The sequence below is a fragment of the Eschscholzia californica genome, unplaced genomic scaffold, assembly GCF_041429995.1.
Source record: "Eschscholzia californica isolate CP2 unplaced genomic scaffold, dmEscCali1.0.p SCAF_3, whole genome shotgun sequence".
NCBI classification, from domain to species: domain Eukaryota; kingdom Viridiplantae; phylum Streptophyta; class Magnoliopsida; order Ranunculales; family Papaveraceae; genus Eschscholzia; species Eschscholzia californica.
The window spans coordinates 8,522,238-8,628,963 of record NW_028238420.1 but is presented as its reverse complement, the minus strand read 5'-3'; the positions used below and the strand labels follow the sequence as shown (position 1 = coordinate 8,628,963).

The window sequence follows — 106,726 nt, the reverse complement described above, 5'->3', positions numbered from 1 at the left end:
AGGAACGAAGTAAAAAATTAGATCAAGTATCTCAAAATCTTCATCAGCTTCATAAAATGTCTCAAATGTTTCAAATGTACCCAAACCCTGCTTCAACTGTGGCCAGCTTGACCATTGGGCTAAGCAATGCCCATGGTCCGATACCCCTTTACAGAGACCACATTGCTCAGGTAGGAGGGTGGTCTGAACTTCCTTAACAACTAAAAATTATGAGAGAAAATTATTTTCTTGTGGTACTTACAACAAATTTGATTGGGTCTCGGAATGGATTGAAAAGGTTGAAGCACCCAAAGGAAAGGGTAGGATGGTATCGATCGAAGGTCCTTATGATCAGTTTTGTAAAGATTTTATGAAGAAGAATGTTATGTAATCTATAATCTTTGTAAGAATTTCAATATGAATGAGATTTTATTTGGTTTATCTTTGTTCAATTTGTTCTCATTCAGGAGTTGGCAGATGGGTAAGTGTTTCAAACAACGAAGGAGTCATATGGGAAAAGGGGGGCTCAAATGAGAAATTTGGTATAATAGAAAGGGGGTCAAAGGGGAAAACCACAAGTCTTAATCACCTCCCATTCGCCCCCTGGAGATTCTACAACACTATTTCTGAATTGATCATTTGTTTGCCCCACTACTTGTGAAATCTTTTCCGAACCCACACTAGCACCAACTCTTCCATCACGTGAAGTCACCACAGTACGACCACCAGAGGAGCACTCGCCCACCAAACTATCACTACCAAATCCATAGTCACCCATAACAGAACCGGCACCATCATCAACTCTTTTATGTTCAACCTCGTCATCAAAAAATCGGACGTGGTCTTCGTCTTGCTTCTCCTCTGATCAACATTTTTCTTTTGCCCTTCCTTTGTTCTTCCCTATCCCTCATCCCTCTTAAGACCCAGCGTTCCATCAACTTTAGACCACCTCACGACTTGAACCTCTTCGTTTATGCCATTCAAGATGTCATTTAAGATACAGAACTGGTGGGGGAACTTCTGGATGTTCAATCACAAGAAAAAAATGGAGACATCCCCCTCCCCTTCTAAAAGTTCTAGCCTCCAAAATACCTAGTTTAATGTTGCATCTTCTTAAACCATGGCAAGTCGTCGCTTACTTTGAATAATTGCCCACAAATGGAGCACAATAGTTCCCTCTGGCAGCTTAAACTCCTTGCATGTGGCGTCAACAAACTTCAAGTATGCCCATTCCTTCGTGAGAGGAATACGATTACATTTCCACCGATGTACTGTCTGTACTGGACATGATTGAAACCGGTGTCATCAGGAAAAGAACCACCATAGTGAAGTTGAACATCTATCAGATTTTTAGTGGGATAACGACGATGCTGGTCCTCGTCCATAAAAGAATATTGGGAAAACTCAAATCAAAAGAATGTTTGGTGAAGGAAGCAGAGTTAGAGAGAGTGCAAGAAATTGGCAAAAGTTGAAAATTAACTGATTTGTCATAACTTGGGTTAAAAGTTGAAGAGGGATTAAATGTCGTATCAAGAAACATCGAGCGTGGGGAAAAGGCGGCTTGATGACGTCTGCAATAATTAATGTGTACGGACAAGACGACTTTGATCAAAGTTGTTGTCTGGCACACCTAACAACACAGAAGGGTAGTTTTGGGAGAAAAAAAAGAATTTAACGGGTTTTTAACGTTAACGGAAAAAAAAAGGATCACCTGAGTATTTTCAATAAACTAAGAGGCTACGCGGGAAGCTGGTCATTCCATATACTAGCGGACAATTCAAGAAAGAATGTTGCTCAATATGTGAAACTTTAAGTCCCCAAAACTGAGTTAGCTTTGTTTGTGTCGTTTAAAATTTATGAACTCCCTATATACTAATTTCTTTATCCCCTTCACCACCACAAGTTTACACCACCACCATTGTCTTTCCTCTCTTCTCCTCTTTAACTCACTGTTACCCTATATCTCTCCCTCTCTCTCTCTCTTGTTGCCTCATTTCTCTATATATCTCTCATTATCTCTCTCTCTCTCTTTCTCTCTCTCTCTCCCTCTCTCTCTCTCTCTCTCTCAATGACTATATTTATGTCGTTCACACTTTAGATCTCTCACTCTCTTTCATTGTAGATCTCTCCTGTTATTTATCTCGGTATATACATTTCTTTATCTTTCTCGCACTCTCTCTCTCTCTCTCTCTCTCTCGGCTTGTGTGGAAATAACAGAGTTCGTAGCCACGATACGTTTTGTAGCCACGAAACGTTTTGTAGTCACGAAATGGTCATCGTCACAAAACGTTTTGTAGACACGAAATGTTTCATGGCCACGAAATCATCGAGGAAGATCTCACCAGAAATCCTCTTCGATGTCAAATTCCGACGAAATGAACAATTCCCTTTGTTGGAACAGTGTCTGTGCGAGAGAGAGAGAGAGAGAAAAAAAAACATGAGATTAATTGAGAAATAGTCAGAGATTAAGAGAAAAATAGTGAGAGATCGAGAGACATAGATAATGAGAGCAATAGAGAGATAAACAATGAGGAGTCGAGGGAGAGAGACTAAGACGGAAAGAATAAGACAATAAGAGAGAGATGGTGAGAGACAGTGAGAGAGAGAGAGATAGAGAGAGAGGGAAGATGAAGATTAAGGGGCAATGTTTCGATCAACCCAATTTTTAGACTAAAAGAAAAATATGTCCATGAGTCGATATTTATTTACTAAATTTTTATTTCTCGGAGAATTATTTTTATTCCCCAAAGCCGTGGCCTACATTTTGCAGGGCATTCCATCTTCTCGTTAGTCAACTAGTACCAAAATTTCCTACGCTGAGAAATTTCATAACATAAAATACATGGTAGGTTGTTAGAAACATGATCCGTCCTGCCCAGACAAAACAATGTACACACACCTTTTTGATGATTTTATTTATTTATTTCAAGAATCATGCCATATAGGTGTTAACTGATTTAGGTTAATTACAATTTAGATGCTGCTTCTGAATCTATTTATTTTCTCTTTTATTCTTTCTCATATATGGTGGAGATTTCAGTCTTACCAAACATAATTGTGATTGTAACACGTCACACTTGTGATTTTTTATTTGTATATACAATGATTGAGTCTTATAATAAAAAAGATGACACTAATACTTCTAAGTCAAACTTTAATTCAAGTGAAAGATTTAGTTCTCTAATTTTAAACATAAATGCTATTTTTTTTTTGTTAAGGAACATAAATGCTATTTCAACCACAATAAACTTAATAACCTTATAAATCTAACTCGTCTGACTTGTCCAAATCTAAATCGTCTTAATCAAATAAACCCAAAATCAACTTGAAGCTCCCATTCGGACGAGTTAGATATGGAGAATAGGACTAAAACAAAGATTTGAAGGCTAACTGAAGTCAATTTAAATTTGGAGTCAAATTTCTATCTGACTAATAAAAGGACAATCACTACCTAAAACTAACTTCACTTATGGTGCGTTTGGTTGCAGGATTCATGAATCCACGGATTCACGAGTCATTGGGATTCATGATTCCACGGATTCATGAATCCAAATGGTTTCTTTTGGTTTGTTTGGTAACCAATAAGAATTCTTGGTTCCTTCATTTAAAATCCTTTGGTTTGTTTGTCTATTATATTTGGATTCTTACAAAATAAGATTCTAATTAAAATAATATCCTTCAAATTCATGAATAATATCCCAAAAACAAAATCTCATCCAAATAGTCTCTAGGTAACTGAAATTTCATGAAACCTATTTTTTTCCGGTAACTGAAATTTCATGAAACCTATTTTTTTCACGAAAATTTCAAAAATAGTTATTTCTTTCTACAAAATAATTATTTTTTTCAAAATCATTATTCTTTCAAAATCATTGTTTTTTTTCAAAATTCGTTATTTTTTTCAAAAATCATTAATTTTTTTTTTAAAATAATTTTTTTTCAAAAATCATTATTTTTCAAAAAATAGTTATTCCTTCTACAAAATAATTATTTTTCAAAAATCATTATTCTTCGAAAATAATTATTTTTCAAAAATCATTATTCTTCGAAAATAATGATTTTTGAAAAAATAGTGATTTTAAAAAAAATAGTGATTTTTGAAAAAATATGATTTCAAAAAAATAAAAAATAATATTTGAAAAAATGATTTCTTTTAAAAAAATAATGATTTTTGAAACAAATAATGATTTTTTGAAAAAAATAATAATTTTTGAATAAAATAATTGTTTTGTAGAAGGGAAATAAATTTTTGTTGATTTTAAGTTTGAAATTTAGGTTTATTAATCCAAAATCGTAGGGTGAGATTTTGGTCCAATACAAATTTTGGAATTTGGAATCCTTAGAGCATCCATGGTTAGCACCAAATTAGTCACCAAAAAGGAATCTTCACCAAATTATTTGGTGTTTTCAAATTCTTGAACCCAAAGGCAAACACCAAAACTCCCACCAAATCACTATTCATCACACTAGATTTCATTTTTATCATTTTTAATTCTCATTTTTTTTTAAAATAAAATATGATGACAAATAATTTCTTAAAATAATAATTAAAATTATAAGATCTAAATTATAAATTAAGATCATTACGACATTTTATTGTTTTATGGGGACCAAACAAAAATATTTTATGGGACCAAATAAAAACATTCAAATAAATAAAGGGACTAAATAGAAAACAATAATTCAAAAAGGATGATTTATATATTAAAAATTATAGGGCCCACTTCATCACCAATCTGATGAAAGGTGAACAGTGGCCGGCTACTGTTCATGGCACGGGAGATCTTTGGTGATCTCCCGTGCCATTGGGTGCAATATGCCCTGGAGATCACCAAAATTTGGTGATCTCCAGGGCCATTGGGGATGCTCTTAGAGCATCCCCAATGGTTGGCACCAAAAAGGAATCTTCACCAAATTTTTTGGTGTTTTCAAATTGTTGAACCCAAAGACAAAACACTAAAAGTCCCACCAAATCACTATTGATCACACTTAATTTCATTTATACCATTTTAACACTAATTTCTTATAAAATAAATTTAACTAGTTGAAATTATAAGACTAAACCTACAAACTAAACGAATATGATATTTTACTAAAACTATAAACGGAAACTAATACAACATTTTATTAAAACTACGACATTTTAAGGTAGTTTTTCTTCGAAATTTTTGATGAAATGTTTAATTTCGGTTTTATTGTAATTTAATTAAGTAATTAAAATTTTTATCGGACCAAACACAAAATAAAAAACACTTTCAAGATTAAAATGAAATATAAAATGAGTTCAAAAAGTAAAGGAAAGAACAAAAAGGGACCAAAGAGGGATGAAAATACCCCTGCCCCACCTCTCACCATTTTGGTGAGAGGGAACAGTAAGTTACTGTTCACGGCACAGCAGATTATTAGCAATCTGCTGTGCCGTTGGGTGAGGATTTCTCAGGAGATCACCAGAATTTGGTGATCTCCTGAGCCATTGGGGATGCTCTTAGGATTCAAGAGTCCTAAGATTATTGGTAGCCAAACAGACCAAGGATTCATGATTCCTACCAAATCCCACTTTTGATAGGAATCCTATTTAGGAATCCTGCAACCAAACACACCATTAGTATATAAATTGCCAATGATGAGATGAAACTATATAATCTAATCTTCGTATTCATTCTTTAAAAAAAAAAAAAAGGGAATTATCAGTAAGTAGGTGAAACCCCTAGTATTGTTGTAAGATCCACATCTAGCTAATCAAGTCATTGTCAATCACTTTCGAGTTTCTAGTCCATTAAAAAGAATGTCAATTCAGGTTAGAATAGATATCACTTTCATATGTTAAACTGTCCCAAATAGAACATAAAAACCATTTCAATTTTCAGCTTACTTTAATACATGAGAAAAGTTCAATTGTTGCTCAGCAAAAAAAGATTCGAATCCTGGTATCTCAACTAAAGAGTTATACAAGATAAAAGTACTTACATTGTATTTTTATCTCATTCATCTAAATGCAAAAGAATTACCCTAGTATTGGAGGCTCCAAGCCGAGTGAAAATTTGAGCCTTCTCATTTTCCGACTTTCATGATGATACTAATTTGTTAAGTAGAGCCTGCCAAAAAGAATCTCCAGCATCAACTTTAAGACTAGACGGAGAGGTGAAATATGAACGCAAGGGCATGATAGAAATGCATGAGTTTTTCGACAATTACGTGCGAATATATCAGAAGCACTTACAGGAGTGGACGGATTTGATTTTAATCCCTGATGAAGCTGATGGGATGAGACCAGTAGCTTCACAGAACGAAATTCAATAGCCTGATTTTGTCCCCTTACGTCTACGAAAGAGATTAACTCTCGCTGAAGAAGGTGCTCAAAGGCCTGCAAGATGCACATAACATAGTTTTGAAAATTGGGCAGAAGGGTAAGTATGAAAGAAACAGCTAACTAGTACAGTACTCACCCTTAAGCAAACATTCCGGGCATAATAATCAGATGTCTTAAAAGAATCATGAATCTCTTTGTACTCTGCAACATTTTAGATTGTATTAATATCGGAAGACTGATAATGAAATAATCATGAAATAAGATTATGTCTACTACCTAAAAATGTTACCTTTCATGACAGAATTGAAGTTATATGTGGTCTGTTCTTTAGATTCCAGCCTCTTCATGCATACCAGAATATAAAGTTCTAAAACAGAACAATCTGCTCGAACAATTCCCAAATTCAATTAGAATTTGTACAATTGAAGAACAAAAGAACAGCTCTACTGCTAGTCTGCTACAAACTCTACAAGTAACACTAAGTGCATTCTCAGTTGGAAAACAAAGATACAAACATACTCCAACTAAACCACAAGGAAATTGCTGGATAGTGCCCAACAATGGAGGAACTAGTAACAGGCTCTCTTGAGCTAGTTTCGTTGTCTTAATCATGGGTTTTTTAATTAAGGGTGGAAGGTAATAACTTCAGGATTTCTAGCATCGAACGACGTTTCCATGGATAAAATTTAAACATTCAAGTAGAAATTGAACACTTCAGATTACATTTTTAGTGCAGTTTATTGTTTTCAGAAATTTCACGTTCACACTTTAGGCAGAAAGAAAAATGAGAACATGTTTGTTGTAGGAATAAGAGGAATAAAAGTGATGGGTAGAGGAGTCGGATGTGATGCAGAAAGAAAAATCAGTAGATACAGCAAAAGAATCTGTAGAGCAATCTCTGAAGAAACAAAGTTAGAAGGAAAAAAAGTACAGATTAGTTAAATCCAGTAATAAGAAATTAAGGATTGCAGATGTGGAGATATAACATCAGGGAATAGTTCAAGTTAAAAAAAACCTTGTAGACTTTCAAGCTTAGGCTGCCTCTGCATGCTCAGACTTGCAGTTTTGAAGTTCTCAAGAGAAAGGAATCCCGATTCCATATCCATATAACATATAGCTCGGAATCTGGCCACACAATCGCACTTTTAATAACAGGGAGGTAGAAACAGAAAACAAGTATCTATGGGCAAAAGAACAAGATTCTAAAACATTTAGATGCAGTAAAATGGATTAGTTTCTCTCGGACTTACATAAAACTCAATAAGTTATTGACACTGGAATCAGCATCAGCCAACGTAGCAAGAATCCCTTCGAACTTATGGTCTCCTAATATGTTCTATAGACGTTAAGGCCTTCACAAATTCCACAAAAAAGATCTATTCATTGACGTCAGTCAGTAAGAAGTTAAGGTTATTTTAGGCCATTCATAGAAAAGAAAAAGTACATTGTACAAAGAATCAGAAAAAAGGGCCTTACGGAATAAAATTAACTCAGAGAATTAATAAAGGGAAACAAACAGGGTTATAGAGAAAAACATTAAATAACATTTAGACAATCAAGAAACAACGTTGAAACAGACAATTGAGGTTCACAAGGGAAGAAGATGAGCTATTTCTAGCAAAAGTTGGAATACCTAGAAGCTTTGTATATCTCCATAAGAAGCATCCTGAGATTCCCGACTAAATATACGCCCGAATGAATGTGCTAAACCCTAAAAGTAATGCAAAGTGCACAAAATTTGAACATAATGTTGATCTTTTGGAACTATAAAGGAAAATATTACTGACCTAACAGCTACAAGTTGTACTTTACTATTTAGAATTTGCTCTTTTTAACACCTCAGTTCTTAAATTTCGAACATAACCGTCGTTTCTCTCTACTGTAGTGTTTTCCATTTTTGAAGATCTGAATGCCATTACCATGCAATTTTAGCCTATTTGAAGAAAATTATGTATAGATTTGACCTAGATACAACTCTAAATAGATAAAAATTTCCCGTGAATTTCAAAAAATTACATTTTGCGCAACCATTAAGAAAGTACGGAATGCATAAAGAATTTCAAAAGGATACATTAATCTTCTTATTGAACTCAGCTACATAATCACAAGGAAAACTTGAATCTTCTGGCAATGACAATATGTGCTCCAACAATCTACACAATCAGTTAACAGACATCAAATTAGAGCAAGTTTCTGAACTAACGTGAAAAACTCTGAAGTACCAATAGTAGGGTCAGAAGATCACATAAACCCTCACCTCTGTAAGTCACCTTTAGAGGGAGGAAGAAACAATAGCTTCCTATGTGAAAAACGAGATCTAACTCTCTTTTCTAAGAGCTGGTCAGCATCCTGCAAGAAATTTGTAATATATTACCTTAGGGAGAAATTGAAAGAAGTGATTCAATTTTACGATTTTTGATAGTTAAGAATTGTTTTCTAATTTTCTACTTGATGGTAGTTGCAAAGGAGGCATCTTCAGGTATGTGGGCTAAACTCCATTGGCAGATAACAGAGAATACAGATATGGTGTCTCACTCACTCTCCCATTATCTATGCTATCTTTATGGTTACTAAGATGTGTCGAATGGCAGACTATAATACCAATTATCAAGTTTGTTAACCTAATCAAGTAATCAACCAGCTTTCTTCACGATAAGCCAGTTCAAAGTCTTCAATTTTATTTTCCTAGTCAGCGAGATCTCTCCATCCAATAGTTGCACCTAGAATGAACCCAACACTGGGGAAGGAGAGAAGTTTGAACGTCTGCAGGAGCTCCATTGGCAGATAACAGAGAATACAGATATGGTGTCTCACTCACTCTCCCATTATCTATGCTATATTTATGGTTACTAAGATGTGTCAAATACCAATTATCAAGTTTGTTAACCTAATAGAGTAATCAACCAGCTTTCTTCACGATAAGCCAGTTCAAAGTCCTCAATATTATTTCCCTAGTCAGCGAGATCTCTCCATCCAATAGTTGCACCTAGAATGAACCCAACACTGGGGAAGGAGAGAAGTTTGAACGTCTGCAGTAGCTCGACCAATAAGCTTATCAGCAGCAGTAGCAACCTGTAGCTGGTAACCAATCATGGTTCGAACAAAATAAAGAAAGATAAAAGAAGTTTGAAGGTTTTACCAAGCGGCAACTGGCTCCAATGACCACAGCTTGTGACATAACAGATTGCATTGCATCTAGCAAGCAGTAGAGCAGTCGTTGCTTTCCCTGAAAGGAATCGGAAGGTGGGGAAGTAATGCCTTCATTAAAATATGTAATTGCATAACTATATTTTACTTTTGTGACGCAGCGGAAAACTAATAAAAGAGTCTTAGATCTTCGTCTAAAGACTATAGAACCGAAATTAGCAACTCCTAATAAAATAAAATACTAGAATAGCAGTAATCCTAAACTGATAACAATTCCAAAAATAGAAAAAAACTAGTAAAAGTTCGTTTTGAGGCCCTAAACGATGGAATTTGCCCCTCAAAGTGGGTCCGTTGTGGCGAAGCGACAACGAATGACCGGAACGCTATTTCGCACCATCCCTCAAAATTTCGTCCAATTCCGACACCCGTAGCTTCGGTTTTGGCCGTTTTAGTCTGTCACCTTTGAATTTAGCCGCTTCTATTTCATCCATGTATTTCTCGGCCAATTCCTCTACATCAGTCTCCTCCACTTGAAAAGAACTCGACCTCGAGTTATGGTTAGGATAAAGTGGTACATCTGGGTAGAAGGTATAGATATCAGCAACATTGAAGGTATTTGAAATTCCCATGTCTTCAGGAAGATCCACCACATAAGCATTGTCATTGATTTTCTTCAGAATCTTGAACGGACCATACTTTTTAGGTTTCAACTTATTATAGGTGCCTGCGGGAACACGTTCTTTTCGTAGGAAGATCATCACTTCCTCACCCACTTCATATACCTTCTTCCGACGATGTTTATCGGCAGCTGCTTTGTTCTTGGCATTAGTCTCCTCGAGACGAAGTCTCACTTCGTCGTGCATTGTTTGAATTTGTTCTGCCATGTTTTCTGCTGCTATACTAACTCCTATTCCTTTAGGTAACCTCGCTAGATCCACAGGGTGATTAGGAGCTTTCATGTAAACGACAGAAAATGGAGTTCTTCCAGTAGCACTATGCACTGTGTTGTTGTAGGCGAATTCTGCTTGAGGTAATGCATGATCCCATTGCTTGGGTTTATCTCCACAGATACATCGAATCATGTTACCTAAAGTTCGATTTGTCACCTCCGTCTGTCCATCTGTTTGGGGATGAGCTGTAGTACTTCTATTTAAAGAAGTGCCAAACATCTTCCACAAAGTGACCCAAAAATGGCTAAGAAACTTTGAATCCCGATCAGAAGTAATCGATTTAGGTACTCCATGTAGCTTGACTACTTCACGAAAAAATAATTTTGCTATATGGGTAGCATCCGAAGTCTTCCTACACGGAATAAAGTGAACCATCTTCGAAAACCTGTCAACAACCACAAAAACCGAGTCTACTCCCCTTTGTGTTCGAGGAAGTCCTAACACAAAGTCCATGGATAAGTCCTCCCAAATAGTTGCTGGAATGGGGAGGGGCATGTAAAGACCCGTATTTTGCGCCTGTCCCTTTGAAACTTGACAGACATAGCACTTTTGAACGTAATTCCCCACATCTCTCTTCAACTTTGGCCAAAAATATCGACTGGATAAACTAAGAACGGTTTTATCTCTTCCGAGATGTGCGTCTAATCCACTAGCGTGTAACTCGCGGATCAAACTTTCCCTTAAGGATGTTTTGGGAATACATAAGCTGCTGCCCTTAAATAAATAGCCCTCCGAAATAAGGTAATTTGACACTGGTTGACCCTCCTTACACTTTGCCCAAATTTCTTTGAAGTCGTCATCGTCTTCGTACAATTCCTTTAGTACTTCAAAACCCACAACTTCTTGTGTTAACGTTACCAACAGTGTGGCACGCCTACTAAGGGCGTCAGCGACTCTATTTGTTGCTCCAGATTTGTGCCTAATAACAAAGTTGAATTTTTGAATAAAAGTGGCCCACCTGATGTGCATCTTGTCTACTTGCTTCTGACTGTTGATGAACTTTAGGGCCTGATGGTCTGAGTACAAGACAAACTCGTTTTGGTACAGATATACCTCCCAACGTTGTAATGCTCGAACTACTGCATAAAACTCTTGATCATAAGTACTCCACTTTTGTCGGGCTTCATTCAATTTCTCACTAAAGAAGGCTACAGGTCGCTTTTCTTGTGATAAGACTGCTCCAATTCCCACCCCACTAGCATCACACTCAACTTCGAATGGTTTATCAAAGTTGGGTAAAGCTAAGACCGGTGCATTGCATAATTTCTGCTTAATAATGGAAAAGGCTTTGTCAGCTTCAATCCCCCATTCAAACTTTCCTTTCTTCATGCACTCAGTGATGGGTGCCATGATAGTGCTGAAATCCCGAATAAATCTTCGATAAAAAGTGGCTAAGCCATGAAAACTGCGAACTTCAGTGACTGTCCTAGGAGTCGGCCACTCCTGGATAGCTTGTACCTTCTCGTTGTCTACATGAATTCCTTCTGAACTTATTACAAAGCCCAGAAATATGAGACTAGGTGTGAGGAAGGTACACTTCTTCAGATTCAGGTGTAATTCATTCTCCTGCAGAACTATTAATACCTTTCGGAGGTGGACTAGGTGTTCCTCCTCAGTTTTACTGAAAATAAGGATATCATCGAAATAAACAACAACGAATTTTCCAGTAATACAAGGTTCTAGTACCTGGTTCATTACACGCATAAAGGTGCTGGGAGCATTGCTAAGGCCGAAGGGCATGACCAACCATTCATATAGCCCATCTTTACTTTTGAACGCCGTCTTCCATTCATCTCCTGGTCGGATTCTGATTTGATGATATCCACTCCTCAAATCAATTTTAGAAAAGATTTGGGATCCTTCTAATTTATCCAACATATCATCTAGTCGCGGGATTGGAAAACGGTACTTGACAGTTATTTTGTTGATAGCTCGACTGTCCACACACATTCTCCAACTTCCATCTTTTTTTGGAATCAACAAAGCGGGGACAGCACAAGGACTCATGCTTGGACGGATGAACCCTTTGCTGAGTAACTCTTCAATCTTCTCTTTTAAAATCTCATCTTTCTTCGGACTCATACGGTAATGGCGCATGTTAGGTAAGCTTGCTCCCGGGATGAAATCGATATGATGTTGAACGTTTCTAAGAGGTGCTAACTTTTCAGGTAAATCTTCAGCAATGATTTCCTGAAACTCTCCTAATATTTTCTTTGCCGGTTCTGGAATTTGGATTGGCGGTTTAGGGGCTCCTTCTTCTACTGCTGCTTTAACGACTATGGCATAAACTCCTTGCGCCTCCTTTACATCAGCAAAGACTTCGTCCTCTGACCTGCTCAAAGTAAGAAAAGTTTCTTTAGGTGGGGGGGTAGGTGAAATACTTTTAACCTTACTTCCATGGGGCACCATGAGAATTTTGTGTCCCTGCCAGTCGAATGTATAAGTGTTGGCTCGCCCTCTGAATGTACAATCGGTATCCCATTGCCATGGTCGTCCGAGGAGGATATGACTAGCATCCATATCTGTTACATCACATACGACTTCTTGTTTGTAGTACTTTCCGATAGAGATAGGAACTCGACACGATTTGACTATTTTCTTAACATGCCCGGGCTCTATCCAACCAATGTTATATGGTGAGGGGTTGTCCTCTACGGGTAACTGTAGATACTCAACAAGTTTTCTCGAAATAAAATTCTCGAAACTTGCGGAGTCAATAATTAACGAACACACCTTCCCTTTGATGGTACATTCAGATCGGAAGATCTTTCTCCGTTGACTACGATCTTCCTTCATTGGCGTGAGTAAATCAGGAGGAATCATGCAAGCTACCCGTTCACCTTCTTCTTCGGCATACTCATAACCATCGTATTCTTCACCATTCTCTCCGTCTTCTTCAGGTACCTTTTCTTCCCCATTCTCGTCTATGACATTCACTGTCCTCCTATTCCGTCCTTGAGGGCAATTGCTGGATGTGTGACCAATTTCTTGACAAGAGTAACACTTAGTACCACGGAATTTTGCATACGGATTTGGGTTGGTTCCTGTGTTCGTCGGGGGTCTCTGATTAGTATTACTGGGATTGGCCTTTGGTGCACTTCTTTGGATTTCAGTGTTTTCCCCGAGAGTTCCTTTGCCTCGTTCAGTATTTAGTCGGGGTTGTTCTTCTCTACGAAAACCAGAATTCCGACGATCTTTCTCCCAAGCTTCAGCCTTCAGTGCTAGGTTGTATGCATCCTGAATAGTCCAAACAGTAACTATTCCAATCTTTTCTCTCAGACTAAATTTTAGTCCGTTCAGAAAACGATCCACTAGAACATTATCTGATTCTGTCACGTTTTCCATGCTATTTCTCTGGGCCAATCTTGAAAATTCTTCGAAGTACTCACCCACCGAACGCAACCCTTGTCTACAATTCTGGTAGGTCCTAAACAAGTGTTGTTGATAATCAGGGGGTACGAATCTCTCTCTCAGGATTTTTTTCATGGACGGCCAGTTATGGACGGGAGCCATTCCTTGTCCCACTCTTTGACGTTGCAACTGATCCCACCAAACAGCAGCACTACCCTTGAGTCTACATGCAATAATCTTCACCATCTGCTCGCTAGGAACAGTAAAAGAAATATCGACTTGTCGTTCAACCTCATGTATCCAATCAAGGAACTCTTCGATCGGTAAATAGCCATTAAAGATTGGTATTTCTGCCTTGATTTTATATTCATCATAGTCTCTACGTGGGTATATGTGGTTTTGATAATTGTTGCCTTCGTCTCCTTGGTTATTAGCATATTGATGGATTGGTGGTGCTCTTCCTTCGTGTCTATTAACAGCATGGTTGTGGGCGAATCCCTCAACACGTTCCCTGTTAATAGGTTGCCTAGGGTGTGCATTGACATTAAGGTTGTTAATCATCTCCACCAATCGGTCTAGTCGATGATTCAAACCGTCAATGGCTACCCAAACAGCATCAATACCTCGTTCTTCGTCGAGGTTGGTGTTTCTTGCATCGTCTTCTGCCATTAAGCCAGGAGAAACCTCGCTCTTGATGCCAACTGACGCAGCGGAAAACTAATAAAAGAGTCTTAGATCTTCGTCTAAAGACTATAGAACCGAAATTGATAACAAAAATACTAAAATACTGAATTTTATTGATTGAATGAATGACTGAAACAACTTCTAAGCCCTCTTTATATAGACCTAGGGTTTCCTAATCTTGGTCAAACTCCAATAGCAACTCCTAATAAAATAAAATACTAGAATAGCAGTAATCCTAAACTGATAACAATTCCAAAAATAGAAAAAAACTAGTAAAAGTTCGTTTTGAGGCCCTAAACGATGGAATTTGCCCCTCAAAGTGGGTCCGTTGTGGCGAAGCGACAACGAATGACCGGAACGCTATTTCGCACCATCCCTCAAAATTTCGTCCAATTCCGACACCCGTAGCTTCGGTTTTGGCCGTTTTAGTCTGTCACCTTTGAATTTAGCCGCTTCTATTTCATCCATGTATTTCTCGGCCAATTCCTCTACATCATTTTGTCCACTAATGTCAAAATAGAGTTTAGTTTTCAGAAAAGAACTATGTTGTAGGTCAATCATTTGGAGTTCAACAACAGCAGGGAGAACTAGAAAGTAATTTGCATATATTCGGCTTACCTGAGTAAAGAGATGGAACTCGTCCAACACAAATATGACAGTCCGATGAGCTAATCCACACTCCCTAAAGAGACAAGAAATAATAAATGAGTAATAACCACAAAACGAAGTTGGTAACAATCTTGAAACTGAAAAGGACAAGTAAATGCACATTTATGCGATGTGCTTGAAAGACTATAATTTTCTACTGAACACCATAAGAGAAAAAACCTCAACTACCTCAACATCGCTATCATGAACTGAGAATTATCATCTGATGAGGCCTAGAAAAGCATAAATAATCCCAGAAGTTAAGAGTTTACATTCTTGTACTCAAAATGCAACATAATGACCAGAGGAAGTTTGTCCGTACCACTTTCGAGAATAACAATTGATGCTCCAAGCAAAGTTGTCTAGCTATTTCCTGTATTACAAATCACATGTTAAAAACTAAACACGTGGGGCAGGGACAATTTTACTGACCAAAGCTGAACATAAAACAGACAACTTCCTAAAACGTAATTTATATTCCATAGAACTTCACATTAGTAGGAATTGATTAATGAAAAGACCTTCAAAGGATGTGTCTAAAAGCGCAAGAATGCTTGAGGAGGTAATTCTCAACTCAAGCATCATTTCAGTAGTTTATAATGTTTAATCTATTTTCCATGTGCAATATCAAAGCCCTTGGACCTCTACCAGAAGATCATCTCAATGTACTAAAACTTGTGTTTAACCAATATTGAGTGTAGGAGGACTGAATCCCACTTTAGGGAAACAATCTCTCTTTCCTAAATCTGTGCAAATTTTTCTTTTGCCGGCAGCTTGGAATTAAACTATTTACTTTCTTAACTCGCATCGAGAGTTCGCTGCAGATAGGCAAGCAGACATTTAAATCAACATGGTCTAGTTCGTTAACTACTTTTTCGGCTGGAAAAGCAAAGTAACATAACAGCAATATCAGCCTCAAACATAATGTAGGAAGAGAAGGCTAAAAAAATGACCTTGAGCGCAAAATTGTCATCGCTGTGCAGTATCCCATTCAATCTGACCTGAAGTAAAGTATAATTCAATCACCAATTACGTTTTTTAATATTAGGTCAAAGTTTCAAAAAAAACAAAAACAAAAGAAAAAACAACTGATGTTGAGACTTATTTCTCAATATAAACTATTAAACGTCAATAACCCTTTGGGCTGAAAAACTCCTAAGAAACTTTACCACTGAAATGGTCTCAGGATGCTCATCCTGTAAATCTTTGAGAACGAGTTCCAACACCTGAAATCACAAAAACAAATTTTCTTATAACCCAATAGGAACGTCCAATCCTCATCTATATGACAGTTAATAAGAACTTCTCTGGGGTAGCAAAGGAATGTCGTTCATACTCAATATATGGTATAAAAAGGTGAGTTCACAATGATTATTTTTTTTGTGAATCTATAAAATGACAAGGTCTGTGTAAGAATAGTCCCACATGGGAGAAGGGCGACAATGTCTAGGTGCTCTCAACTCATTGTCAATTGGTTTTGAGTCGGACGACCACAAGCTTAACAGTCAGTTATGACATAATCAATCAAGAACATCATATATCAAATGGAAATGGTGATTTGAGACCGCTTTTAAACAGCGGAATAAACCCTTACAGCAATTTTCCCACAACCACGAGGTCCAAGAAGTAGGATCGAGTTATTGCAAGACTCCATGACTGAGTTGGAGAGTATAAATTTTAATTTTCTACAAAACCAAAATCTTAGATCAATCAGTTACCCAAGTAAATTTGGTTTAACAAGCAAATAAACAATGAATGAAGAAACACATGGTGTAGAGAAAGAGAGAGAGACATGTAATTACTGTCTGGAGTATTAGAGAAAGCGGAGAATACAAAATTAGGGTTACAAAGTCTGCTTCTGAGGAGAAATAGTGCTTTTTGTGCTGGCTTCTCTCCTTTCATCTTGGTATTATATGTGTATCAAACCCTAATTGGTACTCTTTAGTGCAAACTATTATGTAACCCTGGGATTCAGATGAGAAAAGAATTTATCATGAGACAAGCTTCTTGGGTGGGGGTAATGGCAATTAAAACGATTTCAGTTTCTTGAGAATTAGGGATTTCTTTGGAGGGATGGGAAAGGAAAGAGAAAAGTGTTTCCTATGAAGAAATGTGCGGGAACAAAATTAAGCGATCTTTATGGTCCTCCTGATTGCCGCCGGGCACAAAATGGAAGTTATAAAGACGCCTCCTGTAAGTGTTATTGGCGCCTTCTCACCCCTATGAGGCTATGACTTGGTAAATCTAGTTCAGAGTGTATTTGATTATAGGCGCCTTCAAATCGGTGGTCTCGGACTAAATTTTGTTAAACTTTCGCTGAATTTCAGCTCCAATGTCTTGAGGGTGAACTCGGACAGAAGTTTGTTACAAATTCTGGCCTAAGGTCTAGCGAATTCAACACTAATGTTTTAGAGTTTGAAATAGGAGTTGAATTTAGTGGACTTAGGCTGAAATTTGTAACGAAAATCGTCCCGAGTACACCGATTTAAGTTGTATTCAATAATTCTTGGCTCCGTTGGGGTTGGTGGACTTAAGTTGATTTTGTAACCAAAACCGCTCGAGTCCACCGAAGTTAAGTTGAAAAAAAGTAGGAGCGTCTGTTTTTAGCAGAAACACTTTTAACCACTTTCTGGAATATGGGGGCACCAATAACCGGGAGAAGATTAAAAAGGAGAAATCGGAGAATAATTGAATCATTTTATTGTTACAATGCAAAATGGTATGAGAGGGAGAAGATTAAAAAGAGAAATCAAGGGATAGAGAAATGAAGAAATAAGTTTCTCAATATATTGATTATTGAAGTGAGTACAAGTATATATAGGTTAAACTAGTATATGTAGAAATACATAAAGAATGTACATAAAGATAAACAAGAATCCCTGTAATATCAATCAGTTGTTGACTTCGTAGTTGGATTGGATGCTCTATCCATTTGCGTGTAATTGTGGTGTACCTTAATAGTTACTCATTTCAATTAATTCTCTATCGGAACTTCTCCTTCGAGTGTCCTCTCCCTTGCCTTCATTGCCTAACAGATTAAAATGAAAATGTTAATTACTATCGAACTTGAAAAATGAGCAACAGTTGAGCGAATAATTGAGGTTCAATGGCCTTCATGTTGAAAAAGGTAAAATAGAGTCCCGAGTGCTTACTGCCCGTTGACATCGAACTTCATGAGATAATAAGAGAAATATACGAATATTAAGGTCATCCGATGGGATACACTTACAACTACTTCGCACAACATTTGATAGTAAGAAGCTTGCCAATGTAAGTTTCATACATACGTTCAATTATCACCAGTGTCGCGTTCATATTAAATAGTATACGGACCTGTTTTTCCCAATTTGTGCAACTTGTTATTAGAGCAAGCAAAACAGTTTGTATAGTAGAACCAGTCAGTATTCCAATCCAGAGGCCCCTCCCTCCAAAATGTAGACGAAAACCCAACAAAGCAGCTATAGGAATTCCAGCAAGGTAGAATGCTCCAAGGTTCACATAGGCACCTATATGCTGCCATCCACATCCTCTAGCCACACCTAAAACGAGTACATCGAAAGGCAAAAGAAATCACTTTTTGTTTTTAAAGTTCTCAAATGTCGCTTCTGATCTAACGGTTTTTGTTGGTAATTCGGGGTATCGCTAGGCTGGTGTGCAAAAGGTAATGTGGGTCTTAATTATTAACTCCCTTACCCCGATAGAAAATGGCACTAACCTGAGAGAACACCTTGTAGGCTGTCCATGATGACTGAGACACAGATCAGTGGAACCATTTCCGTAACGTAATCTACAACTTCCTTCTCATTGCTGTAAGCATAACCCATGATCCGCCGAGAAACAAAAAGTATCGAGCTTACAGTTACTGTCTCAATAACTGAAATGACCATCACAACACAAACTGCTAAACGGGCAGCTTGTGGCTTACCAGCTCCTAATTCATTAGAAACTCGAGTACTGCATAACGAAAATGTATGTTGTTGAATCATATCCACCGTTAAATATCCAGACAGAACTTAACATTCACATGCATATTAAAAATGATTGAACTGAAGCTAGATTTACCAGCCTCTGACTTGAAAAGAATTGCGAGACGAAATAATTGGGTTAATCCTTGTTTCGGTATGTACGAGCTTCTATTTCAGCCATCAATTGGAAATTTGTGTATTACATATGGTGTTTGAAAATGATAAACTGATAATGAGGTTGAAAGCAAACCTTACAGCACCACCGACTCCGTATGGTATCGTGTAGAGCATTGCGATGGTTGTGAGGCTGTAATAAATAAGATAAATAATGTGATGGTATTTTGAAACGAAAAGATTTGAAGCATCTCCGGAAACTAAATAAAATGGTATACCATATGGAGAGCACTGATGTTTCAAGCTTTGGATTAGGTAAAATCCCAGATAGAAGGATAAGTAGTTCAAACGACCACCATTCAAGACTACAACCATGCAGAGGAAAGAAACTATTAGGGACCTAAAATTTAAAGGAAAAAGAAAAAACTTTTCCTGAGAACCGAAAAGAAAAATTTACCAAATCATTATAGCAGAAGGAAGTGCAAGGCGTAAGAATTTGGTAATTCCTTCAAATGCCTCTTTTGTTAGTGGAACACGAGTTCTTTCACATGAAGGTGAATACTTGACATATAACCCAAGAATGATCACATTTACCCAATAAGATATGCCTATGGCAAGCGCAGCTCCAATACTACCCAAATCGGTTTTGTAAACTAAAATCCAACAAGTCGGTAAAAACAGACATAAAGTGGCAGAGGAACTTAATAGCATGGGCATGATCAAACTCTGAGACTGGAGAAATCTCATTAGCGATTGGAGAGTTGCATAAGCGAATAATGCAGGGATCAACCACATTGTATATTTTCCAGCTTCACGAGAGATTTCAGGGTCTTGTCCTATCAAACTGAGTAGTTTCCCCATTGAAACCCATAACAAAGAGATAGGGACACAAACCATAGTAAGACAAACTATTGCACTGTAAGTATGAACTCCGAGTTTTCGATATTGTTTCGCTCCATAAGCTTGTCCACATAAAGTTTCCAGTCCACTTGCCATTCCTAACTGGTTTTAATGTAGAAAATTGAGTTAGAAATTAGTAACCAAATCAGAGTCACAGAATGAGTGTGGATATGAAATTGAATTAAAAAAAAGAGGAGATTGAGGATTTATTAGGAGGTTTACTTACCATGAGACTGAAACCAGTAACAGCAGTGAGAGAAGAAGCAATAGCAGTGCTAGAGAGAGAAAGTTCACCCAAGTGACCAACCATCATCATTGAGATGACTTGTTGTAGATATTGAGATAAATTGACTGCAAACATGGGACCAGCTATATAACCCACCTTCTTCACCTCCTCTCCAAATATCCCCCATGTCAATCTTCTATCTTCCTTCTTCAACAACAAACCTTCCTCCATATCTCCCTCTCTTCTAATTTCTCTCTCTACAAACTAAAAAGAATGGGTGTGGGGGGTGGGGGGAGACTACTACTAACGACTATTTAATTTGTGTCGCCGGCAAAGATCAAGCCGCCCCTAATGGGAATAAGTCTAGACAGATGGACCGTCTAGTTCAACCATGAGTTGAAGTGTTGAACCGTCTGTCCTATGTGGACTAAATGACCAAAAAACAAATCAATTAAAATATTCTTGGAGAGTTGCACTTCACTACTTTTTGAAACTTTAAAGAGAGAGAAAAACCTCCTTTAACGTTCTTGATCTATTAATTCATGATTTCTACGTGACCTAAAAAAACAGTAAGTCTGGATAGCCCTCCTTTTTGGACTCTCTAATTAAGGTGGCCAATACGTGGACAAATGCTTCTTTATTTATATGGACAACTATTTTTTGTCCCGGTATGAGTCAATTATGCTTGACTTAGTTGACTTTGATTTAATAAGGGGACAACTCCATAAAGTCTTAAATACTAACAGTTACTAACTTTTGGACCATTAACAAAACAATAGTTCAAAATTGAAAACCTAAGTTGTCTTCTTCTTCATCATCTTCTTCATCATCTTCATCATCGTCTTCTTCTTCTTCCTTCTTCTTAGTCTTATTCTTATTCTTGTACTGCTACTAAAAGTAAACTATAGTTCTACCACTTCCTTTTGTTTTTAAATCAAACCCTAGATGAACGAAGAAGATAAAACTCATCAATCTCCACTTCCCTTATTTTTTAGTAAACTATAGTTTCTATCACTTTTCTTTGTTTTTTAGTGAACTATAGTTTCTACTACTTCCCTTTGTTTATTATCAAACACTAGATGGGTTTTAATCAAACCCTAGATGGGTGTGAAAGAATACAATACGATTTCAAGGCAAAAAATCGAAGTGAAAAAGAAATTTCCAGAATTTCGTGGGAAATCCACGAAAATATGCAGAGATTTTCGTGGCAAGTTTCCTTCTGTCTTGCCAAATTTTCGTAGGAAATCTACGAAATTGGCATGTCAGATTTTTTTTTTTTTTTTACAAAAACTCAAAAATTAAGATCTCTCGTATTTTGTCGATTTTCCACGAAGCACGAGCAACTCTACTTGTTTGTAAAAAAAAATCTAGGGTTTTGAAATTTTTGATTTCTAGGTTTTAAAAGTTTAACGGGTTTAGGATTTTTAGATCTGATATTTCTGGTTAGGAATATCCTTCAACAATTCTCTTCCCTTTCTTTGATGTCATAATCTTCTCCAAAAAAATTCTCTCTCTAGAATTTTGGGTTGATGATGAAGATGAAGTAGTAGAAGAAGACCAATCTTACTTGGGTTTATGGGAAAAGAGGGAGGTGTTAAAATAATACATCTTATTCTAAGAGGACTTGAGTGAAAATACTAGAGAGTTGTCTCCTTAAAAACTGGTGTCCATATAAAAGAATTAATTATTTTGGTTGTCCACATAAGATAGTTGTCCATATAAGAAAAAGGATTGTCCACGTATTGGCCACCCTAATTAAACCGTCTCACGATTTGGACAAAAAGACGAAAGATGACACATATACGAACTTACTTTTGACTAAAAAGGCGGGAGAGAGAAAAGTAATGGGAGATTTGTTGTTTGGACCCCCTTTCTTATAATTGACTTGTTGTTTGGACTACCTTTTTCCAGTAGTGCACTTTGGACTCCCTTTTTGTTGAATATAACATTTTCAAAACTCATGAAAGTAGAAATACTATTTTACCCTCTAATTTACTTAACCCAACCTAAACAGTGAACCCAAGTTAAATAAATCCACGAGCTGCCCGTCATTGCTTGAAACTAAAAACATAGTGTAGAGAGAGAAATAGAAGTTGGAGAGAGAAAGTGAAAGAACTGTGTAGATTAGAGAGAAACAACAAAGGCCTGATGAATCAACTGTCATTGTGATCACTCATCAAGACGACGACGGTAGATGATGATGAAAATTTTCCTCCATTTGGGTCAACATTACTTTTTTTTTGTGTAATCTGATTTTGTAATACCTAGCGTTGAATATTTTACAAAAATTACAATCAAGTTTTGTTTTAAATTGTTACTCCCTCTATCCCATTTTGTTTGGGAGTTATTCCTTTTGAGGAAGTCCCAAAATGTTTGTCCACTTACTTGAAATAAGACTCATTTATTACTAGTTTTATTGATGTTTCCCGATCTACCCTTACTTTTAATACTAATAAAAAAATTTCTATTGGTTCTACACTAGTTCCAATGTAGTTTTCATTGTAATACTCTAAAGTAAATATGGGTAATATAGGAAAATACATTTAGTTAGGTAGCAATAAATGAAAATCCTTAATAAGTTGGATCTCCCAAAAGGTCAAACAAAATGAGACGGAGGGAGTACTGTTTTGAGTACTTGTGGTAATAGATTTAGTCCTACTTTCGATTTGCTACTACCTCTTCAAATTTTCTATCTTTAATTGGCTGATAGCTTTTCGTGTTCATTGAGAAGATGAAGAAGATCTAAATGGGTCATCTACTTCATCAGTTTGATTCCCTTTTCCAAATTCATCAGGAGGGATATTGTTGATAACTCCATCTTGGATAGTTTCAGATTTACTTCTAATATGATTGTCCCAAACACAACCAATATAAAGTTTCTTAAATTTATCTTGAATTGGTTTTTAATAGATAAATTTTCTAACCCTTTGATTAAAGCAATACCATTTAATTGAGAATCAATTGCTCTACAAATCTCCATGAAATTGCCCTAATTTTAGAGGCTTTAAATTTGGGCATTTTGAATTCAGAATTTATACTGAAGCCCCAAAGTCATTTATGTTGTGACAAATATGAAGAACTAATACTATTGTGCTTTGGATCATCCCTAGTTTCAAACCCCCACGAAATAACACCTCTCTCTCACGGAAGTTGAATAACACACTGATATGAAGCTCTTCCAATAAACAATTTAAACAAAAGAAATGATCAAGGAAGTCTTAAGTCCTCATTCACTTCGTTCTCTCTCTAGGGAAGATGAGATGAAGATAAACCCTAACAACAAAGTCCTAAATCTTGCCCCTTCAATTCGATTTCTCTCTTTGGCCAACTCCTTTGGTTTTCTTCTCTATGAATCTAGCTTCAGCCTTCATGTTTCTCAATAAATAAATAAAGGGTTAATTCCGTTTTGGCCCCCGATTTGTGACCAACTGGCCGTTTTAGCCCCCATAAGTGTCCGGCAGTTCGTTTTGGCCCCAAAAATTTCCTAATTGGCCCCAAATTTTTTCCAACCTCCCAATTCTACCCCCATGGCATTTCTGTAATTTATTTTTTTTCTTTTTCTTTGTCCACCTCATATAACAATTATTACATCACCTCTGTCCACCTCACCTCTGTCCACCTCACCCTTCTTCTCCGGCGAAAGGTGGCCGGCCGGAATAAAAATTCCGGCCGGCCACCTTTAAAAAAAAAAAAAAAAATTTCTCTTTCTTTCTCTCTCTTACTCTTCTTCTTCTCTCTCTCTTACTCTTCTTCTTTCTCTCTCTTTTCTTCTTCTTCTTCTTCTTCTTCTTCTTCTTCTTTCTCTCTCTCTTCCTCTTCTTTACTCTCTCCCTCTCTCTTTACAAGTCCGGCGAAGGGGGTCCTCCCCTTCGCCGGACTTGCAAAGAGAGAGGGAGAGAGTAAAGAAGAGGAAGAGAGAGAGAGAAAGAAGAAGAAGAAGAAGAAGAAGAAGAGTAAGAGAGAGAAAGAAGAAGAAGAGAGAGAAAGAGAAATTTTTTTTTTTTAAAGGTGGCCGGCCGGAATTTTTTTTCCGGCCGGCAACCTTTCGCCGGAGAAGAAGGGTGAGGTGGAGAGGAGGTGGTGAGATGGAGGAGAGATAAGGTGAAGTGGATGATAAAGAAAGGGGTGATGTGGCTTTTTTTTGTTTTTATCCTTTTTCAGAAATAATTCTGTTTTGGCCCCCGAGGATAATTTCGTCAAAAATTTGACCCTTGGGGCCAAAACGAACTGCCGGACACTTATGGGGGCTAAAACGGCCAGTTGGTCACAAATCGGGGGCCAAAACGGAATTAACCCATAAATAAACTAGGGAGTCCAAACTGCAATATTGAGTGAGTAAGGGTAAAGTAAGAATTTTTGTAAAGATAACTTTAGATACGGAATATTTCCGACTGATTCCGTCAAAAGGGAGTCCAAAGTGCAACACTGGAAGAAGGGAGTCCAAACAACAAGTCGATTATAGGAAAGGGGGTCCAAACAGCAAATCTCCCAAAAGTAATTTTTCTCGCTCCCACATGTGACTAAAACCGGCAGACTTTGACGCCATTAATGGAGTGTTTCTGGGATGATTTCATCTTTCAATCTCAACCCTTTAATTTTGTAAGGGTTGAGATTGAAACTCATAAATAACTTTTGTAGCCTTAATTTGTCAGCCCAAAACCACTCTTTCAGCTGCACTTCACCTTCCAACTTTGTTCATTCTCCATCAGGTGTTGATACTTTCTTTATAAAAACTTTGTTCACTTTCACTTCTCCAAATCATCAAAAAGAAGCTTTACTCATCTCCATATCGTCCCTTAACAAAAATATTGATTTAAGGTCCTAATTTCTTCATCAATAAATCCTCCATTATTGTTGCTTCAGACTTGGTCCAGGAGCTTGATCTCTAATTTGTCTACTTATCTTCATATCTGACTATAAGGTAACGTTAAATCCTCATTTTTTTCTATTTGTATGTTTATATCATGATATATATCTTTTAGGGTTCTTATATTGTACATTGTTTACTTGCTCGACTTCCCATTATCAGCTTTATATTTGAATTCGACGCCACCTCTCTTTATTTACATATGGAAGGAATATCTATAGACTATAATGTAGATTCCGAGAAGGATATTGATCATGAGAATTTTTAGTGAAGAAGATGATAGTTGAACCGAAGATGATTGTAGACCCGAGGATGATTGTGGACATGAAGAAAAATGTGTAGAGATTGATTGTTCCAAATATAGTAAACTAGAACTATTGAAATTACTAAAGATTGGAACAACACACGATAATCGTGATTTTGTGTTTGAACTTTTTAAGAAATATGCATTTTTGTCTGGATTCTCTGCAAAGAAAAGAACTAGTAAAAGAGATTGTAGTGGTCTGCTTTGATGGGTTACTGTTTCGTGTGGTAGAGAAGGAAAACCAAGAAGTAAATCTTCTAATCGCTTAAACCTGAAACCCTCATCCAAGACAGGTTGTTTTGTTAAGATTAGAATAACACTTGAAGAAAATGAGAAATGAAAAATAACGTCGTCTTTTCTTGACCATAACCACCTTCTCAGTCCTAGCAAGTCTAGATTTTATAAATGCAATAGAATCATCAAGTCATCCGTAAGAAGGGCTTTAGAATTGAATGATAGAGCAAGAATTCAGATATGTAAGAAGTTTGACACAATTTCTGAAGATGCACATTGTTATGACAACTTAAATGCGACAAAAAAAGACTGTCAAAATTACCTAGTAAAAACAATTATGCCTTAATGAAGGTGATGTATTTTGTGTCGATGGAAAGAGTAGAAAATCTTATAAAGAATTTGAATATGTGGTTGCATTTGACACGTGTACTTCTCTGACTAACAAATACAAAATGCCATTTGCTCCATTTGTTGGAGTAAATCATCATGGCCATATAATATTACTCGTGTGCGGTCTCATTTCAAATGAAGACACCGACACATTTGTTTGGTTGTTCCAGTCGTGACTCGCTTGCATGGATAATTGTCCTCCTCAAGGATTAATTACAGACCAATGTAAGGCAATGCAGAATGCCCTCTAAAAATTAGAGTTTTTTACTTTAAGTCCTTCATTTTTCTTCTTCCATAAATTCTAGGCAACACCTTTTTCTTCTTTATCACTAACAAAACTAACAAGAAAAATTATTAATCATGGCAAGACCTGATCGTGTTCATTGTATGGGCCAAAATACGTCACCGGGAGTGCCCCAAGGAATTAATGAATAATAGGCTTACTCGGTGACCAAGCCCATGAACTAATGGCTAATGGGCCCGGCCCATTTATCTTCGGGCACCCCAAAGCAACGCCAAAGTAAAGAAGCACTTCTAGCCCTAGAGGACGAGGTCTGCCCTCGCCTCCTCACAAGGCTGAAATATGTAAGCACTTCCAGCCCTGGAAGAAGAGATCTGCCCTCACCTCCTCACTAGGATGAAATATGTAAGCACTTCCAGCCCTGGAAGAAGAAATCTGCCCTCGCCTCCTCAACAGACCTAAATACGTAACATTTCCAGCCATGGAAGAAGATATCCACCCTCAAATCCTCAACGGACCTTCTTTCGTATATCCGTTGGAGAGACGTTACAGTCATTCATGATGACAATGTCCCTGATATATTCGTTAGGGGGTTACATAATCCATATTAATGGTGACAACCCATGCGTTATCACCATTAAAGATGACAACTCATCACTGGGTAACAGACGACCCAAGACACTATAAAAGGACGGAACCAAGAATGATGCAGAGGATCGAGTGATCGTCGAACATACCCATACTCCACTGATATCACTATCAAGCACTCTAATATCATTTGGTTATCACCTAAGACACCCCACTCCTTTCCCTCTCATACGGGATATCATCTGATTCCAAGCGAATACATCGACTACTAGTCATCTTGCTTCACACTAAAACACTCGACCATCGATCATCGAATACTCGTCACCACTTTCTCTCTCATACAGAGCAATCAATCAGGTGTCTACGACACTTCCACCACTACTATTGTCATATCCTCTCTCTGTGATCGACTAATCAAACATCCATTGAACAACACCCGACATCCAAATTCACTTGCAATCAGCTAACCACCTATTTTCCCTCTCACATCGATCATCCAAACCACTTGCAGTCAACGAACATCTGCTCAAGGAGGTCCAGTGATCCTTCTCTCCTAAACGACCACCTACTCAAGGAAGTCGGGTAATCATTCTCTCTCTCCTAACGATCACCTGCTCAAGGAAGACGAGTGATCCCAAGTTTCTTATTTCAGTCTTATCATCTTTTGATCTATAATCATAGACCTTTGATTCCCAATTGCATTTCATCCTTTGTGGTTCTTCATCAACTGATTCAAACATCCCTATGTTGTTCTCAATTATGGTATGTACTCTCCACAACGAACCTCTGGAAACACATTACTCCCACTAACCTTCTTGAAATCCTTAGATTCAAGATTCTCTTCATTCTTTCAGGAATCAAGCGTCTTTAATTTACTCGTTGAATTGAAGATTCCAACTCTTGCCTGCTTAATTTCCTTGATGAGGCATGCTTGTTTTACTAACTTCTAAAGTCGGCGATTGTGACGGTTTTTGACTTTCTTGTGTTAGTATGGAATCAAACTTAGACTGATGTATGATCTGGTTCATAGTCTCATGGTATGAATATTTGATCTTAATCTTCTTTGTTTAGTTTTGAGAAATTCCAATGTTTCCGTCCTTCTCAGTTTTCTCCTTTGAAAACTAATTTCTGTCCAATGGTATCGCTCCATTGACTTCAATTATGAAGTTCTAAAAACTTGATGAGACATGGATTCCATTATCAATTGGCTTCCAGCCAATTTTAGAGTTGGTTCCCGTCTCTGCGCAGGTTTATGCTCTTATCATTGTAACAGTAAGATTTCAATCTCCTGGGCTTGTTAGATAAGCTTTAACGACCTTCAAGGCTTATGAGCAACATGATACTCTCAACACTTAAGATATCGCTTTTGAGTGACTTTCAACTACGTGATAGTTCTCTGACGAATTTCTATTCGTTTTGGGCGGTAGGTACTTAGATCCCTTCTATTTTACCTTTTCCTTCCACTACTCTATAACAATATTGTTGCTCTTGGTCGAACAATTCGACTTTTCCTCCCACTTATCCTTCTAAATCAATTACACTTTTTAGAACTAATTTTAGGAGGATACCATCATGAGCAACAAACACTTTGTTTTCTGATTGGTTGTGTGAAGCCCAAATTTCTTCTAAAGAAATTGCGTCGGATTTGCTAATTTATACCTTGCAATCCTTGTACATGACCCTTTAGCTTTTAGACAGATTTCGGTTATGTGTGGGAAGTTATGTCTAGACTTAGTGTTTATCGGAGGACAATGTTTGATTCGTATCCTTCAATTGTATCCTTTTGGACGCTCCAATTTGGATAGATTGGAAATGATGATCAACCTCTGCTATTGACTCAAGACTTTCTTTCTTGTCAATGCGATTCTCCACTTCTTAAGTGTTCTTGATTATATTGGGCACTCTGTCTTCATCCCTTTATCATTGGGATGATCTCGTTTTATAAGTCACATGTTAATGCGTCTCTTTTACAGGTATAATCAAGTTTAAAATCTTTTGGTCTAAATAGTTAATTCAGAACTTTTATTACATCTCAATATAGAAATAAACTTCTTTATTGATTCTGCATAATACTTAGTACAGAGATGATGTTAAACTAGAAAAACAAAATTTTAGGCAAGTGCCTAAAGAAGACTCCGATCCATTTCAGCATCCTTAGCAGTCTAGGCTTCTGCTCGCTCTTGGATCTTGTCTCCGCTAGCCAAATACTCAGTTCCCAGTTGCTCCTGTACATTCACAATGATAGGGCATTAGGTATCTCATACCAATTGGGAATTTAACAGTTTTCGATAAATTAACTGCCAATACCTGAAGTGGAAACTATTGTTCTATTCTTCTTGTCCTCCTAGAACTTAGGGCAGTTTCTCTTCCAATGACTCTTACCATCGCAGTAGAAACATCTAGCATCGGAAGGGGAACCTTTGTCCTTGGATCTAGGAGTTTTGCCTTTTCCTTTGAACGTAGGGTTCTTCTGCCTTTTGTTCTCTTGAACCACAAGAATCTTATTATTTGGTTCCACCTTTGCTATAAATTGCTCGACTCCCTGAAGCATTGCATCAAGCTCCTTTAAGAGCTTAGTCCATCCATTTATGTCGTAGTTCATCCGGAACAGATTGAACCCTTTATGAATTGAACAAAGAATGATATCGTTAGCCGATTCTAGGCTAATCGGAAAACTTAGCTCTTCTAGTTTAGCAAAGAGTTCAATCATTTGCCGAACGGGCCTACTTGTTTTTCTACCTCGAGGCGCTGACTCAATAATATCTTGGTGGTTTCAAACCTCTCCTTTCTCGACTTCCTTCGGAGTGACTCCTCACGTTGTCGGCTAATGGTGCGGCTTTCCATGTTAGAGGGTTTCTTCCAAGAGTGGCCTCCATGGATGCTTGCATCGAAGAAGTTATCAGTTCCGGTTCTGCCCTCTTTCGATTATCCTTTTGATGCTCTACCTCTTCAGTAGTCAAGATAGCATCCAATTCTGAAATTGAATAGTCTGAGACATCCAACTCGTTTTCAAACCCGTTATCCAATATTTGAAGTATCTCTCGATTCCTTCTTTCATGGATAGAGTTGTTCAGCACCTCCCTTAGGTGTGATTCAATGTTGAACTCGTTATCTTGCGTCATCTTAAAACTACACGAAAGAATTGCAAAGTTTTAAACTCGTTAGCGTTTTTGAAAAAATTTAGTTTTTCCACATTATTCAGTATAAAACGATCCCAGTTCTTCAAAGTTAAGCGGACTAGGGCCCTGCCCTTAACCCCGTCGTCCTGGGTGAGCAAACTACGTACTTCACTGATCATACTCTTATGATTCTTGGTTGATAGATTGCATTAATGAATGCCTAATGAATGCCTAATCTATCCTTTTGCATTAATGAATGCCTAATCTATCCTTTTGCCTCGAGTATCCAAAACTCTTTTGCTGATATCGTTGAGAAAAACTATTTAGACGTGCAGACCTCTGCCATAGGTTTACCCGCATTATCCCAAGGTAGAGATGGCACCCTGTCGAGGAAGACCCACTGATGAGACATGGAAATGTCCCATCTGAGTCTCTTAATTTAGACGAGTTAGTCTCTCTAGAGCAGTTACTCTCACGAATTACTCTCTTTTATGTTCAGGTACCTTTTTACAGAGTTACGCGTGCAAAACGGATAAAGTCGGAAAGAATACAGACTAGGGGCATTTTGGTCATTTGTTGATTCTGACTTCTTGGTCAAGATTAGTGTTCGGATGGAAAGTAGAGCCCAAGACGAGCCCGTAGGCGAAAACGGAAGTCGAATCGGGGTTCGGACGAGCTATTTAGGTGAAGTCAAAGATTGGGGTCAAAATCATTAGACCAGGTCAACATAGAGTTCTCTGGTATACGTGGCAGGCAGACGCGAAGAAGATCTAGCGGCCCAAATCGCTAGCGGGACATATTCTGTCACGGTGGGACGGTTTACAGGATTTCTAACGTCTTCGATACCGTGCTCCTGAAGCAGTGTAATACCGTGAGCCCGAGTGCATCAAACGGATGGAGTTATTCTCATCATCGCGATCTGAGCTGTTGCACCATATTATACTACTTTGTGAAGCACTGAGTTGTCCTTCTTTTCCAAGCCACATATCAGTCAGTACGTATCTTCTCCTATCTCAAACCAAAACAGAATTAGAGAAGGAAACCGAGAGATTGAGGAAGATTTCTGGAGGGAATCAAAACAGGTTAGAGAGAGACCCGAGTAGAGAGGGAGGTGGATTGGAAAAGAAGGAGATCTTCTCGGCTGAGGGATTTCACGGTTTCAAGAGAGAGAACCAAGGGATTCAATCTAATTCAAATCAAAAGAGAAACAAAGGATTTTCGATTGGTCTTGGGTCTATAAAAACAGAAGAGAAACTGAGAAAAAGATGACGGATTTTAGAGAGAAGAACAGGAGAGAGAGAGACAGAAACCGAGAGCTTAATCAGTTTTAGTTTTTTTGAATTTTTGATTTTTCTTTGTTAATCTTAGCTTCTTAGTGAGAAAGAGAGAGAGATTACAGAGAAAGAGAGAAAGTTAGAGAGAGAAACAGAGAGATATTGTAGAGAGACAGAAACTCGGTTTTAAGAAATTAGTTTGATTTTTCTTGATTTTTGATTTCTCTTGTTATTTTCTACTTCTTAGTGAGAGAGAGGGAGATTACAGAGAAAGAGAGAGAGAGAGATTACAGAAAGAGTGAGAAAGAAACAGAAAGTTTAGAGAGAGAAAGAAGGTTGAAGAAGATGAGAAAATAAATTTCCCAGAGGGAAACCATTTCCGGGAAGACGAGAAAATCGTTTTCCCAGAGGGTGCGTTTGGCAGACTTCCAGGAAAAACAGACGGAAATCAACTCCTTAAGGCTCTGATTGGTGGGAAAATCGCAGAAAAGTTAAGTTTCTTTCTTTTTTTTCTTATACTAATTCAAATATTTATCGTTTTTAGCATGAGTAGCTAAATTTTTTATATCTAGGGTTTTAGATGAAGTCATAATAATTATTTTCTCGATAAATTTATTAAAGTTTTTATTATTTTAACGATAAAATCTTTCGGGTTTTTAGACCGTTCATGGACTAAAACCTGAGTTATATAAAGAACTCTCTAATTAGATAAAAATTAAATTGTCGTTAGAATTGTTAGGAAGACGGATTCGAAAACCCTAGGTTCCCTTTTTCTGAATACCGACTTAATTCTTTATTTATTTTTGAGTTCTATATTTTATTTTTATTTTACCTCAATCAAACCATTTTTAAATCTCAATAGTTTTAAGGTTAGATTTTAGTTTAACTTAGTCTCTGAGGAACGAACCGGTCTTACCGGAATTATTACTTGACGCCCGTATACTTGCGGGTGGAGACCTTTTAGGGTAACCTTTTAGGCCCATCACCCACCGTCACGAACAAGGGCTCAAAGGGTGTCTTAGTGTGGGTAGGCATTTTACTCAAAATTACTTTTAAGGACTTTTACGTCTAGTCTGGTATGCGTTATAGTGAACAATTTAGCAAAACTAACATCCACGACATAAAGCGTAAATAAATAAGTAAATGCGCGCGACAAAATAAATCAAGCAGACATGGATCCAAGTATGACCCCTTAACCTAGAAGATCTAATCTCCTTTATTGGTTTCTTCTTGTTTTGCCTTTTTGTTCGCCTATATCGCCATCTTTGAACCTCCATTAATTTCTCCCACTCGAATGAGGATCCCATCCTTGAGCTTCTTCAATGGACTTATAGACCCTAAACTCTAATTACAAGACTCAAACGTTACGCAGATCGTATAAACTTGAAGTTAAAATTTTTACAACTTGCAGCCATCCGTGCTTAAAACAAGAATGAAAGAAAACAACTTTCTATGGCCATACTAGTTCCCGCATTCACATCACATGCATCAAGGCTAACAATAATATATGCATAATAACCAGGGAGATACTTTTGTCGACATCTCTATGTCACATTACAGACCTTAAGTCTATATCCAAAGAATTCGACTAATGGCGCGTTCCAATTTTATCTTTTATGATTTCCAAAATAAAGTTTAAGAAAAAACTTTGTTTGGCTCGGATCAATTTCGGAAATATTGGTTTAACTCTTAATGATTTCCAAAATCAATTTTAAGAAAAACCCGTTTCGGGCCTTCGGGTGGCCCGAGACAATTTGGGTGGAACCGGGAGAAAAACTGGACTTTTGTCGAAAAACTCCCTCTCGGTTCAAGACCCATAAAATTCGTTCCGTGTACCTAAATCAACCTCGGAATGGCCTAGGACAATCCTTGGTCAAGGCCCAAGACCCTAAGGTCAAGGCCCAACAAGGTGGTCAGGGTCATAAGTGGCTTAGGTGGTACTTAGGTCCGGCCCACGACCGAGAGCATGGGTCGTGTCTAGCACGGCCTGGCCGAGACCAGACACGTCTCGGTATAGGGCAGACGCATCCTGGTCTCGCCCTGGGCATAGGACGCGTCCTGGCCCAGACGAGTCTGGCCTAAGGCCAGACCTTCCACGACGTCTCGGGTCAAGTCTGAGACGTCCCAAGCCATCCCAAACACATCCTAGATGCGTCTGGCCCTGGCTGAGATGTCCTAGGCCATCTCGGTCCTAAACCGATATGCCTAGGGCATTCAGGACGTGTCCTAGACGCGTCTGGTGGAATTTCATGCGTCTCGGACCCAGTCCGAGATGCTACTGGATTCCAGGGGTGCGTCCCAGACGCGCCTAAAACTTGGGCACGCACAATCAGGAAGCTTCCTGGTCGCGACCTGGTCGCGACCTGGTCGCTTCCTGGCCGCGTCCTAGACGCGTGCCCAACAACTTCCAAGTTTTAGAAACTTCTAAAACTTGAGGTTTCCAAGTTTTTTTTTCTTTTGCTATTCTCAATAGCTGTTGTTCAAACAATTTAGATACCTCTAAAACCTGATTATCAAACAATTTCTAAAATCAATGAAAATCAACACTTTTCAATACCGAAATCAATCAAAATCGAATCTTTTGAAACTTTTTCAATCATCAACTTTGAAAATCAATTATCTCATCAAAAAAAAAACTTTGAAAATCAATTTAAGAACTTTTAAATCATTCAAATTGAAGCCTAAAACACTTTTAGACATAACTATCTATCTAATCAATCATGGATTAGTCCGAAACTGAGCAAAAATTAGTTATTTGCAAGAGGCTCTGACACCACTGTTGGGTTATGGTGTCACCTAGTGTTACTAACGGAATCTTAGACATTAGTTCTGCTCCAATGCCTAACACTAGTATGTCCCAGGATCTCATGCATAAGCTAATAATTAACTAAGAGTTGGAGATTACCTTAATCGCTAAATTTTCCCTCGAACCTTTCCAATCGAATGTGAAGATCAAGAGCTCCAAGTGTTGCCCCTCTACTGAAGACACCCGAATGATCAATTTGATCTCCCACCTTGTTGCTAGATAGAACACCAATGGTGGTTTGATTAGAAGAACCCTTCTTCTTTAGGACTAGATAGATAGTTGGGAATAATCTCTCTTTCTTTCTCTACTTGATGTTGTAGAGAAGAAAGTTTCTTGAGAATTCTTCCACGCCTTATTCAAGTCCCTAAGCGACATTATATAGAATCCTAGTTAGAGTCCAACCCTAATTAGGTTTCCTAAAAGTCCCTTTTGAATAAGATTAAAGAAATAGTCGAAAATAGAAACTAGTTCCTATTTTCTCTTTTCCTTATTATTGGCCGGCTCTTATAGGCCACACGGCCAAGCTTGGCCGTGCCCTTTTGGGCCCCAAATCACCTCTTTTGGTGCCCGACCCAAATACCCTTCTTTTGGGCCTTTTGTACTATCTTTGCCTAAACTTCTTTTAGGCCTATGAGACATGTGTATGGGGCTCTCCCATGATTATATGTCTCATCTCTCTAGTTATATCATCCGATCAAACAGATATTCTTATGTGAAAGCCGATGTAGGATCCGGTCGAAGTTGGCCACGAATCACTTAGTAATTCGACGATCGTAGTTGGTTTCTAGCTAAACATTACGACCCCTAAATCGTCCGGACTTGATGATCTTCTTCATCAATTGCTCGCATTGCATCTTTGGTCGAAGGGCATCTCCTTCATCAACTTCAAATTGTATTGCAGGGAAATAAAAAATCATTCGTTGCCGAGCAGTAGATGGGGGGGGGGGGGGGGGGAGCAATGACAGCATATCAACCACTATCATTTGCCGTAGAACTAAACTTTGTCAATCTCATTTTAAAAGGTGACTACAACAACATCATCACAACCATAAATGGAGCTATCAGTTCAGCTCAGTGAACCAGTAGGAGTATTAACCTTATTAGATCCTTAAAATCATCTTTTGTTAACTTATCTTGTAAATTTGTAAATAGAACTGCAAATGCCAAAGCAGACATGCTTGCAAAGCAAACCAGAATCTCAAAATGCTCTAGAAAATGGGAACTCCAAAGGGCATCTTGTTCATGATGAACTGTTTTGTGTAATTCTCTTCTGTTTCTGAATGAACAGTTTCGTCTTTAAAAAAAATATTTGCCATACCCCTTTTTTGTGATGTCATTGTTGACATCACAATAGGTCAGAGAAAATTACAAGGACCCGCAGTAGGTGCCCCTTGAAATTGCTATTCGCGTCCAGAATACGGATTGACAGTCTCGTTTGATCTCTGACATCTATAGGCGGCCTATTTTCGGACTGTTGACTCCGATAAAACAAGCCTCAGATTCGAATCACTCAGAGAGGTCTTAGACTGTTTTTCGAATTTTTTACATCTGGGAGAACCGATTCTTACTTAAAAATCACTCTAAAAGCATTTTAATCGATTATTAACACTTTCCAAAGATTTATTCACTTCAAAACTTTTCAAACACTTTCTCAAAAGATAAAATCACTAAAAAGAAAGTAGAATTTGTAGAGTCGGTATCTAATAAGAAATAAAAAGTTTTTGAAGCCTATCTTTAGTCACTTTCTTCAATTAACAAATTGATGATACCCACCAAAAGAACACGAAGATATTTAAAGATTTTGTCAAAAATTTTGAAAAGAAAAAATCAAAATGAAAATGAAAGAAATGCAGAGGTAAAGAAAGTCAAGTAGTGATCGGAGAGCCAATTGAAAAAAGAGAAGAAAATACAGAGTTCCTACAGAGAAATGGGCTTATAGCAGTTTAGTGTGCATATGGACGCACCCTAATAATTTTGTGCTGCCTAGTCGTCTGCCAGTGTAAGTATAAACAAATCGGTAAATGAAGAGATAATATGAATTACACAAAATTGGCAATCGCCTATGCAGGACTAAATAGGAATTGCTACTGCTCTTTGCGGAAACATGTGCTACCTTCCTCCGCTTGCAACGAAAAAACTTCCTCTGCGAAAACATATGCTACTTTTGATTACAAAAAACCATTAAAAAGCACAACTCCTCCCTGTCGATGCCTCCTCATTTGCAACCTCAAGTCCAGCTTTCCGGATACCATATGGTCGTGGGTGATTAGTAATTGGAAATATTAATGATTCCTCAACTTGAATTAATCATATCAAACCAAAAAAGTAATTGAACCGTTTTATCGTTACTCATTTCAATCCACTCTCTATTGAAACTTCTCCTTCAAATGTCCTCTCCCTTGCCTTCATTGCCTAACAGATTAAAATGAACATATAAGTTACCATCAAACTTGAAAAATGAGCAACAGTTGAGCCAACGATTAAGATTCAAGGGATTTCATATGGAAAAAGGTTAAATAGAATCTTGTGTGCTTATTCCCAGTTGACGTCGAGCTTCATAGGATAATAAGAGCAATATACGAAAATTAAGGTCACGCGATGGTATACAAGAAGCAGATATGCTAAAGTCAGTCCCTTAAATTTACCAAAATTTGGCATCAAAGAATATCAGGGGGGAACCCTGATATAAGAGTTAGTGAAAGCTTGCCCAAGTTTGGGCCTAGTTATCAGCTCGGATTGGTAGGAACCCTGGATATTCCTCCCTGTACGATATCGATAAGAACACAAGCGGGACTATGTCACGTTGAAATGTTTAACTTTAAGACTAGATCATGATTCCACACAACTTCAATACAACTTTTTAAAGTTACATCAAATAGTTTTACTTGCAAAAACGTTAGCTTAAAAGTAAGAAAAATGAGGGATAGGGAACTAACCTGTTTCTCCCAATTTGTGCAACTTGTTATTAGAGCAAGCAAAGCAGTTTGTATAGTAGAACCAGTTAGTATTCCAATCCAGAGGCCCCTTCCTCCAAAATGTAAACGAAAACCCAACATGACTGCTATAGGTACTCCAGCAAGGTAGAATGCTCCAAGGTTCACATAGGCACCTATATGCTGCCATCCACATCCTCTAGCCACACCTAAAACGAGTACATTGAAAGGGGAAACGATCACTTTATCTTTTGAAGTTCTAAAATGTCGCTTCTGATCATACTATTTTTATCGTAATCTCTATTTGAACCAAATCCCGCTATCACGAAGGTACGCAGAAGTGAATGTGGATTTTAATCCTAATCGTGAAAAGAAAATGGCACTAACCTGAGAGGACACCTTGTAGGGTGTCCATGATGACTGAGCCACAGATCAGTGGAACCATTTCTGTAACGTAATCTACAACTTCCTTCTCATTGCTGTAAGCATAACCCATGATCCGCCGAGAAGCAAAAAGTATCGAGCTTACAGTTACAGTCTCAATAATTGAAATGACCATCACAGCACAAACCGCTACACGGGCAGCTTGTGGCTTACCAGCTCCTAATTCATTAGAAACTCGAGTACTGCATAACAAAAAATTTTGTAGTCGAATCATAACCACCGCTATATATTCAGAAAGAAATTAACATTCACATACATATTAAAATGGATTGAACTGAAGCTAGATATACTTGCCTCTGACTTCAAAAAAGAAAATTGAAGACAAAAAAGATTTGGGTTAATATGTGTTTCGGTTTGTATGAGATTCTATTTCAGCCATCAATTGGAGAGTTTTGGTTCCAGCATCGTATATTAAATACAGTGTTTGTGAATAATAAACTGAAAATGAGGTGGAAAGCAAACCTTACCGCACCTTCGACTCCATATGGTATAGTGTAGAGCATTGTGATGGTTGTGAGGCTGTCATAAATAAGATAAATAAGAGCTTAATGTCACTTGAATTAACGTTCTAAAAGAAATAATGTAATGGTATTTTGAAACGAAAAGATTTGAAGCATAAAAAATAAACAAAATAAAACTGTTGTACCATATGGAGAGCACGGAAGTTTCAAGCTTTGGATTAGGTAAAATCCCAGATAGCAGGATAAGTAGTTCAAACGACCACCATTCAAGACTGCAACCATGTAGAGGAAGAAAACTATCAGCCACCTAGAATTTAGAAGAGAAAAGAAAAAAAAAAATCTTGGAACGGACAAGAAAATATTACCAAATCATTACAGCAGAAGGAAGGGCAATGCGTAAGAATTTGCCAATTCCTTGAAATGCCTCTTTTGTTAGTGGAACACGAGTTCTTTCACATGAAGGAGAATACTTAACATATAACCCAAGAATGATCACATTTATCCAATATGATATGCCTACAGCAACTGCAGCTCCAATACTACCCAAATCGGTTTTGTAAACTAAAATCCAACAAGTCGGTAGAAACAGACATAAAGTGGCAGAGGAACTTAATAGCATGGGCATGATCAAACTCTGAGACTGAAGAAATCTCATTAGTGATTGGAGAGTTGCATAAGCGAATAATGCAGGGATCAACCACATTGTGTATTTTCCAGCTTCACGAGAGATTTCAGGGTCTTGTCCTATTAAACTTAGTAGTTTCCCCATTGAAACCCATAACAAAGAGATAGGGACACAAACCATAGTAAGAGAAACTATTGCACTGTAAGTATGAACTCCGAGTTTTCGATATTGTTTCGCTCCATAAGCTTGTCCACATAATGTTTCCAGTCCACTTGCCATTCCTAGCTAGTTTTAATGTATAAAATTGAGTCCGAAATCAGTAATCAAATCAGAGTCAACAAGACAAACCATTTCCTATTACAATGAGCCAGTTTGCTTGTGCCAAAAATCAAATTGTATGTTACGACACCACTTGGCATACCTTTAATATTCGTGAATATAAACTGGTCTTACCGCAAAAAATTTTCATAGACCGGCATGGATTAGTATGTATGTACATATGCATGTGTCTGTCATATGTACACGAACCAATTCATTTTTGTTGCTCAAGTTTTTAGTTGGGTTTTATGTTTAGTGTCACCTTTGTTGGAATCAGAGCCGATTTCGATTTTGTTCAAATCTTCAAATTCAGAAACAGGGCACGCCATTACGTATGTCTGGACGAGCTTTTCAGTTTAGAGCCAAGAATCCTCAAATCCGATTCCGAATGAATTAGATATTCAAGTTTGAAGTTCGGATGAAAAATGGTTAAGCTAAGGGCCAAACGACAATAAGACAGTGTTGGTTTGGGGACCATTTGCGCAAAGCGAACACTTCCATACTGGACAGCTCGCGTTTTGTCTGCGCCAAAGGCCTCGATCTAACGACCACGCAAAGATCCCTTAGGGACCGTGGTGGGACGCCCACCAGGAGCGTCGAATGTACGAGATCTGACGGCTCGCGCTCTGCCCATGTCGGGCATGGAGTGGGACAACTCCTAGGCTACATCTAACACCCATCTGACCTAAACTGTTGGGCGTGTTTCAGGTATGCCTCAAGGGATCACACTCCCTCCGTGTTTTAAAGTTAAATCCAACGTCCCACATCGTAGCCGACCAAGATATGTTGGAATTAAGTGAAAAATCACACTTTCTCGATAGATGTGTCCTTAGAACCATGGATGTGTGCTTAACGAATGCATCTTTTCGATTCCTATAAACAAGACCCTAATGAACTCCAATTTCCGTTCCTTTTTTTTTCCAGAAAATCAAGGATTACTAGAAATTCATTTTAAGGAGTCTAAGAAGAACATTTAAGATACTTATCAAGGAGTTGAAGGATATGTCCTCTAGTCCAGTTGAATTAGGGATCGTAATGTTTAGCTATAAGCCAACTAAGATCGTGGGATCACTTCGATGATTTGCGGCTAAAATCGACCGCATCATACAACGGGTTACACCAAAGAGTGGTGACTTGATCGGAGAGAATTGACTAGAGGGAACTTGGCAAATAGATGGATTAGATCCAGTTTGATAAGCCCAAAAGGTTCGGAAGGAATCCGGACAAAGATAGAAAGAACCAGACCCGAAAGAAGCCCCTGACCAAAAGGGGAATGGGCCGGCCATGTGATGGGATAGCCATGTTTTGGGCCGCCCATATGAGGTGGGCGGCCAGGCCCAACCCACTAATGGGGCTGCCTTGGCCGGCCACATAAAGAGTCCCAGATGGGACAGAAACCCATCTAGGAATCTTATTCAGAAAGCGCCGAATCATCTATTCTGGATAACAGACACTATCGGTTAGAAATACGAAAGATATTGAATTTTTTTTCCTTGGTTTATTTTCGTTAATTCAAAACGGAAGTGTTTTTCGTTGATTTACTGATAAAGTCAAAGCAAGAATTTGTTTTACCAGTGACTCGCTGAATCAATTCGTTGAATCCCGAAAACAACAACCTTAAAGTTTATAATTTAACTATTGTTTCCCCATTTTCCTCTTAAAGTACCGTATTAGGAAATATTTCGATCTTTTCTTAAGTGGATGGCATTTGAATTCTTTGAGTTACTCTCTTACCATTAGTCCATTTGTATGAAATATTTAAGGCCAGACCAAATGAAAAAACAAGTTGCTATTTGAACATTTTTTTTCAGAAGCAAATAAACAGAATGAGTGTGGATATGAAATTGAATTAAAAAAAAAAAAGAGGAGATTGAGGATTTATTAGGAGGTTTACTTACCATGAGACTGAAACCAGTAACACCAGTGAGAGAAGAAGCAATAGCAGTGCTAGACAGAGAAAGTTTACCCAAGTGGCCCATCATCATCATTGATATGACTTGTTGTAGATACTGAGATAAATTGACTGCAACCATGGGACCAGCTATATAACCTACCTTCTTCACCTCCTCTCCAAATACTCCCCATGTCAATCTTGTACTTTCTCCTCCTTTATCTTCCTTCTTCAACAACAAACTTTCCTCCATTTCTCTCTCTCTCTCTCTCTCTTCTTCTTCTTTCTCTCTATACAAACTAAAAAGAATGAGATACGGCCGGCCCTAATTAATCAATTCAGTCAAATTATGAGAAATGTTGTTTGACCCGAGTATGGTGGCCATGATTCAGGATATCTCATGTGCCGCATTAGGTTTTTTTTTTTCCTTTGGATTTCAGCTTGTTAAATCTAAGTGTAACCACAACATGGACTGTCCAATCCATACCTAAAAACCTGATTTTCTTTTGAAACTATGCAAACATGTTTGATTTTCATACATAAATCAAGTTAATTTTCATTTCTTTACCCTAAAACCAACCATTAATCTCATAATCACAACCATTTCACAACCCACTATGTCAAACTTCATATCTGCAACCTGAGGGGAATCAATGTTAGCCGACTTCATCTTCAAACTGAATCTTGGGTGAATAGAATAAGTGATTCAACAGAAAAGGGATATCACTTAAAACAGAAATCGAGCAGAAGACGAGTTGAAATTCGTAGAGAAAACCCTCTCCCCACACCGAAGAAGAAAGAAGAAGACGAAGAAATAAATCAGGCGGAATTGCCCGAAATTTAGAAGGTGTTTGATGTTTGCACTTATTAAATGATAATTGTATCTCAACAAAAAAAAAAAAAAAAATATGATAATTGTTAAACAATTGATAAGTACAAAATTTTTTTATGATTTTACCTATGAGTTTGCCCCTTCTTCACTTATCTTTCACCTAAGCAACCACTCAACATCCATGATGCAACGAAAACTCTTTTTCTTTTATAATTCTTAATAATTTGAGGTTAATATTTTCGACACAAAGTGTTCATAAATCTTAGTTTTCTTGTGCCTAAACTCGCGAGCATAATGAATTAGTATGAAATACTAATATGTAAATACTTTAAGGTCCAAATAGACTATCATCATTTTTTTTCTAACATTTAGAATTGATACAAAAACGAAAATCAAACACTTCAAAGTGATGGAAAACAAGCGTCATAACACTTATAATTGATGTCACTTACTAAGTGCTAAAAAATCAAACATCATCTTAGTTTATTCTTTTTCACGATTTTATTTATAATCTCTCAACGGTCCAAATTATAAGGTGTTGTTAAAAGTGTCTTGAATATGGGTTGATATCGAACCCGGTTTACGATCTGTCAACCTGCTTACAAAGCAATGGCAATTGTCTGCCGAAACTGAAGGTTTCGGCGCGGAATTTTAGACCTGTTAGTGGAGCTGATTACTGAGACAGGGTTGGTATGCGAAGTAGGGCTCTGGGGCAGAGCTGATTTCTGAGACAGAACTAGAATGCAGAGTTGGCTTTATGTCGGTTATTAGTGTTAGGGTATACATGTGTATTTTCGGGTTTAGAAAGAAAGTCGGTGAGGCAGTGGGATTAGGGTTTTAGTGGCTATATAAATTAAACCCTAAGAGATATCTGTGTCTAATTTCTCATGAATCTCTTGTGTAACTTATTTGCTTATCATAGTGGAAATCATAGCGTCATTGTCGTCGTGGAGTAGGTCTCACCAATCGAATTACGTAAATCTTGTGTTTTGTGTGATTGTTCTTTATTTCCTATTGATTTTCTTGGATTACTTGATTTCTGTCACAACAAACCCCAATTGGTATAACAGGTGTGTTGGACTAACTTACATTTTTTACATTGTTAAGATTGATGATGAAAGTGAGGATGAAGAAGATGAAGATGAGGAAATAAATAGAAACATGATGGTGGTGGTAGTGGTGGTGGTAGAGATGGTGGTGAAAATGAAGATCTTAAACGCATGTTAAATTGATTGGGGTCAAAGGTGAGTGTATGAGGGTGGAGCTGGGTTTCGGCATTAGTGTGAGTATGGTAAGTAGAAACGATAAGAGTATATAAAAATTTTGTTTCTTAATTGGCGTTGGTCACCCCTCTATCATGAAGTACGTGGCTTGGGTTCTCAGGCAACCGAACCTCTATGGGCGCCCTTCCAAGAGTACCAATATTGGCAAAAAGTTGTGAAACAATTCTTCAATGCAGTTAAGATTGTTGATGTTAAAATTTGTCTTCTTGGAATCAGTCAGAATGATGAGAATGCAACTTTTGTCCTCCCCATCTGGGGAGGAAAATCTGCATGAAACTCGAAAACTCCTCCGATGCTCAAGACAGTCAGATTGCCCTTCTAGTTAAAATATTTAGTATTGAGTGAACCTTGGAGGCTCGTCGAATGAATGGATGGTGACGACTCCGAGAGGGTAGTACCATGACCTCGTAGGTCCCTTCAGAACTGTTGGGAAGACCAGACACCATGTTGAATCATCAATGATACTCAAGCTCATGAGCGAAGCGCAATCTCGCATAAACATGCTCGGGTCTTCTGAACATCAAAACTTTTTTCCAGGTGGGGGCACTTATAGTTCTTAGATGTTTGTGCCTTAAGTATTTCAGAGTTCAGTGGAGGTGAGATTATTTCTGCCCTTGTTGCCATATTCTTTTCCTCCTACTTCCTGGTTAGTTCGACCAATTGATGTATGATTAGATCACTTATGAGGAGATCGTCATGGCCTTCTAGTATTGCGGGATTCAGTTTTACTTTTGCCACTTCAGTGTCGCTTGTTGGAGTGACTCCTTGTCAAGGGGTCTTTGAATTTTTATCAAACCCTGCATCATTTTCCTTCTTTCTTCGCTCAGGCACTGCAACAGTTTTGTAGCTTCCGAACCACTGTAGTCAGGGCGTAGGGCGAACACACTAGCTGGAGTTGAGAACGGTTCTGCAAAAGGGCCTTTGGTGTTTCTCTAAGTTTTTCATCTTCCCCATCTCTTTGCAAGGAATATGCTTCTCCTCGGAATTTTGAGACGATTGTTTGCAAAGCTTGCATATTTTCCTATTTCTCGTATATTTCGGCTTTCAGTCATTCAACCTCAACGACCGATTCTTTGGCACTAAGGTGTTTGGCCTCAGTAGCTAGCACTTCGGCTCTTAGGTGTTCGGCATCAATAGTTTGTTCTTCTCCTAAAGACATTGCAGTTTTTTAAAGTAAATTTGAAAGCAAAGTAGGATGTGATTCCGCGAGGAATTAAGTTGAGATTAATCGTAATGTGATGGTTTTGTCGGAGTCGACCCTTCTTCTAACGCCAATTTGCTGATGTCAAAATATGTCTTCTTGGAATCAGTCAGAATGATGATGCAACGTTGAATCCTGTTTTGCTCCTCTCGATCTGGGGTCGAAATCTTCAAGGAACTCGGAAACCTCTTTGACGCTCAAGACAATCAGATTGTCTTCGCAGTTAAAATATTGAGTATTGAGTGAACCTTGGAGACTTACTCATTTGATTGAGATAGTCAGTTCGCTCATTATGATTGTGTCTTCTTCGAGGCGATTTGATTACTTTCTATAGGCTGCTCCAACCGAATATAGAGAGGTGGTGATGAAGAGGCGGTTCAGATTCATCGTGTTGGACTGAAACTACTATTTCGTATTCTGAAGATATTAGGATTCCTCGTTAAGTTATCTTGTATATTTGATATTTACAAGTTGCCTTATTCAAGGATACTTGATAGATTACGTTTACGAATTTATAGATTCTTTCGGAGAAGTTTCCTCGTTGTGGGATTTTTGAAGCCCAAATTTTACAAATATTTAAGATCCTCACCAACAGGGATCTTTGATAGGGTTTGGGATTAAGTCGGCAAGCATTAGACACGCTTCTACCCCCTACGTTTCGGGATTGAGGTATTGACACCGCTTAGGCGGACGAACCCCCTAGTCTTCTGTTAAATCCTAGGGCAGACATGGTTGTATTTGAACCAAGGCAGGGCTTAACGCGCCTAAGACAATCGTACCGACTCCAGTTTTTGGCTTGAGAGGCAGTCTTCTTTCTGATTCAACCTTCATGTTGACTTAAAACGGTTAATTATTGGGTTTTTTGTCTTCTCTTGACTTACTAACCTCAGTCAATTGATGACTATTTTTTAAATCACCAAAAATTATCTATTTCCTTGAATAAAAATTAGAGAGAACCCAACTCTTTTTGAAAACCAGCTGGCATAGAAAAGACTTTTGAAAGATTATCTACTTTTGCTAGTTCTATACATATTAGCATTATACTTTTATGTGATGTCATACACAAAATTATAACTCCTGACATTTTCATTATAGATTTGGGAGTGGCCTTTGAAATTGCTATTCCCACCCCAAAGAGAAATGGACTCTAGTCAATGTCGTTTTTCGACATCTATAGGCCTTCTTTTTTCTAACTGGTGAGTCTGAAAAAGTAAACATACTCTCAGATGACCAGTTTGAAAGGTCTCGCTCGAATTTTTCAGATTTGAAGGAACCGGTCCTACTTACAAATCACAGGAAATCAACCTACAATCGGTGATAAGCACATTTCAAAAATGTACCCACATCAAAAAATTTTCAAACATTAATCAAAAGATACGATCATAAAGAAAAGTAGGATTGTAGAACCGGTATATAAGAAAATGAAGATCTTTTGAAACCTATGTTCAGTCTTCTTCGATTAACAAACTATAGATGGTACCCACCAAAACAGCACGAAGAAATTTACGAGATTTGATGAGATCAAAACAGAAATGGAAGAAGAACAAAAACAAGTCGAATTGGAGTGCCAATGGAGAAATGGGGCTATAGCAATTTTGGGAGAGCCTATAGCCTAACCATAATAATCTTGTGCTGTACTCGTCTACACGTATAACTACAAGTAAATCGGTAAAAGAAGAGTCCACAAAAAGATCACATGAATTACACAAAATTGGCAATTGTCTATGCAGGCTAAATAAGCAAGTATTTTGCCGCTTATTGAACAACTTTTAAGGAATTGCTATCTCGCTTTGCAACATAAATTCCTCTACTAAAAATATGTAAATGTTGATTACAAAACCATTCAAAAACACAACTCCTTCCTGTCGATGACTCCTTCCTCTTTTGCAGCTTTCTGGATTCTCGATACGGTCGTGGGTGTCGTAATCAGACATATTAGTGATTCCTCAACTTGAATTAATCATATCAAACGAAAAATAATTGAACTGTTTCATCGTTACTCATTTTAATCCACTCTCTATTGGAAGTTCTCCTTCGAATGTCCTCTCCCTTGCCTTCATTGCCTGACAGATTTAAGTGAACTATTAAGTTACTATCGAACTTCAAAATGAGCAACTGTTGAGCCAACGATTAAGATTCAAGGGCTTTTGTGTGGAAAAAGGTTAATTAGAGTCCTGTGTGCTTAATGCTAGTTGACATCGAGCTTCATGAGATAATAAGAGCAATATACGAATATTAAGGTCATCTAATGGTATACAAAGCATGGCTTAATACAAGAATCAGATAAGCTGAACTGCTAAAGTCAGTCCCTTCAATTTACCCAAATTTGGCAGCGAAGAAGATCAGGGGGGTTTCAACAGTTGATCAGAAAAAACAATCAACATTGTCATCTCTGATATAAGAGTTAGTGAAAGCTAGCCCAAGTTTGGGCCTAGTTATCAGCTAGGATTGATAGGATCAGGGATCATTCCTTGTTCGAAACCGATAAGAACACGCTCACAACTACTTTGCCCAACATATGATAGTAAGAAGTTTGCCAATGTAAGTTTCAAAAATATGTTCAATTATCACGAGCGGGACTATGTTGCGTTTAAATGTTAAACCTTAAGACTAGATCATGATTCCACACAACTTCTTAAAGTCGTATTAAATAGTTTTACTGCAGAAATGTCAGCTTAAAAATGAAAAAATGAGGGATAGGAAACTGACCTGTTTTTCCCAGTTTGTGCAACTTGTAATTAGAGCAAGCAAAGCAGTTTGTATAGCAGAACCAGTCAGTATTCCAATCCAGAGTCCCCTTCCTCCAAAATGTAGACGAAAACCCAAAACAGCAGCTATAGGAATTCCAGCAAGGTAGAAAGCTCCAAGGTTCACATATGCACCTATATGCTGCCATCCACATCCTCTAGCCACACCTAAAACGAGTACATGGAAATGGGAAAAAAAATTACTTTTCGTTTTTAAAGTTCTTAAATGTCATTTCTGATCGAACGGTTTTTGTTGGTAATTTCGATTTAAAATCAGTACCGCTATCGTTAGGTGGGTACCCGAAAGTGAATGTGGATTCCAATTAAGAACTCCCTTATCGTGAAAAGAAAATGGCACTAACCTGAGAGGACGCCTTGTAGGCTGTCCATGATGACCGAGACACAGATCAGTGGAACCATTTCTGTAACGTAATCTACGACTTCCTTCTCATTGCTGTAAGCATAACCCATGATCCGCCGAGAAGCAAAAAGTATCGAGCTTACAGTTACTGTCTCAATAACTGAAATGACCATCACAGCACAAACTGCTACACGGGCAGCTTCTGGCTTACCAGCTCCTAATTCATTAGAAACTCGAGTACTGCATCAGAAAAATGTATGATCTTGAATCATATTCACCGCTAAATATCCAGAAATAACTTAACATTCACATGCAAATTTAAAATGATTGAACTGAAGTTAGATTTACCTGCCTCTGACTTCAAAAAAAAAATTCAAAACAACATAGATTTGGGTTGATCTTTGTTTCGGTATGTATGAGATTCTATTTCACCCATCAATTGGATATTTTGGTTCTAGTATTGTGCATTACATACAGTGTTTGTAAATAATAAACTCTAAATGAGGTGGAAAGCAAACCTTACAGCACCACCGACTCCATATGGTATTGTGTAGAGCATCGAGATGGTTGTGAGGCTGTCATAAATAAGATAAATAAGAGCTTAATGTCATTCGAGTTAAAGTTCTACAAGAAATAATGTCATGGTATTTTGAAACGAAAAGATTTGAAGAATCTAAAACAAACTAAATAAAAATATTATACCATATGGAGAGCACTGAAGTTTCAAGCTCTGGATTCGGTAAAATCCCAGATAGCAGGATAAGTAGTTCAAACGACCACCATTCAAGACTAGAACCATGAAGAAGAAAAAACTATTAGGCACCTAGAATTTAAAGGGAAAAGAAAAAAAAAAAAAAAACGTTTTCTGGGAACCAAAAAGAAAATTTTACCAAATCATTATAGCAGAAGGAAGTGCAAGGCGTAAGAAACTGCCAATGCCTTGAAATGCCTCTTTTGTGAATGGAACACGAGTTCTTTCACATGAAGGTGAATACTTAACATATAACCCAAGAATGATCACATTTATCCAATATGATATGCCTACGGCAACTGCAGCTCCAATACTACCCAAATCGGTTTTGTAAACTAAAATCCAACAAGTCGGTAAAAACAGACATAAAGTGGCAGAGGAACTTAATAGCATGGGCATGATCAAACTCTGAGACTGAAGAAATCTCATTAGTGATTGGAGAGTTGCGTAAGCGAATAATGCAGGGATCAACCACATTGTATATTTTCCAGCTTCGCGTGAGATTTCAGGGTCTTGTCCTATCAAACTGAGTAGTTTCCCCATTGAAACCCATAACAAAGAGATAGGGACACAAACCATGGTAAGAGAAACTATTGCACTGTAAGTATGAACTCCGAGTTTTCGATATTGTTTCGCTCCATAAGCTTGTCCACATAAAGTTTCCAGTCCACTTGCCATTCCCAGCTGGTTTTAGTGTAGAAAATTGAGCCAAATTACAAATCAAATCAGAGTCAACAAGACAAACCATTTCCTATTACAATGACCGAGTTTGCTTATGCCGAGAACCAAATCAGATATGTTATGACACCACTTGGCATGCCTTCAATATTTGCGAATATAAACTGGTTCTGGTTGTACCGTGAAATATTTTGACCGACATCAATTAGCAAAAAAAGGGTATTACAACTTGTGGTTTTTAAAATCATTGCAGATGTTAACATATTTTGCCAAGTCGATGTGGACTAAATGCAAATATAACACGTGGTTGAACTTGAATTGAGGACGACATCAAAGAAAAATTTGGACCTTAAATTACTTTTCTTTTCTTGTTCAATATATGAAAATATTCACAGCCAGAATACATGACTCAATTCACCCATCAGACAGTAGAGCACGATACTGGATCTCTCTTTCACATCCAAAGTTGTCGAGTAGCTGTAACAGTTCTTTCATTGGTAATATTAGTCTACACAAATATACTATATCAATCCACCATTTTCGTCTAGGGAAATGGAATCTAAACATAACTAGTCCTGAAAATTATATTAGAGAATAAGGTCACTTACACAACACAAGAATGTTATATTTGCTAGATTCATCTATAAGATTGGACAGCCACTACACCAATAGCGGCTGCACCCCTAGCTCCCCCCCATTTTTCTTTTATATTTTAGTAAAAAAAAAAAAGAAAAAACTATGTGAAATATATATTTATGTACATGTGGTAAATTTTCATGAAAAGAGCGGTAGCTTGGTGGTTCTTAGACTAGTTTTGGCATAAGAGGTGCTAGGATCAAATTCTTTCACTTGCTCTTTTTCTTTTTTCTTTTGGGGAACTTTAGGATTACACCCTCCCACAGAGATGTTCCATTTAAGTTGGTTTTCACAAACAAAAAAGGGTGAAAGACCATTGTTTTTACTCTTCTTCTTCATTTTGTTTAAATCTCTTCCCTTTTTTGTCTATTTAACTCCGGTTGCTTGTTTCTAAATATTTTGTTTTCTTTATCGATTATCATCGTAATTTGTCTAATTTCAAATTAGGTTTTTTTCATTTAAAGTAATATGATTTAAAGAAAATTGTAGTTCACTAGTTGACAAGGTGCTTTTTGATCAACTACTTTCAATTAATCTATGTGTTTCTAATTATGAATTTTAGTTTTCGAAACTATCCCTTGGTCTTTAAAAATAAACTAAAATATTAATTTTTCAATTAACATGTATAGTCCATAGTTACCAGATACTCTACCTACCCTTGCGTACCATGTACCAGATTCACCGTACTGTTTTCGGGTGGATTCGCGATCGCGTACTCCAAAATCGGTGTATCGGAATTTCCAAGCTTACTTAACCTATTTTATTTGTAAGAATCTATATGCATCTAGTTTGAGTAGTAAACTCTTAAGATTTTCTAGTTAACTAGTGTAGACTTCAAATTTTATGGAGAAATAATGTCTAAGTGTGCGCGTAAGTATTATATATGCACCATAGAGACTATATGTTGTCTAGCAAAATAGCCCAAAAAGTACCGGAACAGAAAATAGCCCAAAAAGTATACCCCTAGCGTACCGGATACTGACATGGTAGCGTACCGGATACTGACATGGTAGCGTACCACGTACAGAAGCAAACCGCTTTCCAGGTAACATTGGTATAGTCAATCAACTGTATTCACACTAGAAATTGCCTCCTCCAAAACTATTCATATAAATTTCTTTCTTCGATACTGTTTAGACTTATGGTCCGTCTTGGGTAAAATCCCTCTGGGCCCATATCCTGGATCCGCCACTGTATATATAATGTTTAAACTATTGTTTCCCCATCTTCTTCTTAAAGAACCCCTTAAGTTCGTGGCCATCCAACTCAAAACCAATTGGCCATGAGTGGAGAGGACCTATACTTTATATTCTTGGTTGCTAGTTACCCATTCTCCCATGTGGGACTATTCTCACAAACCCCATTAGGAAAATTTTGGACCTTTTCCTGAGTTGATAGCAATTGTATTCAATAGCTCTATTATTGTTCCAATTCAAAATCCATTAGAGATATTAATTAAGAATTCTACTCTGTTATCATAGTCCATTTGTATGAAATAAATGAGTATGAAATTAAATTAAGAAAAAGGAGATAGTGGATTTATTAGGAGGCTTACTTACAATGAGACTGAAACCACTAACACCAGCAAGAGAAGAAGCAATAGCAGTGCTAGAGAGAGAAAGTTCACTCAAGTGACCCACCATCATCATTGAGATAACTTGTTGTAGATATTGAGATAAATTGACTGCAACCATGGGACCAGCTATATAACCCACCTTCTTCACCTCTACTCCAAATACCCTCCATGTCAATCTTGTACTTTCTCCTCCTTTATCTTCCTTCTTCAACAACAAACTTTCCTCCATTTCTCTCTCTCTCTCTTCTTCTTCTTCTTCTTCTTCTTTCTCTCTCTACTACCGACTAAGTAGTGTATGATGGGGCCGTGTAGGGTTTTTGTTCACTTTGAAAACGAAGAAAACCTCGATTTGTCGCGTACAAAGATCCGGCTGGCCTTAATTTGGGGATTCACGAGGTTTTTGGAACTTTTTGAATATTTTTACTTTTTTTAGACATTTATACTATATACCCTGACATATTTTTATAAAAATAAATAAAATAATTGGGATTCTTATCATTCATTAATTTAATGGGAAGTTTTATAATGCCCTCCTGTTTTTGTTAAACCCCCACAAATAGTCAAATACATTGACTCTGTTTATGGGAATACAAATCCACTTTGACCTCTTCTCTTCTGAACAACTATGAATGAAGGAAGTTCCAAAACTGTTGGGAATGTTGAAGGACTCTAACTTTAGAAATTGATAATTTCTAGACATTTAGTATCTAAAGAGTTACATGAACATTGCTTAACACACAATTACATGTTATTTTGTTATATGAAGAAAAAAATGTGAAGCACCAAGAGTTATTCGGTCTGGTTCAACCGAATTGATGTTTAAATTTCGGTTAGACAAGACCGAATTTGTGAAAGAAATTTAGCTCAAGTGCATCGAATCCAAGTTCCCAAATTTCTTATGGACTACTACGGTTAAGCTGAACTGTTATTGTTTAACACAAATCCGTTGACTCGTGTTGAATTTTGTTAACAAACTCGACATAGGCGTATTGAATCGAACTCCACTAAACTAAACTACTTACTAGAGTTGAATTTGGTGGCATCAAGTCAAATTTGAGTATTCAACGAAAAATAAAAAGTCAAATTTGAGTAAGGTCATCGACACGAGCCTACCGTATTCACTCCTAAATTTATAATATAAAACATTATGAAAAATGTTGATTAAGATAAACATAGAGATAAATGTTGTCGTCCGTTATGTTCTTTGTAGCATCTTGACTGTTAGGTCTTTCACCTTCGCACAAAATAATTTATTTGTTCACCCTCGTTAAATGTATGACAAAGTACATCATAAAGGCCAGCGCTTTGGGGAAAGTTAAATAGTTTCCGGGGTGTGAAGACTTGGTCAAAAATTAGTCAATTTTGTTTCACAATTTTATTTAGGGGGAAAGCAAAATACTTCTCCACCTCAGCTCTCTCTATCTCCACCTCACCTCACTCTCTCTCCACCTCACCTCTATCTTCTCCGATTAGGTCGCCGGCCGGAAAATTTTCCGGCCGGCGACCATAAAAAAAATATATTTTTTCACTCTCTCTGTCTCTCTCTCTCTCTAGAAACTCCGGCGAAGGGAAACCCCTTTTTTCTCCCTCTTTCACTTGAAATTCTTCATGGTATCAGGGCCAATGACCTAATCGATCAGAAAAGCTTCCACAATCTTGGATGCCTTCTTCTACTCCTTCTTCACCCTTTTATTTTCCAGTTTTTTCTCCTAAAATCTCAGATATCATCAATTATATATCAGAGAAACTGGATGTTTTGAATTATTTGATCTGAAAAGATTTAGTAGAATAATGTTGCTAAGTAATGATCTAATTGGATATATTGACAAATCCTTTACGCAACCAAATATTATTATTACTGAAAACAACAGAGAAGTTCTTAATCCTGAATTCATCATTTGGAGGAAGCAAGATAGTTTCGTCAAATCGTGCTTAAAAGCAACGTTCTCACAATCAATTTCTTCTAATATTCGAGGTCTAAAAATGAAAAGAGATATCTGGTGTTATCTACAAAACGAATATACTAAAGAAATTGAATCAAAAGTTGATTTTCTTAGAAAGAAACTTCAAAACATCAAGAGGAATTCTTCTGTTACTGAATATGTGCGTGAGATCAACAATTATTAGATTCATTAACATCTGTTAATGATAAAGTTAGTGAAAATGAATTAATTCGAGTTACTTACAAGGTTTAGGAAAATAACATGGTCAATTTCTAGTTGTTATTCAAAATAAAACTAGTAAAATCATTTTTCCAAAACTTAAATCAAGGTTAGTCGAACATGAGCAGTGGACGAAGTCACATGAGAGTAATGATCAAAACTTAGCTTTCTTTACTAAGAGAACTCCATACAAACCAAATTAAAATCAAAATTACATAAAATCAAATCCAAACTAGACTCAAAACTCAAAACCAAGTCAAGATAACAATCAACAATACCTCACTCAATAACACAAAACTAATCACAATACACTAAAGCCCATACTCAACAAAAATAAGCACGTGCTTTAAAAAATCAAAAAGCTGAGAAATATGGTTTCTCATCAATTCCCTGTGGAATTTGTCACTAGTGGGAGCATCAAGATAGAAAATCTAGATTTGGATATTTTCATCCACTTGTGAATAGTAATAATCAACCAAATCAATCGAAATTTGGTGGCTATCATACTGAAACTACCTCAACTCAAGAAGTTAAAGGTTCAGAAGAATGTAATACTGTTATTGAATCAGATCAAGAGTGCAGTAATATGGTTAATTCAGAAGACTTCATCTATTCATATGACTATGATGATGAGTTTAATTATGTTATTTTGGATCATATTTCACGTGGTATTTGATTTTGACGTATTTGATTTTTAATTGTATCTATCAAAATAAAGTTGTCTCTACTATTTTTCTCGAAATTTTCAGATCTTTAACAAAGCTAACTTATTTTATGTTCCAAATGATGTTGGACCACATTCTACGAATTTTGTTCTTAAGGTGGTATGTGAGTGCAACAAGATGCACTTGCTCGCAAGCATATTATCGCGTTCAACAAATTTCATAGTGACGCAGCCATAGGCTATACCTTAGTTTTAAAAAAGACACAAAACATAAAGTTGATATGACCATATCGGAGTAACGTTCGACTTTCGGCCTGGTTAGACCTAATTTAAACTTTAAAACCATAAACCAAAAAATGTGGGAAGGAAGGTGAATCAAATATTACAGAGTCAGAAATCTAGAGAGGTTGATATTAACGACGTCTAACTTTTGTGAGAAATTAGATAGAGGGAGATAGATAGAAGGTGAACGAGAAGAAAATGATGATGAATAAGAAGGAAGGAGGGCAAACCGGTTAAAGTAGGTCAAACTTTTATAACTTAACGGTGATTTAATGGCGTCGAGTTTGCCGTTAGGTCAAATTATATACTTGGGAGTGCTTCTGTCAAAGAGTTCCTTAAACAAAAATCCCAACAACTATTAGTGCTTCTCATAAGATTCTTAATGGGATCGTTTGGCTGGTATAGAGAAATCAAGTAATGGCTAGGATACATTCTTCTAGTACTTCAATTAAGGGGGATTGGGCCAAACACTCAAAATCAGGGCCTTAATGAGGGGACAGTCCGCGTCGGAGAAAAACTTAGGGGCAGGTCCAACGAGTCAGAGGGTGGTGAAAAGACGGAAAAAAACATACTAATTTCAGGAAATCACGAAAATTCCATGAAAAAGAATCTGACACCCAAAGTCTTGTACTTTCCACGAATTCACGGAATTGCCAATACAAAATTTACCGACTTGCCATTTACAAAATTTCTCTCTCTACTCTTTTACTTTCTCTCTCTAAATTTCTTTCCAGATATTCTTTTCTTTTTTCAGATTTGTTTATTTTTTTATTTTCTCCTAGACTCCCACACATATTTTCTCTCTCCAATCTCAACAGATTTATTTCTCTTTTTTTAATTTTTCTCTCTAGATATCTACTTTTTCAATTTATACTTTCTTCATTTTTGCTAGTTTCTCATTGATTTGTTTCATGATTACCGATCTTTTTCTCTCTCTCTCTCTCTCTCTATTGATTTGTCTCTTTGTTTACAAATAAAGAAAAATAATCTTTTACACATTTTTCTTCCCTATAAATATTTCATTGTACAGATTTGTTGTCATTTTACCCTACGTTACAAGCCTTGAAAATTATTTCACTGAAAATTTATAGGACATTTTTTATGTACTATACACAATTAAATGTACGGTAAATATGATTATGTCCGATACATTTTTCAAATTTAACATAATAAAATTTCCCATGCTTTCCTTCCAAAACGTATAAGACACTTTGGTGGAGAAAGTAAAAGAAAATATCCTATGAATTCTTTCCAAAACGTGGATTATTCTTATGAAAATTTATAGGACATTTTGTTATGTACAAGACATAATAAATTTTTCTATACATTCCTTCCAAAAGGTAAACAATTTCACTGAAAATTTATATGACATTTTGTTATGTACAGTAACATAACAAAATTTCCTATACATTCCTTCCAAAAGGTAAACTATTTCACTGAAAATTTATAGAACATTTTGTTATGTACAATACATAATTTCCGATACATTCCTTCCAAAAGGTAAACTATTTCACTGAAAATTTACTAGATATTTTACTATGTACTGGACATTTTGATTATTACCTATTCTCATTTCAAATGTCACACACTTTTTTAATAGAAAGTACATGAAATTTTGTTATGTCTGTACATAATCCAATGTCCAGTACCGTAAATTACATTTCAAGAAAAATTTTCTTTACAATTTCAGCGAAGCTAAATATGATAAATCAAATTCAAAAAATTTCATTGAATATAGTGAAAATAGATCCGATTTCATTCAAAATTTCAATGATCTAAAAAATTGTAGATTTCATTCATACAACTTTTAACTATAACCCAAAAAATAACAGACCTCACAAACCTCTTAGAAATAAATCCACGTTTGATCACAAATAGTAGACCAATTTAACAAAGTTTTTCAGTCTGGTTTAAAGATACCAGATTTGTTGTTATTCGATTTAATTTTTAAGCAACCCTAGATCTTGATTTTAGGATATTAAGATCCACGAACCCAGAAAAATCAAAGATTTCATTCAGATTTCTCTTGATAAGACCTAATCAAACGAAACTGATCATAAATCATCAACGACCTTTGGTTTTTTTAAACTATATGAAGTTATCTTCTTTTAGAGGAAGAAACAAACCCAAAATATCGATCATTTGATGTACAAATAGAGGAAGAAAAAGTTCGAAAGAGAAAAGGGCAGGAAGGAAACTTTCAAACCAAAATTTAAGTCGAAAATTTGAGTAAAAATGGCGCTAGAGAGTTTTCTTGAAAGATCAACAGAGGATGAAGAGAGATCTTTTGGTTGTAGAGAGAGAAAGAAGAGCTAATAATCAGGATGGGGCGTCAACATTTGGGAAGAAAATCGATTTTGGAAGATTTCGTTCTCAAGATATGACCCTTGTTAAATGCTGATTTGCAATCAGCCATATAATTAAGGGAGGTGTGGCTCAATGTACCGGCTTGGGCAAAAAAGAGGGAACAATCAGGTTTTGGACATTTTGGACTAAGTTCTCATTTTCATTTTAGGTTGGGGTAAAGCTTATTTACCCTCTATTTTTTGGGCACCTGGCCCCTTTTTTGTTCAAGAGCCCCGATTCAATGAGCTCAAGCTCATGAGGGGGTTTATGAGCTTGAGCCCAATGACCGTTGATCTACTTAGATCAAACAAGAGTTAAAAAAGTACAGCTGTACACCTTATTTTTAGCCACAAACAATTAGTTATAAGTCACACTTTACCTATTTAATTACAGAATTGTCACCGTTTTCTCCATTCAATATTCATCTCTGCCGACTACCGTATTCCCCCTCCTTAATCGCCAATGTTTAAACTTAAGACCATTTGATTGGATGGAATTGATTTCTTTACAGGGGGAAACTAATTTCTTTGAGAGAAGAGTTGGAGAGTATCAGAAAGCTTCAGTTATGTCAAGTTTGAATGGTTATGGTGGTGATACCCATGTCTCTAAATTAGATGAAGATTTTTGAATCTTCTTTGAAAAAAATTACTACATAAGTTGTGAAAATATTTAGGGTTTTAGTTTGGTATGGTGTAGTAGTAGTGAGTAATCAGTAATGCTTTTGATTTGGGATTGAGAGCTTTGAAGAGTTTTATCTTGTGTGATTTGTTGCTTAGTCTCTCTCCTTGACAATCTCTACCTATTTTTGCTCTCCAAACACTTGAGTTATCATTAGAATAGTAGAATGAGATGTCTCTCCAAATTAACCCATAATAACATTCACAAGTTTTTCAGTAGTGGGATTGTGTTCTTCTCCACATGTAGAGATTGAGAAGGTGAGAGAATACGGTGGCAGTTTTGTAATTAAATAGGTAAAGTGTGACTTATAATGATCTGTTTGTGCCTAAAAATAAGGTGCAAAACTGTACTTTTGTAACCCTTGTTTGATCTAAGTAGATCTACGGTCATGAAGCTCAAGCTCATAACTCTCCATATTCAAGCTCATAGAATCAGGGCTCTTTGTTTGTTCAATTAATCCAGTCAAAATAACCGTGATGATCGCCTGAATTTTCAGCTTGGTTTTAGGATACGTGACTCTCTTGCCAACTTCAGCTATTTTAAATAAACTTATATGTAAAAAACATTTCTACAGATAATCATATGAGATTGGTTGAAAACTGAATTCAATAAAATTATAGGTGAGTGCTTGTCATAATTTAAAGAAACAAACTATTTAATTTGAAAGCATCGAGGTTAAGATTGTTTACATATTTGTGGAAAAGTGAGTTTCATATATTTGTCTCTTAACACTACAATAATGCAATTCTTTTCCGTATATAGTGATAGTTCAAAAATAAAAAGTCCTTCTAAAAAGATAAAAGGAGTACCGAAAAAAATAAAAAAAGTGTGGCAACCATTGTTGACCACAAATTTTATATCATACTTCGTATTACTCGTTTTCTCAACCAATTAAAAGTTATGTAAATTAATCAGATGGTAAAAGTTAATTCTTTCGAGGGAGGGAAGATCTTAAAGGTCATACAAACAACTACGATAACAAACTCTAAAAACTATATTAAAAAAATCACATGAAATAAAATCATATATTTCAGATGTGACTGTATGTTTCATTATCTACTCAAGGAAAACTGGCAAGAAAACAAAACACTGAAGCAAAGAGGAAGAGAGCAATTTTTTCTTCTCTCTACAAAACAACACTGAAACAGAGATGGGAAAAAACTAAAGAAAAGAAAAAATAATGGAGATTTATAATCAAGAAGAAAAACCAAATCTGAGTTCCCCTCTGATTCAAAACAGGGAAGAACTTAGGTCTGAATTCTTGAAAGGGAAGAATAATAATAATAAAGAGGGTATTATTAACAACAGAAAGTCAGTAATTGTTGAAGAAGTTAAGAAGCAGTTATGGTTATCTGGACCTCTTATATCAGTAAATCTACTTCAGTATTGTTTACAAATGATATCAGTTATGTTTGTTGGTCATCTTGGGGAGCTTTCTCTCTCTGGTGCTTCAATGGCTACTTCTTTTGCAACTGTTACTGGTTTCAGCTTGTTGGTAAGTTTGGGTTTTACTCATATCTTCTTCTTCCATTTGATTTTTCTTGTGTTGATTGATTATTTAGTAAAATTAACTTGGGTCTTCTATAAGCTAGAGACACCTACATATAGATTAATGAAATCAATACAAATATGATCAAATCACAAAATATTCTTCTTATTTACTTGAATCCTAGTTAAAGATGACCTCGCAAAACCCTAGACATTTGATTTGTTTGTGAGAATCAAACTCACTTGTACAAAGGGAAGTCTCATGACCACGAATAAATTATATAAGGGATCTCCAGACTTCAATGATTGGCTATTGGTTTTGAGTTAGATGTCCACAAACTTAATATGGTATTAGGGTCATGCTAAGACGTGATAGACCTAACAGTTACATATCCCCAACAAAAAAAAAATGCATATTTTAGGCTAAAAAGCGCCACATTTGAAGTCTCGCGATTTAGACGAAGTATACAAGGCATTTACTCATCGCCCGTTGGTTTGTCCCACAAAATTAACATTGTTAGGTTTAACTTCTGAAGAGCTATGTGAATTTCATCCAATAGGTGCAACTGTTAGCTCAGCTGGTCAAGCAATGGGCTTATTCCCCATAGATAATGTTAGTCGAGGTGCACGCTACTTTCCCCGACTTACCACATACACTGAAAGAGAACCCAATCTCGAACTAAGTATATAACCGTTATGACATTCCCTTTTTGTCGTAGTAAATTTGTCGAATGATTTCTCATTCTGTTATTGCTTTTAGTTTCTCTCATATTGATATATTGAATTTTGTTTTAACCTGCTCATTTGATTTCTACCAGCTGCATCAAATACAAAATTTTGAATCGATTTTCTTGATCTTCCTTGGAAAAAAGAAACTCTCTAATTTTTATCTCTACTTGGTATATTTTTTGTATCAAATAGATGGGCATGGGAAGTGCACTAGATACACTATGTGGCCAGTCATATGGAGCAAAACAATATCATATGCTAGGCATTCATATGCAGAGAGCAATGTTTGTCCTTTTACTTGTTAGTATTCCCTTAGCTTTAATTTGGGCTAGTACAGGTTCGATTCTTGTTTCTTTAGGACAAGCTCCAGATATATCAGCTGAAGCCGGAGTTTATGCTCGCTATATGATTCCTTCTCTTTTCGCTTATGGTCTTCTTCAATGCCATGTTAGGTTTCTACAAACCCAAAATATCGTTTTCCCAATGATGATAAGCTCAGCCATTACTGCCTTATTGCATATTCTTGTTTGTTGGGCTTTGGTTTTCAAAACTGGGTTAGGTAGTAAAGGAGCAGCAATCGCGAATTCCATATCTTATTGGATGAACGTTTTACTTTTGGCTATTTACGTTAAGTTCTCTGGTGCTTGCAAGAGAACTTGGACTGGTTTCTCAATGGATGCACTTCATGATGTTCTCAATTTTATTAGACTCGCTATTCCTTCGGCTATTATGGTCTGGTAATTCCTACTTCTCTAATTACTTATGAACTTGTTGCCGTTATAATTGATAATAAACTTAGAATCTCATTATTACTAAAACAAGATTAATATTGATTTCCATAATCTTGTCGGACGGACCTCTATCTGAAATGACTTTAACCTTATTTGGTATACTAAAATTTATAGGAAATATGGATCTCTGTGTACCCTGATTATAGCTTGAGTAAATGAGAGCCATGTTTCTCATAAAAATAAACATAAAAAATGAGAGCCATGTTATTCTCTTGTTGAGTATCCCTGTAGGTCACTGATGCGACAATTAGGCCTTATTTTGGCACACGGGAAAGGAATGGGATTACCGGGAATAGCAATCTCGTAACGTGAATATTGCAATACTTACTGTTTGGTTTGGTTAGGAATACGATTAGTAGAGATTGATATTGTTCGTAAATTATGTGATTGATGATGGTAAGGGAAAGAAAATCATTATCCCACCCACCCTTAGGTTTGAGATTCCCACTGTTCTTGTTAGATTCATTTTTTGGATTGTCTCAAACTTAACTTTGAACTTTTATCATTTGAAACAGCTTGGAGATGTGGTCATTCGAGTTGATGGTTTTGCTATCGGGTTTTCTTCCAAATCCAAAACTACAAACATCAGTGCTATCTATTTGGTTAGTTCTCTTACCTTTCTCCATGAGTTCTTAATTTTTCGAGCTGTAAATAAAAATAGGACTTGGTGTAGAAAACAAAACTAGGTCTTCATATTACCTGATTCTTTGTCTCCTATATTCAAAATGAATCTGTTAACTTTTGCAGCCTCAACACAAGTGCAGTTGTCTGGATGATCCCATTTGGACTTGGTGGAGCTATAAGGTTAGTGAAGCTAAATGCATTAGTGGTTCTTTTTTAATTACTTTGTACTGTCATAATTATGAAATCGTATAGTATAAAATCCTAACCAAAAATTTCCTACTTCACAGTACAAGAGTTTCAAATGAGTTGGGAGCCGGTAACCCACGAGCTGCACGTTTAGCAGTGCAAGTTGTGTTATTCATGACAATGGCCGAGGGAATATTAGTAGGAGCAATCCTTATTTTGATACGTCGTTTTTGGGGGTATGCCTATAGCAATGAAGAAGAGGTGGTAAATTATGTAGCAACCATGATGCCTATACTTGCTATCTCTAACTTCTTGGATGGAATTCAATCCGTTCTTTCAGGTTCGTCCTAAATCCTCAACCAATATCAATCCGTTCTTGGATCAAAGTCTTTGAAATAATTTTTCGAATAACTAATCACCCGAGTATATTAATGATGATTAGGCACAGCTAGAGGATGTGGTTGGCAGAAGATTGGTGCTTATGTAAATTTAGGAGCTTATTACCTTGTAGGCATTCCTGCTGCTGTCTTACTAGCTTTTGTTCTTCATGTTGGTGGCAAGGTCAGTCAGTGTCTTTCATTATTCTTTTTCGACGTTCTTTTGCATCATCTTTGATAGTTACTGATTTTAGTGGTTTGGCAAATAGGGTCTTTGGTTTGGGATCATATGTGCTTTGCTTGTCCAAGTTTTATCTCTTCTTATCATAACATTACGTACCGATTGGGAACAAGAGGTAAATCATATCTAGCTCTTATGTTCAAGTTCTCTTGGATTAAATTAATTCTTTTGTTAGTTGGATCTTATTGATGTCCTTGTTTCGTTTTATGTTCTTTGTTGTTCAGGCAAAGCAGGCAACCGATAGAGTCTATGACTCGTCGATCCCCATAGATATGGTTACATAAAGCTAAGTTATCTTACCACGTCTCGTGCAAGAACTGTCACGAGAAATCTAGTTAGTGATTTTGATTCCGAGGTTTGATTTTTTATTGTAGATTTGGAAGTTATGTGAAACTACCACACCAATACTATACAGTATTCTTCGAATGCAAATTCAAAAATGTAATCTTGGAATAATTGAAATAAAAGAAACTATGCTTCTTGTATGTTGTTTTTAGCCTTCCATATAAAGCATTTATAACCTGTTTTCTCATTTCTGTCTCGTCAAAATAATGGTATACTCTATTTTGACCTCCCCCTACTTCTCATCGTCAATATAAACTTGAAGACCTAATTGTTTTTCCTGATTGCGTAAAGAAATCGAAGTTCTGAGAGTTGATTTCTGAATGAAATGGAAGAATTGTCAGGATCTTTCTCGACGCAACTTCATGAAGGCATTCAGGAACTTATCTTCTGCATTCAAGATAGCCCATTGTCAAAGTTTTCGCCCTTCGGTAAGTGCAGAGAATTTAGCTTCATTTCTGGCACCACATTTGTTCCTACAGGAGAACAGCAAACTCTACCGGTTGCACGTTTTGCCTGAACAGAAAAGAAAGAGAATGAAGCAAGAGAATCAACCAGACATAGCTTAACCAAAGCCGGATACTAGGTTGAGAGAGAGACGAATTACTTCTTGCTCCCAATTAGTACGTAAAGTTAGGACAAGAAGAGATAACGCTTGAACAACCAACGCTAATATGATCCCCATCCAGAGACCCTGTTCCCAAGTTTTGCACAAAGAAGCACATTCATGTAAAATTATAAACTTCACTCGTCTTAAATTAGCCCAAAATTGATAATCAAATTTTTACTAATACGTTTTCATTGTATATGGATAGCCAGGTATAGGTCATTAATGTCTCAGATTTGAAGCTCATGCCACCGAGTGTACACCAAATTCGAATGTAGATCCTAGGGAAGGAGGGCAATTGCATCTAAAGGACATCTCGGAACTTGGGTATTCCCTATCGACAACATCACGTAAGATTTCAATGCAACACATGACGAGCTGAAAACGATCTCAAGCAATAGATGGAACGTGGAGTCCGTCACGCCTTGTTATTATCGATGACTAGGTATAACAACTGGCAGCAGCAGCAACAGGGTTATCCCTTATGCTTTGGGTTCATGTGTTACTATATAGAAGATTATAAAGCGTCGAAATAATGGAAAAGCTCACCTTTACACCCATGTGTAGTACAAAAGCCAAAACAATAGCAGAAGGAATGCCAACAAGGTAATAAGCTCCAAAATTGACACAAGCAGCAATCTTCTGCCTACCACATCCTCTAGCCATGCCTAATCGTCAATTAAGATATAATTCGTGATTGGTTTATGATCGTCAATGAATTTGATTCATTAAACCTCTGTTTTTCTTCTGAAAGATGTACACAAATCAGAGTATTACACAAACCTGAGAGAACCGTTTGAATTCTATCAACGAAGTTGGATAATGCAAGAAATGGCGTCATTTTTGCTACAGACTTTACTACCTCTTCTTCATTGCTATAAGCATAGCCCCAAAATTTTCGAACCGAAATAACCGTTAAGCCTATCAGTATTCCCTCGGTTATGACTATGAATAACATAACTTGTACTGCTAATCGAGCAGCTTGTGGATGACCTGCCCCTAGTTCATTTGATACTCTCGTGCTGCGAATTAAGATGACTATTGTCATATTTAAGTGCAAATATGACAAACGAAATTATCTAATAGAGACTATTGGACTCATCTTAGCTGAACCGACCTTATAGCTCCACCAAATCCAAGCGGAATCATATAAACAACCAAAATTGCATTTAAGCTGGAAAGAAACATATTAGGTTAGCACCATAATTGACTAACGAGTAACGATTTAAATGCATAGCAGATTTAATAAACATTTGTTGTTAATTTCGTTTTCGTTAGTTTCTTAAACTGTTTGAGACTGAGGAGAGAAACACTCTGTACAATGAGCAAGATGTTACCAGATCGATAGGATTGACGTTTCTAGCTTCGGATTGGGAAGAAATCCCGACACTAGTACTGTAAACTGGAAGGACCATATTTCCAAGCTGTTCCAAATCATAAACTGATTCAACTATTAGAGAAAATGAACGAAATTTCAAGTACTGAAACAAGAATTGTTAGTGGTAAGTAAAACTCAAGAACCGAAAGTTACTAACCAAACCATAACAGCCGAAGGAATGGCTAAGCTCATAAATTTGAGTATGTCATGAAATGCTTCGATTGAAAAACCAGTCCAAGTCTTCTTACAAGCATTTGAGAAGTTGACATAGAGTCCCAGAATTATTGCATTTATCCAATAAGATATGCAAACTGCGATTGCAGCGCCTTTATACCCTAAGCCGGTTTTAAAAACAAGAACCCAACACATGCAAATATGTAGTAATGTTGTTATTGCAGAGCTTATCATCAGCGGAAAAACAATGTTTTGGGCCCGCAAGAACGTTACATAACATTGAAGAAGCCCATAGGCAAAAAGTGCGGGGATCATGAAACGAGCGTACGCTCCGGCTGCTTCTGATATCTCCCGATTTTGTCCAACCGCCACAAGAATTGAGCCAGAGTTAGCCCAAATGGAAGCTAGAGGAATACTAACAACTAAAAGAACTAGCATTGCTCTCTGCATATGAATACCAAGCATATGATGTTGTTTCGCTCCAAAGGATTGACCACATAATGTATCTAATGCGGTTGCCATTCCGTTCTAGACAAAAAAAAACGTATCAGATATGAATGAACAACAAAGTGTAGAATACAGGAAGAAACGGACAGTATCTCCGTGCGAACGGGGAAAGACCTGGTTCAAACCCACCTAGAGCTGGTCTTAATATTTTTTTGTAATACCAGTATGAACTGTAATGTTTGTTATTATTGTTTCCTGGCTACAGTCGAGTTTGTCAGTCTCTCGGTCTACTCTGCTAAACAGATTCTCCGTTTGTATTAGAGACAAAGTAGTCCTTCTCTGTCTTTACAGAGAGATAAATGGGTAATGTTCCTTCAGATGTAACAGAGTTAGACATAAAAGATTAAATCGAGGCGAGATTGAATCTCTTTCCGTAAGACATTTTACACCCCCATAACCATGCCAACTCTAGGGTGTATGTCTCCCAGGATTAAACTACTTCCTTTCAGGGTTGTGATGGTACTTCACATTACTGAAAGTGTTCGAACTTTTGGATGTATCATGAGCGGATAATGTTCCTTCAGATGCAAACCGAGTTAGACAGAAAAGATTAAGTTGAGGCGAGATTGAGTCTCTTTCCTTAAGACAATTTACGCCCCCGTTACAGTACAAACTGTAAGGTGTATGTCTCTTAGGATTCAATGACTTCTTTTCAGGGTTATGATGGTACTTCACATTGCTGAAAGCATTTGAACCTTTAGATGTTTATGAACGTTTGACTGGAACTGACTGCTTCTGACTTGACTTTTAAGATAACTAGTATGCTCTTGACTTGAATAGTAAACACTCTTGTTTCTTCTTACTTCAGATTCTAGACACATTATAATGCACTTCTGAATTCAAACTTGCACAATTCGGTTGGTATTTATGGGTATTGAATTGACAAACTCCCTGCAACCTCCTTTAGTCAGTTTTTCCTAAGTCAGATTTGAGATCTGAGTCGAGGGGTGAATCGACCAGAGTCAGATTTTAGAGTGTTTATTTTTGTTTGACTTGGAGGTCTGAATAGTTGATTTGGGCCGTTTGGTTTGGAAGATTCAGATTCAAACGAGCTAGATTCAAACAATGAGAAAGGAGAAAAACACCACCTTTTTTTAAAAAAGGTTCGTGTCAGAAACCCGAGACCTAGTGTGACAAACCCAACTCGGTAACCACTCCCGCCAAGGGTCAGTTCACAAAAGCAAACACTAATTATATTATATTTATGTAAAAAGAAGAACAAATGACCATTTTAATGTTCATGTTGTAAAAAAGAAGATCAGGAAGAACTCAAACTTACCAACAAGCTAAACCCAGTTACAGATGTAAAAGAAGTAGCCATTGAAGCACTTGCTAGAGAAAGTTCTCCAAGATGACCTACAAACATAACTGATATCATTTGTAAAAAGAACTGTGAAAGATTAACCAATATAAGAGGCCCAGATAACCAAAGTTGTTTCTTAACTTCTTCAATAATCTCATTTGAAATCAACCTTCTTTTAAAACCTTTGTTGTTCAAATCTATAGACAAGTTTTCTTGTGAATTAGTAATGTCTGATTTGTTTACTTCTTGAATCTCCATCTCTATAGAAGGAAAAGACAGAATGGTGAAAGAAAACAAAATGCTCAAAGTGGAGAATACAAAAGAATTAGTTTCCACAACCCAACCCCCAAGGAGAGATTAACAAATGGGAACAATGGACCGGTATCTGATGTGCGGGTTTTTTGAGCTTACCCCCTCATCACTAATAGGTAATTAAATTTACCTATTTTCGACAAACACACAAAGATTGTATTTGGTAAATAAATTTGACTACCAAGAGCAATTATCCTTCAATATGATTCCTCGTAGTTATTCCACCTTACTTTGTTGTTTAATTTGGTCGGTAATATGATCAACAAAGATTGATTTTGTTTCTACATTATTTAATTTATGATTTTATTATCCCATGCCCAAACATGTTCTTAGTAGTTTTGCCAAAATTCTAAACTGAAGGGGTAAGCTCAATTACTAATTACTAAAGGGGGTAAACTCAATTACTAATTAGTGATGAAGGAGTAAGCTCAAAAACCCCTAGATGTGCTGACATCCGTTTATCCACGAATGGTATGACGTTCCACATGTTGAGTTTTTCTTGGACAGCCCTGTGGAGAAATAAGAATATTTTCCTTAGTACAAATACTATGACCAATTTATTATCTAATTGTTATACGAAATAATTTATTTCAAACATTTCTCTCTCGAATCTATTCTACCGTTCACCAATACGGGTCACCACCACTAGCATTTGCCTCTCCGAGTCTCACTCTCTCTCACAGTCTCCCTGTCGCTCTCTTACTCTCATTTTTATTATGCATTATCTACGTCAGGAGCACTAAGGTGCTTAGCTAATCTTATGCTTCATGGGGGTTGAGGTTTGAACGAAGCTTAATGATGTAGACACAACAAAAATTAAAAAGAAAACTAAAACTAGATTGAAAAAGTAATCAAATAAAGGGAAATATGATAAACTCGATTAATAATATCTGAAGAGCTAAATAGCAAAGACATATTGGACTCCCGCTTAAATGGTTTTACACACTTCTAGATAGACTCAAATTAGGAAGGAGATAACTACTATACTTTAGTTTCCTTCATTGATATTAATCCTAATTTACAAACAAATAAAACACTCAAACTTAGACCTAATTCTTGGCCCTGAGGCCCTCTCTCCTTCTTTGGTCGTGTGTAGGGGTGGAAAAAAAGGTCTGCTTTGAGATGCCTCTAGAAACAGGAGAAAGTCGATGGAAATCCTCATGCCTAGAGTCCGGATTTTTTTATGGAAGTGCCCCTGGAATCGGCAAAAATACTGGAATGGTTAGGGTATAGGCTATGTTTATAACGTTGAGGGTATTGGTAATGATTTAGGTATGGATGGTTTGTAAAAAGTTAGATTGGATTGATTATTTCTTTTTTGAATATTGACTACAATGGTCATTACAAAGGCATTGATACATCGATACGATGTGATAAACACAATACCTGTCAAAATACTACTGGCATAAAGCCCGTCGAAATGAAATGGCCTAAAGTCTGACGAAATTAAATGTCTTAAAGCTTACAGAAAACTACTTTATTATACCCAAGTTCAATGTTCCTAGATTTACACTTCCATGAGATCGAACCTGGGACTTTCGCGTTACGAAGTATATACATTTACCAACTGGGATTGAATTGAGCGATTGAAAAGTAGGAGGGATAGATGGGTTGTTTGTGCTTGTGTAGGGTGCCTGTAGAGTATGAGGGTAAAGAAGATGCGGAGGTGCTTGTAGTTGTTGTTGCTGGTTATAAAAGTGTGAAAGGGTAGGTTTGTGCAAGAGATTCATGGGCGGCCTTAAATAATTCTAACTTGCAAGTTGTGGGTCGATGAGATGTTGGTGTTTGGAACTCGAAGGTTGGGGCGGAAGCAGGAACCGGTTGGTGAAATTGGGGTAAGATGTGTCGATTGGACAAGAAGGTTGTGGTGTTAGGTATGATTGTTGGGGTCTGGATTTCGGTAAGTAATGAGGTTTGGGTGGCACCTGTAGTTGAGATAGGAATATTAGGTGTGTGAAAAACCAGGGTGCCTATAGAATCTGCGTTGTAGCATTCACCGCTAGGGTTTGTATATGTGTGGAAGAGTGCACTAGGGTTTAGCGAAGAGGCAAGACTATGACATAATTAGTGTCAGATAGTGAGGAGAATACGGTGGTGCTGGTGGTGGTGGTGGCGGATATAGCGGTGGCTGCAAGGGATTTGTAAAGGAATGGTTATGATTTGGTTGTGCCATAGAATAATAGGAAGATTAAGAGGAAGAGAAAAAATATGACTTACTTGGTTCGTCTTCGGGTTCACAAACATACGAAGATGTCGAATTCTTCTTTTGGTTATGATGATTTTCTTTGATATTATTTTGTCTTCTTAGTTGTGTTTTGAATAGTCTCAATCGAATCTGAAATCATCCATATTCGATTAGTCGAATTTTTCTTCCTCATAATAGGAGAAATTATCTTCTTGTCGATCATTGAAAAAATTATCTTGGTAAGAGAACTCATATTCTTCGCAATTCGCTCTTTCTCCAAGAAACCTTTCATCACTGTAAGACGAAGGATCCATTGATACAAGAACTAAAGTTCATGAAAAAAAAATTCCAGAACTTAGATGGCTTTGAATACCACTTGATGTAGACGGAAAGGACTGGAGTATTGAAAAATAATGGGGTGCCCATAACAGAGGCCACCATCGACCGGACCAGACACAATGAGGGCCTTCCATTGTAGAAGATCCAAAGACTCAAGACTTATACATCCGACAGATATCCTTTGACATAAATTAGAGCAACTCCAATGAAACACTCATTCATAGAAACTCTTACTGCCACATATGATTTTTAGAGTTTTTTTTGAACTCTCTCTAATGCAGCACTCTATTTGGATCTCTAAAATGACGTGTCGAGGGTGGAATAGAGGTATCCCAAGAAGACACTCTATTTTTAGAGTGTCCTCTTGAGATATCTCTAATTGTTCAACTCATCAATATTTGATTTTCAACCAATAGAAATCGAGTCTTCTATATTTTCAAATTAACTAATCATTTATTTAGAAAAATAACGATGCCGCACAAGTAAATAAGATAAGTTTAGAGTTTTGCATTGGAGACAAAAAAAATTGAGGATCTCTATTTTCGTCACCTAAGAGCGAGATTCTCAATTGCAAATTGACACATAGGAGGAATAGAAATTTGTTTGAGTTTTGCATTGGAGATGCTCTTAGGTTCAGGTTTTAATGACTGTAATTCTATAGATATAGTTGTAATCGTCATAAATAAAATACCTTTGTTAGTTCTACAATTTTGTGCCTCATTATTTGGTTCTTCAATATTTCACAACTAGATTGAAGAATACATAAGAAGACGAAGTTGGTGAATTTGTTTGATTAAGAGTTTGGTTTCTGGTGTACAGTTTGAGTTCGAAGTTTGTTCTTCCAGTAATCTTCTTATTGACTGGTTGTCTAATATCGTATTCATTGTCTTATTACAAGCTACCTCTTCATTTTAATTTCTTTTTGTCGCTATTGTTACTTCCAGTTCTCTTATTACCGGCTTGTCGCGTATTAGCTTAGTTTAAGCAACCTCTCGTCTGCCTCCCCTATACGCAATATAATATCAAGAAATGTTTCGGTTTTTATAGGTGGGTGATTTGGGGAAATCAGAAAAGTATCCGGGGTGCAAAATTTTAAAGGGTGAAAAATAAAAGAAAATTAGCCAAACACACCTTCCCTTATTGCGGGCAGAGAGTCGCCAGCCGGCTCTTGGCCGACGACGACCGGAAACATCTCTCTCTCCCTCCTCTCTCTCTCTCCATCCCTCACCTTGCTTCTCTCTCTTTCTTTCTCTAAGTTCGGGCGAGGGGGAGAGCCCGTTCGCCGGAACCCTTCATCTGATTTTCAGACGAAGGAAAAATTCCTTCGTCTGGTTTTCCGGACGACTTTTCGTCTGGAAAACCAGACGAGTTTCCGGAAAAGGGGATAGCCCCTTCGCCGGAACTTATAAACCACAATAGAAAAGAGAGATAGAGAGGAAGAAGAGACATGGTGGTGGTCGACGTTAATGGTGGACGTTGCCGGAATATGGTGGGGCCGTGGGGGTCGCTGGAATTTTGGTTGAGGAAGAAGTTGAAAGGTTGAAGTGTTTGGAGGAAACAAAATGTGTCAATTTTTTTTGTTTCCACCTAAAACTTTGTACCTCGGATAATTTTCTTATTTCTCCAAATCACCCACCTTTTTATATTGTCATTTGTTTTATCCTACATAATCTACATTGAGTAGTAGCTTGACAATCAATCAACTCCATCGTCGCCTCAATAAAGATTTGGTAAAAAAAATCTTCTCGTCAGCTTATTTCCCAAATTTAATTTTTGGTTTGGACTTCTATTCAATTTGCTGGTGGTTAATAAGGTAAGAGACTAAGAGAAGAAGGAAACAAGAGGAAGAGAAATCTAATCCAAAGAGAAAACAAATATATCTTAGATTATGATTCTTTTTATGTGTATATTTTTGCTTAGTGTTTATCTCTTTGATATGTTTTCATTCTTGTAACATACTCAATATTATAACATATTATAATAGTGAGGATGTTACCAGTATAGAGTCTTAGAACATATTATAATAGTGAGGATGTTACTAGTATAGAAACATATCAAAGAGATAAACATTAAAGGAAAACATAAAAAATCTTTTGTAACTTTATCATTTCCCATAAACTTGGGGGAAGAGTCTTAGAACATATTATAAACTAGGGGGAACCTTTTTTTATCAAAATCTTTTGTAACTTTATCATTTCCCATAAACTAGGGGGAAGAGTCTTAGAACATATTATAATAGTGAGGATGTTACTAGTATAGAAACATATCAAAGAGATAAACATTAAAGGAAAACATAAAAAAAAATCTTAAACGAAGATATCGTTGTTTCCTCTTCGTAGTTAGGTTTCTGTTCTTCTAGGTTTCATTCATCTAGGTTCCATGCTTTTCTTGATTTGTTACCTTATTATTCTCATCGATTTAAACTCTTTGCTCTTTTCTTTGAAACAAGACTTAGAATTATGTTCTTTAGTGGAAAACCCAAATTACCACTCTTCTACAATAGCACAAGCCCCATCCGACTCTTGCTTCTGGTCATCTGGTGGGGATGGGGGAGAAACAGTGAGGGGTGGAAGAGAGCAAAAATAGTAGTCTCGCCAATAGCTCCACTATGTTGAAATTTTCTCTAATGAATGTCACCTGATCAGCAAAAGAACTGTATGGATTCGTTTAGACTATATATAGGTTACAACTTCATAATGAAAAACTATGATTAAGGCATTAAATCATCAAATCGAGTTCGGGTTGAACCAAATTTACAGAAATTAATTCTTCTCCGCATGCATGAAAGTTCATCGGCTCAGAGTACGTTCTCATTTGGTAAGTGCACAACTTAGTTTCTGAAAGCGTATCTATGGGCATTGAGGAATCAAGAACTCTACCGGTTGCCTCTTTTGCCTGGAACAACAAAATTGAAGGAAAAGAAATAAGTGAAGTTAGTTTCATAACAAAGTTAGTGATATATTTGCTCCCATACTCACCATTTCCAATTGTTTTTTGTGAGAATTATCGTTCAGATAATTCGAGTATTAGTCGAATGATAGAAATATATTTCACAATAGTAAAAAAGAGAGAGAGGTAGAGATTAATATTTCTCTTGTGTATTAACAATAATGAGAGTTACAGGTATTTATAGACTAATGAAATACAATTAGGGTAAATCTAGGATAGAGATTACAAGTATATGATGTTTATCTAAATATAATATGGAGTCTTCTGGAACATAGAGACCAGTGGGACCGGTCTCTCTCTTGGTCGACCGGGTTGGTCGATCCGGGTTATATGGATCAGGTGGCCGATCCATATACATAACCCTAATACTCCCCCTCAAGTTGGAGCAGGAATGTCAATGATGCCCAACTTGCCAATAATAGATTTGAAAGCTTCTGCACCTAGTGGCTTCGTAAGTATGTCAGCGAGTTGTTCCGAGGAGGGAGTAAATGTTGGAGCGATCAAGTTGTTTTTAATCTTCTCACGAACCAGATGGCAGTCGATCTCTATGTGTTTGGTTCGTTCATGGAAAACTGGATTCTCGAGAATGTGGATAGCCGCACGATTGTCACAGTGGATAGGCATGGGGGAAGAGTGATCAATCCCCAGATCGGAGAGAAGAGATTTGAGCCATTGAAGCTCACAAGTGAGAGTGGCCATGGCCCGATATTCAGCTTCTGCGGAAGATCGAGCAATAGTGTGTTGTTTCTTGGATTTTCAAGAAAGTGGGCTGGACCCAAGCATGGTGATATAGCCAGTGGTGGATCGTCTGGTTGTGGGACAGCCGACCCAGTCAGAATCACAGAAACCAGAAAATAGAAGACGACTAGTTGAAAAGAGTAAGATTCCTTTTCCAATGGAACCTTTGAGATATCGCAAGACTCGGTGTGCAACATCTATGTGTGAGGAACGAGGATCTTGCATGAATTGACTAAGACTGTTGATTGCGAAAGTTATGTCCGGACGAGTCACGGTGAGATAAATAAGGCGGCCTATAAGGCGACGATATACAGTGGGATCCTCCAGGGGATGACCATCTGTTGTAGATAGTTTTGACTTTTGATCCATAGGAAAAGGGGAAATTTTGGAAGCGGTGAGTCCCGAGTCTTTGAGAATGTAAACAATATACTTGCGTTGACACAAAAATATGCCTTTAGAAGATCTGGATACCTCAATACCTAAGAAGTATTGAAAGCGTCAAAGGTCTTTGAGAGAGAAGGCAGAGCTAAGGAAGGATTTGAGGGAGGATATGGCTGAATTGTTATTCCCTGTGATTATGATGTCATCAACATAAACCAAGACATATATTGATGTGGAACCTTTGCGATATGTAAAGAGAGAGTAATCAGAAAGGGACTGAACGAAACCTCGTTTCAGTAGTACGGGGAAAACTTAGAAAACCACTGGCGAGATGCCTGTTTTAGGCCATAAAGAGATTTTTTAAGGCGGCAGACACGTGTCTCCCCCTGAGGTGAAAAGCCAGGTGGTAATTTCATGAAAACTTCTTCGTCCAAATCTCCTTGGAGAAAGGCGTTGTTGACATCCAATTGGTGGAGAGACCAGCCCTTGACTGCTGCAATGGACAGAAGAACCCTGACTGTTACTAACTTTACGACGGGGGCAAAGGTATCAGTGTAGTCAAGTCCTTCGACTTGAGTATAGCCTTTGGCAACGAGACGTGCTTTGTAACGTTCGATTGAACCATTAACATTGAATTTGATTTTGTAACCCCATTTGCACCCAATGGGTTTCTTTCCAGCTGGAAGATGAGTCAAGGTCCAAGTATTGTTTGATTCAAGGGCCTTGATTTCTGTGGACATGGCCTCCCTCCAATGGGGGGAAGTCATAGCCTCTTTGAAGGAAGTGGGTTCTTCATGTGAAAGGACCGATGTGAGGAATATCTTGTGGTGTTTAGAAAAGGGTGCGACTGAGAGATAATCCGTGAGAGGATAAGGAGTATTGGATCGAGAATTAGAATATGGCAGGGAGATATTGTTACAATCGTAATCTGCCAGATGAGGTGGAGGGCGTCGATCACGTGTCGGACGCTGAATAGGAGGAGGGGCGCCCATAGAGACCGATGAGGGCACCTCTGTCGAAGGAGGCGGGACGGTCTCGGGTTGCTTGTCGGTGAGATCAGCACCTTGTGGAAGGTCACCTGGAGAAGGGGGCGCCGACAGAGACTGGAGACGGGCCTGAGTAGGCGGGCCTGTGGAAAGGTGTGCTGGAAGAGGCCGAGTAGATCCCTGACTAAGCGTATCAGGAGGTGCCTGTAGAGGGTGAACCGAAGCTTGGTCAGGGGTTGAGGTAGTTGAACCCAAGGATGGGGTTGCCTGTTTAGTAGGAGCAACAGGTTGACTAGAATTAGGGGTCAATGAGTCTGACCGGGTTGCCGATAGAGAGGGATTCGGCTGTAGCCGATTGGTGGGATCGGTTAGGCCCGTGTTCGGCTGAACAGTGGGTGCCTGTAAGTCAGAGAAGGCGGAAGGTGGAAAAGTGAACGTCCCGTCATCTAATATGGATAGAAACAGACGGGATGGCCGAGAGGGTTGTTGATCAAGTTTCTCGAACGGAAATCGATTTTCTTGAAAGGTAACATGACGAGATGTGTAAATCTTATGAGTATTGAGGTCATAGATTCTATAACCTTTTTGAGCGTAAGGATAACCAATGAATATGCCGGGAGAAGCACGGGCATCCGTTTTATGACGTATCTTAGTATTGTGAGCATAACATAGACAACCAAAGACTCGAAGGTTGTCAAGAGAAGGGGGGAGCCCATGAGTATCTCATGAGGTGATTGCCCTTGTAAGACGGGTGTTGGAATTTTATTGATTAAGTATACCGCTGTTAGAACACATTCTCCCCAAAATTTGAGTGGAAGATTGGCTTGAAAGCGGAGTGCCCTAGCCACATCAAGGATGTGATGGTATTTTCGTTCTACCACCCCGTTTTGTTGAGAGGTGTAGATACAACTTCTTTGATGAACAATACCTTTATTATTAAGAAAATTTTGAATTTCATTGGAAAGAAATTCGGAGCCGTTATCGGATCGTAACGTTTGTAAAGACGGGAATAGGAGATTGTTATTACCGGAACGCATGTTTGTAATGTTAGATTGGAATTGAGTAATGGTGTAATTCACAAATTTAGAAAGAAGTTTGAAAGTTTCTGATTTAGAATGCATAAGATAAAGCCAAGTACACCGTGAAAAGTCGTCTATTAATGTGAGAAAGTAGCTACAACCGGAAGTTGATGGTATATTGAATGGTCCTCATATATCGGCGTGTATTAATTCAAAAATACGAGATGATTTAGATGTACTAGAAGGAAAAGAAAGACGTGGTTGTTTAGAGAGAGGACATATATCACACGAAACTTTATTGATTAAACCATTCTTAATACATGGATATTTAGAAGAAATAAAAGAGAAACTTTCTAAAGACAGGTGGCCAAGTCGCCAATGCCATAAATCAAAACTACTAGAACTACTAGAAAGAAAAGATGAAAAAATCCTAGGTTTCGTGCGAAAGTGATAGAGACCGTCGTGAAGATCACCAAGTCCAATCGTCCTTGTCGTTGTTGGGTCCCGAAAGACACAAGATGATTTGTTAAAATAAACACCACAATCAAGAGATTTAGTGGTTTCAGAAACCGAAATAAGATTAAACTTAAAAGTCGGTATATGTAAGACATTAAGAAGTTGAAAATCTTTAGAAAATGGAACGGATGTGAATAACTTGTGAACGTGAACCATCCGGTAAACGGACGTAATAATTTGATGATGCCTTTGTATAAGACGAAAAAGATGAAAGGAAGGCGCATATGTTTTTTGCGGCGCCCGAATCGATTATCCCTGGAAGAATATAAGAAGACGTACCCGTGAAGTTGACTGTTGGATCGGTGCCTAGATGGAGGGTACTCGCAGCAGCTTGGTTATTCTCAAACAACCTAACCAAGTGATGGTATTGGTCTTGAGTCATCGTGCTGGCTGAAGGCACCCCCAGCTGCATCGGGTCAGAGACCGAACCGGTCAAGACCGAGCCGGCGGGCTGGGTTTGTCGGGTACGTGGAGGATAGCCATGCAATTTATAGCATGTATCCTTCACGTGCCCATGTTGGTGGCAGTGTTCACAATAGGGCCGAGCCCGTTTCGGACGTTGACGATCTTGCCGATCGGTCTTATCAAAACGTCCTCCCCACGGCTGTCCGGCGGCTAAGGCGGCGGCGTCGGTGGTGACCATATCCGAGTGGGTGAGATTTTGTTGGATCTCTTCCTGTTTAACCATACTGTGAATTTTAAGAACATACGGGAAAGGATCCATAAGAAGTATCTGACTTCGGATGGGAGCGAAGCAATCATGGAGTCCTTGAAGAAACTCCATGGCCCGATCCTGATTAGATCGATCAATTAAAGCTTTACCGTGACCACATTGACATGGTTCGATAGCAAGGAGAGATTGAAGCTCATCTTGGTGAGACTTAAGATTGGTGAAGTAAGTAGAGACGTCTAATCCGTCTTGTTTCATTGAAGAGATTGCACGTTTGAGTTGAAAATTTTTTGGTGCATTCGTTTGATGGAATCTATCATAAAGATTTGTCCAAATTTCAGCAGCAGATTCATCATATAAGATGGATTGACGAAGATCAGGAGAAACCGAGTTGACTAACCAACTGGATACGAGATCATTACATCTCTCCCATGCATGTAATTCAACTGGGGTTGTCGGTTTAGAGATTGAACCATCGACAAACCCGAACTTATCTTTGGCTCTTAAAGCCATCTTCATTCCTCTTGACCAGGAGGCATAGTTATCTCCGGAAAGAAGAGGTGTGATCAATATAGTAGTAGGTGAATCACTATGATGAATATCATAGATTGCAGAAGAATGTGGAGGAGTGGTTGGATTGTAATCCGAACCAGATTCAGTAGGTGCAGACATGATGATTAAAGAGAAAGATCGAGATTGTTAAAAAAAAAACGAGTGGCTCTTATACCATGTGAGAATTATCGTTCAGATAATTCGAGTATTAGTCGAATGATAGAAATATATTTCACAATAGTAAAAAAGAGAGAGAGGTAGAGATTAATATTTCTCTTGTGTATCAACAATAATGAGAGTTATAGGTATTTATAGACTAATGAAATACAATTAGGGTAAATCTAGGATAGAGATTACAAGTATATGATGTTTATCTAAATATAATATGGAGTCTTCTGGAACATAGAGACCAGTGGGACCGGTCTCTCTCTTGGTCGACCGGGTTGGTCGATCCGGGTTATATGGATCGGGTGGCCGATCCATATACATAACCCTAATAGTTTTGGGTCAAATCTTGAGAAATCTCCTTAATATGATATTAGAGCTAGGCCTATAAATGACAGACCTAATGGGTGCACGTGTTTTGTATCAAATAACACGTTAGACTCAAAGACCACCACATAGGAGGAGCGATTTGAGATCAAAATGAAACAAAACCGCGTCCAAGAATATGTAAGTATACAATAATGTTGGGTTGAAACAATATTCCTTCACACAGTTCATATGACCTTACTTTTACTGCTTTCTATTTCCGAAGTTTTCTATTTCTGAAGATGGTAAGAAATATTATGTTCGTGTTGTCACATTGTCAAGGTGATCAAATATATAATACCTTAACAAAAGCTTAAAGTAGGATATAGTTAGAAAAAGAAATGAGTTTAAGAGTTTAGAAATGATTTACTTCTTGCTCCCAATTAGTCCGGAAGTTTAGGATTAGAAAAGATACAACTTGAACAAACAACGCCAATATGATTCCCATCCATAGTCCCTATTTTCAAGTTTTTGCACAGAAAAAACACTAAAATTAGAGATACAACAATCAACTTCTATAAAATAACAATCTTACACTTCAACACTAATTTATTTAGTTATTGTTATAATTTATTTAATACTACTCAGATCCTTCGTACTCTAGTACTGGAATCTAGATAGACATATACGTAGATAGACAAACGTTAGTGAAAATGTAAGGAAACAAACCGATTCTACGGGATGGGTTTGTCGTTCTTGTCCGTTCAAGGGTAGTTCGGTATCTTTGAAAGAGTTATGATATCTTGTGATTCTAATATCTATTTTATCACTCGTAATTGCTATCTCTTGTAAGTTTGTTTATCTTGTGCAACTTGAGATTATAAATAAACAGAGGGAGGGAGAAAGAGAGGTCATTCTTTTAGACAAAAAAGAGTAAATCCTTTTGGATCATAGAGAGAAAGAACATGAGAGAGAGAGAGATTTCCTGTTGGGTTTATACAATGGTTGGGCCCATTTGGGTGATTCCATGGTTGGGCCCATTACCATCTAATAATTAATTGAGAGTGAGCCTCACCCACTAACTACTAGTCAAGACTATTTGTCTTCTAGTTAGCACATGGGTGGGGTCCACCTCTAAAAGGAAGATGACATTCAAAGCTTTCTTTCTCTAGAATTAATGTCCCACATCTCTCAACTAGTGAAACTAAAGGTGTCTTATAATAAGTTGCTTGACAACTCATTGTAAAGCACATGGTGGTGTAGAGAAGGCTCCCACACGCGCGCGCACACATGTGAGGCATTTGGGCTTTTAACCAATTTGGACTCTTTGGCTAATTGGGCTAATTGGGCTTGTGGGCTTATGGGCCTTTGGGCCGTGAGCCCGGGTACCCGGGTTGCTCGGGTGCGGTGCTTGGGAGCTTATAGTGAAAAGACTCTTTTGCCACGAAGAGTAGTTTTACTTAAACTCGGATTTTGACTAAGTCGGTGGGATTAACCTAATCAGTATTTGAGTATATCTCTAACTGATCTCATAGGGTTAATCAGTTTCCGAGTTTATCTCCCACTCCCTTAACTTCTTTACCACATTTCCTAGGCGGTTAGGGTTTTCTCCGAGGCTATATATACTGACCGAAACCGAGAGAGAAAACACAACTCAATTTTGGCTGTCTTCCTCTTTCTGGCTGTTTAAGTTTTCGAGTTCTGTTATCTCCGTTACTATCTCTGTTAGTGCAGACAAAGGAAGTAAGCTGTGGTCTATCCTTGGGGAGTGATCGGAATCAAGTAATTAGCACCCCGGTTACTCCGAAATCACTTTCAAGGCAGTGCCCTCCATACCACGACACAGTGAATAAGTTCTTTTCTACCCGACAGTTCCATTGATCTACCCATATTTCCAACATTTTGAAAGTGATTTTCTGATCAATGGCTGTTGTTAATCTCAAAACCCTACCTGATATGTCAAAGATGATCCCTCTTGATGGAACTAACTACAAGAGGTGGTCACAGAAGCTGCTTATCTTCTTCGAACAACTCGAAGTTGATTATATTTTGTTCGAAGATTTATCCACTGGTTTTTCAATCGACATCGATATTACCCCGGTTAAGGATAGGTCTTCTACTTCGAATGGTGATGTTGTCAAACAACAGAAAGACAACAAAATCGTTCGAGGACATCTGCTGAATCATATGGACAACAAGTTATTCGACTTGTTTGTCAACTACAGATCTGCTAAGGATATCTGGGATACCCTTCAAAAGAAATATGAAGCTGACGATGTTGGAAGTAAGGAGTACATCGTGGGAAAGTGGTTACAGTTCCAAATCAACGATGACTCTTCAATCATGGAGCAGGTTCATGTCTATGAGAACCTGGTTGCTGAAATACTTGCTGAAGGCATGAAGATGTGTGAAATCCTTCAAGCCAATGTTCTGCTGGAAAAGTTTCCTCAATCCTGGAGTGACTACAGAAACCATCTGAAGCACAAGAAGAAGGACATGTCCCTTCAGGAGCTGATCAGTCACATGAGGACTGAAGAGGCAAATCGCCTCAAGGATAAGTTTGCTAACCTCTCTTTGATTCCCCTACTACTAACTTGGTTGAATCTGTTCCCTCTGGAAACAAAGACAGGTCAAAAACTAATAAGAAGAAGAAGTCTGGAAAGAGTAAGACTGGAGGAGTCAAGTCCAACTCGAAGATCCAGAAATCGAAAGGTCTCTGCTATGTCTGTGGAAAATCAGGACATAAGGCATACCAGTGCAACCAGAGGAAGGACCAACGCTCTAACGTTGTTGTACTGAATATTGCTGAACCTGAAGAGATCATTGCTGCAGTAGCCGAGACTTGTTTGGTGGAAAGCAAACATGAATGGGTGCTAGACACAGGAGCTTCCAGGCATATGTGTGCAAACAGAGAGATGTTTCAGACCTTCCAGGAGATGAACGATGGATCCAGCGTCTACATGGGCAACTCTGCAAAAGCTGGAATCATGGGAAAAGGAAAGGTTCTTCTGAAACTCACCTCTGGAAAGAATCTGTCTCTGAACGATGTTCTCTACGTGCCCACCCTAAGGAGAAATCTGATCTCGGGATATCTTCTCAACAAAGCTGGTTTAAAATTAGTTTCTGAGTCTGATAAAATTGTAATTTCTAAGGGTGGGGTCTTTGTTGGGAAGGGATATCTGAGTGGGGGGCTTTTTGTAGTGAACGTCGATTCAGAAATTAATAAAACTTATAGTTCTGCTTATATCGTTGAGTCTTCTAATTTATGGCATGGTAGATTAGGACACGTTAATTACGCTTCTATTAAGAAACTTAAAGAGAATGGAATCATCAGTGCAGACGATCTTGATGATCACACTAGATGTCCCACATGTGTAGAAGCTAAACATGCGAAACTGTCCTTTAAGAATGTCACAATTAGAACGACAGAACTTCTAGAACTAGTACACTCAGACTTAGCTGAATTCAGAAACCTAGCTAGCAGAGGAGGTAAGAGATACTACATTACCTTCATAGATGACTACTCTAGGTACACGAAAGTTTACCTCCTGAGGTCTAAGGATGAAGCTGAAGAAGCTTTTCTGAATTATAAGGTTGAAGTAGAAAACCAACTAGACAGAAAAATAAAGAGGTTTAGGTCTGACAGGGGAGGAGAGTATAACTCTAACACCCTAAAATCCTTCTGTGAAAAACATGGAATCATCCATGAATTTAGTGCTCCTTATACGCCACAACAGAGTGGTGTTGCTGAGAGGAAAAATAGAACACTCAAAAACATGATGAACGCCATGCTTCTAAGCTCAGGCTTACCCGATGAACTGTGGGGGGAGGCGATCTTATCTGCCTGCCACATACTCAACAGAGTACCTCACAAAGGGCTAGACAAAACACCTTACGAATTTGGAAAGGTTATGCACCTAATCTGAAATTTCTAAGAGTGTGGGGGTGTCTGGCCAAAGTGGGTATACCTGACTTTAGGAAAGTCAGTGTGGGACCAAAGACAGTTGACTCTGTATTTATTGGTTATGCTCAAAATAGTGCTGCATATAAATTCATGTTATTGGAAGATGAAACCATAACAGAATCTAGAGATGCTGAATTCTTTGAACATGAGTTTCCTTTGAAACTACCTGTTGAAAATATTCCCATGAATGATTCGTCACTTACTAACTTACCCACATATGAAGAAGTGCCTAACAGTATGCTCCCATCTAGCTCTACCACTGATAGTGTAGAAGATGGAACAGAACTTAGGAAAAGTAAGAGACGTAGGATAAAAAAACTTTTGGTCCCGATTTCATTACTGCTTTTGTATCTGAAGGTGTAGACTGGCTTAACGATCAATTCGTATCTAGTTTCTTAATTGAGACTGATCCAAAGACTTATCATGAAGCCATAACTTCAGTAGATGCAAGCTTATGGAAAGAGGCCATAAAAAGTGAGCTAGACTCTATCTTAGTCAATCATACGTGGGAGCTGGCTGACTTACCTAAAGGGTGTAAACCCATTAGCAGTAAGTGGATCTTTAAGAAAAAGATTAGGCCAGATGGGACCATAGATAAGTATAAAGCCAGACTGGTGATCAGGGGCTTTACACAGAGAGAGGGACTTGACTACTTTGACACCTACTCCCCAGTGACTAAAATCACCACAATTAGGTCTCTTATCGCGTTGGCTGCCATGCATGACCTAGTAATACATCAAATGGATGTTAAAACGACCTTCCTGAATGGAGATCTAGATAAGGAGATTTATATGTCTCAACCAGAGGGATTCGTAATCCCTGGTCAGGAGAGCAAGGTATGTAGACTGAAGAAGTCCCTCTATGGTTTAAAACAGGCACCCAAGAAATGGTATGATAAATTCGATGTTACCATGTTGAGCAATGACTTTACTGTGAATAACTCAGACTCATGTGTATATTCTAAACAGTGTAGGTCTGGATATGTCATCATATGTCTGTATGTTGATGACATGCTCATCTTTGGTGCCAATGAAGATGATGTGAATGAGGTAAAGACCTTTCTGTCATCGAAGTTTGAGATGAAGGACTTAGGAGAGGCAGATGTCATACTAGGGGTCAAAATCAAGAGAACCCGAGATGGCATCTCTCTAAGTCAACCTCATTATGTTGAACAGATACTGAGAAAGTTCAACTCCTATGATGTGAATCCTGTGACAACCCCCTATGACCCTAGCACAATTCTGGTGAAAAATGGAGGACCAGGTGTCTCACAATCTGAGTATGCTAAGATCATAAGAAGTGTGATGTTTTTGATGAATCACACCAGACCTGACATTACGTTCGTAGTAAATAGACTCAGTAGATACACACATAAACCTAGTGAGGAACACTGGAGAGCACTTCATCGCCTGCTTAAGTATTTAAGAGGCACAATTGATCTAGGCCTGCATTATGGGAAGTTCTCAGCAGTGCTGGAAGGCTACTGTGATGCTAACTGGGTCACTGACAATGATGAAGTCAGTTTAACTAGTGGTTATGTTTTTGTGTTGGGTGGAGGTGCTGTATCATGGAAGTCTTCCAAACAGACATGCATAGCACGTTCCACTATGGAGTCTGAGTTTATCGCTCTTGAACTGGCAAGTCAGGAAGCAGAGTGGTTGAGGAGTCTCTTGGGAGACATACCCCAATGAGGAAGGGAAACTACACCAATTTTCTTTCATTGTGACTCACAGGCAGCCATTGCAGTTGCAAAGAATAATGTGTTCAATGGCAAGAAGAGACACATCAGGATAAGGTATGCTGCAGTTAAGCATATGCTGAAAAATGGTGTAATAGCCTTGGATTATGTGAGGTCAGAACAGAATCTGGCAGACCCACTTACTAAAGGCTTAACGAGGAGACTAGTTCTCGAAACGTCTAAGGGAATGGGGTTGAAGCCTCTGTGCTGATTTTCCATTCTTGTGACGTGGAGCGGAGTCAGCTAGAGTAAAACTAGCAGAGCTCCATTGAGGGGTCAGAATTTGACCTAAGGATGAGTCTAAGGCTCTTAATGTATTCATAGCCCCTTGTGGTGGTTCTAATGAGACAGACTCAATGAATACACCGATAGCTAATATATCCATTACCGTAATGGTGGTCCTATTGAGACGGATTATATGGTGTTTAGCTGCTGATGATGATGAGGATGAACTTCCCAAAGTTCTTAATGATTTCAGACCCGAGTAAGGGGTGAGAGCCTACGATGAGGTAGACTCAAAGAAATCACCTACGTGAGCCCGAGGGTGTAAGTGTAGGGATTTATACCCTTCTACTAGTGTTTATAGCGGAAATATGACATCTAATGTCTACACTAGTATTCCCAGGATCACATGCAAAACTAGTAATTAATCTAATGGAGATAGTAGATTACCTTAATCGCTTTTCCCTCGAACTAGTTGAATTGATTGAAGAAGACCAAGAGCTTCAAGTGTAGCTCCTCTACTTGGGACACGAGCAATCAATTTGATCTCCCACCTTGTTGTATAGCTAGCACACCAATGGTGGTTGGAAAAGAAGAACTCCTTTCTTCTTGACTAGATAGATAGTTAATGGGAATTAGCTCACTTTCTCCTCTCTACTTGATGTGGTAGAGTAAGAAAGCTTAGAGAGAAATTCCACACCTTATTCTCTGCCCTAAGAGTGTTTATATAGAACCCTAATAAGAATCCACCTCCTTTTAGGTTTCCTAAAACACCCTTTAGAATAAGATTTAGGGAAATAGTCGAAAATAGCAACTATTGGTATTTTCTCAATTCCCTAAGGAGGAGGTGCCCAAACACCACGAAAATTGGCAGATATAATTTTTATTATATCAGCAACTAACCCTCCAAAATTCAGCCCAATCCGAGTCCTAGAAGTACCTGAACCGGTCTAGGCCCAAAAACCCTGTTTTTGGCCTTTTTGTACTATCTTTGCCTAATTCCCTTTTAGGCCTATGAGATATGTTTATGGGACACTCCCATGATTATATCTCACTCCCACTAGTCATATCCTAGATCAATTTGTCACTCTTATGTGTAACCCGTTGTAGGATCCGATCGAAGTTAGCCGCGAATTACTTCGTAATTCGACGATCGTAGTTGGTCTCTAGCTACAACTCTACGATCCCTAAATCAATCGGACTTGATGATCTTCCACATCAATTGTCCTATCCGACAATTTGTTCGCATTGTCACCTTGGTCGAAGGACATCTCCTTCAACTCCTTCAGACTCCCACTTGGACTTAGAACAAGTGCAATGCCTCGATTCCCGTGTCAATTTAGTATCCCATCTGATACGTCACATCATTCAGACTTTCTTGATATCCGAGTACAACTGTAAAAGACAAACGATTAACTTTTAATCCGTTTGAGCGCGGCCACGCATTTTCAGTTGCTACTCATCAAGTGACCTTGAGACACTTTGTACCTAATGTGATTAGGGTGACACAATCCATTCTTGCGCTCCCACTTAACTTCATGTCTATCCTGTCCTTCCCAGTATCCGTCTTTATAACCTCCTTTTACGGCGCGGCGTTTAACGGAACCAAAGTCGGGCATTCCTTACATAAGATGAGTGGAGCACTCATGTTTTGAGGAATCTCTCCAATTGTCTTTATGAGAAGTATTGACGTTCATCACGAGCGATGTACTTCTCATTTGAGGGTTATCCAGTGTATAAACCTTTTACACACCCACGTAGTCGAATAGAATATACTATTCATATAGCCCATGAAACTGCGCTATCCCATCGACTCCCGTGCTAGTCTTCGTGAGTCATTGTTGTCCATGCAATGACCTGGACCAGGGATTTTTGATAATAATTATTCCAAGTTCACTTAATAGGGTTTCATTCATCAGATCACGTATCTGACAAACCTATTCGGAACGTTTTATTATCGATGGACTGTCGTTTAAACACTAAACCAAGTTTAGACGACTGGTGAAATAATTCTTATTATTTCTGATAACGAGAGTTGTAAATCTGAGCCTCTTCCGTAAAACTCCTTTTACCCACTCAGTTTTACTTGTCGAGGTTTAAAATTATACCTCATGCCTTAGACTGTGTATGAATCTCATACTATGTCTAAGGTGACAGTTTAGTTTGACTACCGTGGTAGTCGGTTTTAAACTTTGCTTATTATCAATTAATTTGAAGATTACTATCTTCAACCTTGATAATATCTAGTAATCTTTACTAGGGTTAAGGCCTTTAATTCTTTGTGTAGTATTTGCAACAGTTCCCGGCTTAAAACACTTTTAGCCTACTTTCCTTCCATGTCTGGAAGTTTGCTACGATGACATGTTCAATTTTGTACTACTTCATCCTTTAGCCTTCTAGGATGTACTAAGTAGTGTTTCGGTTTTCCAATCCGAATTCGGATGTTTAAATGCTAATCATGTCCAACATGATTGACTTTATGTTTTCGAACATAAATGTCTCTCTCATGCGTGCTAGCTCATCGGTGTCTTTTAGACTCCGAGTTTTGCAACGCCCTCTGTCATGAATTTTTGGGTCGAAATTCTTTTAGATTTTCCGAGTCTTAGATTTTCTGTTTCGGATCTCAAGCATCTCAGCGTACTGAGTCTCTCTAATCCTATCATCCTTTTGATCTATGCTTATAGATCTTCAGATGCCCAAAATGGCATTTTATCCTTTTGTGTGTGGTCCTTTATTGAGTCAGTTCGTTACTGTTATACAACACCTTATGTCGTACTCAATCTTTTGTATGTACTCTAAATACGGACCCGGAAGGTTTGTTTACTCCCACTTACCTTCTTGAAACTCGTGATTCAAGATTTTCTTCATTCTCCAGGAATCAAATTTCTCTGATTGCCTTTTGAATCGAAGATTCCAACTCTTGCGTGCTTTTAATCTGTCGATAGATTTCTGAAGCATGCTTGTGGACATAACTTGATTGGAAGAATCTTTATTCTTCTTGTCTCGTTTCGGGAAACACGAATATTTCCATCCTTCTCAGTTTTCTATTTTGGAAAACCAATTTAGGTCTTTTGTTGAATTAAATTATCAAGCTTCATGTCTTGACGAGATATGGATTCCACGATGATTTTGGGTTCTAGCCAAAATCTAGAGTCAGTTTCCGTTTCTGCGCAGGTCTTTTATCTCTTCAGAAATAACCTTTATTTTCTGTGTCTTTAAGATTTGACCTTTTAGGGCTTTTGAACAACAATTTGGAATTTTCTCAATTACTTTAAGATATTCCTTTAGAGACACTTTCACTTGTTTTGAGAGTTCTCCGGCGAATGACATTCGCTTTTGTGCGGTGGGTTTATAAGATCATGTCTTTAACCTTTCCTTTTCCGAGGAGCCGCAGTTTGTTGCTCTTGGTCGACTTTAATCGTCTTGTACAAGTTTCATGATTGTTCTTCATGACCTTCCATGATTTTTCTCATGATCGAATTAAATCGACTTGTACTTTTCTCCCACTTATTCTTGTAATAATTAGTGTTTTTTTTTTCTCCCAGACGACCAGGTGTGCTAATTATTAGAAGAATACTATCATGAGCAACAAACACTTTGTTCTCTTGATTGGTTGTGGAAGAAGCCCAAATTTCTTTCAAAAGAAATTGCGTCAGATATTAGCTAGTTTTTGTAATGCTTTTACAAGCTTAGCTGTTAGACGGAATTTTGGTAGTTTTGTGAGAAGCTATGTCTAGACTAAATGGATTTTGGAGGATGGAGTTTGATTCGTGTTCTTCATCTTAATCCTTTTGGACACTCCAAATATGGATAGGTTAGAAGTACGTTTGAAGATCAATCTCTGTTTTTGACTCAAGGCTTTCTTTCTTGTCAGTTTGATTCATGTTTTGGTTATAGTGGACTTGTTGTCCTCATCCCTTTCGATTGGGATGAACCTATCTTATAGGTTTTTGACCAAGTTTAGAATCTTTTGGTATAGTTTGTTAAACTTAGCACTTATTAACATCTCAATTTAGAAATAAAATTCTTTATTGATTCTCCATAATACTTAGTACAGAGATGATGTTAAAAAACTAGAAAAACGATTAATCTAGAATAGTGCCTAAAGTAGACTTCGATCCCTTTCAGCATCCTTAGCAATCGAGGCTTCTGCTCCCTCTTGGATCTTGTCTTCCTTAGCCAAATACTTAGTTCCCAGCTGCGCCTGTACATTCACAATGAAAGGGCAATTTTAGGTATTACATACCATAATTTGGGAATTTTACAGTATTTGATAAGTTAACTGTTTATACCTGAGTTTTAAGCTACTGTTCCATTCTTTTTGTCCTCCAAGAACTTAGGGCAGTTTCTTTTCCAGTGGCCCTTGCCATCACAGTAGAAACATTTGGTGTCAGGAGGAGGACCTTTGTCTTTAGGTTTGGCAATTCGTTTGCTTTTACCTTTTGACGCGGTTTTCTTCTTCTGTTTTCCACCTTTCTTGAACCCTTTGTCCTTTTGTACCATAAGAACGTCTTTCTTAGTCTCCACTATAGCGACGTCCTTTTCGGCTGTTAGAAGCATAGAATGAAGTCCTCCAACGTTTTATCCCATCCATTCATGTTGTAGTTCATCTTAAACTGATTAAAACCACTATGGAGGGAGTGAAGGATAGTGTCGGTAGCCGTTTGTTGGCTATAAGGGAAACCTAGTTTAGCCAGCTTGCCTATGAGCCTGATCATTTGGCGAACATGAGGCCCAACTGGTTTTCCCTTTTCAAGGCGCATGTCCATAATTGCTTTAGAGGTTTCAAACCTCTCCAATCTCGACTGTTTCTGGAACATTTCCCGAAGTTGTCGCATCATGGAGTAAGCATCCATGTCTATGAACTGCTCTTGCAGAGTCGGTTCCATGGTTGCTAGCATTAAGCAAGTTACGGGCTCTGCCTTTTTCCACACACTCCTTTCTTCATCTATCTCTTCTTTAGTCGAATTATCATCCAATACAGGAATTGGAGTTTCTAGTACATGTTGCTTTCCTTCCATCCTGAGAACTATTCCTAGGTTCCTTTCCCAGTCAAGGAAGTTGTGCTCATTCAGCTTCTCCTTGTCGAGAAGTGAGCGGAAGTTGAAAATATCTTTTGTCATCTTTGAACTACATAAAAGAAATGGCAAAGTTTTAAAACTCGTTATCGTTTTTGAAAAACATTAGTTTTCCCACATTATTCAATAAAAAACGTCCCCGATTGAATAAGTGATTCCAAGACCCCAGTTCTTCGAAGTAAAGCGGACGAAGGCCCTACCCTTTGACTCCGTCGTTCCGGGTGAGTGAACTACTTCACTGATCATACCTTATGACTCTTGGTTGATAGATTTCATTAATGAATGACTAATCTATCCTTTTGCCTCGAGTATCCAAGACTCTCTTGCTGATCTCGTTGAGTAGAACCATTTAGACGTGTAGGCCTCTTCTATAGGCCTACCCGCATTGTCCCAAGGTAGAGGAGGTACTCTGCGAAGGCCGACCCACCTTCCTCGAACAAGGGCGCAACGAGTGTCTTAATCTGGATAGGCGATTACTCAAGATTACTTTTGGGGACTTTTACGCTAGTCTGGCGTTTGTTATAGTGAACTATTTAGCCTAACTAACATCCACGACATAAAGCGTAAATAAGTAAGTAAATGCGCGCGAGAAAGTAAATCAAGCAGACATGGATCCTAGTATGGCCCCTAACCTAGAAGATCTAATCACCCTTGGTTTTCTTCTTGTTTCGCCTTTTGGTTCGTCTTAGATCGCCATCTTTGAACCTCCATTGATTTCTCCCACTCGCCTTTGGATTTCATCCTCGAGTTTCTTCAATGGACTCATAGACCCTAAACTCTAATTACAAGACTCTAACGATTCGCAGATCTTATAAACTTGAAATTAAAATTAATTACAAAGCATGCACCCATCCGTGCTTAAAACAAGAATAAAGAAATAAATCTATGGCCATACTAGTTTCCCGCATTCACATCACATGCAATCATATAATATATTAAGGCTAAGAATTATATATGCATGATTATCTTGGGAGATACTTTTGTTGACATCACATGTCACATTACGGACCTTAAGTCTAAATTCGAAGAATTTAACTAATGGTGCTTTCCGGTTTTATCTTTTATGATTAAAATCATCTTTTAGAAAAACTCCGTTTTGGGCTCGAGAAAGCCCGAGTCAATTTCGGAAAAAATATTGGTTCGATTCTTAATGATTTCATAAATCAATTTAAGGAGAAATCCGTTTTGGGCTCTTGGATGGCCCGGATTGATTTTGGAATTATTTGGTTGGAATCGGAAAAAAAATTTGGCAAAAACTCCCACTCGAATGATGGTCCCTTTTCGTGGTCCGAAAAGCCTCGGAAAAAGCCCGGGACAAGTCCCGGCCCAAGCCCAAAAAGGGCTCGGACAAGGTCCGGACATAGCATGGCCCATAGGGCCGGCATGTCCTGGCCGAGGCCTATCAAGGCCTGGTCTCGTCCTGGCCGGAGCCAGGACGCTAGTCCATGTACCAGACGCGTCCTAGACGTGTCTGGTACTGGACCGGACCAGCACTAGGTGTCTCGGACTAGTCCGAGACACCCAGAACCTCCAGACGCGTCTGGTCGAGTGCTCTGGACGCGTCCTAGACGCGTCCAGGAAGCTCCTTCGCAGCTGCTGGTCGCGTCTTAGACGCGTCCTTAGTAGCTGCTCTGGACGCGTCTTCAAGACGCGTCCAGAAGCTTCTGTCGCAGCTGCTGGTCGCGTCTTCAAGACGCGTCTCAGCAGCTGCTCTGGACGCGTCCAGAGGACGCATCCAGGAGCTTCTGGTCCGGCCAGGAAGCTTCCTGGCCGGACACTAGGGTTTTTCAAAACCCTAGTTTCCAAAAAAAAAAAAATTTCTTATGCAACTTTAAGTTGCTATTTTCCAATTTTAAAACTTTTCTTAAATTTTTGAAATTCCTTTTAGAACACTTCTAAAATTTTTCAAAACTTTTAGAAACTTTTAAATTTTTCCAAATTTGTTTTGAGAGTTTCCCAAACTCAAAACTACTCTTTTTAGAACACTTCTAAAATTCCAAATCTTTGTTTTTCAAAAGTTTCCAAAATTTAAAAAACAACTCTTAATCAAACCAATTTTGGATCAAAATCTAGGTTTTTGAAATTTTTCAAAGAACAATTTTGAAATCAATTTGAAAAATCTTTGAATCCAATTCATAATTAATCAAATTTTATGTTTAAAACCCTTTTAAATATAACTATCAACATAATCAAGCATGGATTAGTTTGAAATTCAATGAAATTGAGTCTTTTAAAACACTTTTAATCATCAATTTGATTCTCAATTTGAAAATTTATTGAATCCTATCAAATTATGAGTTTAAAATACTTTTAAAAACATCTTTTAAAATACTTTTATAAACTCAATTTTCAAACTATTAAGCATATTAATTAGTTCGATTCTTAGCAAAAACTAGTTAATGGCAAGAGGCTCTGACGCCACTGTAGGGATTTATACCCTTCTACTAGTGTTTATAGCGGAAATATGACATCTAATGTCTACACTAGTATTCCCAGGATCACATGCAAAACTAGTAATTAATCTAATGGAGATAGTAGATTACCTTAATCGCTTTTCCCTCGAACTAGTTGAATTGATTGAAGAAGACCAAGAGCTTCAAGTGTAGCTCCTCTACTTGGGACACGAGCAATCAATTTGATCTCCCACCTTGTTGTATAGCTAGCACACCAATGGTGGTTGGAAAAGAAGAACTCCTTTCTTCTTGACTAGATAGATAGTTAATGGGAATTAGCTCACTTTCTCCTCTCTACTTGATGTGGTAGAGTAAGAAAGCTTAGAGAGAAATTCCACACCTTATTCTCTGCCTTAAGAGTGTTTATATAGAACCCTAATAAGAATCCACCTCCTTTTAGGTTTCCTAAAACACCCTTTAGAATAAGATTTAGGGAAATAGTCGAAAATAGCAACTATTGGTATTTTCTCAATTCCCTAAGGAGGAGGTGCCCAAACACCACGAAAATTGGCTGATATAATGTTTATTATATCAGCAACTAACCCTCCAAAATTCAGCCCAATCCGAGTCCTAGAAGTACCCGAACCGGTCTAGGCCCAAAAACCCTGTTTTTGGCCTTTTTGTACTATCTTTGCCTAATTCCTTTTTAGGCCTATGAGATATGTTTATGGGACACTCCCATGATTATATCTCACTCCCACTAGTCATATCCTAGATCAATTTGTCACTCTTATGTGTAACCCGTTGTAGGATCCGATCGAAGTTAGCCGCGAATTACTTCGTAATTCGACGATCGTAGTTGGTCTCTAGCTACAACTCTACGATCCCTAAATCAATCGGACTTGATGATCTTCCACATCAATTGTCCTATCCGACAATTTGTTCGCATTGTCACCTTGGTCGAAGGACATCTCCTTCAACTCCTTCAGTAAGGCCGCCCTCTACAGAAGACAGACAAAAGTCTTCTTAAAACCTCACCAGTCCCAAGGTATGTTCAGGGCCTATTTAATGAACATGAACGAATCGCGGATAACGCAGAACACACCGGGTATCGTATGTGTTGTGGGGGTCTCAGCCAGAAATCTCCAAGTTCAAGAGTAATTTCACTTGGTTGCTTTATTTTTTGGTTGTTGCCTCACTCCACTATGTGTCAATTCAAATCGAAAGATATTGAACACTTAAGTACATGTCCCACTTCCAGCTTAGCAGTCAAAAGTCTTTGATAACCATCTTGTGGGGGATTGCTGGGTTTATACAATGGTTGGGCCCATTTGGGTGATTCCATGGTTGGGCCCATTACCATCTAATAATTAATTGAGAGTGAGCCTTACCCACTCACTACTAGTCAAGACTATTTGTCTTCTAGTTAGCACATGGGTGGGGTCCACCTCTAAAAGGAAGATGGCATTCAAAGCTTTCTTTCTCTAGAATTAATGTCCCACATCTCTCAACTAGTGAAACTAAAGGTGTCTTATAATAAGTTGCTTGACAACTCATTGTAAAGCACATGGTGGTGTAGAGAAGGCTCCCACACGCGCGCGCACACATGTGAGGCATTTGGGCTTTTAACCAACTTGGACTCTTTGGCTATTTGGGCTAATTGGGCTAATTGGGATTGTGGCCTTATGGGCCTTTGGATCTTTGGGCCTTTCGGTCGTGGCCCGTGTGCCCGTGTGCCCGGGTGCTTGGGAGCTTAGGAGCTTATAATGAAAAGACTCTTTTGCCACGAAGAGTACTTAAACTCGGATTTTGACTAAGTCGGTGGGATTAACCTAATCAGTATTTGAGTATATCTCTAACTGATCTCGTAGGGTTAATCAGTTTCCGAGTTTATCTCCCACTCCCTTAACTTCTCTACCACGTTTTCTAGGCGGTTAGGATTTTCTCAAAGGCTATATATACTGGCCGAAACCGAGAGAGAAAACACAACTCAATTTCGGCTGTCTTCCTCTTTCTGAATGTTTAAGTTTTCGAGTTCTGTTATCTCCATTACTATCTCTGTTAGTGCAGACAGAGGAAGTAAGTTGTGGTCAATCCTTGGGGAGTGATCGGAATCGAGTAATTAGCACCCCAGTTACTCCGAAATCACTTTCAAGGCAGTGGCCTCCATACCACGACACAGTGAATAAGTTTTTTTCTACCCAACAGTTCCATTGATCTACTCATATTTCCAACATTTCCGAAGTTTTCTTTTCAAGAGAGAGTGAAAGTGAAAAATAGTTATTTGAAGTAACTTGGATTGGTGTTATACTTCTTAAAAAATATGGTAATTTAGGATTTGTTCAAACCTTAAGGAGTAAGAGATCTCTGTACATAATTTCTCATTCAGTCTTATCCACTATAATTTTGGTAAAAAATTGTTGTTTTCCAAAGAGTGTTCTACACATCTTGAGAAGTTGGTTAATCCCTTACTGTTTCAGAGAGAACTCGTACAACTCATTATTATCATCATCTAGGAAGTCATTTTGGACTAGGTGTTGTGGTTTTGTCCTTCTTATTTGAGTATTTTTTTTACCATGTTAAATAATGGGTTATTTTCCAAATGACCACTAGTTTATCACTGGCTTCTAGCCTAGCCCCTTTGTTCATCGAAAATACCCAGATGGCCCCCTTTTTGCCGCTAACGTCAAAACGTCGTTAACTTTATATTTTCTCTCCCAAAATTACCCTTCTTTTCACAAAAATTCTTTTCATTCTTCCATTTGGTTCCTTCCCGAACCCTCCGCCTGATGTTGCGACGTCTCATTGGAGCTTATACTCTCACCATGCTCTCTCCATTTGCTCCACGCTCAAGTGATATTTTGCCACATCAGGTGGAGGGCTGGGGGAGGGACCAAATGGAGGGATGAATAAAATTTCTCTTCTTTTAATTGTTCGAATACTTAGCTCTATTTCTCTGTCTTTTTCTACAAACTCTCTTTCTCTCTCATCATTTTTTTCTCTTTCGAAAAACTCTCTAAAAATTTTTCAGAAAAATGAAGAAAGTGAAAATTGTATCAAGAAAACTTTTACTTGGATGATTATGATGATGTTGTTGTTGATGAAATGAATTTGACTTAATAACTTTTTTGATCTTTTAAAGGTTTAAAGGAGACGAACGAATGAATTTGTTGTTGTTGTTTTCAGATGATTCTTTGCTACTTGAAGAAATCGGTGGAGGTGGGGTTAATGATCATAGAACAATTTGATTATCATCGTATCCATCATTATCATCACATCATCATCAACGTCTTCATCATCATCATAGTCATCAGATTTATGGTGTCCGCAATTGACACAACTATCACAAATTCAAAACATCATCATCTACATAAACTCGCTTCATCTGATTCACTCTACATCCTTGATGGGGAATTACACAATTCACATTCTTTCATGGCTTTCTGCAACTTTCTCTCTCTATAATTTTCTCTCTTTTCGTCTCGAACTTTCTTTATGCATTCTTCTTTGGAAACGTAGAAAACACCAAATGAAGGACTGTGGTAATTGCTTTCCTGTTATCAAAATTAAAATTTCTGGAATGAATTGGCCTAACAAATCCAGATCTAATAAGGTTAGTTCAGTTTCTCACTGAATCCATCTCTCTCCTGAATCTATTTGGATTTTTTTTTCATTATCATCATTTTCATTATCACTGAATCCACTTTTTCTCCCAGATCTATATTGAGAATTGTGGTTGTAAAGATAAAAGTTCATCTGATTTTTCATCCATGATGACTGAATCAAGGTTGATGCGGTGATGAAGAAGAAGATGATTTGAGGTTTATTGAAAATTATCAAAAAGCCGGAGACAAGAGACGATTATCTAAAAAATGGGTAATAATATACTTACTATCTCTAGATTTGGTTTTAGTATTAAAGAGGATGGATCATTAATTCTGCATTGGGAAGATGCATTGAAAAGAAATGCTCCCACATGGAGGGGTAAGTTTGGAATAGAAAATCTGACTCGTGTGACGCTAGCAGTAAAAAGGGAGCTATCTAGGTATTTTTCGATAAATTAGGGAGCTAGGCAGGAAGCTGATCATAAATTAGGGGGCTCTTGGGAAATAACCTTTATATAATTTTGGTACCTCTCCTTACTTTCGCATTATTTTATCTTTATATTTGTGAATATGTTATTCAGGTTATTCTTGTCTATAAAATCTTCACGGTATCTGAATACCATAAGAATATAAGGCCCAAACAGAGTAAAAAGGTACTTGCCTTTCCACCCATATGTAGTACAAATGCTAATAAGATAGCGGTAGGAATACCAAAAAGGTAATAAGCTCCAAGATTTATGAAAACACCAATCTTTTGCCAACCACATCCTCTAGCCATACCTAATAAGTTATAATTCTTCATTAGAAAATAACGTATAAATAAACGTTATAAAACAACAGATTATGCTAGAATTATCAATTTTGAACTTTACCACCACAAACCTGAGAGAACAGTTTGAATTCCATCAAAGAAGTTGGAGAATGCAAGAAGTGGCATCATTTTCGCTACACATTTTACCACCTCCTCTTCATTACTATAAGCATAACCCCAAAATCTTCGAACCAAGAAAATCATTAAGCCTACTAGTATTCCCTCTGCTATGACTATTAATAACATAACACGTACTGCTAATCGAGCAGCTTGTGGGTGACCTGCTCCTAGTTCATTTGATACTCTTGTGCTGAGGATTTAGAAGAGTATTTCATAAATTTCTGCTATTGGAATCTTAAAATTATGTCTAGAAATTAATCGACAAGTGTTAGCTTAAATTACCTTATAGCTCCACCAAGTCCAAGAGGAATCATGTAAAGAACAAGAATTGTGTTAAGGCTGAGGAGATATTTGTTAACTTAGTCAATAATTTCGAAGAAAAAAAAACCATATTTCAATTATCATACTTACAACTTCATATCCATGTGGAAGAATTTATTAGGAGTTGATTGAAGATCATGATCGACACTGAAGAAAAAACTATAAGTGGCAAAGGGGGCATCTCACATGAGAGATGTTGGTAGTGGGTTATTGCAGGCTGACAGAACCCACTAGCTCACCTTTTTTATTTGGGGTGTTATGACAAAGAACAAGCAAACCAAAGACAAAAACAATAAAAGTAAAGATTTTCTAAAACACAAGAATTTTCCACCTTGACTTGAATATATCACATTTCTTCACCCAAAATCAACAAGTCTTGCCATTGTAACAATTGTGGTGTAAGGGCTTGCCTTTCAACTTGAACACAAATTTCAATCAAGTCTAAACAATTCTTAAACTAAAAGTACTAACTGTCTTAGTGAACATGCATAGTGAGTGAATGTATAGTCAATCAATGGACTTTTTTTATCAAGATCTCTCGAAATTTCCGACTCCACATATCCAACTACTGACTTAGAAGTATCACCACTTCTATTTATCCTAAACCAAACTAACATCTGAGGATCACTAAGATATCATAGTACCAATTTAACCTCAAGACAATGACTTTTCCCACGTCTACCCATGTATTTGCTAACCACACTACAACATGTGATTAAAGATCCGACCTTATGCAAATCATGACAAACATGATGACACGAACTACACTCGCATAAGAAACCTGAGACATATACCCTATCTTCCCATCGTCAGTGGTGAAAACTTAGTTAAAATCTTAAAATGTGTTATGTTTCACCTCATGTATTCAAAAATGTTACAACACCTTCTCAATCCACGTCTTCTGAGTCAAATTTATCAGCATATCATCCCTTTGCATCTGCATACACAAAATCTTCTTTCATGCACCCAAGTCTTTCATCTCAAATTTATCACTTAACTAAGTCTTGAACTTTGAATTCTGACACGTTATTGTAAGCAATCAACATATCATCCACATATATGAGCAAATACAAATAAGAATCATCTAACAATTTTCTATGATAGACACAACCACCATTCTATGTTATCAGTTGTTAACCATAAAGACATCAAAGCGTTTGTACCACTGTCTAGGAGACTACTTGGTATATAAGGATTTCTTCAACAGAACAACAAAGTCTTCCTTTCCTTAGATTTTGAAACACTACGATTGGTGCATATATATTTCTTCAAATCTTGCATCTTTTAGTTTAGTGATTCACTTCTTTTCTTGAAAATCCATTTTGTTCTGATATCTTCTGACATTTATGCTTCTTAACTAGTTTCCAAGCCCAATTTTTGTGAAGATATTCAACTTCTTTACTCATGGCAAAAGAACATCGCGTTAATTTATCACTCTTTATATAACTTCTTCATAGGTGCATGGTTCACACCTAACCATGCTTTCTTCTGCACAAAGCGGATATGCAACCATATCAGCAGTGTATACCTCTGAGGTGGACTTATTTGTCTTATTTCCTTGTCCCTTACCATATCACCATGTGTATACCTCTGAGGTGGACTGATCTAATTGAGATTTGAACTTCTTTGGAGTATTTATCTCAAACTCCACCTGCTTTGCATGATTATTTTGCTCCACCTGCTACAAATATCAGCTTGAATGACTATATCCATTACTTTCTTCAGGTTACTATAGATGTGAGGCCCCGAGCCTTATCAATTATCGATATTGTCCCCGCTTTTTGGCACCTCAAGTCCAAGCCTACACGGAGAGGCTCCACGAGCTCACCCAAAAGGCCTCATTATGAGCGAAAATCCACGATTCGCCTAAGCATAAGAATACATAACGACACCGTAGACCCCACAAATATTGTCCTAACTTAATTGCGAGGTTTAGTTCCACAGTGGAGGCCTCGCCACTTACTAAGCTTGAGCGTATACCTATAGCCCAGGCTTCAGACACTCAAGTGAGTGATGTGGGACTATCACAATCCCACCACTTTGAGAAAGAGTCGTCCTCAGCTCTGATACCACTTGTGACGCCTCAATCGTTAACCGTTATCTATATTGTCGCCGTGTTTGGCACCTCATGCCGAAGGCCACATACACGGGGTTTTGTTCTTGGTGAAGGCTCAAGGATCTCATCCAAAAGGCCTCCCCACTTATTAAGCTTGACCTTACACCTATAACCCTTGCTCCACACATTCTTGCAAGCGATGTAGGACTATCACACTTACTAAACGACGTACACTGACAAGATGATTTTCGCTATGAATGGAGAACACGATCACAACAATTCTTCAAGGGTTTTAGTATTTGTAGCTCACTAAAACCTTAGTACTCAACCACCTCTACCTCTTTTCCCAAAACAAAAAAAAAGGATACCCTTTGCATTGGTAACAACCCCTTATAAGATTAGGGCAAATATAGATTTAGGCTTTCTCGTGTCGCATACTAGGTTAGGCGTCAGACCCATATTCAAGGCACTATGGACATAGAGTGTACACATTCATAAAGGTCTGTCGTTTTTACATGTGGGATAGCTTTTGAGAAATGTAGAAGAGAAACATTGTTTTCTCTGTTTGCAAACCGAAAATAGGAGACCCCTTTACATTGTGTTGGAGATTACCCCTTATAAGCATAGGGCAAATATAGATTCGGGTTTTCTCGGTTTGCAAACCAGGTTAGACATGGGTGCTTTGAACATAGAGTGTACACAATGATACAGGTCAATCGTTTTTATATGTGGCCTAGCTTTTAACAAATGTATGCGAGAAACATTGTTTGCGTATCAATAAGAGTACTTTACCAGATAGATAACACTGATGTTTCTAGCTTTGGATTAGGAAGAACACCAGAGACTAGAACCATCAACTCAAATGACCATATCTCCAAGCTGTTCAAAATCATAAACCAATTCAACTAGTAGACAATACTGAAACAAAAATTGGATAATGTAAGTAATGCAAGAACCGAAAGGGTACTAACCAAACCATAACTGCAGAAGGAACAGCTAAGCTCATAAATTTGAGTATGTCACGAAACGCTTCCATCGAAAAACCAGTCCAAGTCTTCTTGCAGGCATTTGAGAGATTAACATAAATTGCCAACAGAACCACATTAATCCAATAAGAGATACTAATTGCGATAGCCGCTCCTTTATTCCCTAATCCTGTTTTAAAAACAAGAACCCAACACACAACAATATGTAGTAATGTTGTAATTCCAGAGCTTATCATCATAGGATATACGATGTTTTGGGCCCGTAAGAACGTTACATAACATTGAAGAAGTCCATAGGCAAAAAGCCCGGGAATCATGAAACGCGCATAGAGTCCTGCTTCTATTGATATATCCCGATTTTGTCCAACCGCCGTGAGAATTGAGCCCGTGTTAGCCCAAATGAAAGCTACTGGAATACTAACAACTGAAAGAACTAGCATTGCTCTCTGCATATGTATACCAAGCATATGATGTTGTTTCGCCCCGAACGACTGACCGCATAATGTATCTAGTGCACTTGCCATTCCGTTCTGGCCGAACAACACATCAAATATGCACAATAAACTTGTGTATAGTATATAATGTTGAATGAATAAATTGAAAAAGAAATGAGAAAAGAACCCAAAGTTAGTAACTTACCAACAAGCTAAACCCAGTGACAGTTGCGAAAGAAGAAGCCATTGAAGAACTTGAGACAGAAAGTTCTCCAAGATGACCAACAAACATGACTGATATCATTTGTAAAAAGAACTGTGAAAGATTAACCAATATAAGAGGCCCACATAACCATTTTTTAACTTCTTCAATGATCTCATTTGAAAATCTTATTCTCCTAATTCCTTTCTTACTATTATTATCTTCAATCGAATCTTTAGACTCATTTTCCTTTTTGATTTCAATTAATGGAGAACTGCTTAGATTTGGCTTTTCTTCTTCTTCATTCTCCATTTTCTAAGTGGATGAGAGGACAGAAAGAGAGAGAGTGAGAGAGAGAGGTTTCTTTAACTTTTTTTATTTCTTTCATAGAGGAAATAGAATAATCCAAAGTCAAGAGCTAACTTATTATATTGTATTGAAGTTGTGTGCCCCAAGCGGCAAAGACGGATCAACATAGGAGAGTACGAGGTCATTGACCATGTTCCCTATCCTATTACACTTATGGTGTGTTTGGATGGCGGAATCATGAATCCGCGGATTCATGAGTCCTTGGGATTCATGATTCCACGGATTCATGAATCCTAGTAATATTTTTTGGCTTGTTTGGCAACTAAGAATCCTATGATTTATTATTATTTGAGCATTTTTAAAAGTCTTTAGAAAAAATATGATTTTTGAAAAAAATAATGATTTTGAAAATAAATAATGATTTTGTAGAAGGAAATATTTTTTTGTTGATTTTAAGTTTGAAATTTAGGTTCATTAATCCAAAATCCTAGCAAATCCTAGGGGGTAAGGTGGGATTTTGGTCCAATACAATTTTTGGAATTAGGAATCCTTAGGATTCAAGAGTCCTAGGATTCTTGGTAGCCAAACAGACCAAGGATTCATGATTCCTACCAAATCCCACTTTTGATAGGAATCCTACTTAGGAATCCTGCAACCAAACACACCATTAATATATACAAACATGATATTATACTCAACACCTAAGCCGGCGGATCAACATAGGAGAGTACCAGGTCACATTCTATCTCTAAATTCATGTCTGTTTATTTAAGCCGGTGGAGATTCCGAACTTTTTATTCATTTGGATTCAGAAATATATATGAAATCAAAACCGCAAGTAAAGAGATATCGTTAACTCTATTAACTGTCCATTTCGCCTCAACAGCAAATTAAGAAAGAGCATGAAACAAAGAGGATCATTACTACTAACAACTAAAATTTAGCAAAACTTGAACTGAAATAGACATTTGATACACTTCTGGCTCCCAATTAGTAGGTAAAGTTATGGTCACATGAAGCTTGACACACATAACACCCGATACCATCCCAAGTAAAAGCCCACACTTGCCACTTTTGCGTGAAAATATTTGGGAAGTCCATTTTAGTTGGATGGTAGCTCGTGTTTCTCTCGACGGGAATACTAGAGTTCGAATATGAACTTTCTCCAAAGAATAATACACAATATTCCATATTTAACAAAATATACCACCTCTATTAGATAACTAGTAATTTAAAGTTCAAATAATACGGTGAACGACTTTGCTCCGCTTAATGGTGCAAATGCTTTTGTCTACCCGACGTCCGGACCCTGGCCTAAACGATCATAAGAGGGGTTGGACCTAAATGGGGCTAGGCCGGTCTACTCTTCCTAGCACGTTGGCCTAGTTAGGACTTAGGGAATGGATCGGAAGGCTAGACACGGTAAGGCCGACTTGCCCTCTGATATGCAAAGTGATTTGTGCAAGTATACCCAATGGTGCAAGCTTAGACAGAGACTTCCTACGTACAATAAAAGTAAAATAAGTAGACTTCAAAAAATGTCTAAATTAAAGAGGGGGAAAGAACTCACCTTTTGCGCCCAAATGTCGTACAATAGCTAAGAAAATAGCACAAGGGATACCGGCTAGATAACATGCTCTTAGATTGACATAAGCATTAGTTTATACTAACGAAAAATGAGTTTTGGTTTAATCAAGGTCTTCATCCGACATGGGCGCTGCATTACGATACAGTATACTTTAAAGTTTCTATAGTTATAAGATACAGACCCACTTACACTATCAAATAATTACAGCTTTCATGCTTAAAGTTGCAGTATCCTATATTAGAAAACAAAACCCACTTCCATTGTCAATAACAGACCAAGACAAAGATCATATCCAGTTGCTTTAATATATACTCCTATGGATGATATATTTATATTGTTTGGATATATGAAGAGGCGCTTCTGTAGGAACCAGGTCAAACTGCTGTAAGCAGGCGACTCTATAAGCACTAGACCCAACAACTACTTTCTCTATTGACACCGGTCAATCTGTTAGCACTCGGTCTCAGTATTCAAACCAAAATACAAAAGAACCTGGCCAAAACTATTTATAGAGAGCTAATTTGGCTATTTAGAGTGCCCAAAAGTTAGAATCCTTTCACTTTCTCTGTAAATAAGACTTTGCTATATACAGAGCACATAGGGACTGAAAAATATATATATATATATATATATATATATATATATATATATTGATTATAGAGTAGAAGATATTTTATCTCCTTCATTCCTAAACCCCACCACCAACACCTTCCACCATCCCAACAATCACCAGTACAACTATGAACAATCTACTAGAAACACTATTAATTGAAGAAACTAACAATGAGGAAGGTACATCAATGGAGTAGCTTGGTTGTCAAGAAGCTTCATTAATCGAAGAGTTTGATATAGAAGAACTCAACTACAACTCTTTATTGGATTCATATAACAACGTTCTAAGTGAAGGTATAACTTTACATGTAAGATAAACTAATTTGTGGTGATTATTCTAAAAAAACTTAGATTTTTAGGTCAACATTTTTCATAACTTTTATGAAAGACTCAAATTTTCGGTGAAATAATGCTTAGAACGATGAGCATTTTCGGTGACGTTTTTACCAAAAAAAATCGGTGAAAACCAACAAAAACTATAAGAAAAATACTGTAACGAAAAAAAAAAGATGAATTTTCGGTAGGAACCACCGAATTCAAATCGAAATTTTCGGTCATAACTAACAAAAACTATAAGAAAAATACGACAAAAAAAAGAGGGATTTTCGGTAGGAACCACCGAATTTAAATCGAAATTTTCGGCCAGAACCAACAAAAACTATAAGAAAAATACGACAACAAAAAAAAAAGAGAGATTTTCGGTTGCAACCACCGATTTTAAATCGAAATTTTCGGCCAAAACCAACAAAAAATATGACAACAAAATCTCATTTCTTCTTTGACAAGATTTCTTTGAAAACTACCTAAAGAGCTAAAGAAAAATCTACTTCCATGAGTATACATGATTCTAGATAAATCTATAACAAGATTTCTTGGAAAACCACCTAAAAAAGCCTTGAAATCCTAACACATTAAGATAAAAGTTGAAAGAATGGCTTTAAGAATTTGTGGAGGGAAGAGTAAGGGTTTTAGATGAAGGAAAGGACCTATCTATAAAATAGGTGTCTTAAAGGTCAGTTCAAGAACAGACCAACTCCGGCTAAGGGAAACCCCCTTCGCCGGAGTTTTTAGAGAGAGAGAGATGAGAGAAATTTTTTTATTTTAGTTGAAGGTCGCCGGCTGGAAAATTTTTCGGTCGCCGACCTTCGTCCGAGAAGGTAATGTGAGTTGGAGAGAGAGAGGGGTGAGTTGGAGAGAGAGAGGTGAGTTGGGAAGAGAGGTGAGTTGGGAAGAGAGGTGAGGTGGAGAGAGATGTATGGTGGAGAGGGAAATGAGGTGCAATTAAGGTTTTATTTTTAATTTTATTTTGAAAAAGTATTTAAAGGAAGGGTAGTTAGGACATTCACATAAAAAAAGTGGGACATATTTGAATTTACTGAAAATAGGGGGCCATAAAGGACGTTGGTCACAAAGTAGGGGGCCAAATAGGAATTAACTCATAAGTAAATGCGCGTAAGAAAATAAATCAAGCAGACATGATCCTAGTATGGCCCCAAACCTAAAAGATCTAATCTTCTTAGGTACTCGCTTGTTTCGCCTTTATCCGCATGGATCTCCATCGTAGAACCTCCATTGAATTCTCCCACTCAAACCACGATCCCATCCTTCGGTTCTTCAATGGATTCTATTGGACCCTAAAATCTAATTACAAGACTTAACGATTCACAGATTGTGTAAAACTGAAATTAAATTAATTAGTACATCCGGACCACAGAAAAGATAATACCAAAAATACCCTTTATGGGTATTTAGGGTTTCACCCCTTAGTGTGGCCAGCCAAAGCAGCCCATCTTGGTCGGCCTTCTCATGGCCGGTCTAATGAGCCTTGCTCTGGGCACCCCTTTCGAGTCCGGTTATTTCTATCTTGTTCCGAATCACCATTCTTATCCTTTTGACTTTTTTAGTTGGATCTATCCATCTTAAGCCTAACTCCCACTAGTCAAATCTATCCGATCAAGTTACCACTCTTATGTGTAACTCGTTGTAGGATCCGGTCTATGTTAACCGCGAATCACCGAAGTGATCCGACGATCGTCAACGGCTTTTAGAAAAGCATTGCGATCCCTAATTGGGTCGGGCTGGATGATCTTCAGGATGAGTTCATCGTTATCCTAGCTGACAAATTGATCGCATTTCCATCTTGGTCGAAGGACGCTCCTACGAAAGGACATTGGGTAATCAACTTGATCTCCCACCTTGTTGTTAGCTACAACTCCAACGGTGGTTAGACGAAGAACACCTTCTTCTTTAAACTAGATAGTAGTTGGGATGAATTCTCTCTTTCTTACTCTACTTGATGTTGTAGAATAAGAGAGCTCCTTGAGAATTCCCCACTCCTAAAACTCTCTTAATAATGGTCTAATATATATTCCCACAGTTAGAGTCCAACCCTAATTAGGTTTCCTAAAAGACCAAAAAGAGTAGGTTTAGGATTTTGTCAAAAATAGAAACTACTTTTTATTTTTCCCTTTACCCAACATTGTGGCCGGCTAGATTAAGCCCTAATGGGTAGATCTAACCGGCCCAATTAGGTATGGTCGACTCAATAATAGGCCTTACGTAGCCGACCCAAAACCCTTTTGTTCCGGCCTTTTAACTATCATTGTCTTATCCTTGTTTAGGTCTTTTGGACATATTTATGGGTCTAACCCATGTTTATATGTCTCATCCCTCTAGTCATATCTTTCGATCAAGTAGACACTCTTTGGTGTAACCCGATGTAGGATCCGGACGAAGTTAGCCGCGAATTACTTAGTAATTCGATGATCGTAGTTGGTTTCTAACTAAACACTACGATCCATAAATCTTCCGGACTTGATGATCTTCTTCGTCAATTGTCTTATCCGATAAATTGTTCGCATTGCATCTTTGGTCGAAGGACAACTCCTTCACTTGTGTAGACAACAACTTTTGGACCCGATGCAAATCAACTATCTTGACTTTATTGACTTATATTTTCTAGGGAGACAAAACTATAAAGCCTTAAATATTAGAACTGTAATTAATCTAAGGACTATAAACAAATATAATAGATAAAAAAATTATCCCCCTTGTATTTGCCTCTTCCTTCTTCTTCTTCTTCTTCTTCTTCTTCTTCTTCTTCTTCTTCTTCTTCTTCTTCTTCTTCTTCTTCTTCTTCTTCTTCTTCTTCTTCTTCTTCTTCTTCTTCTTCTTCTTCTTCTTCTTCTTCTTCTTCTTCTTCTTCTTCTTCTTCTTCTTCTTCTTCTTCTTCTTCTTCTTCTTCTTCTTCTTCTTCTTCTTCTTCTTCTTCTTCTTCTTCTTCTTCTTCTTCTTCTTCTTCTTCTTCTTCTTCTTCTTCTTCTTCTTCTTCTTCTTCTTCTTCTTCTTCTTCTTCTTCTTCTTCTTCTTCTTCTTCTTCTTCTTCTTCTTCTTCTTCTTCTTCTTCTTCTTCTTCTTCTTCTTCTTCTTCTCCATTCTCCACGGTATTTTTTAATTAAAGAATATTGAGTACCCAAATGACCAATTATTTAATTCAAAACCTATTTTATATTGGATTTTGGATCTTCAAACTAAAAATGATTTCAAATTGCAAATAAATGGTGAAATACGTAGGTGTTGTAATTTCATCAGAAACTAGAACCAATTAATGGTTTCAGGTTTTGATTTCATGGTGAATGTGGAAATAGCAAATGTTGGAGGATATTGGCTATAACTTGTGGAAGAAGCAAAGAAGGGAACACAAGATTTAGTCTATTTAGACAATCAATTTGTAACTCTCTGTCTCTAATCTCGAGGACGATGAAAGAGATAGAGAAGTAGAGAGAAAGGGAGTGGAGATAGAGAGGGTGGAGAGAAAAAAGAGAGTAATGAATTGGTTCTAACTTCTAACAAGACAAACACATCTACTTCCTCTTAAAAACTTTATGTCAGCCATGGAGAAGGATTAATTTATCTCTCTAGAAATTCAGTTATTCGTAAAGAAGAAGAAGAAGAAGAAGAAGAAGAAGAAGAAGAAGAAGAAGAAGAAGAAGAAGAATAAGAAGAAGAATAAGGTGCCTAGGGTTTGTGAAGGAAGAAACTGGAGAGGATTTAAATTAAAAATTCTAATTTTCAGAAGGCATGAGTGAAATTTATCGGAGTAATGTCCCCGTCAAAATTGTTGTTCGTATAAGATTTCTAACTTTTCATTTGTCACTCTCCAAAATTTCTCTCTTCTAACTGGTGGAATTTCTTTCCTAATGATCACATAGGTAGTCAGTATACCAACACTTCATCTCTGCTGATGGTCTAAGGACGCAGTCACTTTATTTCTTTTTCTACTGACGATGAAAGATTCTAGCAAGCATTCACTTTATCGTATCACCTCTCTTTCATGAAGGTCACTTTATACACTACAAAATGGACGACCTTTAGCTACGCTTTTTTTGTTGCGGACTCCCTCACCCGTAGCTATTTGACAACATTTCCTATGATTATTTTGTGGTCGTAGCAAATGCAAGTCAATAGCTACCGAATTTTCCTGCACTTGCTACACATAAATCCGTAACAAATGAGTCATACGTGCAAATATTTGAGAAACTGAAAAATATTTTTTTTCCTACGGCTTGTTTGTCATACCAATTGAGGGGCAGTTGCTACGAACTTCCCGTAGTTAGTGGGTTTATAAACAATACGAGATCTAGGTCACGTTGTGTGCGAAAATTTGCGCCAAAATTTTAAGGTGCATATGGTAAAAAGAGCCAAAATATTAGATGCTCTCTGTAGAAGAGTTCAAAATTTTGGGGTGCCCTAATCCAAATCGTAATCGGCCAAAATTTGGTGAAACCCAAACCGTTCTAGAGAGAGAGAGAGTTAGGGAGAGATTTCGAGATAGAGAGGGTTTATTTACTCTAACTTATTTTCTAGGGTTTACTCTGACTGAGTTCGGGTAAGAGCAAGAAGAAAGAGTTCCAGCACATCATCGGCTTCATTGAAGGTGAGAATCATCACAATCATTCTTGTTCAAGATTTACTTTAACTGATTTTCTAGGGTTTATTTCATTGAGCATCATCATCTTAGTGTTCTGAGTAGGGATTTTAATTAGCATCATCTTCATCTTAGTATACTGAGTAAGGAGTTTAATTAGCATCATATTCATCTTTATTTTAGTTGGTAGATATTTTACTTTAGCGTTTGTATGAAGAATTTTTAATAAATGAATGGATGAAACAGATGATTGACATGTTATTGTATGTCTTACATGAGTAGATACAGGTTGAATAGGGTTATGATTAATGCGAACAGGTGTTTGGATCTGAAAATGGTCATTTTGTTGCTACTGATGCTTTCGTAGCTGATGGGCATTCAACAATAAATCTTCTTTTAAATACATGACTTTTTGCTACGACCAATTCCATAACAAATAGACACTTAACGGTTAAATATTTTAGAACATTTAGTTACGCCAAAATCCATAGCAAAAGGTTTAAATTAGTAGTTACGAATTAAGTCGTAG

General features: G+C 37.6%; 7 protein-coding genes across 10 annotated transcripts; 1 reads left to right on the top strand and 6 right to left on the bottom strand.

Moving 5' to 3' along the window:
- Window positions 1-5,774: 5,774 nt before the first annotated feature.
- ORC4 (origin recognition complex subunit 4) lies at window positions 5,775-17,238 on the bottom strand. Its single transcript, XM_086669410.1, has 16 exons — window positions 16,862-17,238; window positions 16,664-16,754; window positions 16,239-16,295; window positions 16,023-16,070; window positions 15,392-15,442; window positions 15,259-15,302; window positions 15,040-15,103; window positions 9,429-9,515; window positions 8,547-8,638; window positions 8,361-8,442; window positions 7,540-7,625; window positions 7,305-7,414; window positions 6,579-6,671; window positions 6,426-6,490; window positions 6,200-6,343; window positions 5,775-6,074 (listed from the first exon to the last, which is right to left on the bottom strand). Exons 1-16 carry the CDS (start codon window positions 16,969-16,971, stop codon window positions 6,045-6,047), a joined length of 1,254 nt encoding a protein of 417 aa, XP_086525536.1. The 5' UTR covers window positions 16,972-17,238; the 3' UTR covers window positions 5,775-6,044.
- Window positions 17,239-17,834: 596 nt separating this feature from the next.
- Window positions 17,835-20,875, bottom strand: LOC147548185 (protein DETOXIFICATION 14-like). 3 transcript variants are annotated; one of them, XM_086669408.1, is made up of 7 exons: window positions 20,275-20,875; window positions 19,606-20,150; window positions 19,427-19,513; window positions 19,285-19,341; window positions 18,785-19,023; window positions 18,403-18,608; window positions 17,835-18,097 (listed from the first exon to the last, which is right to left on the bottom strand). In XM_086669408.1, the coding sequence occupies exons 1-7, from the start codon at window positions 20,503-20,505 to the stop codon at window positions 18,044-18,046; spliced, it is 1,419 nt and encodes a 472-aa protein (XP_086525534.1). In that variant the 5' UTR covers window positions 20,506-20,875; the 3' UTR covers window positions 17,835-18,043. The 3 variants fall into 3 exon arrangements, with proteins under 3 accessions (XP_086525534.1, XP_086525535.1, XP_086525533.1); XM_086669409.1 differs by lacking the exon at window positions 18,403-18,608; XM_086669407.1 differs by lacking the exon at window positions 17,835-18,097 and having other exon boundaries at window positions 18,222-18,608.
- A 15,078-nt stretch (window positions 20,876-35,953) lies between these two features.
- LOC147548184 (protein DETOXIFICATION 10-like) lies at window positions 35,954-41,806 on the bottom strand. Of its 2 annotated transcripts, none has more exons than XM_086671606.1 (7): window positions 40,777-41,806; window positions 38,301-38,845; window positions 38,121-38,207; window positions 37,937-37,993; window positions 37,418-37,656; window positions 37,034-37,239; window positions 35,954-36,509 (listed from the first exon to the last, which is right to left on the bottom strand). In XM_086671606.1, the coding sequence occupies exons 1-7, from the start codon at window positions 41,020-41,022 to the stop codon at window positions 36,447-36,449; spliced, it is 1,443 nt and encodes a 480-aa protein (XP_086527732.1). In that variant the 5' UTR covers window positions 41,023-41,806; the 3' UTR covers window positions 35,954-36,446. The 2 variants fall into 2 exon arrangements, with proteins under 2 accessions (XP_086527732.1, XP_086527733.1); XM_086671607.1 differs by having other exon boundaries at window positions 38,301-38,841; window positions 40,777-41,782.
- A 3,959-nt stretch (window positions 41,807-45,765) lies between these two features.
- On the bottom strand, window positions 45,766-52,014 carry LOC147548183 (protein DETOXIFICATION 14-like). Its single transcript, XM_086670543.1, has 7 exons — window positions 50,818-52,014; window positions 48,084-48,628; window positions 47,896-47,982; window positions 47,712-47,768; window positions 47,195-47,433; window positions 46,795-47,000; window positions 45,766-46,148 (listed from the first exon to the last, which is right to left on the bottom strand). The coding sequence occupies exons 1-7, from the start codon at window positions 51,061-51,063 to the stop codon at window positions 46,086-46,088; spliced, it is 1,443 nt and encodes a 480-aa protein (XP_086526669.1). The 5' UTR covers window positions 51,064-52,014; the 3' UTR covers window positions 45,766-46,085.
- A 5,869-nt stretch (window positions 52,015-57,883) lies between these two features.
- On the top strand, window positions 57,884-61,887 carry LOC147548182 (protein DETOXIFICATION 16-like). The gene is made up of 8 exons (XM_086666922.1): window positions 57,884-58,461; window positions 59,376-59,920; window positions 60,490-60,576; window positions 60,722-60,778; window positions 60,886-61,124; window positions 61,227-61,345; window positions 61,431-61,517; window positions 61,627-61,887. The coding sequence occupies exons 1-8, from the start codon at window positions 58,147-58,149 to the stop codon at window positions 61,684-61,686; spliced, it is 1,509 nt and encodes a 502-aa protein (XP_086523048.1). The 5' UTR covers window positions 57,884-58,146; the 3' UTR covers window positions 61,687-61,887.
- Window positions 61,888-62,140: 253 nt separating this feature from the next.
- On the bottom strand, window positions 62,141-65,971 carry LOC147548181 (protein DETOXIFICATION 16-like). Its single transcript, XM_086668000.1, has 8 exons — window positions 65,690-65,971; window positions 63,887-64,431; window positions 63,689-63,775; window positions 63,469-63,525; window positions 63,135-63,373; window positions 62,901-63,019; window positions 62,352-62,438; window positions 62,141-62,260 (listed from the first exon to the last, which is right to left on the bottom strand). The coding sequence occupies exons 1-8, from the start codon at window positions 65,969-65,971 to the stop codon at window positions 62,141-62,143; spliced, it is 1,536 nt and encodes a 511-aa protein (XP_086524126.1).
- Window positions 65,972-71,039: 5,068 nt separating this feature from the next.
- Window positions 71,040-99,073, bottom strand: LOC147548180 (protein DETOXIFICATION 16-like). Its single transcript, XM_086669232.1, has 8 exons — window positions 98,765-99,073; window positions 98,111-98,655; window positions 97,932-98,018; window positions 95,045-95,101; window positions 94,714-94,952; window positions 94,493-94,611; window positions 77,262-77,348; window positions 71,040-71,444 (listed from the first exon to the last, which is right to left on the bottom strand). The coding sequence occupies exons 1-8, from the start codon at window positions 99,071-99,073 to the stop codon at window positions 71,268-71,270; spliced, it is 1,620 nt and encodes a 539-aa protein (XP_086525358.1). The 3' UTR covers window positions 71,040-71,267.
- Between the last annotated feature and the right edge of the window lie 7,653 nt (window positions 99,074-106,726).

What these genes read in the sequence shown, in the direction of transcription:
- LOC147548180 (XM_086669232.1), bottom strand. Translation starts at nt 99,073, where the DNA reads ATGGAGAATGAAGAAGAAGAAAAGCCAAATCTAAGCAGTTCTCCATTA. An exon ending in CCTTCTGCAGTTATGGTTTG is followed by an intron (nt 98,019 to 98,110) that starts GTTAGTACCCTT and finishes GATTTTGAACAG; the next exon opens with CTTGGAGATATGGTCATTTG. An exon ending in TACTACATATGGGTGGAAAG is followed by an intron (nt 77,349 to 94,492) that starts GCAAGTACCTTT and finishes ACTTGAAAATAG; the next exon opens with GGACTATGGATGGGAATCAT.
- ORC4 (XM_086669410.1), bottom strand. Translation starts at nt 16,971, where the DNA reads ATGAAAGGAGAGAAGCCAGCACAAAAAGCACTATTTCTCCTCAGAAGC. An exon ending in ACTCCAGACAGTAATTACAT is followed by an intron (nt 16,755 to 16,861) that starts GTCTCTCTCTCT and finishes TTGGTTTTGTAG; the next exon opens with AAAATTAAAATTTATACTCT. An exon ending in ATGACAATTTTGCGCTCAAG is followed by an intron (nt 15,443 to 16,022) that starts GTCATTTTTTTA and finishes TTTGTAATACAG; the next exon opens with GAAATAGCTAGACAACTTTG.
- LOC147548182 (XM_086666922.1), top strand. Translation starts at nt 58,147, where the DNA reads ATGGAGATTTATAATCAAGAAGAAAAACCAAATCTGAGTTCCCCTCTG. An exon ending in CCTTCGGCTATTATGGTCTG is followed by an intron (nt 59,921 to 60,489) that starts GTAATTCCTACT and finishes CATTTGAAACAG; the next exon opens with CTTGGAGATGTGGTCATTCG. An exon ending in ACATCAGTGCTATCTATTTG is followed by an intron (nt 60,577 to 60,721) that starts GTTAGTTCTCTT and finishes TAACTTTTGCAG; the next exon opens with CCTCAACACAAGTGCAGTTG.
- LOC147548185 (XM_086669407.1), bottom strand. Translation starts at nt 20,505, where the DNA reads ATGGAGGAAGGTTTGTTGTTGAAGAAGGAAGATAGAAGATTGACATGG. An exon ending in TTACTGGTTTCAGTCTCATG is followed by an intron (nt 20,151 to 20,274) that starts GTAAGTAAACCT and finishes CATTAAAACCAG; the next exon opens with TTAGGAATGGCAAGTGGACT. An exon ending in CCTACAAGGTGTTCTCTCAG is followed by an intron (nt 18,609 to 18,784) that starts GTTAGTGCCATT and finishes TACTCGTTTTAG; the next exon opens with GTGTGGCTAGAGGATGTGGA.
- LOC147548184 (XM_086671606.1), bottom strand. Translation starts at nt 41,022, where the DNA reads ATGGAGGAAAGTTTGTTGTTGAAGAAGGAAGATAAAGGAGGAGAAAGT. An exon ending in GGAGTCGAAGGTGCGGTAAG is followed by an intron (nt 37,657 to 37,936) that starts GTTTGCTTTCCA and finishes TTTGTTATGCAG; the next exon opens with TACTCGAGTTTCTAATGAAT. An exon ending in CCTACAAGGTGTCCTCTCAG is followed by an intron (nt 37,240 to 37,417) that starts GTTAGTGCCATT and finishes TACTCGTTTTAG; the next exon opens with GTGTGGCTAGAGGATGTGGA.
- LOC147548181 (XM_086668000.1), bottom strand. Translation starts at nt 65,971, where the DNA reads ATGGAGATTCAAGAAGTAAACAAATCAGACATTACTAATTCACAAGAA. An exon ending in ACGTCAATCCTATCGATCTG is followed by an intron (nt 63,526 to 63,688) that starts GTAACATCTTGC and finishes GTTTCTTTCCAG; the next exon opens with CTTAAATGCAATTTTGGTTG. An exon ending in TACTACACATGGGTGTAAAG is followed by an intron (nt 62,439 to 62,900) that starts GTGAGCTTTTCC and finishes ACTTGGGAACAG; the next exon opens with GGTCTCTGGATGGGGATCAT.
- LOC147548183 (XM_086670543.1), bottom strand. Translation starts at nt 51,063, where the DNA reads ATGGAGGAAAGTTTGTTGTTGAAGAAGGAAGATAAAGGAGGAGAAAGT. An exon ending in CCTTCTGCTATAATGATTTG is followed by an intron (nt 47,983 to 48,083) that starts GTAAAATTTTCT and finishes TCATGGTTCTAG; the next exon opens with TCTTGAATGGTGGTCGTTTG. An exon ending in GCACAAACTGGGAAAAACAG is followed by an intron (nt 46,149 to 46,794) that starts GTCAGTTTCCTA and finishes TAAATCTGTCAG; the next exon opens with GCAATGAAGGCAAGGGAGAG.